The sequence below is a fragment of the Phodopus roborovskii genome, unplaced genomic scaffold (assembly GCF_943737965.1).
Source record: "Phodopus roborovskii unplaced genomic scaffold, PHOROB, whole genome shotgun sequence".
Taxonomy (NCBI): domain Eukaryota; kingdom Metazoa; phylum Chordata; class Mammalia; order Rodentia; family Cricetidae; genus Phodopus; species Phodopus roborovskii.
Genome location: NW_026126581.1, coordinates 23447 through 167625, shown reverse-complemented (window position 1 = coordinate 167625; position 144179 = coordinate 23447). Strand labels below are relative to the sequence as shown.

Genomic DNA, 144179 nt, shown 5'->3' with positions numbered 1-144179 from the left:
AGAATACAAAGAATTCAGTTATGACTCTCTCAGCATCCTGCTGACCTTGCTTTAGTCCAAGCTGCAGACCACAGATATCTGGTTGGCATTGGATGAGAGCAGCACGTGGTTCCATCCTGTACTTTTCTCATAACTTGACCTTGGCAATTAATGAGAGCAGCTCAAACAGGCAATAAGCATAGTGGGGGTCTTTCAAGGGAAGGCAGGATTTTCCATAAGAAGGTGAGGCTCTCCCTCGAGGAAAAGGCTTTCCCCCCACACCCTCTCCTCCCTGTGAGGTTCCACATTCTAGAAAATACAATTCTTTCCCACTTTTCCTGGAGGGACAGACCTCAGTCTTAGGAAGCATGGGTCCTAGAGTGACTAAGGTCACTGAGACGTCTTTGGACTGAGACTCACTTGTATCATTGCAGTCCTACATGTTAGTTTTCCTTGGCCCTGTGGAGTGGGGGGAGGGGGGCACCACAGATACCCACAGCCTCTGACCCTCTGGAGCTGGTATGTGATAAGCAAAACCTGCAAGGCCATACATGTATTGGAAGAACGACCAGGTTTTTCTGTGTAAACTGAAGTGAAAACATGCCAGAGCTGGCAGTTCCCAGAGAGAAGGTGAGCAGCCAGGAGCCAACATCCAGCGGGATACATTGAAGACAGTTTCCTTGAGTAAAGAGAGTTCAATGGCTTCCTAGCCCAGGTTCATAAACTGCTTGTCACTGCCTTATCTCCAGACCGGACTTTTGGACTTTTTTTTTTTTTTCATATAATGTTAGGTAGTAATCACTGCATCCCCTCCCAGAAGGCTCACTTCAGCCGAGGTGAGGAGACACTAGTTGGGGATAGGAAGCCTTAAATCTAAGGTCTCAGAGCCATGTGATTCCTGCTTTTATTACATTTACCTTGCTATTCTGGGCAGCAGTGGGATAGTGTGTCCAGGCATTTGGTGAGTAGCACCAGATACCAATTTCTGTGCTCTGCTGAGCATTGGCTCTTGCCTAGAATCGAGTCAGGTCCCTATGTGGTCTGGCAACAGATTTGAGAACTTGGTTCTCCATAGTCTGCAGAAACAAAATGATTTCACTGGAAAAACCCAAGAGGCAAACCCCACAACAAGAGGTGAGCCTAACTTCGGTGGGGGGGCAGAGGAGGGGGGAACGAGGAGGAGTGGGGCAGGGGGGATGGGAAAGCTGTCACCTCTTTCCAGAGGCAAGACCTCTGGGTGGCTCAAGTTTGAAGCTATAGCTGGCTCCCAGACTGGGGGCCCCAGCAGGATTCAGGTAGCACATTGGTGGTTTCCTGTTTGTGTCAGGGGTGGAGTGGGGGGAGTGGTGGGTAGAATTTCTGCCTGGATGCTGTGTATTCTCCTAGACCTGGCCTGGAGAGCAGCTGCACAGGGACTGAGAAGAGGGGCAAAAATGCAGAGGGTGTGAAATGGTGGAATCTGTGGACCCACCAGCCCTAAACTAGACTTTTCAGAGAGATTGCTTGCATTTGTAGAAAACTCAAAGTGCAGCCCATCCTTGGGACACTTAAGCTTAAGCCCCTGTGAGTCCTCTAAAACACAGGGGCCCCTGTTGGGTGAGGGTTTTTTTGTTGTTTGTTTGTTTGTTTGTTTGTTTTGTTTTTTTAAATGGGACAAGTTCAATTCAGCTGGATATTTCCATTATTAAACCAGATTTTTCCACTGGTTAAAAATAATCCTTTAGTAGCTAAAAAATGTTGACTTACTGAGCAGTAAGTGGCAATTCACACCATAAATAAACTAGTGTAAATCTCTTACCATTCTAATTGCTTCAAGTTTACCAAAGAGCTGCTTGTTCCCTTTAGTCTGAAGCATTTTCATTCAAATTGTTGAAACAATTACCAGGCATTTTAAATCCCACTGTAATTTGCTCTTCACTTTTAGGACTATCCTATTCAAAAAGACCCCCCCCCAAATATATGTATGCCTTGCTCTTTTAATTGACGTTAAAGCAATCAAGTTTTTCTCCCCACCCCCCCCACCCAGATCAGTCACCTTTTCTTCTCTCTTACTCCACTTCACACCTGTGCCCCCAAGGCCTTGAACCCTCTTTAGCTGGGTGTTCCCTGGGATTGAAGTCTAGAAGAGGAGGGAGCTGGCATGCCTGGGCAAGTGCCAGGTCCAAGGTCCTTGCCAAAGCCACATCATCCTGGAATCACAGGCAGGCAGCCCAGGCTCTGAGAGGCTGCATGCTGGCCCACCAGCTGAGCCTGGGCTCAGATGTCTAAAGCTGCACATGCGGCCCTTTTATGGGGGCCCTCAATAGTGTGTGTGTGTGGGGGGGGGCAGGCTGATACTTCCAGTCAAGCAGAACCTGGGCTCAAATCAGAGAAGTGAGGTTGGCCAGCAGCCCTGGTGGCTGGGAGGACATCCCAGGTGCTTGTGTGGAGTGGGGTAGGGGATTGCCGGCCTCCAGGTGTCATGCTGTTGTGCCTACCTGTTTTCCTCAACCTCCAAGGAAGTAACTGCAAAAGCAAAAGGATTTTAATGCTAAGAACCTAACCCAACCAGCTGGGACCTCACTCTGTTGGAAGAGTTAGGTGCCCCCTTATGATTGCAAGCATTTTAAAGGGAAAAAGGGAAAGAGAGGTTTGAGAACGCTCATCTCAGCTGATAAGGTTTACAAAGTTACAGAGATTTCAGAGAACAAACTTTTTACTAGGTGGGATTGTTTAGAGCACCTGCAAGGTTTGGGGGTTTTCTTTCTCTAGGAATGGTGGTGAGCTCCTCCTTTGTTCTTTTGTTTCCCAAAAACAGCTCATGAGCTCTGCACTCTCCAGACTGGGAGTTATCTATAACTTTTTGGCAGAAACTCTTGTTCTTTCTAATTTTTCCTTCTTACCATGAGTTTTGTATCTTTTAGTTATTCATTTTCCTTACATTGCATGTCTTGGAAACCCAAGTACAAGGCAGGGAAAACTGAGAAGGGAGGACAGACCCCCCACCTCCCTAGCTGCCACAGGTTGGAGTGGCATGGAAGGGAAGAGGAGTCTGCAACCAGGACTTGGTCTGCTATTCCAGCAGATGAATCCTGAGGGAGCCAGGGACAAGGTCTCCTGCTCCTCCTTGGCCTAGCTTTCCCCTTCATCCTAGCCACAGTCCATGGCCTCTGGCTCCTTCTGCAAGTGTGTTTGCATCTGCTGTGGCCAGCAGATCAAGGACAAATACCTCCTAAAGGTGGGATGGGGATGGCACTCAAGCCCCAGAGCTGAGGCTGAGGCTCCAGTGACAAGCTGAGCCTGAGGCCTGAGGCTCTGGGGACAAGTGCCCCACCCCAGGTCAACCAAGGCTCTGTAGACCCTCTCAGCAAAAGAGTCCACTCCAGAGCCCACATCGAGGAGGAGAAAGTGCAATAAGGAATCATTAGGATTTGGGCCTTGTGAAACTGTGTGCAGACAAGGGTTCCCCAGGTGTGTGCTGAGGACTTGGCAGGGAGCCACTTATCGATCCTGAAACAAGTTCCAGTTGCCATGGTTTTTGTTTACCAAGCCTAGACCTAATCTTTAAATTCCTGTACTCTACAAACTGGTCCCTCCTCTCCAATATGTGCATGTTGTTGTCTTCTTAGAGTAGTCCAGGTAGGTATATTAACTGATTCACCTTCTCCTCCTCTCCCTTTATGACTAAAAACACTGTAAACTGAATTTAACTACCTCATATTTGTGTTGTAATTATCGTCACAGTCTTGAATTTATTTACAGATATCTGCAACCTTCCCAAAGCAAAAGTTTATACAAGGTTTTAGAAGCCCTTTGGTATCTCGCAGACCTTGCTGAGCACAATGCTGTATGCCATTGCTGGGGTTTGCAAATCCAAATACAAGTAAAGTTAGACACACATATTAAGAGTCTCAGTCAAAGTGTTTCACATGGTGGATTCAGAGTTGACTGATTCACTGTCTTAATTCTGTGTAATCTTTTCTTTTAAAATATTGTGCACAAGGGGTAAGGAGGAATTTGGAGTTCAAATTATGTCGGGCTGCATTTACCTGTACCATTACAGGTAGGATCTTGGTCCCATGTGTCCTTATCTGAATACATCCAATCACTAAGACCAGGAGGGGGGAAATTTCCTTTGCCTCTAATATCTTGCTGAGAATGCCTACAGATGTTTCTGGAAGTTTTAGACACTATTCCACTCTCCCATATCTGGCAGTCTGACCATTCACCATGGCTGGAATGCTTCTGTATTTTTCCTTCTTGCCCCTCAGGGTAAAGAGTATAGACTCTGTAGATTCTCTGATAATTTCTATTTTGAATGTGTTAACATTCCTTATTCCCGTAGTCATCTCAACTTGTTTATTAGTTTGTTTCTGATACTGGAGACTGAACCCAGTGTGCTAACTACATACTCCACCCCAACCAGATCTGAGTCTGTTAGTGTTTTCATGTTGAGTTACTTTGGTTTTGCCCTTTGAGGTTTTCAATCTGGAGTGTGTATGTGTGACTGTTCATGTGTGTATATCTGGAATCTCTAGATAACCTATAAATATCTTAATATGTGACATAAGAAAAGAGCTATTGGAATTCTGATTTCATTTATTTTCAAAGAAAACTTATCTCCCTTACCACTACCAATTAAGACTGTTTTGTTTCTAAAACAGGTGTCAATTGTGACCCTATCTCCACTGCTTCCCATATTGAGGGGGAAAAATAATTCCTGTTTCACTTTCACACTACTTAAAAGCTTACATCATCCCAAAAGGAATGATGATGAGTCAATTTGAGGTCCCCTGCTAAGACTCCCTGTTTATCCCAGACACTATGGGACATGCTGCTCCCACTGTGGGAGGGGGGAGGCACACCTACTCTACTTATTGGGTCCACAGGGCCAAAGGCAATGTGTATCACTGAGCCTGCTTTGTCTTCTTTTCTTGCAAGAGGCAATGTCAACTGGAGAGGCATTTGCCCTGGTGGAAGAGAAAGTCCTGTGCAGAGTGCATTTCAACCACAAGCTAAATAGATTAAAAACAGAAGTGGAGAATGGTGAGTAGGCTCAAGACACCTTTATGTGTTTCAGAACAGTGAATGACGAGATAAAAATCAATTCCACCCCAAGCTCATTCTAATGTATTATTTTAAACAAGAAGGAAAGTCATCAGTGCTTCCTGTTAAGGGACTCCATCTGTTGCTGTGCCAGCAAGGAGTGGCCTCTGTGAGTTCCACTCTGCACTCTGTGGCAGCAGCCTAAAGTTTGGATTCAGCTTTATTTCTGCTTATTTGCCTTCCTAACACTGGCCTTACAGGTATACTTTTACCATATTTCAGGCAGAGTGCACCAGGCAATAAATATTATCCCTTATGGTCAATTTCCAACATATTTTTAAACTGTTCCATGAGGAGTTAGCTGTGACTTTGACAATTGTAGGCTTCAGAACTTGAATGTGAAAAGTCCCTAGTAATGTTGTAACTGGACATTTGAATTCATGGCAGGTAGCTATGAAATCTACGGTAAGAGGATAATTACAGGGGAAAAAAATTAGATGGAAAAACTTTTGGGAGGCTTGCCAGCCATGTCCTATGCTGGGAATCCTATTCATACCATCAACTCCTCAGCCACTCCCATAGCTCTCAATGTAGTCAGACTCAAGAGGCAAAGGAACTACCCAGAATGTACACCAGGCAGATAAATAAATTCCTAAAATTCCATTTCAGAGTTTCACCCTTCAGTCACCAACTCCAACGTGTACACTGTGTGGCAGGCAGAGAGTGTAGCACCCCCCACACACACCCCCCGGGGGTGGGGGGAGTAATGCAGAAGAAATCTGTCCTAGTACCCTGAGAGAGCCTAATGTTCCAGTGATGGGGTTTTCCAAAGGAATTAGTTGGAATAACTTCAGACTAAAGGGGAGGGGAACAAAAGGAGGAGAGAGGCAGAGGGAGAGAGAGAGACAGAGAGAGAGAGGGAGAGACAGAGAGAGAGAGAGAGAGAGAGAAGTGGTAGGAGCAAAGACTTCAGTTCACCAGTCCGTGGGGAGGGTAACAGTTTAGGCAGAGGGGTGCTTACTTTCCAGGCCTGCAGACAACTCAGGGATTTGAATGTGCTAGGCTGATGATGCTCTGTAACTCCACACTCCCACCCCCACCCCAAACACAGACATTCTCAACTATGTTAATTTGGCAACATGGAGGGGAGTTTGAACTTAACCTGAAGTCATCTGTGGCCTCACTGTAACCAGTGTGTCCTTCCTACTGCCCCAGCAGTGAGAATCCCAACCATTCCTTCTGGTCTAAGGAGCCAGGCTTTGCTGTTAGGGTCCTGAACAGGAGGCACATTTTGCCCTTCTGAAGGTCCATTCATTTTCTGTCCGGTGATACAGTGTTACTGGATCCTGGAGCAATTCATGCTCACTAAAGAAGGACACAAGTGGCCCAAAGTGCCCATTACTGCCCCTGGTGCTGCGGAGGGCCCACAAGCTGAAAAGAACACCCTGGACCTTCCCAAAAAACACTCTTCCAACCCTAATGTCCAGAGTCTTAACCCTTACAACCATTTTCCCAGGGGATATCTGCAAGGGCCTGTAGCCTACAGCCATATTCTGCACCCCACTCTGCCATCTGTCCCTAAACTTTCCATCCCCAAAGCCATGTTATATGATGTCTGAGCAAATGTCATTTCCTCCAGTGAAACCCCAGCCCCTGCAGTAACTCACTAGTCAAGGTAGAACTGCAGGAGTCACAACAGTGCCCAGCAGACCGCTCAATGATATCTAATTTTTTTTTTTTTTTTTTTTTTTTTTTTTTGCTAATTGCCCACCCCTCCACCCTCCTCCATGGAAATTAATATGCTGGCTCAGGAGGTAAGGAGAAATACAGGGAATGCCCTTCCACTGTTCTTCCTTTATGGAGCAGCCAGTATGGGGAACTGGCTTTCTGTGGGGCTGCTGTTATTTGGAGCAGTGTGTTTCCATGGAGAGCAGCAATGAATGGGCTTCCAGTGACTGAATCCTGGATTGAGACATATTGAGGCATTCAGCCTATGGAAAGCATGGAAAACTTCCAGTCATGTCCACTCTGTTCCTTAAACATGTGACCTGAGACAGCTACAAGTGAAGCTCAACACCAATTTGTCAATCATTAAAACACTGTGAGGTGAGGGGTTTCATTTGTTTGATTTTAGCTTTTAAACTCAGCTGTGAGATTCTCGGGGTGAACGTTCTGAATGACTATATCATGTCACAGAGTCAAAAGTTTGAAGACCCCTGCAAGGCCATGGTGATGATCTGAATTGTTAGCCATTTTCTCCCCCTTTCCTTATTTTGTTAAAAATGTAGATTTTAGGTCTCAGAAGGTGTTTGCTGCTGTCTGAAGACCTGAGTATGATACCTGGAATCTGCAAAGTAGAAGGCAAGATCTGACTTGTGTAGACTTTGCTAAGACCTCCACACATGTGCTACGATGCAGGGATGCCCGCATATACACACACAAAATCAATAAATGTAGGCATCTTGTCTGTTGACCTGAAAAGGAGGCCACACCCCTTTGAGTGTGATTTCAGGCAGAGGGAAACTGAAAGAGAGGAGCTTGAGGCATTGCTTTTCTTTGCATGCTCTGGTCAGCTGATTCAGTAGGAAGAGGGGGGAACTCCCTGGCAGTTCTTTGCATTTTTCTGTGTAATTGTCCCCAATAAACACCATGGGGTCTAGTCATATAATTACATCATCACCTTCATGTAAATACTCTATAAAAAGTCACTGCAGTATTCTAAATCATTCCCTTGAGCTAATCCTTTGTCATGCATATAGGGATATCTGGTATCAACATTTTAGCAAAGAGAGAAGCCAGGAGAAGGAAGGGACATCCTTGGCAATGCTTCACAGAGCTTTTCTGGCCATAAGCCATTACTAGGTTGCTATAACAAGATATGAGAAAGCCTTGATGCCACCGTCCATCCACACACCCACATACTCACACACACACTCACACACTTACATGTACATAGTCCCACTCACACATATACACATTTTCCCTCTTTCCAGCTCCTCAACTTACATTATTCTCCCTTGGTCCACTATGTCAGCCAACTAATGAAATGACCATGCATCTCCCCAAGTGTCCCCTGGTGAACCCTGCTACCTGAATTGAGAAGATGGGAAGGAACCGTCCAACACTTTCCCTGCAAATCTACAAATTTCACCCCAATCTCAAGTAACTCAGTCCCTATAATCCACCAGATGCAAGCAAATCTTGTAACAATTTCTCAACCACTATGGTCTATTCCACTATTCTTGGACTGTGGCCTTGTCTGGCAACAGACATGAATGAGAAGAGTTCTGTAACAGCCTTTGTTTTCCCAATAGAGGACTTCTACAACAACACACAACATCTTGTTGAGTAGGGAGCTCCTGCAAACTAATGTAGACAAGGTTGCCATTGTGTGTGTTGGGGAATATGGGTAGGTATAAAAAGAAGTCTCTGGTGGTGCTGAGGCCCTTCTTCTGCTTTGCACTAAATATGACAGCTTTGCTTCTTTCTGTTTTCTAGTGAGTTTTAAAAAGAACACACTTTATGTTATATGTAGCAATATGGTTTAACAGAAAAATAACACTGTAAGATGATGGGACTATATGATTTTGGGGTTTTTGGGTTTTTGTTTTGTTTTTGTTTTTTCAAGACAAGGTTTCTCTGTGTAGCTCTGGCAGTCCTGGTACATACTCTGTAGACAAGGCTAGCGTCAAACTCAGAGATCCACCTGTCTTCTGAGTACAATTAATAAATGGGACCTCTTCAAACTTAGAAGCTTTTGTAAGGCAAAGGACACAGTGAACAAGACCAAACGGCAGCCCACAGATTGGGAAAAGATTTTCACCAATCCTAAATCCGACAAAGGGATGATCTCCAAAATATACAAAGAACTCAAGAAACTAGTCAACAAAACACCAAATAACCCTATTAAAAAATGGGGTACAGAACTGAAGAAAGAATTCTCAATAGAGGAAATCAAAAATGCTGAAAGACACTTTAGAAAATGTGCCACATCCTTACATATCAGGTAATTGCAATTGAAAACAACTTTGAGATTCCATCTTACTCCTGCCAGAATGGCTAAAATTAGGAACATTAATGATGACTCATGTTGGAGAGGATGTGGAGAAAGTGGAACACTCCTCCACTGCTGGTGGGAGTGCAAACTCATACAGACATTTTGAAGATCAGTATGGCAGATCCTCAGGAAAATGGGAATTAGTTTACCACAGGACCCGGCAATCCCCCTCTTAGGCATATACCCAAATGATTCACCTCAATGCAACAAAGACATCTGTACAACTATGTTCATAGCAGCACTATTTGTAATAGCAGGAACCTGGAAGCAACCTAGATGCCCCTCAATTGAAGAATGGTTAATGAAGTTGTGGCACATCTACACAATGGAATACTACTCTGCAGAAAAAAATAATGGTAACCTGAAATGCGCAGGCAAGTTGATGGCACTTGAAGAAGGCATCCTGTATGAGGTAACACAGTCACAAAAAGAGGAACACAGTATGTACTCACTCATATATGGATTTTAGACCTAGATCAAAGGATCACCAGCCTATAATTCACACCACCAGAGGAACTAGGATACAGGGTATATTCTAAGAGATTCATATAAAGTCCCTCACAGAACTGGGAACGGAGAAGTCCCCCAGAGCTCAGGGCAAGTGGGGGGGCAGCGAATGGAGAGAGAATTAGGAGAAAATGAGGGGGATGAAAGGAAAACATGTGTGACCAGGAAGATTGAGCCTGGTTAGAAATAGAAGACAGGAAAGAGAGAGAGAGAGAGAGAGAGAGACAGAGAGAGAAAGAACATAAAAGAGGGAGCCAATTTTGGTTTGGAGATAAAATTAAACACAAAGAAAGGTCTAGAGAACTACAAGACTGCTCCCAGCTAACAATTTGAGATTCTGTAGAAAGGCTATCATAAATGCCCTTCCCGAGGGTGAAATCAACAATTAAATTCTCCATGGAGCCCTCAAATAATGCCCGTTGGAAACAGGATCAAACACCCATACATAAACACTGAGTCGAACAGGAACCCAGATGCAGATGGAGAGGACAAGACCACGCAGCAGAAGCACATAGAGACAGCTTACCTGAACAAGGAGGAGCTAATGGCCACTAGACTGATAGCTGGGAAGCCAGCATGGGACTGACTCAGCCAGCATGGGTCTCAGCCAGAAGGACTGAGCAGTCTAAGGGACCTCAGACAGTGGAGCCAGGATGTATCCCTGGTGCACAAAAGGACTTTGTGAACACATCCCCCATGGAGGAATAACTGCCTTAATCTAGAGAGAGGAGAGAAGCCCTAGTCTCTACTTCACATGACCTTTCAGATCTACATGACCCCAACTGGATGGCGAGAAGAACATACCTATTATATTCATAACCTCAACACCCTCCTCCAGCAGATCACTACCACCTCTGTTCCTTTTGCAAAGGTGAACGCTGGGCAGTGCAAGCTGCCAGAGGGAATCAGAGACAGAGGGGAATGGCCAGGGACCAACTGGGAGGTTGATTTTATGGAGATCAAACCCAGTATTTTTGGGAACAGGTATCTTCTAGTTTTCATAGACACTTTTCCAGGATGGACTGAGGCTTTTCCTACTAAGTGTGAGACTGCCCAAAGGGTGGTCAAGAAAATACTAGAGGAAATCTTCCCATGGTTTGGACTGCCTAAGGTAATAGGGTCCCACAATGGACCCGCCTTTGTCTCCCAGGTAAGTCAGTTGGTGGCCAAAATATTGAGGATTAATTGGAAGCTACATTGTGCATATAGACCCCAAAACTCAGGACAGGTAGAAAGAATGAATAGAACAATTAAAAAAGACCCTAACTAAATTGACCATAGGGACTGGCACTAGCGACTGGGTGCAGCTCCTGCCCATGGCACTGTTCTGGGTCCAGAACACACCCTCGATACATGGGCTTACACCCTTTGAGATCTTATTCGGAGGACCTCCACCCATAATGAACATGCTCCCCCCAGATCCTAATCACCTCACTGATTCCCAACCCCTCCAGGCCTGGCTGCATGCTCTTCAGATTATTCAGAACCAGATCTGGAAGCCACTGACTGCAGCATACCAGGCCAGAGGCCCTGTCGTCCCCACACCCATTCTAGATTAGGGACTCAGTATACATCAGGAGTCACCAGTCCAAGACTCTGGAGCCTCACTGGAAGGGACCTTACACCGTGCTCCCTACCACCCCCATGGCACTGAAGGTAGAGGGAATCGCAGCCAAGAAGGCCTGTGCCATTGGAGATCAGAAGAGGGACGAGACACAGGGATGACGACTGCAATGCACCCAAAACCCGCTCAAGCTAAGATTTTCCCGAAACACCTAATTGATTTGCTTTGCATACTATTCCCCCATTTCCTGGCCCCTATTAAGGGAAACCCACATGCCCCTCAGCAATTGATCTGGCAAGTGATTTCCCAGATGGGTGAGGTTGTCTGGTCCACCTCTGGCTATTATCCACCTGGCACCTGGTGTCCTAGCCTTACCCCTGATTTTTGTCAACTGGCCACTGGACTGGAAACTTGGGACATTCCTACTTTTGATGTGGAGTCCTTTAAGAAAACAATGCCTAGTACAGACCTAGGGGATAAACGGTCTCGGGTCTGTAGCAACCCCAGGGCCCAATGCTACTTGGTTCAATTAGACTTCTATGTCTGCCCTCAGCAGGATCAACCTAGGGGATTGGGATGCAGGGGATACCAAGAATATTTTTGTAAAAATGGGGATGTGAAACTACTGGGTGTGCCTATTGGAACCTAAGCTCATCTTGGGATCTAATAACTGTGCGCCGAAATTATACTTGCCCCTCTTTGGGCAGATCTGGCTGCACCTCTCCAGCCTACTGGGGGAGTTGGAACTGTGAGTTGGGCCCTTGTCTCCCCTTGAGAATTGACTTCACCATCCATGGTAGAAAAGACTATGTTGCCTGGCTAAAAGGCAAGATTTGGGGACTGAGATGGTACTTACAGGGGCCGAATATAGGGGATATCTTTAAGATTCGCCTAGAAGTTTGGGACCCTGCTCCACAAGCCATAGGGCCCAACCCAGTTCTTAGAAACCCAGGGACGCCCTAAACCCCCCATACCTAGAGTCCTGACTTCAGTCGCTACCCCAGTACCAATCACCATCAGTCCCCCTCAGGGAAAAAGATACCCCGTCAAGAGGCCAGCGGGCCTTTGAATTAATCCGAGGAGCCTTCTTTGCCCTCAATCAAACAAGGCTAGATATAACTAACCCTGGCTGGCTATGCCTTACCTCAGCGCCTCCTTATTACGAGGGCATAGCCACTAATGGGGCATTTACTAACACCACTGAACCATCCCAATGTGACTGGGGAGCACACCATAAGCTAACTCTCACCCAAGTCACAGGAAGAGGCACCTGTTTAGGATTTGTTCCTCAGTCTCACCAGGATCTCTGCAAAAACACTCTTCCACTGTCTCATGCCAGTATGAGCCCCACATACCTAATACCTGACCCTGGCCTATGGTGGGCCTGTGATACGGGACTCACCCCTTGCATACATACAGGGGCCCTTGACCTAACCAAAGTCTTTTGTGTGCTGGTTCAACTGTTGCCTCGTATAATTTACCACAGAATACCTGGAAGAAATATATAGTTCTCACCCAATCCAATACAGGAGAGAACCTATATCCCTGACTTTAGCCTTTCTACTAGCTGTAGGGATTATTGCAGGGGTTGGCACTGGGACTGTGGCCTCAGTTCAAGGGTCACAACAATATAGTGAACTCAGATATGCTATGACACAGGACGTAAAAGTAATAGAAAAGTCAGTGACCAGACTGGAAGAATCGTTAGCCACCCTAGCAGAGGTGGCCCTGCAAAACCGAAGAGGACTGGATTTATTGTTCCTACAAGAAGGAGGACTTTGTTCCACCCTCAGAGAGGAATGCTGTTTCTATGTTAATCACTCAGGAGTAATTAGAAATTCCATGGCTAACCTCAGGGAGAGACTACCCCAAAGACAAAGGGATGTCGAGGCATGATTTGAAGGATGGTTCAACAGTACCCCATGGCTGACCACCCTAGGTTCAACTCTGATAGGACCTCTGCTCATACTCCTTCTGCTCCTAACATTTGGCCCCTGTCTCCTCAACAGGCTTTTAAGGTTTATTTGAGAAAGATTATCCATTACTCAAGCCCTTGTCCTTACTCAACAGTATCAGGCTATACCAAACACTGAGGTCCCTTAAGACTTTAAGATTAAAATCTTGCAGAAAGAAAAAGAGGGGAATGAAGGGCAAAAGAGAAAAGTTAATGAAGGACTGACCTGGAAACCAATATCTGTTCCTTGGAATTTGCTAGCTTCCTCTCACCAGGCCCTGAGATGACAAGAATTCACACTGCCCCTCCTTTCTGCCCCCCCCTTTCCTGTGAATCAATAGGTGATGAATATGGTCCTTAGGAAACAAAGAGATAGCTGCAACACTGATTTGCCCAGACAAAATTAATTAGCACACCCCCGAGGCCCCAAGGGTCATGTACTCAATGGACAGAGGGTCCCACCCCCTCCCTAAGCTTGTGGATTTGCCTTTACAAACACCTGGGCCCAGGGGAGGGGGCATCTCTCCAGCCTGCGTGCTGGAGGAGCCCATTTGCGCAAATGTTTCCTGTTCATTAAAGCCTCTTGCATGTTGCAGCAACTGGACTGGACATTGAGTTCTTGGGGTACCGACCGAAACTGGAAGACTCCTCATTCTGAGAGTCTTGCAAGTTAAAATGGTCAAGGTAGAAGACTCAAGCTAACCATGAACTTTCATTAAATGTAAAGGTGTTGAAGGGAGTAATAGCCAGATTAAACAACCACACATGATTTCATTCTATGCTAAATATAAAATAAAAGTATGATGATGGGGGATATCCTTCTGTATATATGTTTCTCATATTGGTTGATGAATAAAACACTGTTTACCCAATAGGGGCAGAAAGATAGGTGGGACTAAAAGATGAGGACAATTCTGGGAAAGGTATGCAAGAGACACAATGTAGCTGTCAAAAGCCCTGGGAGGGACCTGGGGGATCTAAGGCTGAGGAGGTGGCTCAGATTGCTCTCTTGCTTGCAGCACAGGGACAGGCATACATCCAGAGGCATCTGTGGGTCCAGGAACCTGCTGGTGTTCATCTGTCTATGTTGTGAGTTATTTCTCCCTGAATAAACTTCTCTTCAGCCTATTTGTTTCTCCTGATCCTTATTAAACCTCAGCCCTGTCTCCATCTCCAATGGGCATGGTCTATGCCACAGGTGCTGCAAGGTGAATATCTCACTACAGAAATGGTTTAATAATTAAGACAGAGCTGCCAATAAGAAGCCCTAGTTATTGACCAACAGTTTTATAATTAGTATAGCATCCATGTGTTTATTTGTGGCAAGAAGCAGTGGAACCTAGTTGGAAAAAAAATCCAGAGTAACATATTAATGAGTCAGGAAAATAAGAGTTCTCTAAAATTCTTTAGTACCAATGTTACTGCCAAAGTAAACTGCAGAAAAATAAGCTATACTAGGGACAATAGCTATTATGAATAACAGTATGATTTACATGTAGGTGATGAATGGGAATCAAATTTCCAGGCAGACAGAACACTCTTCTTAAAAAGTACTTAACTATGAATCCTCAAAAGAGGATTTAAGGTGGATAGAACCTTAGAAATCTAAAATTAATAATGGAGCTTGGAATCTACAGAATAAAAGCAGAGAAAGTCTGAACAGCTTTACTTGCAAATGGTCATTGTCTAATGATATTTTGGTCAGATCAAGGCCTCTGGCTGTTGTACTCCCTCAATAGTGGACCTACATGGTACACAGCAGCTGTCAGTGACACTAGGAGGATTGAAGAGATGAGAAAAATGGGAGAAAAGTGTATTTCTTTCATTTTCTTTTTTTTATTACTATGTACTTTTATCTTACTTTTATTCTCTTTGTCAGAGGACACCACAAGAGTGAGAAGTGGATACATAGTGACTGGGAGATGAGGGGGATTAGAGTGCATGTTGTGAAGTTCCCAAAAAATCATTAAAAATAGAAAGTGTGTAGAGTAAACATCAAATTTCAGTTTCTTCCATTTGTTAATATGAACTAAATGACAAGAAGTTGTCAGATGAATGAGGTACTACTCTTTTAAAAATTATGAATATATTGAATAATTCAGTGTAATTTTGACATAGGAACAGACATTAGTGTGCAACAAGGCTTCAAAATGTATTTGGAACAGTAAATTCCATTTACCTTTTGATATATCCACCAGATAAGATTTGGTGATGAGAAACATTTAAAATTAAAACTGAATTAACTGAGTTCCTTTATTTAAAAAAAAGAGAGAGAGAAGAAAGAAAAGCAGAGAAAGTCATTACGTACAAGGAGAACATGAACACTGCTTTCAAGCAATTTGACCTAACATTTACAGAACACTTCATTAGATGACAGCTTATGACATCATGTCCAGTACACACAGGACACTCTACAATATGTTCCATGTTTCAGACTATGAAACAAGTTAAAAAAATATAAAGAACTGATATAAAGCAATATGTTCAATCTGACTACAGGGAAATTAAAATGTAAGTTAATAACAAAATAGTATCTCTATGACTCCCAGTACATGAAAATTAAACATTTTATTCCTAAAATAATCACTACATTAAAAATAAAAATATTTTGACTCAAATTGAAAATAAAACATTTAAATTTCTAGAATAAAGCAAACCAACGATTAGAAAACAATAAAACATTAAGTTATTTCATGTGAAACTGAATCCATTTTCATCTTCGTTCGTATATTCTACAGTAAGTTCTTACTCTGTAGCAGGGCCCAAGCTACCTAGAACTCTCTGTGTAGCCTGGTCTCTTCTCAAATTAAAGGAATCCTGTTTACCTGAGGCATGGATTATAGGCATGGTTTATTTAACACTTGAGTTAAGTAGACTTGTAATCTGTGACATAAATTTTTATATAAAAATAAAAACAAAAGTCAATAAGAAGGTCCTAATCAATTTTGAAACATTAAATACATTGAAAGTAAACATGATGAGATGTAAGAGAAAAAATATATTGATATCTTTATAACACTGATAAGTCTCTAGGCACACTAGCTCAAGAAAAAGAAAAGAATATTAAAGTTACTCCATAGGAAAAGAGAAAGAGGATGCTGCAGATCCCACAGGTACTAAGATGGACTAAAGAAGTATGGACCACATTAAGCTCATGAATAAGAAGTTTGGATTAAAGCTTATAATATTTCTTTCAGAACTGCATTCTGCCATCCTGAACTTCAGAGCAGGCATCTCAGCCTCATGAGAACTAGGGCTGTGAGGAGTCACCAGGCTCTGAGAAGATTGTCCCGGCCCTCACTGGAGCTTCTGGTCTAGGAGAATCCTGCTTTGCCTTCACCTCAGTCTGAAAAGAACCAGTGCTGTGAGGAAGCTTAGACTCTGAGGAGATGGTGGTCTCCCACATGTGGGGCCCCACCCCTTAGAGACTGAGTCTGGCAACCCTTTCAGGTGTTGCTCTCACCATGATGAACTCCAAAGACATATTCCTCAATGCCTGAGCAGCTCATCAGCAGTTCTTTAATTGCATTTAGACTGAGCATGCTCAAGTTCCAGACAGGAAACAAACACAAGGTGGAGAAGGGAGATAAACAGTCTCTGGATGTTCATTGGCCCATAGAATCTTAGGGCAGACTTAAACCCAAGATGCCATCTATAATTGGATGTGTGGATTGTGGCTCTATTTGGAGGCTGGCACTTTAGGTGGGATGAGGTGATTTTGATGGGAAAGGCTAGGAGTGTCTCAAAGTGTACAAATATTGTAGATCATCTGAAAAGTGTTGGTCTGCACAATGCACACTGCCAGCTCATCACAGGACAAATGTGTTCAGACCCTCCTGTTTAGTCATTAGTAACAGAAGAGGGAGAGGGCTTGGGTCCAGAGCTGCATGAAGGTTGGGTGTACATGAGTTCACCAGAAACAAGATAAATGATAAATATGTGTTCATAAGGGAAGCACTTACACAGATAAGAGTATATAACCACTATGATCTTCCTGCTACAGATGATGCAGTCTTTGTCCTTATGATGTACTCTGAAACCCCAGAGCTCATGATCCAGCCCCTCCTCTACCATATAATGGGTCACATCTGCACCTGAAACTATGCCCAAAGGGTGTGGCAGCCACTACAAATTCACTGGCAAGGAAAGATGCCACTACAGCTGTCTACCTACCATCCAACAGTTCTTGTTCTGTTTCAAACCTTGCCTCTTCTCACCTTATCTCACCTGGCCTAGCCTCTCCTTGCCAGGAGCAGAAAACCTGTTTGGCCCTGCCTGGTAGGTAACCAGATCATGCTGCTTTATTGCAAAGAGGAATAAATTATAATGATAAGCAGATAGTCACATTCTCAAAATCTTATAGCTGCAAGTATATCAAAGGAACCATTCACAAGTAAAATCCTCACATTTTTAGAGTAGAGTTTGCTTCTATTTTGCAGAAATAGAAAGGAAATACTTCTTTTAGTCCCAGTGGGATGCTGTACCTAATGATGAGTCAGAGCCTGCTCCAATGAGCTGAGTTACCTGAGAAGGGGCATAAGGACTGAGAAATGGCAGATAAAGAAAAAGACAGAAACACAGGATAGATTCAGGAAGACTGCCCGGTCCATGCTTTTCAGCACACCAGACATCTCCAAGTTTAGTTTATATACAGAATAGAATCAAAGTAGAATGAAGAGCAGCATCATCGGCTAACCAACTCCATGAACTGTCCTTGAATCTAGGAGCATCCAGGCTCAATATCATGTGGGTCCTACTAGCAGCAAGCAGCTCCATTATCTATCTGTGTACCTGCAACTGCCATCAGTAGCTTACTAGAGAGATAATATACTCTATCCCATGGGCTTAGTCAGAATTTTCTCATTGCTCTCAAGGAAACTGGAGCATGCAAACTTGACCTCTAATTCTGAATTGACTTGTGTGGAAATTGAGTCAAACATTGGCCACCACAAATCCCCCTATAACATTTAATTTTTTAAGACTGCATAGAGTCTCTCAGATGACTGTGCCTGTCTTGGTTGTCCTTTTCACACTGCAGTGTTACCCATTATGGGAGCATGAATTCCATCATTCATTTCTTGCCTAAGATTAAAAGAAGGCAAAGAGAACTTATTCATCTTTGGCTACCAGACTCTGGTGTCAGGTTATGGGAATGTGTAGAGTTTTACTCCATGAAGTTCCAAGCCCACTTTCTACAGTAGTTTAATAATCAGCTTGCAAACTACAGACAAACAAATGTATGCCCAATAAGACACATGTTCCAATAACTGCAATACTACTAAGAAGTGAAGTAAATGCTGACCATGATAGAATAGACTATTTAAACTGTTCCAAAAAAATCTTCAGCTGTTTTTGCTGAATGAAAATCTATTCTAGCCTTCTTTTTATATTCATAATTTCTTGATGTTATTTAGCCAAATGTAAGGATTCATAAGAATCATGTCAAATTCCTTTTAAGAGGTGCCTTAACTGTTCACCATTCAATAGCACTTTCATTATATACAGAAGATGTAACACAAATCCAATCATACATAGCATGACATTTTAAATGCACTCTGCTTTTCAGGTTCTGGGGCTTATCTCCTAAAAATTGTGCCACATCATTGCAAGGCATTCAATTTATACTTCATTTTTATTTTTATTTCTTCTTGTGTCTCTAATGTTATAGAAACTTCCTTGGATAATTTATTAACAAACTCTGATTACTAATGGATTGAGACAAAGTCACTGAAGCAACCATAGTAGTCATAAGCATAACAGCAAGCGTTGTAATTCCTGCTATAACTAATATGACAAAACATTTCTGTCTACTTAAAGCTTTCTTAAATTCTTAAAATGCTTGTAACCCTTTGTCATCAAAGCATGGATCATATGCATACATTGGCAACATTACAAAATGAGGTTACTTAAACATGGGTATAATCATCTACTCAAGAAATACAATTTGGCATCTTCAGACAGGCTAAAACCCTCCTTTCAGAAGGCAAGCATGGTTTGAAGAACTGGATTGTCCTGAAACTGTTCCAATAGAGATAGCAAATTTCCAAACACTAATTTATGAAAATCTCATGCTAGAATTCCAAATTCCAGCAGACAGTTCCTGGTCCCAAGATTCTGTTGCAGACACAGGATAAAAGTCACTATGACTTATTTTGGCATACAGACCAGTCAAGAATGTACTGTGATGTCCCTGTGGTGTTGTACTTTAAAGGGAATAATGCCAGTATACCACTTCCATAACAAAGTTTGGTTAGATTCTCAAAATTAGTTCATGCATGGAGTAAATCATCGAGGGGGGAAGTCTTATGGATGCTTCTTTCTACAAGATTGGTCCCTGAGCCTCATCAGTCCCAAATAATCACACAGATGCTTTTATTAATTATGAAACTGTTAGCCAGGGACTTGGGTGTCTTATTTGCTATCTTTGTTTTAACTACTAACCTATTTCTATTAATCTAACGATTTCCATGTGATCTTATCTTACTGGAGAAGGGTCTGGACCTCTAATACCTTTGATGGCTCACATGGCAACTGCTAAGCATCTCTGCAGATAAGAGAGTGATTTCATGTTTCTCTGTGCTTTTATTCTGATTCTGTCCAGCTACATCACTTCCTGTCTGTGTGTACAGACCTCCAGACCTCTATGGTTAGCTAGTGTCATGTTGCTGCCCAGCTACTTCACTTCCTGTATTACCAATCAGCCAATCAGTGTTTTATTCATTAATGAATAAGAAAAGAATATATACAATATGTACAAAAGAACATTCCCCATCAGTGAAATGTCATTTATACAATTAACTTGAGGAAGCAATAACTTGGTATAATTAGGGCATTGCTTATCATGTTCCATTATTAGTTTTGGAAACACTCCAAGACATCCCTCCAAAGTAATATTCTTTATAAAACATACAATAATTCCTTTATCAAACCCCCAAATAGGAAATTCCAAGAAAACTGAACTTCTTGAGTAGCAGATTAATCGAAAAGTTGTGTATTGCTGACTGCAACCACAATATCTATACCTTCCCAGATGGCAGGATATAAAATTGAAGGATGAGGAACATAGGCCCATAAATCTCACTCTAGTTTTTCTGGATTATCACCAACATCATCAGGATCAGCATATGTCTCCTCCAAAGAACATAACAGCTATTCTAGCAACCATGGAGCCTCATTTTATTCCACGAAAAACCAAATATGCCCTCACCCCCATGACCTGGGGCCTTTCCATAAACCAGTACATGAATCTTTCCATTTGACTTGGGCAAATTTTGTTCTTTTGACTCCATGCTAATGCTGGCTGCTACAGATTTTCCAGGAGCATTCACATCTAAATTTTTTAAACAATTTTTAAGCAAATAAGGCATATTATGGATATAACTCCCCCATTTATGTCTTAAGAATCCCATGTGCCATTTAAACAATTCCCTGCTCAAGATACTGCATCATCTCAAATCCTTGAGATGGGTTTCATCCAAAGGCTGATACTTGGCTTTTAGCAACTTAGCTCAATGGTACCTAGAGAGGAGTTATCATTTATTAAAGACATCGGTATTCTGTCTCATTTTATATGACAAGAACCTCTCTATTGATCTAAAATTCCCAGGGGTGGGGATGGGGGGAGTGGAAACAAGGGCAGTGAATTCCCTCCCTGCTGATCTTAGGATGTTGTTCTCGGGGCCCTAAAAAGCTAGAATGTTAGTTAAAGGCTATGAGGGAGCTTATAAGAATTCTGACTTATTGATCAGCCAAAGAAGCAGCATTTACAGCAAGTTCAGGGATTATTGACATTCAGAGCAGGTTGTTGTCACCAATTGATGCTTGCAAATATTGGTCATGAAAGCAGAAATCTGTTAAGACAGATACAAGCTAGGAACAGAAGTGAAAACTTATGAACTCATTTAGAATTTTAGACCCTTTTAATCCAAGCCCTTATGTCCTCAGGTTTCTAATACTTGTATTTTACAATATATTTAAAGTCATCTGTAATAATTTAAATTCCTAGACATTAGAATTTATGTTCACACATAATATATGTGTTTATTTATTATGTGAGCATTTTTCTGATTTATAGACATTATAGGAGCAGTTAGACTACAATTTTTATTTACACATAGATGTGATGTTGACAGTCTTTAAGAAACATTTTGAACTTCTCTATGAAAGTTGAAATAGGTAACTAAGAGTGTTAGCCTTGTCATTTCAAAAGAGACCAATCATATGGAATACTGCAACCTAGAGGATTGCAATAGGATGATTAATTATTGACTTGCAGTTTGAATCTCAGTCTTCTTTTTCCTTTAAAGAGCATAATTCCATTTTAACATAAACATTAGACAGTGAAGAATCATCATGGTTTTTTTTTTGAAGAAGAAGAAGAAGAAAACCAACAAGACTTAATCCAACATGATTAAATTCCCAACATATTTTATAGTTTCCATTTCAAATTCAGTATGATTCATATCCCCTCTAACCAATGTCAATATATCATTAGATCCATTTCTCCCTGTCTGTGTTTCTCCTGTTTAGTCAGGCTTAGACAAATTCCTTAGCATATCAATCAAGAGCCATAATGCATGCATGCATGCATACGTACATACACACATATATGTTCATATCATAATAATAGCTTAAATTTCCATCATAATATAAAAACGGGCACCAATGTGAAACATTTGAAACTAGCAGCAACTTTCTGCCTCGACCCATGAGACTTCAACCTAGAACCCAAAAACCCAAGAAGGGGATGGGAGCAAGAGATGCAGGGTAATTGACCACAAGACAGGATTCTGATCAAATGGCAAATTTTATTTTTCTATCCAGAGCTTATATAGTCAGCAGATCAAGGATGTAGGAAAGGGGCAGGGGAGGTAAGAAGAATATTTGAAGTCCATGTGTTCTTGCAAGCAAAATATCCAAAATCACAAAGAATAGACATTGACATGTGTGGAAAGATCAGGAATTATGAGAACAAAAAAGGTTACTATGGTGATGGGGCTAGTGGTTATATGCTAGGCTGATCTTGCTAAATAAGGCTAGTTACTGAATCATCAAACTTTTGCAGAATATGAACGCTCTAAATGTACAGCCAAGAGAAATCCAGAGTTCAGCCAAGGTTCACTCCCTAACTGATCATAGATCCAGCCTCAGTTTCCAAAATATTCCACCTTTCTTAATTAGTATGCACCCAAAATTTTACACCAGAGGGGGACAGTGGCCAACCCCTCTTATTGGCTTAGATAGCAATCTATTGCGTCTGCATCAAGGGTGGGACTGTCCGATGTTGTTTTTGCAGGAGACAACGGTATGGAACATCAACCTCGATGCACAAGGGCATATTCCTCAGAAGGTTGAGACCTTCCTGCAGTACCATCTAGGTCTGCACTTCTGAACCTGGCTGAAGCTAGTTCCATCTGGGACTATTGGTTATTGTGGGATTTGGGTCATTCTCCTCTGAGGCCAGTTGATGGGAGATGTCATTCTGTATATATGTTTCTCATACTAGTTAATGAATAAAGCACTGTTTGCCAATAGGAAAGAAAGATAGGAGGGACTAGGAGACAAGGAGGAAATAGGAAGTAGTAAGGAGGTGTCAGGATGGAGAGTCTGGAGAGAATAGAACAGCCATTCCTCAGCTCTCGGTAAGACCACGTGGAAATACATAGAAATGGGTTAATACTTAAGACAGAGCTAGCCAATAAGAAACAAGTACCTGGCAACAGAATTGTATCTAATACAGAGTCTCAGTGTGTTAATTGGGGCTGATGCGGCAGCAGGACAAGACCAGGTGGCTGGAGGAAAAACCGTACTCCTTACAGCCAGTTTATGGTAGTTAACCTGTATAAGTCATGTGGCAGACTCTACTTGCTGTTTGACAAAGGCTACTAATTTATGAAAGGCCCATGAGCCAAAAGAGACCAAAAGCAGGAGTCCTATAAGAGGCCCAAGCAGGGAAGGCAGTAAAGTACTCAACCAAGAAGATGTAGAGAACCAATTTTGATACCAGGATTCCTGCTATTCTCAAGCCTTTTGGAGTTTTTCTAATCCGTCTTTAACCCTTGCCATACTGTCTTTGATGACTCCTGAGCAGTTAACATAAAAGCAACATCTTTCCTTGAGTGCTACACAAAGGCCTCCCCTGCTGCAGAAAAAGTAAGTTGGGCTCTGGTCTATTCTGGAGGACTAACTCAGTCAGGTACTGAAGAGAGTCCTCTGGGTAGCTGACCTGATGCTGAAGTTCCTCAGCATCTCTGTCTATGGTAGCACTTTGCTCTGAATAGCTAGATTGACCTATAATAAGGGTGGATGCCCTGGTGCCTGCACCTACCACTCCAAGTCCTAAGAGGATAGCTATAGTAACTCTAGTAATGGGTTACCTGAGGGAGCATATAAGGGGGTGTTTCCTTGGGTCTGTTGGCAGAAGTGAAAGAGCTCATCATGGCAATAGAAAGTTAGGCAAGGGACAATCTGTACCATGGTGCAGAAGCCAACATCAGAGAAATAATGTGTAGACAGGCAATGGGTGAGTCCATCAAGACAAACCCACCAGGTATCATTGGGAGGAATGGCATAATGATCGTAGGTATTAAGAATTATCGTGGTATTGCATAGCTGGGTATATGAGGGTGGGGAAGAGGGGTGAGTCAGTGAGGTAAGGCAGAGTCCTGAGCCAAAAACTTGCTGTAGGGTGAGACTGGCTACTAAGGCAGGTTTCCAGCGACAATAATTAGAGTGATTGGTGGTGTGAAAGGGTGAAGAAATAACAATTCCTTCTTAGAAGGGTGGGGAGGAATGATAGCAAAGCCAACAATCTTCAACTAGTTTGGGGGTAATGGAATTTAGTGCAAGGAAGGTCTGGTTGATGAGGGTCACAACAATGTCCTGGGATTTGTACATGTGGGGACCTGTGTTGTTCTCCTGTGGGGGAGTAAGATTAGGTGGTCTGGTGCTATCTGGTTTTGGATTTGAGCCTGTTGAGAGATGAAGTATGGGTGATGGTGGTAGCTGCCCCCCTCCCAAAATAACATTGGAACAAATAGCAACAGTGGGGGTTGTAATTGGGGTTTCTTTAAGGAGCTTAATTAGAAGGTGATTCTCTCCTCATAGCCCTCTTTATAAAAGTGAAGGCCCCAGTTGTATCCTTGACACCAATTAGGCCCATGATAGCTCAGAGCGGTAAAGGTAATTTTAAGAGGATTTTGTGGGAGATGATGTATGGCATTCCTCAGGGGTCTGGATAGTGTAAATTGATTCATAATGTTTGCTAATGTAGGAATCGTAGATATGCGGGTATCCAGCAGTGACTGTGGTGTAATCCCAACTGAACACTCCCATAGGTGTCACCTGTGGTTTCACAGCCCCAGTTTTTGAAGAAATAATCACAGCAGTCTCCACATTTATGTAGGAGGCTGCGGTCCCTATGGGGGCCCTGGCATACACAAAAGGTGTATCTCCACATGACTGCCCGTTGGCTTGGATGGGAACATCCAGCATAGAGGGAAGCCCTCAAAGTTGATGTCGATGGATGTTATGGCTGACTGATCAAAAAGGCCCTCAATACCCTTTGGGCAGCAGCACCTAAAGCTAGTTTGCACAGATCAGGGTTAAGTTGTTTAGGCCACCAACCATATTGTGGACAGGAGAGGCAGACCAGATTATGTCTCCTCTTTCAGAGAGGACCACCCAAGAATAGTTGCAAGGGATGTGGAAGCTCAGTCTGTTTATGGAAGGCCTTAGAGGAAGGGTGCCAGCATGAGGCTGAAAGGGAGTCAAAAGAAGAAAGAAGATGGGCAAAAGGGAGTTAGACATCCATCCAGGTGAAGTTTGCCAAGCTGATGGAGTCTTCATCACCATCATCATTCTAAGGAGCATGATTATCCAGGTTAGCAGCATCTGTGTGAGAAGAGGAAGGGGTCTTAGGTGGAGGCAATTGCTCCTGTCTGGACATTAGGTCATTAGAGGGGATGGTGGTAACTTGTTTAACAAGCCTCTCTGGCAGCCATCTGGGGGCAATATGTTGTTGATCATAAATGCAGGCTGAACCTAGTTCACAAATTATGATGAGGTCTGGGCCAATACATTGCCAGTAAGAGGATTTCTCCACTTTACTAAACCTTGTGACTTAGTTTACGGGGTGACAGAGGATAAGAGTCACCATTTAACAAATTAGAGAGGGGCTTAAGAGCATCAGGGGGAGCATTAGGTATGGCCTCAAAAATTGAAGGTTCCCTACAAGCTGTTGGGGAACATGCAGCATGGGGAGGGAGGAGAGGTGAATCTCTAGCTTGGGAGTGAATATCTGTTGGCTTTTTAATTCATACCCCAGATACATGTAGGGATCATTTAGTTGGAACTTTTCAGGGGCAATAATGAGGCCAAAAGTTGTAAATGAGGCCTGTAAACCCTGGAAGCATTTAAAGATTTCTTTTTTGGTGGAGCAGGCCAACAAGACATCATCCATGTAATGGAGGATGTATGCTAATGGCCATTTGTTCTGGATGGGCTGAATTGCATGAGCCATACATTTTTGAGCCAGGGCAGGACTGTTAGTCATGCCCTGAGGTAGAACACAAAATTGGTATCTTAACTTGAGTCCTTGAAAATTGACTTGAGGCAGGCTGAAGACAAAGTAAAAACAATCCCCAGGATGAAGAGGGATAGTAAAGAAGCAATCTTGTAGACCAGTAATAATTTAATAATAACCCTGGGGAATGGTGCTGGGGGAAGATGTCCCAGGTTGAAGAGCGCCCATTGGTATCATGACCTTATTTATAGCTCTCAGATCCTGAAGGAGACTCCATTTTCCAGATTTGTTTTTTTTTATATATATATATATATATATATATATATATATATATATATATAACAAAAATAGGAGTATTCCATGGAGAATTGGAGGGGACAGTTGTACCTGTAGCCAATTGCTCCTGTAGTAGCAGAGTGGATGCAGTCAGTTTTTCTAAAGTTAGAAGCCACTGATCTACCCAGACTGGGCATTGGCTTTAATCGTGGACTGTATGGGTTCCTGTTGTCCCTGTGAGTGTTTACCCAGACCCTGTCCTGGAAGAAAGCCATGAACAAACATCTGCTTGGTGACCACCTCATTAGGGGAGCACATGATGACATTCATTTCTGAAAAAATATCTTACCCCCAAAGGTTAAGGGCAATCCAAGAATAAGGAAAGTTTGAATTTGTCCCTGATTTCCTTCCTCATCCTGCCAGGTGAGAACATTAGAGCTTTGTTTGGGATTAGAAGCCTGGCCAATTTCCTGTAAATGGTTGAGTGTATCTTTGAGAGGCCAGGCCAAGGCAAGTGTGATTGGGAAGCCTCAGCCCTAGAATCTAAAAGACCTGTGAAGGGTTTCCCATCCAGACTTAGCCTGTGGGCAGGGAAGCAGTAATTTCTTTGGCCCAAAAGCATCAATGGAGCCTATTTGATCTAAATCTCTATTGAGCTTTTTAAAATTGGAATTTAGGGGCAATATAATAAGCTGAGCAAGCTTTTGTCTTTAAAAGAGAATAGCATAATAAATTGCTTAAGTTTTACAGAGACATGAACATATAAAACAGAAAAACAACATAGTAACAGTCAAAATGCAAACCAAGAAAATGAGCTCTCATTCACCTGGGGAGACTGAGCATTACAACCTTTACCATCCCAGTTTTCAACCAAGCCAGAGCAATATGCCCATTCTGGCACAAGAGAAGAAAACCTGAAATATTCCCAACTGGAGTATCACAAGTCACACAAATAATGTCAGTTGTCTTTTTTAAAAGGAGGCATTGTTTTTTTCTCTTATGGATCCTGCCACCTTTGCCACTTTGTAAGGGCAAGTAGTTTTAGCCACTTTGCTGTGAGAAAGAACTGCCATGAGTCACGAAATTAGTTGATAAAGAGAAATTTATTCTACAAGGAGCTTAATCAAGGTAAAGAAACAGAGTGGGAAGCTTAATTAAAACAAGGAAATAGAGTAGGAAGCCCCTAAAAGAGGGGACTTCATCCTGAATTACCATGTATTCCAGCAGTGGAATACATGGAAATACATGTATAGTAGTCATCACAGGCAAGAGTTTCATACAGCACCGGATTAGTATATGGGGATATGCATCATCACTTGTATGTAAGAATGGAAAAATACAACCTAACTCCCCACTGACCACAGGAAGCTGGAAGTTTAAACCTTAAATTCCAGACCATGCTCTCAGCTATTAATAGGAGAAAGGTCACATTCCTTGCTGTTTATGGCAGGACCTGTAACCCAGGAGCCATATAAAGGCTATAGGAAACTGAATGTTCTATGGGAGGCTGGCTTGGATGGTTTAAACTGATTGTTCCACACTGTGTGGACTCTGGATCCTATGAGATGATTGGTTTAAAAATGTATGGGCTTTGTTGTAATCCTATAAATGCTATCTTACTTCTGCCCTCATGGTCCTCAGCCTCTACCCCTGTGGGGCACATGACTGAGGACCCCAATGCACTTGGAATATAAAAGACCTCATTTTTTACATCAAGACCACTTCTCATGAGTGATTTGGGGGTGGGTCGCCTTTCCTGAGTGGGTATGTGAAGGTCCGCATTCTGTGGGTCTTTCAGTAATCATCATGGACACACACTTTCCATTGGTCTGACTGCATGTTTCTCCTGGGTTGAAACAGCAGCAGTTAGAGGCATTCTGAGACAACTTTTTATGCCTCATGAACAAAGGTGGCTCAAACCCCGTCCTTGGCAATCATCCAAATACATGTTCCAGTATGTACATGCACTCCCAGACATTGGCCAGATGTCCAGTTTGTGAAGTGCATCAACATGTCTCTATCTCAATTATTCTCAATTTTCTCATTAATTATATAGAAATGAGGTTTTTGTGTATTGACTTGCATCTGAGTTTTAAATCAGCAGTGAACATTGGCTTTATCAAATGTTGTTTCTGCAACAACCAAAAGAACATTTGCTTTGTGATAGACTGCTGTATTTCCTCATTATCCCAAATTTGTGTTCTTGAGAATCTCCTTTGGCTGTATCACCTTTTAACAGACTGCTGGATTTGAACTTATAAAACGGGATATGGGATTGTCTGTATTCATGTCAGGATACTGGCCTTTGTGAGTTGAGTATCATACCCTGGTTTTACAATGCTGCAAGCACTTGCTCAGAACTTGGTGTTTTCTTTAAATATATGAAAGAACTAATCAGTTTTCACAGTTGGCAATTTTTTATCAGAAATATTTGTAGAATATATGATTTATTTTATTCCTGACATTGATCATTTATATCAGTGAAGATTGACTATATTTCAATACAAAAAAAGTATTTACTATACTCATCATTTAAATCCACAAGTGCTTCATCTATACCTATACAATTAATAAATTGCTCTATCACATCCCTTTTAATAATTATATATATATATATATATATAGAGAGAGAGAGAGACAGAGAGAGAGAGAGAGAAGGAAAATATTAATAGATTAAAGTCTGGCATAGAGACAAAGTACATCTGCATTGTAATCTTGTTTGAGTGACATATAAGGAAATTTGTTACAAATCATAATACTGCCATATCCACCAAGAAAAGACCACAGCATGACCTTGGAAAGTCATGTTCTTGTTTTGTATTTGGAAATAATCATTCATAAGTATATATTTATTAACTATATCCTTACACCTTCTATGTCTTTTAAAAGCCATAAAGTTAGCAAACTAAGCTGCAGTTTAGTAAACAGTTTGATCCCTCAAAACAAAACTGGGCAACAGACATATATATGAAGTACACAGTTGAAATCTTTGGGCAAGAGGCAACAAGAATGTAAATGGATGAGCAGCTCTCATAATCCAGTCCACCCAAACTGTAGATCACAGCATGCAGATGAGTATGACCACCTGCTCCAAAGTGTAATTTCTTTTCAGTCTGAACCTATATAAATAATGCTATGGTAAGGCATTAAAAAAATACTATTTGCAGCATACTATAACTAGAGAAACTTAATGGTCAAAAACACAGAAGAAATAATCTATGCTTCTCACTTGCAAGGAAAAATGACAACAATATTGTGATATTTAGTATCTTACAATAAATTTTCATTGATTGTAAGATGAGTCACGGTGATTAAAACCTTACTGTATGATTTTGCATACCATTGATTCATTATACAATCAGATGCAAAGCCTTTGAATTTTCCAAACCTTTACAAGTTTTTCATGTGTAAAGTTAGGTAATCAGAGTAGAAAGCCCTCTGAAACAGAGCACAGCAGCAGAAATGACAACTATACAACTACAGCTTCAAATGTATCACACATGCAAGCAATTTTTTATAAGTCATACCTGATGTCATCATGCTAACAAAATAATTACTAATCAGTAATGTGAAAAAGTCCAATTGCCCCTTTTTAAAAAAAATCCACTGTCAAGGTCATGAAAACAATACTGATTCTGTGTCTATCTTAATTGCAGGAAACGTCCCATATCATAAAATATTAAGGTATTCTGAGTCTCCAGAAGTGGTCCCATAGTCTGTTGTTTTCTTCTTGAAGCCTTTCAGTTTCAGCCACCAGCCTTTATTGACCAAGTACCTTTCCAGCTAAGAGTGTATTTCATTCTGGAGAAGAAGGGAAATGGCTTTTAAATTATTGGCTCTCCATAGTACTCAGCAGGCTCTGACTTGCACACACTCAGCTGTCATTTCTTTCATGCTCAAGTAACTATGTAAATGATAATTTTTTGGACTTAACCACAAAGATTACCAGAGAAATTAAATATATAGAAGATTTATAATCACTCATTTGGAATCTTTTTGTTTACTCATCAAAGAACAAATCTGTGAGAAACATCAACTATTAAAAGTTCAAAAGTAGTTGAGCAGCTAAGATCTGCTTCCCTTGTTAATATGCCTGCAACTCCACTTATCTTGGCAATTAGCTGTAACAACATGTAAAACTGTATTGGTTTTTCATGGAATTTTTTCTCAGATCCCCACACTCTACATTCTTTAGGACACTGTTTTCTATACATACCAGTTGTACATGAAACTGTTTGCAAATCCACAATGGCAGTATTCCTAGGACGAATATAAAGCCTGGTTAAAACTGTATAGTGTAACAACACTAAAACATTCACAAAGCATTTTCATTATTTATATAAGTAGGTATTAATCACAGGTATGCCACTGCACAGTGATGTTTACTCTGTGCCAGGCAGTACAGTAATTCTTTAACTTGAAAATTGAGGAACTCATTTATCTTCACAGTGATAATGAGCATTTTTCCAAAAAAAAAAAAAAAATGGAGACAGATCTGTCCTAATTAATCTAAAGTCCCACAAATGGCTTTACAGGTTGCTAGTCACTCTGTCCTCCTCTACCTCTCAGTCTTACACCCCTTCTTAAGGAACGGGTCACCGTGGAGAGAGACTAGTAAGTAAATCAGAAAGCTCACTGTCAATATCTTAGCTACTGAAAAGAGGATGCCAGTAGAAGACAGCCATTTGTTTGGCTCTAACTACTTCATGCCTATAAAGGAATCACAAAAAAATTAGTAACTATAATAAAATGACAACACATTACAGCACACATTATCAAATCTTGGAAACTCCATTGTGTTCCCATCTGATGTCATTTCTTTAGTCCTGCACACAATTATAAGTCTTCTGAATGTTACTGAATAAAGAAAGTCTTTTCTTTAAAAGTGCATCTGCATAACATATAATGTGACTTAATGTTTGCACTTTGCTCAATTTAAATGTCACAAAAATCAGTAACATGCCCCAGGAAACCTATAGTGGTTTGCTGCAGACCTTTCAGTGGGCGACCAACACTCAGATGAATAGGCCAGGAGTGGCTTCAGCTTGACAGACAGACAGACACAAACACACTTGGGGAGGTTTGCAACTGCTGCAATTTTTACTTCAGAGCATCAGGTTTTTATGCAGAAAGTTCAAGGAACAGATCTTTCGCCACAGTTTAAAATTTACAGACATACTATAGAAATGTCAGCAATTACTTTGGAGCATGAGATCATAAATACATCTAAGCAAGTGTGTAGCCGGGAACCTCTGTTTATTTTGGCCTGCTGTGGTCAGCATACCAGGGATTTGATTTACTGAGTTTAGAGAATGATCATTGTCTCTGGTCAGTAAACTTTTAACAGCATTGATAAGAACTCTTGTACTGTTTTGTTGATTTAGGGGGCCTAAAAACTCAGTAGTAAAATCCACAACAGCTTTGCTGTGGGCAGGCTAATTAGGCAGGGTCATCTTGTGTGCAAATTCCTATAGCTTTAGGTATGTTAATTTATTAGGCCCTGGGCTGACACCTGAAGTCTCAACTGGTGCCCTGGGATTTGTAGTCTGTATCTCTTTCACTCCCTGAAACTATATCTAAGTGTTTTCTGGGCTTCTCTGAATTAACTGTGAAGCTACAGGCCAAAGTACCCATGATCAAAAGCATTATAGCTATCATAGCACAACATACACCTAGCACCCGTTCCAGACTGTCAGTAGGGCAATCACCTGCAGGGTCCTGAACCACTTTTCCCCAGGAGGTGTAACCACATGTGGTGTGAACCTCTGGACAGGTAGCCATTGAGATTTCTCTCAGCCATTGCTACACTGTCTCCACTGGGGCTGGTGTGGCAATTCCCCCTTTTTTATTTTTTAAGCGGAACAGCTGGAAATCGGGCTGGAGTGAAGTGCTGTTCTGAAAAGAATAGGAAAGACCAAACACACTATAAATAAAATAGCAGCTCCAGTTTCTAGGAAAACAAAATACTGAGTCCAGCTTAATGGATTCAGGGATCTTAGATTTTCTAAAAATGTTGATGCTAGGTCTGAAATGTCCCAAGTATCTATCTTTCTCTGACTCATGACCCTAATTTCTTCCTGCAATGCCTTGATATCATAGGTTACATTGGTATCCTCCCATACTCCCAATAAATGTGCCTTAGTCTTGTTCCAATTAGAGGAAGAATTGTATGGAAGAGGTGTAACACAGATATACTTAAACTCTGCATGGCATTTAGTTGCTAACTGCATCTTAAGATTTTGTATGTCTTGACCCATTTCTATCATTGCCTCTTCTAAAGCATTTAATCTAGTTTCTAATTTCAAATCTATTAACCTCTGTTCTGACAAAACAAAAGCGACATTCCTATGCATGTCATTCACAAAGGAAGCTGTCTGCATTTCCTTTACTTATGCTGTTGTTGAAACTGCAAAAGATGTCAAAATGGCTATCAATGCTGTGATTGGCTATCAGTGCCTAAAATTAATGAGGCAACAAATCTGTTTGGCCTAATCAATTCATTAATTTTGCCTAACATGTACATAGCAAAATTATCATACCAAGTATCATTACCCAAATCTACTGGCAGCATCACATAAGCAGGCCTTTTAACAATCAATATAGTTGAAAAGGATTTTTATCATAACCTGATTGTACACAATTAGTTAATATGCAGGATCGACACTCAGTGAAAAATGAGTCCCCTTTTTTCTTGATAAGCACCAATTTGTTACAACCAAACATTAATGCATAGGGGTAAGAGAGACAAGCAGCCTTTTTTTTTTTTTTTAATACTATTAACATTGGCTGCTGCAACTAACCTGAACAGATCTGGCTGAGGAGTCCCATATGTCCCATCCAGTTTTTGCAAATACCATACAGGTGACACCCACCCTGCTGAATACCATCTCCTTATGGGCTGGTTTTTTGGAGGAGTGTATCCTCCAATTTGAGCGGAATGATCTTAAAGTAGCCAGAATAGTCATGATCCGGTGATGGTATAGAAAAATCCCAGATAATTTCTCCTGAAGCCAATGGAGAAAACCTTGTTCCAGTGTGAGGAAATCCACAATGAAGCCAGTTAGGCATCTGATCTTCATTTTCCTCCCATAAACTATCTTTTTTTTTGTATTTTACCGAGCAATGTGGCAATCTAGAAGGCTATTTTTTACTATAGTCTCATTAGAATTAGAGTGTCCCAAAGTAGCAATTTGTAGTTGCCACATAGGCTGCTGTTTTGGACTCTTATCTGAAACATGCTTATTTTCAGTAATGTCAGTGAGGAAAGTTCTATAGCTGACATGCAAACAATCAGCTAGATGGATACCACCAAGTGTCTTGCAGATTGGTAAGGAATCTGATCTACCCTTGTAATTTACATACCCAGATGAATTAATCCCTATATGAAAATCTGGAGTGCCCCCTAAGGCACATCAGTAACATTAGTCATGATTTTAATGAGCTCTGTATTTCCCCAAACCACCGGATGTAAGAGCAGAGACTTGGGAACGTGAGCCCAGTAACTTTCCCAGTTTACCCCAGAATTTATTGACAAGACAGGAAGAAAAGCTAAAACAAAACAAAACAAAACAAAAAAAAAATTGCTACAGGAGTCTTCGGAGCTTTCGTTTGAGCCAGGACAGCAAAAGTGTGTTGGCATATCTTGGTGACATTCAGCTTCGAAGGTGGGTTCATTTTCTTTATTTGCTATTGTCAGGCATGTCAGCTGCTTCCTCCTTGTCTGCAGCTCCGGGTTTCTCAGCCTCTTTGTTTTCTGTGAGAGCCTTTTACTGATAGGGTGGGATGAATCTATCTGGGACCCAGATTGGAGAGTCTTCATTCTGTGGAAACACAAGCATTGCCTCTTCAGAGGTGATTAGCATACTTGGCTCTTTTTTTTGACTGGTTAACAGATCTTCCAGTGAACCAGAGGCTGAGGTCCAGCAGCAGTCTGAGTGTTTCAGTGTCTCTCAGCTGCACTGAGACCCTTATCATTAACATTCATATGATTAAGCATAAACAGAGCATGTGTTAATACATGATGAGGCGTCAAATAAGACGCTGAAGCCTTTAATTTTATGATTTGAGCCTTCATAATGATGACTCCTTTCCACTATTGCCTGTCCTTGTGGATTATAAGGTATCCCTGTGGATCCCTCAATTTGCCATTTCTGCAGAAACTCTTTATACCCTCTAGAAATATAAGCAGGACCATTGCCTGTCTTGATTTTAAAAGGAACTCCCATGTAAGCAACACATTTTAAACTTACCACATGCTTAGTGGCTTCTCCAGTTTGTGTAGTGGCCATTAAAAAGCTTGAATATGTATCAACTGTCACATGTATATACTTTAATTTTGCAAATTTTGCAATATGAGTAACATCCATTTGCCATAAATGATTAGGAAGCAGGCCTGAGGATTTACTCCTATATTAGTTACTGGTAAATATTGTGGGCATACATCACATTGTTTGACAATTTGTTGAGCAGTCTCTGTAGTTAAAGCAAACTCTTTTTTTTTTTTTAATTACACTATTACTGTTTTGGTGATGAAAGCTGTGTGACTGTTGAGCTAATTTTACCTGAGATAAAGCAACCATTTTTATCAGTCTATCAGTTGACTCATTACTTTTAGCCCGTGGGTCAGGAAAGTTTGAATGAGCTCTTATATGATCCACAAAGCACAGTGACACTCTTTATAATGAATGACACTTTGAATTTGCTCAAACATTATTTTAACCTGGTTATTATTAGTTCCAGTGTATGGAACTATTTCTAAAACTTAAAGAGCTCTGAAAACATAATGACTTTTAGCATATAAATTAAATGAATCATGTATTGCAAGCTGAAAAACTATTGTAACAGATTGTAACTCAACTATTTGAGCTGAAGATTGATTTGTCTGTATTACATATCCTTTTCCCATCAGTAAATAACATAAGCTGCTTTTCCATTAGAAGAAACATCAGGAGAAACTAACAACATTTTTTGTAGGATTATCCCTTACAATTTTTGGGAATACAAAAGGATGTATTAGTACAAATTGTAATGTCTATAAACTGATTATCAATTTTTCCAAAAACTGAGCAAAAGCTGATGGACCAAAAATTTAATTAATAAAAGCTTGAAAAGTTAGGCCCTAAATCTATACAGAGAAAGGAAACTTCTAATGATAAAAAGAAAATTAACTCCTTAAATCAGGAATGCCATGGCTGGCACCTGAGCCCAATCTCAGAAAAGGGGAGGTAATCCCTCACCATCTAAGTAAACATTCCTTTGCCTGTTAATTGCTGGTTGTAAAGATTTTGAAATAACCATTAACCTCCATTATGTCAATTTCTTTTATAACAACCAAAATTCAGGAAGATTTCTGTATTCTCTCCTCTGTTAAACTCTTTTGAGCCATCCATATAGATTTCTCTGGCTCTCAGGTCATTTTGGCCTTGACCATTTCTTACTGTTTCACTCTGCAAGATAGTCATGGGAGATGGAGATCTCCAATCTTGATGTCTGTCTCTCTTAATCTCAAGCAATTCAAGTAGTACCTATTGTTGGGATTCACATATTCACAATCATACTTCAGACACTCAAACACTCACGTGTGTGCCCACACCACACATACAGAGCATACATACATTGTTTAGCTCTCTTTTTCTTTAGACCAAGATTAATTTGTTGAAATAAAACATCCTTAATTGAAATCTCTTGTAATGCAGCTGTTATAGATAACCTTTGAATTATGAGCATCCAAAATCTGAACAAATCCCAATAAATTTACCAGTTTCTGACAGGATGCATTAATTTTTCCATTACACAGCAGCTCCTAAAACTGCAGGCCTCTAGGTCTGGTCCTGCCTTTCCTCACTGGGCCTGGGTTTGCCCCCTGCAGTTTATCTGTGACTATAGCTGCTTGAAAAGTAAATAACCACCATTGGCACCCACAGTTCCTGCAGACCTGGTGCATATGCAGGGCCTAATCTTTGCTTCCCTAAACCCTGGAGCAGCATGGGGGGGGGGGGGGAGGACAGTAGGGCAGGGGATCTGTAAAGTGGGGGGAACTCTCCTTGAGGAGCAGCTAGGCAGAATGACCTGCTGCATTTGCCTAGCAGAGGGAGGAGCAATGTTAGGTGAGTCATGATAATAGTCCCACTCATATTTGGCCACCTCCTCTTCAGGGTCAGCCTCTTTCCCTGCAGAGAGGTTGCCTGGGTCTCTCTTTCTTTTCCTTTTCTTCTTTTGCATTGCCTTTTGTTTCTTTTCCTCCATTTATTACTCTTCCCTTTAATGATATTGCCTAACTTTAATGTGCTGAATCCCTTTCCTACTCTTGCCTTCCCTTGCCTTTTTATTCTCCTTTCCTTCTCTTACCTTCCTTTGACTTATATCGTCTTGCCTTCCAATCCCTTCCTTTGCCTTCATAACTCTTCTTTTCCCTTGCTTTTACTTGCCTTGCTTACCATTTTTTATTGTTTCATTTCCTTACATTTCCTTTAATTTCCTTACATTTCCTGCCATTTTCATCCTTTCACTTCCCTTTTTTTTTCTTTAGCTTCATTTGCCTATCCTTGACTTGCCTTGCCATGCCTTGTTTTCCATTTTTATTTCTTTTTCTTCTTTTTCTTTTTCTTTTCTTTCACCCTCTTTCCCATCCATTCTCTTCCTCTCTTTTTGCGGGGCTGAGAGGCTACCCCTTTACTAGGTTTTTGATTCCTCCTTAGGACTTCCTTCAATTTGAGTCCCATTCTTGGCAAACTTGGAATGGCACTCATTCCTCCAATGCCTTTTACGTCTTGGGCAAATGCCAGGAATCTTTTTTAGGACTTCCACCCTGTCCACCTTATTACAGTCTTTTTTCATATGACCTGGTTCTCTACAATTACAACAAGTGGGGGGCTGGATTCTTACCATAGCCTGTTTCACAAAAGCAGAGAATTTCTTCCCTTGCATAGCGGCTGCATAAGCCATCCCATGCACAACAGCAGGTGAGGCATCTGCACATACTTTTATGTAATCCTGTATTGACCCTGTTTTCCTTATGAGCCTGATTAAATCTTTACACAATGTATTAGCATTTTCCCATGCTAATTGTTTTAAGTAAAACTCTTTTGCGGTGGCATCAGACACTTTCAAAACTTTTTCTGCTAGCATATGTTTCAAGACTGATATGAACATTATCTGTTCCTTTGAGCCCAAGCTTCCCATCCTAACTTCCCAGATTACTCACCTTTAACCAGCCTATCTTCAATGGCAGGACTGCAGTTCCCTTGGAGAGTGCCTATCCACCCCTTTAAAAGAAAGAAAGAGTAAAGAGTTACCTGTCACACCTAGCACCTGTTCCAGACTCAGTTGGGCAATCACCTGCGGGGTCCTGAACACTTTTCCCCAGGAGGCGTATCCATGTGTGGTGCAAACCTCTGGACAGGTAGCCATTGAGATTTCTCTCAGTCATTGCTACACTGTCTCCACTGTGGCTGGTGTGGCAGTGGTTTATGGCATACTTTAGAAATTCCATGTTTGCAAGTACATACTCTTGTATTAGCAATCCATTTGTTGTACCTTGTGCCCATCCTCCTGGCAACTGACACCTGTTTTCAAATGTCATTATTCCCATTTACTACAGGCAATTGTGTTTATACCTTTGGCTTACACATTCCAGTTTTCATAGATACCACATGAGATATTGAATTTTCATCATTCCCACATTCTTGTAAGGGATTTTATGTACACACACACACCTACCTCAACTAATACACTCCAGTATCCATATATAACACACTGAGCATAGACTTGTTTACATTTATGCACTCACACAAATGACTTTACTGAATGATAGATGGATGGATTTGTTTACCACCAGCACATCATAGTTCTGCTCTTGCTTTGTGACCTCACCAAAGCCAGGTATTAGCACAGTATATTGCCATGAAAGCGTCATGGTGTCTCATTAAATCCTCCATTTTCCAATTAGCTAAGTGGTTGAGTACTTTTCTGAGTTAACATACTGTTTCTCATATGGAATATTTTGTTGATGAATTTCTACTACTCATTGTAAAGCTTTTGTGGCAATATTTCACTTTGTAGACCAGACTAGCTTGGAATTTCTGATCCCCTTTCTCCTGAATGCTGGGATCATAGGCATGCATTACCTCATCTGACTCACTGTGATGTATAAAATCTGGCCATTTGCTGGCCATGAGGTTAAGAAATTTATTCATGAGACAACATAAAGCAATTTTTATTTCATCATTTGAAAGTCTATTTAGCTCCATGCTCCACTTTTTAATTGAGTTGTTTCTTTTTTTTTTTTTTTTTTTTTAGTTCTGATGGGAGATGTAATTTTGTAAATATGTTTCTCTTATTGATTAATGAAAAAAAAACACTGTTGGCAAATAGGAGAGCAAGATAGGTGGGACTAGGAGACAAGGAGGATTCTGGGAGATGTAGTAGAGAGGAGTCAATATGTAGGCCATGGGAGAAGAGTCCAGACCCTTTCTCCAATAAGGTAAGACAACGTGGAAAAACATAGATTGATACAAACGGGCTAATATTTAATACAGAACTAGCTGATAAGAAATGCTAGTAACAGGCCAACAGCTTTATAACTAATAGAGACTGTGTGTGTTATTTTGGTGCTGATGCAGTGGTAGTCCCTGGCTGGCCAAAAAGTGTTCATAATGGAGTTCTTTGTATATTCTAAATACTAACCATCTGTCAAGTGTATCACCCATAGAGACTTTCTGATTCTTCACTCAAATGATGTCTTTTGCTATACAAAAGCTTTTTAGTTTTAAGTCATTCCATTTGCCAATTGCTGGTGTTAATGCCTGTGAAACCGGGGTCTGTTCAGAAAGTCCCTTCCTATAGCAACGAGTTCAAGCCTATTCCCTACCATGTCCTACTGTCTTTCAGAATAGCAAATCTAATATCAAGGTCCTGATCCACTTGGAGTAGAGCTCTGTGCAAGACAAGAGCATGATCTAGTTTGAGTCTTCTACACACAGCTACCCAAGTTGGCCAGCATGAAGATGCTGTCTTTTCTCCTATGTATTTTCAGCTACTCTGTCAAAACCTCACATGGTTTATAGGTGTATGAAAAGTCTGTGTCCTTAATTTTACACTACTGAACAATATGTCTGTTTCTATACCAGTACACTGTTACTTTTATTATTATAGTTCTGTAGTATCACACAGTCAGGATTGTAATATCTCTAGCAGTTCTTTTAATTGATAAGAATTGTTTTGGTTATCCTTGGTTTTTTGTGTTGTCCCCACAATTTAAAATTAATTTTAAATTTTGTAACAAATCATATTTTAGTAACTTTTGGTAGGACAGCCATATTTACAATATTAATCCTACTAATTCTTAAGCATGTGTCTTTCTTTTCCTCTGACACCTTCTTCAATTTCTTTCAATGTCTTATTTTTAATTACTTTTATTTATTTTATTATTACTTTAACTTTTTATTATACAAGTCTTCTGCTTCCTTAGTTAGATTTTTTCCCCACCACTCCCTTGTCCCACCAGTCCCTCCGACTATTACAACTAGGATTATTTCTCTGAGATAGACACAAAATTCTACCACTTGAGGAGCCACTAGCATTTAGTAGTTGCTGGGAAAGAGAGCCATCTTTCTTAAATGACAGGATCTTGGAACACTGATCACACTCCAGGGCAGGGCTCACTCCAAGAGTAGTTGAGGTGTGTGCAGTAAAGAATAAAACTCACTCTGTAGACCAGATTGGCCTCAAACTCACAGAGCTCTTCGTGCCTCTCCATCACAGATGCAGGGATTAAAAGTGTACCACCACCAAATTCTCAACAGAAGAATCCCAACTGGCCAAGAAACACTTAATTGATTCAGCATCTATAGCCTTCCTTCTGGAAATGGAAATCAAATTGACGCTTAGATTCCATCTTACACCTGTCAGATCAAAAACACATCATGCAGGAGAGGATGTGGAACAAGGGGGGAAATTCCTGCATTGCTGGTCAGAGTGCAAACTTGCACAGCCGCTTTGGAAGTAAGTGTGGCAGTTACTCAGTAAACTGGGAAGCAATCTTCCATAAGACCCAGCTATACCACTCCTAGGTATATACTCACATGTTGTTCAATTATACCACAAGGACACTTGCTAAACTATGTTCATAGGAGCATTATTCATAATAGCCAGAATCTGGAAATAAACAATTTAGATGTCCCTCAACTGAGGAATGGATACAGAAACTATCCTACATTTACACAATGGAGTATTACTTAGCTGTTGAAAACAAGGACACCAGGAAATTTGAAGGCAATAGGATGAAGTTAAAAAAAAAAAAAAGTATTTCATGTAAGGTTACCCAGACCAAGAAAGACAAATAAGACATATGATATGATATGTACTCACTTATGAGTGGATATTAGCTGCAAAATAGATATGCAGTAATCCACATCCACAGAGAGACTAGGTAACATGGTAACTAGGTAGCTAAGTTTATGGGGATTGCCCAGATATCTCTGGGAAAGGGAAACAAGAGATTTGAATAGACTGAGGGTGGGTGGGGATGGGGAACATGAGCATTCAGGTTGGGATGGGGGCAGAGGGGATAGTATTGAAAGAGACAACTAAAAGGGAGGGGCATTTCAGACTATGATAAAAATCTGGCACAAGGAAATCTCCCAGGAATCTATAAGGATGACCCAAGCTAATACTCCAAGCAAGAAGCCTGCATGATAGGCCCTTGGCATATATGCGACAGTTTGTAGGTCAGTCTCCTTGTAAGACTCCTAACAGTGTGAGCAGGATCTGTCTTTGTCTCTTTTACTGGCTGCTGCAATCCTATTTCTCATACTGGATTGTCTGGTCAAGCTTTAATATAAGGGAAGGTTCCTAGTCTTACTTCAACTTACTATGCCATGTTTTGTTGATATGAATGGGAGCCCTGCCCTTTTCTGAATAGAAATGAAAGAGGAGTCGATGGGGATGTGGTGGACAAGGGGAGGTAGCTGGGAGAGGAGGGAGGAGAAACTGGCCAGGATGTAAAATAAATAAGTAAATGATTAACTAAAATTATTTTTTAAAAAAGAAGACAACCCAAAGTTGTGTGGGTAAGTCTGGTGGTTATGGAAGTAAAATACAATGTATGAAATTCTTGAGAATTTATAAAAATATTATTTTAAATAGAAAATGTCTTCCTATAAAGACCATCATCTTTGGTCAAATGCATTCCTAAGCAAATTAATTTTCTGGTTGCATCTATAACATTTTTAATTTTCCTTCTCTTTAACATTCAACATGATAAATACAATTTTTAAAAACAGAAAGTGTTAGGGATGTAGTTCAGTGATAGAACATGTACCTAATATGCATAAGTTCTACGTTTGTGTCTGTTCTCAAGTACAATAACAGAAAAACAATCTTAAAAATAAATACAATTCAGAAGTATTTACTTAAAAAAGAAGGTATTGGAAAGGTTGGGGGCATAAGTAGTCAAGTGCTTGCCTACCATATATTAGGCCCTTGCTATGGTTCCCAGGTATATGACAACAAAAGACAACAAAAAATAAAAAGGTATCAGACAACCACTAACATAGCCAGGTTTCAAAACTTACTGTCTTGCACAAAAAGTCCAGATCAAGTCCATACTCACCTCTGCTCTTCCATCCTGCAGGTGTACTTATTTCAGTATGGCAAACCATGCTGAGGTACAACAGGGACCTGGTGCTTGAGATACTGTTCCCTGGCAGGGGGAGATAGCCTTCCTATCTATAAGAGTATGTGACTACCAAGAAAGCCAAGGTGAGAGGCTTGAGATCCCAAAGAGGACAGGCCTTTAGAAAGGCCTGATGTATATGATGTCCACAGGAGACACCTACAAGCTCCATCCTAGTACTTGTACTGCACTGGATGACAGGAAAGCAAAGAGAACATTTGGAACTTCTTGGGGTATTGGTAAAAGAAGACAGAGATTAAAAGATTGAGCGAATACTCCAAACTTCAGGTGTTGTTCCACAAGTGGAAACAATGAGCCTTGGGAAACTAAGGGAAACCACCTCTAATTAAAACAAAACTGAGCACCTATAGAGTCAAAGAACCTGTCTAACAAATGCAAATCTTAAAAGATCACTTATGAAGTCACCTCTCCATGCTAATACCAAGAACAAGCCTGGTCTCCTATGAAACTGTAACTGATAAATTATCCAGAGTTACACATACAAAGAAATTTAAATTAGAATCGTAGAAAAGAAAAGATCTTCCTGGTAAAAAAGAGGCCCAAGTCTCTAGACTGAGCCTGTGCACGAGAAGTTCTCTGTGAGAAGGTGACAAGAATTAGCTAAAATGTCTATTGATTTTAAAGGTCAACTGGAGACTAGCCACAGAGTTTAGAATCCCAAGAGCCTCTACTTTCAATTCTACACTGACCAACTTCCTCCCATGGACCTTCCCTAAATGCCTCTATCAAAAATAAGGGAGGAGCAGAGGCACAGGTTTAAAAGAGAGTCCCAAAGTCCCAGAGCATGTGCCATCTCACAGTGAGGAACTAAGCCTCTGAAGCTTCACAGAGAGGAGCTACCATGAGAGTTAAAGGAAAAGGCTGAGTCCTTTCCACTGCCCCTCTGTGCCTACAATGGTGGGGTAACTGTATATTACTCACATGAAGCAGAGACAGAGCAATTAACAGAGACGCTGAGCCACTTGGACCCCAATGCACAGAAAGCCAGGACAGACTCAGTAAAAGAGACAAACCCTGGCAAACCCGAGGAATGCACCAAGGTGGTTGCAGTAGTGAAGCAGAGAACAGTGTCCCTGGGACTTAGCTCCTTGTCCTGTTGAAGGGAAGGCCTGATCCTGTCTCTGTAGAAGCAGCAGACATCAGTGTGAACTGACCCTCATATGCAGCAGAACTACCACATCACTCCTGTACTGAAAACCTCTCTATTAACTCTGCGTTTTGTCCTTCATAAACACTACCTTCTACTCTCCTTTCTGGCCACAGGTCCTTATAACCTATGCAACTGTCTAATTATAATAATAACAAAAAAAAGAAGTCCTACAAAAAGTACGAGTACAATTAAAAACCATGGTAAAAGTCTGGTACATAAATACTGAATATGAGCTTACTGAGCAATACCTAATGATTGGGGAAAGGAGAACAGAGTAAAGATGTGAAGTTATGAGAGCAAATGAAAACATGCCCAGAGATAGGGAACAATCACAAAACAAAGGCTTTCAGAACAGACCACACAGCCACAACAAGCTGAGAAAGCAGAGGTGCAGGATTTCTGCATTTTATTTTTTTCATATCCCCTGAAAAGGCAAAGAAGAACCACAAAGTATAACAGTGCTCTCCTTCTTACTCAAATGTTGAATGACTTAAATGGCAATTACACTTTTAAGAGTATAACAAAGGGTGGAAAACAGCAACACAACTGGCCACACTATAGATTAGATAAACCAAGGGTGTTTTGTTTTGTTTTGAAGACTAGGAAGCATTGGAAGCTCAAAAATTCAGAATTCCCCCCACAAAAATGGCAGGGGGTCCTTGATCATTACCACTTTATTATCAATAGTGTCTTGGGCTGTAGGCGATCTTGACTGTGACCTGTAGCTACTATAATAAGGAGAAGGATATCTTCTTCTGTACTTGTAATCATAATCTTCATATCTATCATAGTCTTGCTCATACCCCTCTATCATTGTAAGAATCTCGTTATCACCAGGCAGTGTCACCACCATGGCCTTCATTCCCAGCACTTGGGAGCAGAGGCAGGCAGATCTCTGAGTTTGGGACCAGCCTGGTCTACAAAAGCTAGTTCCAGGACAGCCTCCAAAGCCACACAGAAACCCTGTCTTGAAAAAAAAATAATAATCTCATCATCTACCACCACTGCTTTCTCCTCCACCACCATCATATGTTGGTCTGCCCATGTAAATCCCTGGTGTAGGCATGTGTGCTCTCTTGGTGATATAACAATCCACATAAATTCTGCTACCTTCCAGCTCTGTCCAATTTGTCATTTCCATAGCCTCCTTAGAGTCCTCTATCCTCTGAAAAAACCCAAAAGCAAGTTCACATGTGTTGGGGACCATCACCATCTTCACAACCCCACGTCTCTGAGATAGAAAATTACTGCATCTTAAGAAATAAACAGAATGTTCAGCAGAACATTCCAAGGTACAAGCTTGAGGTTTCACAGCCAGCTAAAGAATAGCTCAGGGCTATCCCCCCTGCTGCAATTTACAGCCAATTATAGGTTAGCTAAACCCATTAGGGCATTCCTTCTACTGCCTACATGCCAGTGCCCATGCCATGGCTATGTGCAAACCCTGCTCACATCCTGCCCATGGTCCTATATAAGCCTCCCATGAGAAAATAAAATTTGTCAGCTTGATCAGAGGATATTGTCTTTCTGTCCATTCTTTGTATTCCCTTGCTCCCCCATTACCATCTAGGTATTCCCAGGTTCATCTTTGACTGCCCCATGGGCCAGGGCAGAATTGATGCCCAAAGTTGGCTAGCAGAGGACATACGGGGCGGGGGGGGGGGACACCACTCACAGAAAGAAGGATTTTTCCAGGGTGTCTACAATGGATGGTGTTATTTTCTTTCTGGTGACCCACTGACAAGAAAGAACTACCAGAGGTAGTAAGCATCGGTGCAGATCCTACAGTGAGGTAACTGATGGGACAAGCAATTTCTCAGAAACATCTGTTTCTTTTTGGGCTCAAGGAAGCTCTATGGATGTGAGGAATTCAGGCATGACTGGACGTAGAGACCTGTAGCCTTAGGAGCTGCAGCCATATAAAAAATTAATACATCCTGTCAGAAACTGTTTTAAGACCTTATTTTTAAAAAAAGGGGGGGTGACATAGATGAATTCATTGGGGTTTGTTCAGATTTTGGATGCTCATAATTCAAGGGTTATCTACAGGGGCTGCATTACAAGATATTTCAAATAAGGATGTTTTATTTCAACAAACTTATCTTGGCCTAGAAAAAGGAGGGCTAAAAGATGTATGTATCTATGTATGTATGTTCTGTATATATGGTGTGGCCACACATGTGTGTATTAAATGGGGTTATGAATGTGTCATTACTAAAGGTACTATTTGAATTGCTTGGGATATAATAAAAAGGGACATCATGTCAGTGTCTTGATTCAAAGGGTTGACGATCTGAGCTTCCAATGGCTGACCCCCAGAATGTGTTGGCAGGAAATAGCCAAAGTCAACATGGCCTAAGAGCCATACGGGCTACTATGGATTGTTCAATAGAGTTTAACAAAGGAGAAAATACAGAAATCCTCTTATTTATATGGTTAATAAAAAAAGAAATTGAGAGAGGAGAGCTTAATGTATGAGGCCTAGAAAGGTGACAGTGAAGATGCAAATGAGACCATGTCAGCTAACAAAAGCTTTGCAGGTCAGATGAGAAAAGAAATTTCAAAAGTATTTAGGACAGTATGTTACATCCTAAAGAAATTAGTCCTCAAAGATTAGAAATTTAAAAAGATAGCTTGTGATCATCAAATGATTTCCAAAGACTATTGTGAAATATTTAATGGTTACATCCTTAAAAAAAAATCTACTCATCTACTGGCAATTTAAAACCTTTAAGCAATATTCTAAAAGGACATAATGATCACAATTCACCTAGACAGCTAACTAAAGAGGGTAGACAAATTCATCTACAATTGGAGAATGCTATCCAGCATCAACAGATATGCTATATTGAGTATGCAAGACCATGGGAGGCTTAAGGGCTTTCCACACAACATAGTCTGACTTCTTTCTTGTGGAAAAGGGGACCATTGTTGTGGTTGCATTTACTTGTTTCCCCAGCTAAAGTTTTAAATCCTTACTTTAAAGCAGTAACTTCTATGGTACAAAAATACTATATGGAGTCTAAGAGATATTTTGGCAGGGAACCAAGAGTAGTGCATGTTCCCTATACTAAACAGCAAGCTGATTGGTTATTTCAAAACTTTTACAACAAGGAATTAGTGGGTAAAGGCATGTTTATTTAGGTTGGGGGGGGTTACCTCCCTTTATCTGAGAGAGGGCTCAGGTGCCAGCCATGGAATTCCTGGTTTAGGGAATTAATTTTCTTTTACAATTAGATGTTCTCTTTCTCTGTATAGATTTAGGGCCCAAGTTTTTAAGCTTGTATTAATTATAATTTTTAGTCCATCAGCTTTAACTCAGTTTTTGAGAAAAAATGATAATCAGTTTCCAGCTCATAGACTGTTCCAATTTGTGCTAATGCATCTAAAATTGTAAGGAGTAATGCTGTACAAAATGCTGTTAGTTTCTCCTGATGTTTCTTCTAATGGAAAAGCAACTTATGTTATTGATGGAAAAGAATATGTAGTACAGACTGATCCAGATTCAGCTCAGATATTTGAGTTATGAGCTGTTGCAATAGTTTTTCAGCTTCTAATAAATAATTCATCTAACTTATATATTGATAGTCATTATGTTTTCAGAGCTCTTCATGTTTTAGAGACAGTACATTGGAACTAGTAATAATCAGGTTAAAATACTGTTTGAGAAAATTCAGAGTGCCATTCATTATAAAGCGAGTCACTGTGCTTTATGGGTCATATAAGAGCTCATTCAAACCTTCACAGCCCACAGGCTGAAGATAATGAATCAGCTGATAGACTGACAAAAATGTTCGCTTTATCTCAGGTAAAATTAGCTTAGCAATCACACAGTAATAGTCTAAGAAAACAGTTTGGTCTAACTACAGAGACTGATAGACAAATTGTCAAACAATGTGATGTGTGTGATAATACTTACCTGTAATTTATATAGGAGTAAATCCTGGATAACTGCTTCCTTATCATTTATGACAAATGGATTTTACTCATATTGCAGAATTTGGCAGATTAAAATATGTGCACATGGCATTAGATATGTATTCAGGCTTCTTAATGGCTATTGCACAAACTGGAGAAGCCACTAAGCATGTGATAAGTCACTGTTTAAAATGTTTTGCTTACATGGGAGTTCCAAAAAATTATAAAGACAGACAATGGGTCAGCACATGCTAGTAAAACATTTCAGCAATTTTGTACCCAAAGAAAAATTAAACAAATAACAGGAATTCCTTATAACACTCAAAGGCAAGGAATTGAGGAGCATGCTCATAGCTCCTTGAAAATACAACTTAAGGAGAGAGCAGTCATTCTCCTAGTCTCCACTTGATGCATTAAATCATACACTCTTTGTTTTAAATTTTTTAAATGTGGATGCCCATAAGCAATCTGTGCCAGACAAATTTTGGCATGATGGTATATGAGCTACTTACTCAAGGCAAATGCAAAGATCCATTCACTAGACGATGAAAAGGGCTAATATGGGGTCCTAGTATGGAGTCAAGGGGGCCGAGGGGGTCGAGGGAAGTCTAGGGCATGTTTGTGTTTTCTTTCAGGAAGAAAATAAATCCCCTTGGCTGCCAGACCATTTGGTGAGGTGCATGGAACAGAGGAAAACCAGACCTGAGATCTCGGGAGCATAATTTCCTCCTCTCTTTCACCCTCTCTCCAGAACAGGCAAAGCTTAGACCTGTTGTTTTTATAACAAGGAGGAATTTGTGCAGCACTCAAGGAGGAATGTTGCTTCTATACACATCACAGGAGTGACAAAAGACAGTATGGTCTAGGTCAGAGAAGGGTTGGAAAAAAGAAGAAAATAGCAAGAACAGAAACTAGGCTGGTTCCAAAAGTAGCTCTCAGCCTTTTAGGACCCCTTGCTGGCTACCTAATTCCACTTCCTTTCACCCTTGGGCCATTAAGAGGTTAACTGCCTTTATGTGCCAACAGATTGACTCCCTAATACTCCCTAAGAGCAAAGCCTATCCAAGAACCCTATCACAGGCTTGACTTCAAGGAGTGTGGTGAGCATTTAGAAGGTGACAACCCAGAACCAAGGGGACCACTTCCCAGGGAAGCCTCCTTCTGCTATTGATAAACCTAAAACATCTCCCACGGAGGTGAACCTTGTGTGAGTGCAATGAAGAGGCTGCCAAAAGTGCCTATCCTGGGCTTCATGAGAGTATACCTGGTTGCATGAAGTTTGATGCCAGAAAAACCCTTCCCTCCACAAAAAGGCATAGAGGCTGGCCTCAGCAATCTTGCCTGTGAAGGCTGGGTTAGCTTGTTTCAGGATATATGTCACATATCCATCTAGGGAGACCAGGATTCCTGCTCCCACTCATGGTGAGATAGTGTCAATAACCCACCTTCTTACTTGGGGAAAAAAGAGAGGAATTGCATAAGCCTTAGAGATTGCTAGTTTTTTCTCAGCTACTGTCATTTCCTGATCTACGTTCTCCCCCTCCACAACTTCCTGAGAAGTAGAATTTGGGGCATATAGGAATATAGTTAGGTTACTTAGTAACCCCTCCTTATACAGGTAACTCTTGAGACCTCTTCCCCTGCTAACAATGTGCTTATTTCTACCTACATTTCCTCATGAGTGAGGGGAAAGGCAACATTCACCTAACACTCCCAGTTCTCAGTTAAACAGGCATATTTCCTTCCTGGGTGAAAACAGTCTTCAAACCAAAACCCTTGAGCAATCCCATCAGGAAACCTAGAAAGGCCCCCCTCCCATAAAAAATGAGGGCCTCTCTCCACTGGTGGCTTGTCAAAGATGGGCACTGTTCTGATGTTCCACCCCCCAAGACAGGAACTTTGATGGCTGGCAAAGATCCAAAGTCAGGGTACTGGTGAGAACCCCTCAGAGTGTTCCTAACACAGGCAGTCATGAGCCCTAAGGTCCTCAAAGATCTCACCTGCTCTTCTCTGTTATTATACCAGAGAGGAGAAGATATTGGGAACATCACCATCCCCACAACCCCAGTTCTCTGAGATAGAAAATTACTGCCTCTTAAGAAATAAACAGAATGTTCAGCAGAACATTCCAAGGTACAAGCTTGAGGTTTCACAGCCAGCTAAAGAATAGCTCAGGGCTATCTCCCCTGTTGCAATTTATAGCCAATTATAGATTAGCTAAACAACTTAGGGCATTCCTTCTACTGACCTTCTCACTCTGCATACGTGCCAGTGCCCATGCCATGGCTATGTGCAAACCCTGCTCACATCCTGCCCATGGTCCTACATTAGCCATCCCTGAGAAAATAAAATTTGTCAGCTTGATCTGAGAATATTGTCTTGCTGTCCATTCTTCATGTCCCTTGCCTCCTTTTTCTTCTAGATGTTCCCTGGTTCGTCATTGACTGCCCTTCCTGTCGGGGCACATGTGACCTCACAGTTCGCTGATCATAAACCATATTCACACCATCCAACACTCCATATAGAAAAAATACTTCACAAAACCTCTCTCTGTTGTGTACAAACTGAGGCCAAACACTTCCAGGCAAGTGTAGGAATCTGGATTTGCCCTGCTGCCTGTATGTCTTCTGTGATTACACATTGGAGAATGACTCTGACTTCTAGTATATAGGATCAACTTTGAGATCATATACTATGAGAGTGGAACCTGGACCAAGTGTGATGTCTATAATAATGCCTCCTTGACCTTGACCTGGATTTTGATCTTGATCAAGAATGGGATTCAGAATGTTTGGAAACCCTTGATGGATTATGAGATCCTGACCTGTTCTCTGATTTTACTTGAACAGCAGTTCCCATTGGAGATTTGACTGAGAGAGAGACTTGTTTACTTAACCAAGGACCCATTCGTTCTGTTATATATTTTTAATTCTACTTCACTCTTGATTTCTACTTCTCTTCATTCTTCAATGCATTTTTCCTGTTCCATACTTGGTGTATTCTTCTCCAATTCAAAAAATTCAAAATAGCCTTAAAATTTTCAAGTGCTTCTAGCTAACCAATATTCTGTTCAATTTTTTTTTCTCCCATCTAATACTAATTTTCTGATCTTTAATACTTTTCATTAGCCTTCCTTTATCTTGATTTATCTTCAACATTCTTGGAAAAACAACTCTTCAATTTCCTCATGAGCATTAACCCTGAAGATAAAGTGAGTGTATCAGATGAGATATCTTCTCAATAAGTTATATATTTAAACACCAACTTATTTTCAGAAAATGGAGTTGTAGAGCACTCACCTAGCATGCCTAAGCTCTGGCTTCCTCTTCCAGCAAATCTGCCCTGAAAGTTGTTCTCCTCTACCTCAAATTTATGGTGGCCGGGAGTTCCTGAGAATTACATAAGAGACAAGTCTTGGCTGGAGGGTCAAAGGCCTAGTCACCTAGCTATTTTAATGTGGGAGGAGGAAGGCAATGGCAACAGTGGCTGCTGTGTTCCACTCCCTCTAGCTTGTATGCTCAGTCAGGCAAAATGGCCTAATATATCATCATTATTTCTTCTTCTTCTTCTTCTTCTTCTTCTTCTTCTTCTTCTTCTTCTTCTTCTTCTTCTTCTTCTTCTTCCTCCTCCTCTTCCTCCTCTTCTTCCTCCTCCTCCTCCTTCTTTTTCTTTTGTTTTTTTCCAATACAGGGTTTCTCTGTATTGCTTTAGGAGAAGCTGTGTACACCAGGCTGGCCTCCAACTCACAGAGATCAGCCTGCTTCTGCCTCCAGAATGCTGGGATTAAAGGTGTGCAGCATCGACGTCTGGCTTTATTTCTTATTTGACACTATCTCCCACAAATTTTTTATCTAGTTCTAACCCCCCACCCTATCTCCAATAGGTATGAGCCAGTAAGACAGCAGAACCAGGAAAAAAGAATTCTAGCTTCCTTGTACTCTTGTAAACAGCAACAGCACAATTTAGATCTACCATGTGTATTTGGTCAGGCTTCTTGCAAGTCAGTCTTGTTCTCTTGCTAGGTGCCAGGGGAGCACTGCCACAGAACATCTCTCTCTGTCTCTAGTACTGAATGAAATAATGATATGCCCAGTAAGACAGCAGAACTAGAACCCAGGTAAAGATTTTTGCAGGCTTAAGTAGAAGGAACTGTAGCAAACTTCAATAAAACCTGATCCCTGGCCCTGGCACAGGGCCACTAATTGCTTGCCTCTTTTTCTAATTTGTGTGCACAACTTACTCTTTCCTGTTTGTATCTTTCTTTTTCTAACTGATGTAATTCCCTTTGTTCTGTAACATACTCCATGAATTTCTGCCCATTCAGCACAAATGCAATTGATTGCTCTTGTTCCCATTTTTCAATCCATGCTTTCAATTCCTCTTCCGTCTGAAACAGAAACAAATGACATGTTATTTATGTCAAACCTTTGGTGTTAATCTCAAATGAAAAAATTATCTAAAGATAGACTCTTTCCATTGTCATCACCCTTCTGATAGCTGAACCCACATGAATACAGGTTGAATGAATGGAAACCAACTGAGAGTTCATTTAGACACATACACACTAAAAAGGAAAATAAGCAAGGACCTGGTCTGAAATTGGAGGTTGTGATGCCTGAAGTTGGAAGAAGCACTGGGAATATCAACATTATCTAGACAGGGTGTATCATAAACAGTACTATGGAAACAACCACACACTACCCAGGTTTAAATATGGAGTCAACCTCTTAACTAGCAGTTAAGGTGGATAAGTTCTTTATATCTCAGTTCTCATCACTACACATGGAAATAATATTAACTTATAGGGCTATTGGACAATGACATGAATAAATGAAATACCATTGCATACTACCAGATAAAGGCCAATAAAAGCTATTTAGTACTATTACTACATAGAAAACAATAACGTACACAGGGCTTTTGTAAAAGTTTGCCTCATGGTATAGGTGTAAATGTCATCCTATAATTTACTGTGAAGTCTTAACCCTAGTACCCACACTTCATTGTTATTATCTGAAGACAGTCTTTAAGGTAAGTGGGTTCACCAAAACAAGAAATGCAAATATAGCGTGTATTCACTCATAGGTGGATACCAGACATAGAGCAAAAGATACCCAATCAATCCATAAGCCCAGAGAAGCTTGAACCCTCTTCCAGAAACAGTTGATAGGGGTAAACTAATAAAAGGTCTACACCCTCACTCATCCGCCTACTTTAGCAGCCATCACAGGCTACAGAAAAGATATGTAGGCCTCTGACTCAGCATATGACACAAAGAAAATTTAGATCCCCTGGCCTGGAGCCTAAGGCTAAAACTGAACACAAAGAAACTCCAGACCTGATCCACCACCACCACCACCACCACCACCAAACCTCCTAGATTCTTGGTTCCTGGATACTGTTTGGCCACAGAAGATACTCCAGGGGAGACCAAAACCTCCCTGTAGTCTCCAGAATACAATTCTGAAAATTATTGTTATCTATGAATAGGCCACCTGCAATAAAAAGACAAAACTATAGAAACCATAGAATGATACCTCTCAGCACTGACTAATGAGAATAATTGGTACACAGTTATTTCATGCCAAAATATGACTTTGAAAAATTCCCAATTGTTCCCCAAATATCTATCAATCAGAAACTAACCCATATCTACTGATGTAATGTTGTAAATTTTTGCCTTTAAAAACCTGACAGTAGACAAGGAACTTGCTTCCTCTGATGGCTGCTGCATCAGCTGGCTAGATGAATTCCCTGTCATGGTTGGAGGAACAATAAACCTTATGCATTTACATCATTGGGTCTGTTTTCCCTGGTGGTCTTTGGGGATCCTTATGACTGGGGCACAACACAGATGGAAGCAGATGCAGAATGTCACGTCTACCTCTGCCAGCAAGGAAACACGACCACTACTCTTCTTCAAGCAGTTTATTCAGGAACCTTGTACATCAGCTTCTGTCTCCCCCAGGCACAGCAAGCCCTTAAATGTGTGCTCACTGCCCAATCAGCTCATGCCACCTGGTGATCCCGGATAGGCCACAAAAGGAGGAAGTGCACCAGATCCATCAAGTACTTCCAAATAAGAATTATTTACAGCTAAGATCGGCATCCAACCAGGCGCCAACTTGGGGCTGTAGCTTCCCATATCAGAAATCTTCAACTAACCAATGGGTCAAATTCTTAGTAAGGGTGGAGTGATAATATGAACAAAGGAGTCAAGATCATGTTAGGGAAACCCACAAAATCAACAGACTTGAGTTAATGAGAGATCACTGACTCAGGTCTGACAAATGGGGAATGTGCATAAGACCAAACTAGATCCTTTAATATAGCTAATAATGGTGTGACTGGGACAATATATGAGGCCACTGAGAGTGGGTCCAAGTCTAACACTAGTGCACAAACTAACTTAGTGGAGCACATTCTATATGGAGAGATACCTTGCTCAGTCTAGACACATGGGTTAGAGGATGGGGTGTGGGGGGGGGGAGCCAGAAGAGAAGAGGGGGCGAGAACTGGGATTGGAATGTAACATAATAAATTAACAAAAATTTTTAAAAGGGTAAGTGGGTTCAACTATGGTCATTAGGGCAGGTCCAAAATCAACAGGACTGATAGTAATTAGGACAGAGACACAGAGGAAAGATGATGTGAAGACAGAGGAACAGTGGATGGCATAGAAGTCAGGAGAGACCCAACCCTATCCAAGACACCTTGAACTCATATTTCTAGCATCCAGAAGTATAAATAGATAAATTTCTCTTGTGTTAAGCAAAATAAACTCTGATAGTTGTGGCAGACATACACAACTCATAGACTCTGATAATCATTTGCTATACTGAAGGGTCAATACATACAGTCCTTCCTATGTTTAGAAAGGACCAAGAATAAGTTATCTTACAACCAAAATTACCTTAAGGAGTGTTTTCTGGAGGTTTGTTCATTTTTTTCTCTTCTACTTCTTCTTTTAGAAGATTCCCCCCTCAGTTTGTAAGCCAACTTTTAGCTGAAGCTTTTCTCTGTGAAAAACACATTTATTAGAGTAAAACCTAGAAGGCTGGGGATATGAATCAGTATAGTGCCCGCTGAATAAGCATGAGGACTGGAGTTCAGGTTCGCAACACCCTTGCCTGTAAATGCAGTACTCAGCAGGTTTTTCACTGAGTCTGACTTCTCTATTTGAAGCCTTCTTTCACTTTGAAGCCCAGGCTAGGGTAGAGCCCATGACAATCTTTAGCCTCCAAGTGTCAGGATTACAGGTATGGGTTACCTGGCATGCTGCCATGGTGGCTAATTTGACTATAGAGAAATACAGAGCAGGTTACCTCAAACTCCAGGAAGATTTTCCAGCTCTGTTCCCACTTCCAGACACATTCAAATATTTCCTTATGTACTTCATAATTGTTTCTTAACTGTATAATCTCTGCATCATGAAGATGAAGCAGGTTTTCTGTTTAGTACTCTGCAACATAAATGTTTATTAGTGGGGTTTTGGGTATTGTTTTCTTTTTTCATATGAATTCCTTTAGTACATGTGTGTCTAGACCTGTTGGATTCACACATCTGATATCTTGCATATCATATATTTATATAGGATACAAAATAGCCAAATTACAGTTATGAAATAGCAACAAAATAATTTTATGGTTGGGGGTCACCATAACAAGAGGAACTGTATTAAAGGGTCACAGCATTTGGAAGGTTGACAACCATTGTTCTTGTGTTTGGTATTCCAAGTAACTAACCGTACATCGTGAAAAGTTTTTTATCCTATAATTTAAAATGACATAGGAACAGGACAATCTCCTGCAGGGAAAACCTGTCTTTAAAAAAATGACATAGGAATAAAGCAAAAATAATGCTTAAACAAGAGAAATGGAGAGTGGAATAAAAGCAAGCCACATTAGTTGGAATGGAGTAAAATAGTAAAAATTGATAGACATTCTCCAAAATGTGTCTTCCTTTTTTCAAACCCTTCCTTTATGCTTTGAACTCACAGAGTTCTACCTGTCTCTGTCTCCTGAGTGCTGAGATTAAAGGTGTGGTGTGCACCACCACCACCCAGCTTAGTGCCCTTTTCTTATAACATGAAAAGTGAGTAAGGGAATATTTTTAAAGGTTGGCTCCATCTATTCAAAAGTAGAAATACAGAACTTCCTGGTGAGTGTCTGAGCTTGTAAAAACCCTGTGAGAACAGCTACATGAAGATCATCATGTCTGTAGTAACCAGAAATATAAGGGATAAAAGTATGTCTCTGTTCCTGGCTATAAAAACACTGGTCCCAGAACTGAGCCAGTTCTACTTGAACTATTTCAATCACTTGCTTTATGTTTTGCATTTCTCAATTCTTCTAAGGCAAAGGTTACAGCCATACTTTCATATTCACTTCTTTACCTTTCCATGTTTGAATAAAATTACAACATGGAGCTGTAGAAGTAAATCAACATATCTTATAACATTATAAAAGCCAGAAATCTAAGGTACCCACAAAATGTGCCAAAATAGAACTTGTCTTTGCTGGCCCAAGACAGTAGGTAGTAGGACCTTGGACTGGACCCAGAAATGCTCAGAGAGCACTATTTACCCAGTGAACATTGGTTTCCTTACCACATTTTGATACAGTCATAAATGAAGCCACAGGTTCTCTCTCTTCTTCAGGTATTTGTAACTTATACCAGAACTTTCATGTCTGAGGACAGAGCCCTTTGCACTCTGTTTCATGTTTTGATTTTTTTTAATTTCCAGCTGTAGCAAGGAAAGGCAGTGGTTAGACCAAAATCATGAAAGCTAGCCTTCTGTTCTCTTAAATGGGCCCATGGGAAGAGAAAGCACTTTCATAAGATCCATATAAATATTTGTATTTATATCTTCTCTGAGTGGCACAGGCTGACTATTACTTAGCTTCTGGAGTCCTGGGATTATAGTTTTGGGGTGTGTTATCACACTTCTTCATTGAGAGCTGAGAGACATGTGCTCATGCCATCTAAACATAACACTATAATGCTGTCATTGCCATAGGATATCAGACTTTAGAGAATACAAATTTTTACTTGTTTTGTTGTTTTGTTTTTAATAGTTATTTATTATATGTAGTGTATTGCCAGAATGTATGTTTGTACAAAAGAAGAAGGCACCAGATCTCATTATAGATGGTTGTGAGCTACCCTGTGGTTGGTGGAAATTTAACTCAGAACTTCTGGAAGTACAGTCATTGCTCTTAACCTTTCAGTCATCTCTCCAGTCCATTGTTGTGTTTTAAGACAAGCCTCATTATGTAACCTTGACTGGCCTGGAATTCATTGAGATTCATGCTTTTGCCTGCTGAGTGCTGGGTTTAAAGGCATGTGCCACCATGCCCAGCTCAGGATTAAAATTTTATTTTTTTATTATAATTAAACATTAGGATACCTAAAATGACTAATGCTATTTCATCTGAAATATCAATTACTGTTCTATGAATATTTATTACATTTCTTATTCACACAAATGGTTTAGATTTTTTTCCTAAATTAAAAAAGGGTCTGGGATATGATTAGGAATCATTGGCTATGGCCTATGATTCCTGATACTACAAGATTTGAGTTCATCCTCTATCACTAAAAAAGCAAAACAGAGGTTTAGTCAATAAAGTACTTGCCACTCAAGCAATAAGGACCTGAGGTCAAGCAGAATGCTGAGTCTGGAAGGGAATGCAGGAAATCTTAGTATTGTGGGATGTTTGATCACTATATGAAAATGTGCCTGCCTATGGTACCTCATTGGTTTAATAAAAAAACTGAATGGCCAATAGCTCAAAAGGAAAGGTTAAGCAGGACTGTGGGCAGAGAGAAGAACTCAGGAGGATGAATCTAGGCGGGGGAGGGGGGGGGTCAATGCAAGGAAGACATGGAGGGAGCTGGGCATACAGAATGGCAGATCATAGACTAATAGAAATAGGTTTAGTTATAGGAAGTATTTGGGAACAAGGTTAAGTTAAAGGTCAAGCTTTCATAATTAAGAAGTCTATGTGTCATTATTTGGGGACTGATGGTTCCAAAAAAGTCTGAAAAGAAAATCGAACTATATCTTAGCACTGGAAAAGTGAGACAGATCTGTAAGGCTCAGTGGCTGACAAGACTAGCTTAAGAAGTGAGCAATAGTCCCAGTGAGAACTTAATCAATAAGATGGATATAGTAAAGACACTTGGAATTGAATTGACCTTTGACACATTCTCTCTCTCTCTCTGTCTCTCTCTCTCTCTCTCTGTCTCTCTCTCTCTCTCTCTCTCTCTCTCACACACACACACACACACATACACACATACTAAACAAACAGATATACTACATATTGTTCTTTGGTTTTTTGTCTTCACCTAGTATCTCCCTCCATTTCCCCTTTTTTGTTTGTTTGTTCAAGACAGGGTTTCTCTCTGTGTATCCCTGGCTGTCCTCAAACTCACTCTGTGGACAAGGCTGTCCTCAAACTCAAGAGATGCCTGTCTCTGCCTCCATTAATTCACACTGGCACTTTATTTAGAACTAAGGCAAAAGCTGTCAGTTTTTCCAACTTGATAAATACTAGTGAGTTGTTACACCATAACTTGAGCACATATTACATGCTCTAGCAACTTCTGTTGTGCTTCAATATTCTCCAATGATAAAGGAAAGGCACTTTGAACTTCACACACTACATCTATTTCAAACCGTGTATCAGGAGTGTGTTATAATTCTTTCATATATAATATGATTGACAAACTGCTCATGCCTAGATTCTTAAAATAAGTGAAATTATTATAAGATACCTAGAAGCCCAGTGAAATTTTAGAGAAGAATGAATGCAGGCAGCATATCTTTGTTTTTCTCAAAGTTGCCACATGTTGTTGGAACAGGTTCAGCTCTTCTAACATTGGGGACAGAGGTACTATCCACATCATGCATGAGCATACAAAGAATTTTACAGAGTTAGTGATCTTGTTCTTACAGTAGCTTAAGTTTCTGATTTCTCTCCTTTTTCTGTTTTCTGAGAAATTCTACTTGAGTGTGCAAATCTTTTTCTAGTCAAAGAGTTGTCTCTTTTTCTTCCTGTATGAAATAAAATGTGACTATAGTAAGGTCCAAGGATGGGAAGGAATCTAGGAGAGAATACAAATGACAAATGTTTAAATTTACAAACAAGAGAGTTTAAGCCTGGGGTGGTGGCACACACTTTTAATTCTAGCACTTAGGAGGCAGAGGGGCAGGAGATATCTGTGAGTTCAAGGCCAACCTGGTCTACAAAGTGAGTTCCAAAATGGCCAGGGCCATTTTGTCAAAAGAAAAAAAAAATAGCTTATAACCACCTGAAAAATAATATAAAGAGGATCACACTGGATTTCTAGCAAAGAAGGGCAAATAGGACCTTATTTATTGCTTGACTTGTACGATATGGCTAAGAAAGACCTCAGAGTCCTGATCCTCCAACCTCTGTTTCAGGCAGTGAGGTTAAAGGTATTAGTCACCATGCCCAACTTCCTTTTCCAATTTTTACTGTAGTAAAATACTCCTATATTATTGCCCTACATTTAACATCTTTGCCATTTTTAAGAGTATAGTGTACTGGTATTAAATACAGATAGTTTCCAACTTAGCAATAAACTTCATGATTTTTCATCTTCATGGAACAAAAGCAATATGTACTCAGCAGACTCTATACTGCAAGTATAAACACAGCCAGTTTTTCACTTTCAATGCAGTACTAATACAAACTATGAAATACTTTTAAGATGGTCTTACTGGCCTTGAACTTCACATCTTCCTGGCTCATGTTTCCACATGCTGAGATTACAGGTCTTCACTATCACACCAAGCAACAATCAGGTATGTACAACCTTTTGACACTGTGAAAATACACTGACATACACAGTTCATACCTGAGAACAGGACTGTCACTTGGAGGGTAAAAACTTGTTGTCAAGCCTGACAATTTGAGTTTGATCCCCAGAACCCACACAGTAGAAGAGTAAATCCAACTACAGCAACTTGTCCCCTGACCTCTACACGCTGATGGCATGTGAACAACCACACACCCACAATAAATTCAAAGAAAAGAAAATCACCACTAACAATAAAGATCTCATGTTTTAAGATTTTATAATTTGTTAAAAAACTGAATAGTTTTATAAATGTAACATTATTTGTTAGGAACTAGCAGCCAGCTGACCCCCGCCCCCACATTGGGCAGGGCGCTCATGGCCTTGTCATCCCTACCTCAGCTTTACCTGGAGGCCAGAGGACTCAGTTATGCATGTGCAAGCCTCTTTTAAAGCAAGCACGCTAAGTGCTTCTCTCTCTCTGTCTGTCTCTGCCTCTCTGCTTCTTTGCTCTCTCTCTGTTCTCTCTCTCCTGCTTTCGGTTGGCCACCAGCTGTCCCTTCTTTCTCTCCCCTCTCTCAATAAACTCCATGTGGGCGCTGAGTCTCGTTTTTGTGTTTCTTAGGCTTTAGCTACAGCAAAAGAACAACATTGGTGCCATTACTCGGATCAGGCCCTCCTCGAGTACTCAGCAGCCGCCTATTGTTGGATGGCCAGCCTGAGGTATTTGGGGACACTGATGGTGGTTCGTACCACGTCCATTCACCTGTTTCGCTGGAAAATACCATCCCACACCAGCTACAATTCGGTAAGGTACACTTTTCCATTATTGCTTGTTTCCTTAGGGTCTGGTGCATTTCCCACTGGTGAGTTAAGATTCCGGCTTGAAGACTTCCTGCCTTCGGACTGCTGAGTCCTTATTGAGCACTTTGCCCTTGGCCACATTCTTGGGCTGATGAGTTCCAAAGATGATTGGCCTGTTTTTACTTCACCCATTTGAAATAAACCAGACTATATATCCCCTAGGAAATAATTCAAATTAGCCTCGTAATGGCTCTCTATATTCTGGTATTTTACTGAATCTTTCAAATTAGTGCCAGAGAACAGGTAGATGGGAGGAGTTTTTTCTACCTCTCTGCTAAACAATCTCTTTCCCTAAACTTGTTTCTGTTCTCTTCCCACCACGCCAAAATTCTCCTGCCCGCTGTAACTGCAGCCTGTCTCAGGGCAGTGGGCTGGGCCGAGGCAGCATTTGCTCAAGTTTTTCATTCTTTCCCACGAATGAGGTTTTCGGATATTGTGCCCTAGCACCATTCATGTTGACTGGTGCATTCGTTTCTCAGACCCACGAGGGGTCTCTCGGGTTTTATACCCTTAGACTGGTACATACATTGCTCAGGCCTACGGTGGTCTTTTTGGATGTAGTACCTCTTGGACTCCGGTGTCCTCTTAGTTTCACAAATCCTTCTGCCTCACTAGTGGAGAGAAAAAATCCAACAAAACTGTATCTCAAAACTTTATGATTTCTGCCAGCTGTTGGGGATATGTTCATGGCAGCCACCGTCTTGACTATGTGGCCTAGCCTCACCCCCCATGGTTCATCCCTCTGCTACACCAGCCACCTAGGCAGAGGTAGTCTACCCAGCTTCTGCCACCAGCAGAACCTGTAATTCATTTACCTTTTGCTTTTATTCTTTTATTTGCTTTATTCTTTGTCTCTAATTTCTTTTTCACTATGTCACACATAGCTTCACATTCTAGTCCCAACTTTTCAGAACCATTCTGGACGTTTCAGTGGTATGTAGCTTTTGATTATTACAAGAGCCACAAAGGTTGAAGTTTGTCTGCTACTTCCTCTTTGTATCATTAGGTATCCTTGCCTCTTATGTACCCACTGTATTCTGTGGGGCTGAATGGTAGCACAGACATATATGTGGAAAAAAAAAAAAAAGATGGACAGAGGACAGAGACCAACTTTTGGGTGATAATGTCTGCCTTGTTTTTTGTTCTAAAGACTAACTTACAAGAGTATGAGCTTCTCTCCTGAATGTATTTAAGTGTGCTGCATATGAATCTGGTGCCCAGTAAAGTCACAAAAGGGTGCTGGATTCCCAGAACAGTTGTGAACCACATATGCTGGTAACTGTTACCAGCTCCTATGCAAGCACAGCAAATGCGCTCAATTGCTCAACCTTTTCTCCCGCTACTTTCTTGTTTTTAGGTATTTTGAAAACAAGGTCTGTCATTGGTTTGATGCTTAAGCCTCCAATATTCACCTTTCTTTGCCCTACCAATGCTGAGGTTACAAGAATATGCCACCATTATGATTTTTTCCCTTGAGACAAGGTTTCCCTGGCTGTCTTGAAACTCACTCTGTAGACCAGGCTGACCTTCAGATCTGCCTGCTTCTGCCTCCCAAATGCTGGGGTTAAAGGCATAAAGCATGGCCCGGCAATCTGGCTTATTTTGCAAGCATTATGAGGACTGAATTCAGGTTCTAATGCACTTTAGGGGAGGACTTTACCAATTAACCCATTTCTGTAATGTCTTCCTCCCCCCCCCCCCCAATTTTTAAACAAAGATCCAGGGCACCCTTTTCCTTAAAGTTAAAACATTAATATGCTCTACAAAACTGAAATACAGCAAGAAGTGCTTGATAGTTATTTCATATCAATAGGGTAACTTAACTACCTTTTAAATTTCTCATATGCATCCTCCTCTTACAAGAACGCTTTCCATTTGAATTGCTAAGTTAAAAACATATTCCTCTATCTTAGACCCCAATCAGTCCCCCAAGCACTCTGTACTGCCACACTTGAAATGGCTTCACTTGAAACTCACTACACACAGTACTCAGTTCCTCCTGAGTGATATTGTTGTTCTTTTGTTGCAGCTACGGACAATGAAACATGAGAAAGAAGGCATTATGGACTCAATTTTTGCTCTATAACTTATATGGATGGGTTCTGGTGATTGAGCTCAGGTCTTCAGGCTTATATCATGAAGTTGCATATGCCTTTACCTACTAAGTTACCTATCCAAGCCACTAAATATCTCTCTCTCTCAAAGAAAGGTTAAACTTAAAAGATATCATTACAGGCTAGAGACATGGTTCAGCAATTAAGACCATTGGATAGGTTCAATTCCCAGAACCCACATAGCAAAACACAAGTGTCACCTGCTAGGTGCAAACCTTTACATGGCAATATAATGTCATGAATAAATTGGCTTTGTCTTGCTGTAAATTCTGGTACAGACTGCATCTCAATAATGGCTTTCTCCTCTAAGAGACCCATAGCTTTTTGTCATGGAGCACACTCCAAACAGTCAAGAATCAACACCTTCTGCCTTCCACCTCCCACTCGCAGGAGCATGCTGGAAACATGCAATTATGAGGTCAATGAGATCGAAGTCCCTCCAGGCACCAGGAGCTGGGCAGACACAGACCAACCAGCCTTTTAGATCATCAGCCTCAGTCTGATATCGTCCTCCTTCTCTAAGCCCAGAACTCTCTAAAAAAGAAGCATTTACTACACTTATGCAGAGACAGTATCTTAGATCAAGTAATCTTACATCAAGATTAGTGTGTTGAAAACGTGATTGAAAGCCACCAGACTAAGCCAGGGTGGGTGGAAAAGCATCGTACAAGCCGGCGCCCCTACCCACTTCCCCCAAACAGCTCTGCCATGCTGGGCTCTCCAGAAGACCCACTCAGGCATTCTCGCTAGCAGGCAAAGGTAAAGGCTAGATTCTAGTTTTAATTCCTCCCCAGGGTATTGGTCCTATATGCCACACGGCCTGTGTTCTGCACCATTATGTTTCCATCCAGGAGGATCATCTCAGGGCAGTATCTTGTTGGAAATACATTATTATGTGGATTCCCTCACCGAAACCTGATTTTTTTTCTCTGGCGGATAAAGAAAAACTAAACAAAACAAAGGTTAGATTTGTGGCAGTCAGTCCAAAACCTGAATCCACAGTATGCCACCAGAATATAGGTTACTCTAAATCTTGGGTCCCTCTAATTCTGCACTAAATGTAAAGTATATTTCCTGATGGGAACTGGATGGAGAACGCTAATATGAATATGTGTATAACCGGGGAATAGGAAAGCAGGGATGGTGTATGTTCAAAAGTTCTGTGTCTAAGGAGCAAAGGAGGCAATTAAAGAAAACACAAAGTTGCAGCCCTTACTCAGCCCCAGGCTCACTTCACCCTGAGAAAGCATGTCCACCCCTCCACTGCCCACCCCTCTGTCAGCGGCTGGGGACAGGTCTGGGCAAAGTATCTCTCTACATCTTCTGCACAAACAGGACAAGGGAATAAGAGTTAGTGTCCTTGTGTTTTACTGCACATATCCTGTCTAACTGAAGTAACAAAGCCTGGTTATAATCCTTGAAAAAAATAAAGACCAAGATGACTTTATATTACCTAAGTTCCTAATGTTCTGATTTTATCTAAAAGGAAAAACTAGGAAATAAAAGTATTTTAAAAGTAACTTCTTAAAAATTTATCTTCTATAAATTAAGTGACACTTTATAGGGAAATAACAGTAAAGCAAGCAAAGAGCTCCTGCACTTTTCAATTCAGATAGAAATTTCTCCTACCCCCTACTGAGAGGCCCAAGTGCATACTCTAGCACTGTGCCACCCCCATCTGTGGAGAAATAAATAAAAGCAATGTTACTTCATCCTTCTTGTATTACTCCTTGATTCCAAATCTAGTTGAAAATCAAACCTACTCGCTGAGATGCACCTTCATTGTTTTAAAGGATAGCTTTTCGAAAATGAAGATAGCACCACCAATGCACATTTAGAGAGGACTAAGGCTTGGGAGCCAGAAGACATCTGCTTCCCCTTCAGGATTCCTGGAAAAGACATGTAACCCAAGTCATTGTTTAGGAGTTGACTGGGGATTAAGAATTTAATACAAATCAGATGCAGAAGACAGATTGTAAACGAGAAGAAAAAAAGAAAAAGATATCAAGTTGATGGGTCATTCATATTTTTCCCTCCTTTAAAAATGAATTGAGTAAGTTGTCTGGAGCAGATAAAGATTTTAACATGTAGAGAAGGCAGGATTTTCCATAAGGAGGTGAGGCTCTCTCTCTCTAGGAAAAGGCTTTCCCCCCACACACCCTCCTCCCTGTGAGGTTCCACCTTCTGGAAAACACAACTTCTTTCCCACTTTTCCTGGAGGGACAGACCTCAGTCTTAGGAAGCAAGGGGTTCTGGAGTGACTAAGGTCACTGAGACCTCTTTGGACTGAGACTCACTTGTAGCTTTGTAGTCCTACTGAAAGACCTAAAAAGTAATGTTAATGATGGACTAACCTAGAAACCAATATCTGTTCCTTGGAATTTGCTAGCTTCCTCTCACAAGGCCCTGAGATAAGAAGAATTCACACTGCCCCTCCTTTCCTGTGAGTCAAAAGGTGATAAATAGTGTCAAGAGATAGCTGTAACTCTGGTTTGCCCAGACAATATTAATTAGCACACCTGAGGCCCTAAGGTCTGCTGACCCTAATAGGGAGACCATCCAGCCTCCAAGGGTCATGTACTCAATGGACAGAGGGTCCCACCCCCTCCCCAAGCTTGTGGTTTTGCCTTTAAAGACACCTGGGCCCAGGGGAGGGGGCTTCTCCCTAGCCTGCATGCTGGATTAGCCTGTCTGCACAAATGTTTCCTGTTCATTAAAGCCTCTTGCGTTTTGCAGCAACTGGACTGGACATTGAGTTCTTGGGGTATCGACCAAACCTGGAAGACTCCTCATTCTGAGGGTCTTACACTACATGTTAGCTTTCCATGTCCCTTTGGGGTGGGGGAGGGGCACCACAGATACCCACAGCCTCTGACCCTCTGGAGCTGCTATGTGATAAACAACATCTGCAGGGCCATACATGTATTGGAAGAACCAGATGTTTCTGTGTAAACTTAAATGAAAACATGCCAGAGCTGGCGGTTCCCAGATAGAAGGAGAGCAAGGCACCAACATCCAGCGGGGTCCTTTGAAGACAGTTTCCTTGAGAAAAAAAAAAAAGTTCGATGGGTTCCTAGCCGAGGTTCACAAATTGCTTGTCACTGCCTTATCTCCAGACCGGACATTTGAACTTTTTTTTTTTTTTCATAAAATGTTAGGTAGTAATCATTGCATCCCCTCCCAGAACGCTCACTTAAGCTGAGGTGAGGAGACATTGAAATCTAAGGTCTCAGAGCCATGTGATTCCTGCCTTTATTACATTTATTTTGCTGTTCTGGGGGGCGATGCGATAGTGCTTGCAGGCATTTGGGGAGTAGCACCAGATACCAATTTCTGTGCTCTACTGAGCATTGATTGGCTCTTGCCTATGTGGTCTGGCAACAGATTTGAAGACTTGGTTCTCCATAGTCTCCCCACTCTTAGGAAGAACTAGAAACAAAATGATTTCACTGGAAACACCCAAGAGGCAAACCCCACAGCAAGAGGCGAGCCTAAAGGGAGGTGAGACTGGGAACAAGGGGAGGGGGGGGGCGGGAAAGCTGTCACCTATCTTCAGAGGCAAGACTTGTGGATGGCTCAAGTTTGAAGCTGGTTCCCAGACTGGGGGCCCTAGCAGGATTCAGGTGGCACACTGGTGGTTTCCTGTTTGTGTCAGGGGAGAGTTGCATAGAATTTCTACCTGGAAGCTTTGTATTCTCCCAGACCTGGCCTGAGAGCAGCTGCACAGGACTGAGAAGAGGGGCAAAAATGCAGAGGGTGTGAGCTGGTGGAATCTGTGGACCCACCAGCCCTAAGCTAGACTTTTCAGAGAGATTGCTTGCATTTGTAAAAAATTGGAAGTGCAGCCCGTCCTTAGGACACTTAAGCTATGCCCCTGTGTGTCCTCTAAAACACACTGACCCCTGTTGGGTGAGGAGTTTTTTGTTTTGTTTTGTTTTTTAAATGGAACAAATTAAATTCAGCTGGATATTTCCATTATTAAACCTGATTTTTCCACTGGTTAAACATAATCCTTTAGTAGCTAAAAAATGTTGACTTACTGAGCACTAAGTGGCAATTCACACCATAAAGAAACTAGTGTAAATTGCTTACCATTCTAATTGCTTCAAGTTTACCAAAGAGCTGCTGGATCCCTTTAGTCTGAAGCATTTTCATTCAAATTGTTGAAACAATTACCAGGCTTTTTAAATCCCACTGTAATTTGCTCTTCACTTTTAGGTCTATCCTATTAAAAAAAGAAACCCCCACGATATATGTCTGTCTTCCTCTTTTAATTGGGGTAATGTAGCAATCAAGTTTTTCTCCCCATCCCCCACCCTGGTCAGTCATCTTTTCTTCACTCTCACTCCACTTCCCCCCCCTCCCCCAAGGCCTTGAGCCCTCTTTAGCTGGGTGTTCCCTGGTATTGAAGTCTAGAAGAGAGGGGGCTGGCTTGCCTGGGCAAGTGCCAAAGCCCCATAGTCTTGGAGTCACAAGCTGGCAGCAGATGCTCTGGGAGACTGCATGCTGGCCCACCAGCTGAGCCTGGGCTCAGATGCCTAAAGCTGCACATGTGGCCCTCTTGTGGGGGCCTTCAAGAGTGGGGGGGGGAGGCTGAGACTTCCAGGCAAGCAGGACCTGGGTTCAAATCAGAGAAGTGAGGGTGGCTGGCGGGTGGCTGGGAGGACCAGGACCCCAAGTCCTTGAACAGGGCTGGGTAGAGGATTGTAGGTCTCCAGGGGTCTTGCCTACCTATTTTCCTCAACCAACAAGGAAGTGACTGCCAACTGCAAAGGCAAAAGTTTTGTATTGCTAAGAACCGAACCGAACCAGCTGGGACCTCACTCTAATGGAAGAGTTAGGTGCCCGTGTATACTTACAATTGCAAATCATTTTAAAGGGAAAGGGTGATTTGAGAATGCCAGTCTCACCCGATAAGTTTTCCAAAGTTACAGAGATTTCATAGAGAACAAACTTTTTACAAGGCGGAATTGTTTAGAACACCTGCAAGTTTTGGGAGTTTTCTTTCTCTAGGAATGGCAGGCTTAGTGGCCTTTTCCTTAAGATAATGGGGGGCAGGGAGCAGTCTGCACAGTTGGTGGTGAGCTCCTCCTTTGTTCTTTTGTTTTCCAAGAACAGCTCATGAGCTCTGCACTCTCCAGACTGGGAGTAATCTATATCTTTTTGGCAGAAACTCTTGTTCTTTCTGATTTTTCCTTCTTACCATGAGTTTTGTATATTTTAGTTATTCATTTTCCCTTACATTGCATATCTGGGAAACCCAAGTACAGGGCAGGGAAAACTGAGAAGGAAGGACAGACCCCCCCACCTCCTAGCTGCCACAGGTTGGAGGGGCATGGAAGGGAAGAGGAGTCTGCAACCAGGACTTGGTCTGCTATTCCAGCAGGTGAATCCTGAGGGAGCCAGGGACAAGGTCTCCTGCTCCTCCTTGGCCTAGCTTTCCCCTTCATCCTAGCCACAGTCCATGGCCTCGGGCTCCATCTGCAAGTGTGTTTGCAGCTACTGTGGCCAGCAGATCAAGGACAAATACCTCCTAAAGGTGGGATGGGGATGGCACTAAAGCCCCAGAGCTGAGGCTGAGGCTCTGGTGACAAGCTGAGCCTGAGGCCTGAGGCCTGAGGCTCTGGGGACAAGTGCCCCACCCCAGGTCAACCAAGGCTCTGTAGACCCTCTCAGCAAAGGAGTCCACTCCAGAGCCCACATCAAGGAGGAGAAAGTGCAATAAGGAATCATTAGGATTTGGGCCTTGTGAAACTGTGTACAGACAAGGGTTCCCCAGGTGTGTGCTGAGGGCTTGGCAAGGAGCCACTTATCGATCCTGAAACAAGTGCCAGTTGCCACGGTTTTTGTTTACCAAGCCTAGACCTAATCTTTACATTCCTGTACTCTACAAACTGGTCTCTCCTCTCCAATATGTGCATGTTGTTGTCTTCTTAGAGTAGTCCAGGTAGGTATATTAACTGATTCACCTTCTCCTCCTCTCCCTTTATGACTAAAAAACACTGTAAACTGAATTTAACTACCTCTTATTTGTGTTGTAATTATCGTCATAGTCTTGAATTTATTTACAGATATCTGCAACCTTCCCAAAGCAAAAGTTTATACAAGGTTTTAGAAGCCCTTTGGTACCTCGCAGACCTTGCTGAGCACAATGCTGTATGCCATTGCTGGGGTTTGCAAATCCAAATACAAGTAAAGTTAGACACACATATTAAGAGTCTCAGTCAAAGTGTTTCACATGGTGGATTCAGAGTTGACTGATTCACTGTCTTAATTCTGTGTAACCTTTTCTTTTAAAATATTGTGCACAAGGGGTAAGGAGGGATTTGGAGTTCAAATTATGTCGGGCTGCATTTACCCGTACCATTGCAGGTAGGATCTTGGTACCATGTGTCCTTATCTGAATACACCCAATCACTAAGACCAGGAGGGGGGAAATTTCCTTTGCCTCTAATATCTTGCTGAGAATGCCTACAGATGTTTCTGGAAGTTTTAGACACTATTCCACTCTCCCGTACATGGCAATCTGACCATTCACCATGGCTGGAATGCTTCTGTATTTTTCCTTCTTGACCCTCAGGTTGAAGAGTATAGACTCTGTAGATTCTCTGATAATTTCTATTTTGAATGTGTTAACATTCCTTATTCCCGTAGTCATCTCAACTTGTTTATTAGTTTGTTTCTGATACTGGAGACTGTACCCAGTGTGCTAAGTACATACTCCACCCCAACCACATCTGAGTCAGTGTTTTCATGTTGAGTTACTTTGGTTTTGCCCTTTGAGGTTTTCAACCTGGAGTGTGTATGTGTGACTGTTCATGTGTATATCTGGAATCTCTAGATAACCTATAAATATCTTAATATGTGACATAAGAAAAGAGCTATTGAAATTCCGATTTCATTTATTTTCAAAGAAAACTTATCTCCCTTACTACTACCAATTAAGACAGTTTTGTTTCTAAAACAGGTGTCAATTGTGTCCCTATCTCAACTGCTTACCATATTGAGGGGGAAAAATAATTCCTGTTTCACTTTCACACTACTTAAAAGCTTACATCATCCCAAAGAGAATGATGATAAGTCAATTTGAGGTCCCCTGCTAAGACTCCCTGTTTGTCCCAGACACTATGGGACATGCTGCTCCCACTGTGGGAGGGGGGAGGCACACCCACTCTACTGATTGGGTCTACAGGGCCAAAGGCAATGTGTATCTGAGCCTGCTTTGTCATCTTTTCTTGCAAGAGGCAATGTCAACTGGAGAGGCATTTGCCCTGGTGGAAGAGAAAGTCCTGTGCAGAGTGCATTTCAACCACAAGCTAAATAGATTAAAAACAGAAGTGGAGAATGGTGAGTAGGCTCAAGACACCTTTATGTGTTTCAGAACAGTGAATGACGAGATAAAAATCAATTCCACCCCAAGCTCATTCTAATGTATTATTTTAAACAAGAGGGAAAGTCATCAGTGCTTCCTGTTAAAGGACTCCATCTGTTGCTGTGCCAGCAAGGAGTGGCCTCTGTGAGTTCCACTCTGCACTCTGTGGCAGCAGCCTAAAGTTTGGATTCAGCTTTATTTCTGCTTATTTGCCTTCCTAACACTGGCCTTACAGGTACATTTTTACCATATTTCAGGCAGAGTGCACCAGGCAATAAATATTATCCCTTATGGTCAATTTCCAGCATATTTTTAAACTGTTCCATGAGGAGTTAGCTGTGACTTTGACAATTGTAGGCTTCAGAACTTGAATGTGAAAAGTCCCTAGTAATGTTGTAACTGGACATTTGAATTCATGGCAGGTAGCTATGAAATCTACGGTAAGAGGATAATTACAGGGGAAAAAAAAATAGATGGAAAAACTTTTGGGAGGCTTGCCAGCCAAGTCCTATGCTGGGAATCCTATTCATACCATCAACTCCTCAGCCACTCCCATAGCTCTCAATGTAGTCAGACTCAAGAGGCAAAGGAACTACCCTGAATTTACACCAGGCAGATAAATAAATTCTGATACAGTGTTACTGGATCCTGGAGCAACCCATGCTCACTAAAGAAGGACTTAGGTGGCCCAAATTGCCCATTACTGCCCCTGGTGCTGCGGAGGCCCACAAGCTGAAAAGAACACCCTGGACCTTCCGAAAAAAACACTCTTCCAACCCTAAAGTCCAGAGTCTTAACAGTTACAACCATTTTCCCAGGGGATATCTACAAGGGCCTGTAGTCTACAGCCATATTCTGCACCTCACTCTGCCATCTGTCCCTAAACTTTCCATCCCCAAAGCCATGCTATATGATGTCAGAGCAAATGTCATTTCCTCCAGTGAAACCCCAGCCCCTGCAGTAACTCACTACTCAAGGTAGAACTGCAGGAGACACATCAGTGCCCAGCAGACCGCTTAATGCTATCTAATTTTTTTTTTTTTTTTTTTTTTTTTTTTTAGTTGCCCACCCTTCCACCCTCCTCCATGGAAATTAATATGCTGGTTCAGGAGGTAAGGAGAAATACAGGGAATGTCCTTCCACTGTTCTTCCTTTAGGGAGCAGCCAGTCTGGGGAACTGGCTTTCTGTGGTGCTGCTGTTATTTGGAGCAGTGTGTTTCCATAAAGAGCAGCAATGAATTGGCTTCCAGTGACTGAATCCAGGATTGAGACATATTGAGGCATTCAGCCTATGGAAAGCATGGAAAACTTCCAGTCATGTCCACTCTGTTCCTTAAACATGTGACCTGAGACAGCTACAAGTGAAGCTCAACACCAATTTGTCAATCATTAAAACACTGTGAGGTGAGGGGTTTCATTTGTTTGCTTTTAGCTTTTAAACTCAGCTTTGAGATTCTCGGGGTGAACTTCTAAATGACTATATCATGTCACAGAGTCAAAAGTTTGAAGACCCCTGCAAGGCCATGGTGATGATCTGAATTGTTAGCCATTTTCTCCCCCTTTCCTTATTTTGTTAAAAATGTAGATTTTAGGTCTCAGAAGGTGTTTGCTGCTGTCTGAAGACCTGAGCTTGATACCTGGAATCTGCAAAGTAGAAGGCAAGAACTGACTTGTGCAGACTTTGCTAAGACCTCTACACATGTGCTATGATGCAGGGATGCCCGCATATACACACACAAAATCAATAAATGTAGGCATCTTGTCTGTTGACCTGAAAAGGAGGCCACACCCCTTTGAGTGTGATTTCAAGCAGAGGGAAACTGAAAGAGAGGAGCTTGAGGCATTGCTTTTCTTTGCATGCTCTGGTCAGCTGATTCAGTAGGAAGAGGGGGAAACTCCCTGGCAGTTCTTTGCATTTTTCTGTGTAATTGTCCCCAACAAACATCATTGGGTCTAGTCATGTAATTACATCATCACCTTCATGTAAATACTCTATAAAACGTCACTGAGGTCTTGGTAAATCTTCCCCTTGAGCTAAACCTTGGTCATGCATATAGGGACATCTGGTATCAATAGTTTAGCAAAGAGAGAAGCCAGGAGAAGGAAGGGACATCCTTGGCAATGCTTCACAGGGATTTTCTGGCCATGAGCCATTACTAGGTTGCTATAACAAGATATGAGAAAGCCTTGATGCCACCTTCCTTCCACACACCCACATACTCACACACACACTCACACACTTACATGCATATAGTCCCTCTCACACATTTTCCCTCTTTCCAGAAACCCAGCCCTTCTCCACACCAAAACAGCTCCTCAACTTACATTATTCTCCCTTGGTCCACTATGTCTGCCAACTAAAAGTAATGACCATCCATCTCCCCAGGTGGCCCCTTTCGAACTCTGCTACCTGAATTGAGAAGATGGGAAGGGACCATCCAACACTTTCCCTGCAAATATGCAAATTTCACCCCAATTTCCAGTAACTCAGTCCCTATAATCCACCAGATGCAAGCAAATCTTGTAACAATTTCTCAACCACTGTGGTCTATTCCACTATTCTTGGACTGTGGCCTTGTCTGGCAACAGACATGAATGTGAAGAGTTCTGTAACAGCCTTTGTTTTCCCAGTAGAGGACTTCTACAACAACACACAACATCTTGTTGAGTAGGGAGCTCCTGCAAACTACTGTAGACAAGGTTGCCATTGTGTGTGTTGGGGAATATGGGTAGGCATAAAAAGAAGTCTCTGGTGGTGCTGAGGCCCTTCTTCCACCTTTGCACTAACTGTGACAGCTTTGCTTCTTTCTGTTTTCTAGTGAGCTTTAAAAAGAACACACTTTATGTTATATGTAGCAATATGGTTTAACAGATAAATAACACTGTAAGATGATGGGACTATATGATTTTGGGGCTCTTGGGTTTTTGTTTTTTCAAGACAAGGTTTCTCTATATAGCTCTGGCAGTCCTGGTACATACTCTGTAGACAAGGCTAGCGTCAAACTCAGAGATCCACCTGTCTTCTGAGTACTGGGATCAACGGGGTGTGAGCCAACATGCCAGGTCTGATTAGTGTCTTGAACAGAAAGGAATGGGAACACTTTAAATTAGGAAGCCTCTCTGTCCAAAACAATTTTTTAAAAATAGATCACTTTTTCTTAGTGAGTCAGTGTGACAAATATATTTGATTACTTATCACATCTAATTTCCAGTGTATTAATGGTCAATGGGACTTCTATAAGCCAAAAAACAAAAGAAAAAAAAACACTACAAGCAAACAAAACCCCCAAACTTTCACATTTATGCCTCAAAGGAAGAACAAATGTTGAATTCTTTTGGAGGTAAAAGTGGTTCTTTCTACTTAAACACTCAGAAAATTTAATCTGCCACAAGGCAAAACAAAACAACTATGATATAGTAGAACCTAGGAAAAATAGTTTTATATCCCTTTCTATGACTGCTGACTTTTGCCACTAATCTAATTATTGAGGAATGAGCCTGTGAGAATTAATTCTATGTATTAATTGTTGTGGGGTATTGACTAGAGAAGAATGCTCAGACATGTGTTTAAGCCAATACAAAGTCTTTATCACCTAGTTGGCAAGTACACTGGGTGTTCAGGATCCTGGCGTAGCACTGAGCCTTTTAGGGATGAGTTTTAAGTACAAAAATCATGTCCTGGGTTGACATACTTCAGTTAACAAGAACAGTTAGCCAGTAGTATTACTTCAAAAGCCAAAAGTAAGGTTTTTATATATAGAGACTTTCCCAGTACTATGAACTTTGATGGGTCAGATCTTTGTTTTCATTTGGGTTGGTGGTGCTGTCTACATACTGAATTTTATAGTCTGAATGACACTTCCATCATAGAATCAGTTGGGTTAAGGACTGGGAGGATGTTACATCAACTTGTTAATGCTGTCCTCCTTTGAAACAGTGGCTAAACTTCTTTGATGCTTCCCTTTTAGGGCAAAAGGATTCCTTATGCAGTTATTAGCATCAAAGGCCTATTACTAACACTACCCCCAATCTTTTACTTAACCCTCTAACCATAACCCTATCCCTCAAACTGTAACCCCAACACCTAAACCTGAGCATAGCCATTAACCCTAAGCCTGAGCTATAATCCTAATCCTTCAATGATAAAGGGGCCCCTAACGGAAATACTAGGCCCTAACTCTAATGCTAGCCACAAACCCTAACCCCAACCCTTTAATGCTAACCCTGAGTCCTTATCCTAACCATAACCCTCTAACACTAACCCCTAACACTTGCCTAACCCTAACCATAACCCTCTAACTCTGTAAACTAACCCTAACCCCTAACCATCACCTAACCCTATCTATTAAGGCCTATGTAACTTAACAACCACTGATAGCTGGATACTGCTCTTTACTTTGAAGGGCCTGGGAGGCTTTTGTTTGTTTTTCTTAAAACTGCTATTTCTTTTCACAGAGAGTGGCTGTGCTCTCTAATTTCTTGCCATGCCTACTTACACTTACCACAGATACTTGTGTGGACACACACACACACACACACACACACACACACACACACACACACACATTCTTTTTCACAAGCCAATCTAAAACCACTACTTTTTCTACTCCCAGAACAGACTAGTCAGTATTACTAATAATTCCATGAGTAACAAGTATGACAATCAAAACTACCTGCTGTCTTAGTTGACAAGCACCTGTCCCACCATTTCAAAAGAAAGCTCCTACAGGGCAGGTCCCAGTATGAGTCAGAAAGGATACTCTGCAAGTGGTTGAACTACCTGCAGGCTGTGCTGTGTGTTCCAGGTCCCTAGCTTCAGTGAAGTGTCATCTATGGCATGATGGGCTTTGGTGATTCATCTGTCTTTGAATCATATCTACTCCTATAAGTTTCTCCTGGACCACATTCCTAAAAGTAACTCCAATAAAACTCATCGGTTCACCAAATTGGTCTTTGGCATTAACCATTATTCTTTGGTCTGTTGTGGATTCCCTGTGTAGAGTGAGGTGACTTGTGTGTTGCATTTCAGAAACAGTCTTGTCACAAAATACAAGTTAACAACTGAGGCTAACAAAGGCAGAAGCCTTCTCCAAAAATATCAAAATGCTGGTCATGTATACTTGATTGTCTAGGCTAAGCATCTCCCAGCATCTTGGCTATGATCTGGTATGGCAGTTCTATGCTCTTGAAGCATTCTTTACCCTCTTTCCAGAGTGTCATTGCGGAACTTTGCATGTGGATACTGATTATTGATTCTCTGGGTTTCAGAAGTTTGAGTGTCAAGTTGCACATGAATATTTCTAAGAAAATGTTCTTTCTTGAAGGAAGTCCTGCAGTTCTGTGATAGGGCTTGTAACATGATATTATATTTTCAGCTATGCTGGGCACATTGTAGAGAAAATATAAAGCCATGGTGTTGAGCAATATGCCAACAGAACAGAGGTAAGGACTTGGTGTTCTTATGACTGGAATTGTTCACTCAGACCAGGGCAATAAGAATAGGTGAGTAATGCTTCCCTTGTGCATAGTGAAAGCATTTGAAGTTGGCTGGTTTCTCTTCTTCCCTCTTCAGGAGTAATATTTGTATAGCCTTGAAATATGTTCAAGGCATTGAGCATGTATTTGGTGGGTGCATGCCTACACTGTTGCAATCCAAGCAAACCTGTCCCTGCCTCTGACCCATCTGAACATGGCAGGTGTATGTACCCTGGCCCTTTAAAAGAAAGATTCCACCCACTCCCTTTCTCTCTTTCCCACTGTTCCTCTGAAGGGGCAGATAGGCCTTTTCCTATCTTTTTCTCTTCTATCCTCTCTCTGTCTCTGTGTCTCTTTACATCACTTCTCTTTCCTCCCCCTCAATAAAACTTACAATATGAGTCACATCTACAGGTCTCTGTTTCCCATCACTTTCCTGTGGAACCTGCATGTCCAGTTTATACAGCATACAGTCAAACAGCCCAGGCAAGAGCAGGTTCTTGCCCAAATGGCTAGTCTTGCCCCATTAACAGCAAATCCCATATTGAGTTACTTCAATTCCCATCTTTCTGTCTGAAGTAATTAGTCTTGCCAGGAGCAGTTGTGTCGTATTGTCATGAAAAACACTAAAAAAAAAAAAAAATTAAATGACACATTTGCAGGTTTTTGAAAGATTTGAAGCATATCTCTGTATTTCTAGAATACTTGACTATTATAGATTACCTTCTATAATCTGTATTTAACTGTACGTTACACTTTTAAATGAGCTGTATAAATACAATTCCTAAATAAGAATAGAAATGTACATATAAAAATGACCTTAAATTTGTAGCAATAAACCAAAATCTATATAAATACCAAACATTAATATCTATAAGTTCTTCACTCTTAGCTCTATTATCAAATCATTTCTTTTTTTATTTTATTTTATATAACAAAGTTATATTAAATGGTAACAAACATTTATACACAATATGTGGGAATTTGGGAATCGTTCTTTCCAAACTACTTCCTATTGGTATCGGGCGCTGTCATGGGGAATTCACGTGGTCTGGCGTGATCAAACCACATTAGTTTGGAAGGAATCCACATCTTTTCATTTTCTGTGGAAACAAAAATAGAAATTCTTTTCCCCAGTAATTTGTCCTTCAACTTAAATTTTGGAGTCAAAGCATTTTTTTTAATTTAATTTATTATTTTATATGTCCATCCCAGTTCTGTCTCCCTCCATGCCTCCCTTCCTCCTTTAATGCCTCCCTCCCTCCTTCCCTCTCTTTTACCCTCTCTGCCCTCTCACATGCACTTTAACCACCCTCCCCTCCCATCCCCCCACCACAATTCCATATGTAGGTGAATGCCATCCAGTTGGGGTCATGTAGATCTGATAGGTCATGTGAAGTAGGGACTAGGGCTTCTCTCCTGTGTCTAGATAAGACAGTTATCCCTCCATGGAGCATATGTCTGCAAAGTCCTTTTGTGCACCAGGGATACATGCTGGCTCCACTGTCTGAGGTCTCATAGACTGCTCAGTCCTTCTGTCTGAGACCCATATTCAGGGGGCCCTGAGTCAATCCCATGCTGGCTTTCCAGCTATCAGTCTAGTGGCCATTAGCTCATCCTGGTTCATGTAAGCTGTCTGTATGTGTTTCAGCCGCATGGTCTTGACCTCTCCATCTGCATCTGGGTTCTAGTTCGACTCAGTGTTTATGTATGGGTGTTTGATACTGTTTTCAACAAGCATTAGTTGAGGGCTCAATGGAGAAATTAGTCGTTGATCTCACTCTCCTGGAAGGGCATTTATGATAGCCTTTCCAAGGAAGCTCAGATTGTTAGCTGGGAGCAGTCTTGTAGTTCTCTAGACCATTCTTTCTGTTTAATTTTATCTTCAAACCAAAATTGACTCCCTCTTTTATGTTCTCTCTATGTCTCTGTCTCTCTCTCTCTCTTTCCTGTCTTCTATTCCCAACCAGGCTCAATCTTCCTGGTCGCACATGTTTTCCTTTCCTCCCCCTCATTTTCTCCTAATTCTCTCTACATTCGCTGCCCCCCCACTTCACCTGATCTCTGGGGGACTTGTCCCTTCATAGTTCTGTGTGGTACTTTATATGAATCTCTTAGAATATACCTTGTATCCTAGTTCCTCTGGTGATGTGAATTATAGGATGGTGATCCTTTGATCTAAGTCTAAAATCCATATATGAGTGAGTACATACTGTGTTCCTCTTTTTGTGACTGGGTTACCTCATTCAGGATGGTTTGTTCAAGTGCCATCCACTTGCCTGCAAATTTCAAGATACCATTATTTTTTTCTGCAGAGTAGTATTCCATTGTGTAGATTTGTAGATAATGAAGATGCCACATCTTCATTAACCATTCTTCAATTGAGGGGCATCTAGTTTGCTTCCAGGTTCTTGCTATTACAAATAGTGCTGCTATGAACATAGTTGAACAGGTGTCTTTGTTGCATGGATGTGAATCCTGCCTGTTTATACCTAAGAGGGGGGATTGCTGGGTCCTGTGGTAAACTAATTCCCATTTTCCTGAGAAACCGCCATACTGATCTCCAAAATGACTGTATGAGTTTGCACTCCCATCAGCAGTGGAGGAGTGTTCCACTTTCTCCACATCTTCTCCAACATAAGTCATCACTGGTGTTTATAATTTTAGCCATTCTGGAAGGGGTAAGATGGTATCTCAAAGTTGTTTTGATTTGCAATGCCCTGATATGTAAGGATGTGGAGCATTTTCTTAAGTGTCTTTCAGCCTTTTTGATTTCCTCCATTGAGAATTCTTTCTTCAGTTCTGTACCCCATTTTTTAATTGGGTTATTTGGTGTTTTGATGACTAGTTTCCCGATTTCTTTGTATATTTTGGAGATCAACCTTTTGTCAGATATAGGATTGGTGAAAATCTTTTCCCACTCTGTGGGCTGCCGTTTGGTCTTGTCCACTGTGTCCTTTGCCTTACAGAAGCTTCTAAGTTTGAAGAGGTCCTATTTATTAATTCTTTCTCTCAGTGTCTGTACCCCTGGAGTTATATTCAAGAAGCGGTGTCCTATACAAATTTATTCAAGGGTACCTCCTACTTTCTCTTCTAAGAGGTGCAATGTGGCTGGATTGATGTTGAGGTCTTTGATCCATTTGGACTTGAGTTTTGTGCATAGCGACAGACATGGGTCTGTCTATATGCAGTCTTCTACACACCATCATCCAATTGTGCCAGCACCATTTTTTGAAGATGCTATCCTCGCTGCATTGTATAATTTTAGCTATTTTGTCAAAAATCAGGTGTTCATAGGTGTGTGGATTAATATCAGGATTTTCAATTTGATTCCATTGGTCTACCTGTCTATTTTTATGCCAATACCAGGCTGTTTTCAGAACTATAGCTCTGTAGTAGAGCTTAAAGTCAGGAATGGTGATGCCTCCTGAAGTCCTTTTATTGTATAGGGTTGTTTTGGATATTCTGGATCTTTTGTTGTTCCATATAAAGTTGATTATTATCCTTTCAAGATCGATGAAGAAGTGTGGTGGGATTTTAATGGGGATTGCATTGAATCTGTAGATTGCTTTTGGTAAGATTGCCATTTTTACTATGTTTATCCTACCTAACCAAGAGCATGGGAGATCTGTCCATTTTCTGGTATCTTCTTTAATTTCTTTCTTTAGAGTCACAAAGTTCTTATTATATAGGTCTTTTACTTATTTGGTAAGCGTTACACCAAGATAGGTTATGTTGCTTGTGGCTATTGTAAATGGTGATGTTTCTATGATTTCTTTCTCTGTCTCTTTGTCGTCTGAAAAAAGGAGGGCTACTGATTTTTTTGAGTTTATCTTGTGTTCTGCTAGTTTGCTGAAGGTGTTTATAAGCTTTAGGAGTTCCCTGGTAGAGTTTATTGTGTTGCCTTTACTTTCTCTATTTCAGTTTTCAAGTCTTGAACTCTTTCCTTCACCTCATTAATTGTTTTTTCTTGGATTTCTGTACATTCCTTAAGGAATTTTTTCATTTCTTCTACTTTTTGTTTGTTTTTACCTCCATTTCTTTAAGGGATTTTCTCACATCTTCTTTGAGGGTCTCTATCATTTTTATGATGGTAATTTTTAAGTCGTACCCTTCTGCTTCCTCTGCTTTGTTGTTGTGTTCCATTCTAGTTGGTGTAGATTCCCTAAATTTTGGTGGTGTCATGTTTGTCATTCTGTTGTTAGGTGTTCTCTTGTATTGCCTTCTTCCCATAGCTTCTTCCAGTAGGTGTTGGTGGTGTCTCCCCCCCTCTCTCTATGGTACTTCCCCGATGGGCTTATGTGGGTCTGAGATTCAATATCTGTAGCTCTGTGTGTTCCAAGCTCTCTATGAGGTATCTCTGCACACATGGATCCAGGGATGGGGTCAAGGATGAGGATCCTGAAGAAGATGCCAGCAGGTACTCACAGTGGTCCTCTGGCCAATAGCTCTGGCCAATAGCTCTGGCCAGTAGCTCTGGGCAATAGCTGGTGGAAGAGGACAAGGACTGAGCTGGAAGTTGAGAAGGTTTTGCAGGATAGTTGGATCTCACTGGAAACTGGTGCTCTCCAGTTGAGACCTCATTCTTTGGCAGAGGCTAGGATTTGGGGGTCAAGTATCTTGCTCACAGGAACTCAGAGAGGACCCGCAGAGATAGGCGGATCTCTGGGAGGGACCCAGGACTCTAGCAGAGGACTGGAGGCCGGGTCAGAGACCCAGCCGTTGGAAATTAGGGGTGGTCCAATGTGGATAGTCAGGTCTTCTTTGTTCAGAGTTGCTCAGAGAAGTCTCCGAAGTAGGGTGGACGGTTGGCTCCACCCTCTGTCCCAGTGCTCAACCAGAGTGACAGGACCATGGGTGGGGTAGGTCACAGGGTAGGGGGTGGTAGGCTGGTGGTGGGGATGGGGGGGTGTATCAGAGCTCCAAGGGTGCTCTCAATGGGGACCAGAGACAGGAGCAGCAGGATCAGGAGTCAACCTGGGGAGTTCGAGCGGTGTAGGGGGTCAAATCATTTCTTTAAAGATATAATATGGATAACCATTCTAATACCAAATATGGCAAAGATTGTATTCATCCCATGTATGTCATATAATTTTTTTAAAATTCCATTCATAGTAGAAGCAAAAACATTTTTAAATTCCTGGATGACAATATTATCCACCATTGTTGTTGCAGTAGTTAACAAGTTATTTTAAAAATTGTTTTAATTAATTTATTTACTAGCTTAAAATGCAACATTATCCAGTAATTTATCTAAAGTTAAATCCTCAGAAAATCATCTCTGCCTCTTATCTTCTTAACTTTAAGTTGCAATGACAATATTTGGCCAGCAGTTTGGCATGGAGGTGTACTGCCAAACCGAGTTCAAGGGCTTCCTTGCCTGTTTCAACTTCTGTACAAACATACCAGCTGAGTCACACAGATGGGGAACTGACCTTGGATATACACAGTGACCTCCACTGAGTGAGCTAATGATAAATGTACAAATAGCGAATTCATTTTTTCATGTTCATTTTTCAGTTATGGAAGCTAGTACTAAAACATGAAAACAAGTATTTTTACACAAATGATGCATGATATATTTTTTTCAACCAAAGAACTACATACTCTCAAATTGTTTTACTATAGCCATAGAGTAAATATATAAATATACAGGATAGTTGAAGACTTCAAACACATCTCCTTTGGCCAAGTTATGAAAGGCTTTCCTTGTTCTACTAACACATTGGTGAGGAGAAGATATCAGTAATGACATCTCACTCAGGACAGCTTCACCTATTGGAAGTCATCAGTAAGAGTCATGACAACACAAATATAGCACTGGGATGAACTCTGAACTATTGGAACAAACAGAGACCAGTGAAATGTCCTTTTCTTCTACTGCCAAAAAGTCATGCACAACAGTATCTTCCAGTATAGACACTATTATTGTATTCCCACATATTAGTTCAATAGGCTGCTGTTGAGTGACTATCATTGCTGTACACCCATCTTTCTTCTTTCCAACATATTTAATAACATTATTTATATGCTGTTCTTTGCACCAATAAATTATTCAATATGATGGAAATGAAGTACAAATTTCATGCCCTTTTAACTGCTGAGCTATTTCTCTGGCCCCAAAATCTTTAGTCAGTCTATTCACAAATAAAACTAAGGGAGCATGTGAAAATAAAGAATTGAATATATTGAAAGGTATTTTACTACTTACCGTCATTGTGAAGCCTTTTAAATTAAGTGCAATACAGTGACATACAAAGCAGCAGCATGGATGGGATGGCATGCAGCACAATTCTCAAACTGTCTTGAAAGCCAAACCCCAAGAATATGTGATATATTTGAAGCAAGTCTCGCAATGCTCCAGTTAAAAACAAAACATAAAAGTTCCATTAAACAATATTCACAAAAAGATGACAAAAGAGAAAACTATCTGAAAATGGGCTGATGAAATGGAATCCATGTGAAATAAAAGAACCCCCCCCCAAGGACTAGCAAACACAAAAATAAACATTTTTATAACTCAAAAAACTACTCTTAAAATAGTTACATGTGAACTATTTTTAAGCTAATTGCAGAGACATTTCAACATGCAATGACTTACAAAATGTTACCATTTAGAAGTTTCTTCCCATACTCTTCTCTCATATACTTTTGCTCTTAAACAAATAATATTGATAAATACAGTAAACATTGATAGTTGACTGACGAATTTTCTTTGAGTTGTTGTCCACACACAATTTCCCTCAGAAGATTCTGAATCTAAAATACTTTTGTTTTAGGTGTCACAGACAAGTTCAGAAACAAGATTCCAGTACCTTGTCCCCCATATTAAGAACCCAGAATCTCTCAAACCCCAGAGGCAGCCCCTGCTTCAGAACACATCCTCAATTGGCATAGACCTTTAATCCCAATACTAGGTAGGCCAAGGCAGGTAGAACTTTGTGAGTTCAAGAGCAGTCTGGTCTACAGAGTGAGTTCCAGGACAGCCAGTGCTTTCTCAAAGAGGAAAGCATTCTCGAAAACAAAACAATCCAATACCAAAACCAAAACACATCCTCTGCAAACAATGAATTTATGCCAAAATTAGGTGATCCCATGGTATATGAACTGGAATCAGAACTCAGGCCAGAGAATTTGCTCCTCTTCACAAGCATCCAATATGTGTGAACCAGTTAATATCCCCTTTGGAAGGTAAGAATGGAAGCAATACAGAGCACATTCTATTGGAAACAATATTAAAGAGCTAACAGAAGGACTCTAAATCTTGACCAAAATCTCAAGAAACTGTACAAGTAAGAAAAGGGACTTCTTTTAGTAGGATATCAGTTCTCATGAATCCCTCAATGGGTGCTTTCACACTTATGGCCAAGCAGAAAGTCACATTAGAGTTACTACTAGTAACCACAGGACAGTCTATATAGGCTGTGTTGCCTCAATGTCCCCCTGGACTCCTCAGTGTTACCCCTCCACTTCTACCAAGTGCCCCCATACACCACCCACACTGGTGCTTCAGTGAACCCCAGGCTGCCTTGGTCTTCCTTCAGGTACCTCAGTGTCCCACAGACTACCTCAGAGTACCACAGGCAGCCTCAGTGTCCCACTCCAGGCTGTCTCTATGCCCACACCATCCTCCTCACCCCACATGCCCTCCACACACACACACACACACACACACACATGCCACAGTAGATTTCCCCAGTGATCTCCATCTCTGTGTCCCCCCAGACTGCCTTAAGGTCACCCAGGCTGCCTCATCCCACAACCCCCTGGCAGGCCCAGTATCCCCACCTAATATTGCCTCAGACTCATGCTGGTTCCATGGAAGATTCCCAGTCTGCCTTACTGTCTCCCCAAATACCTGGTTTTCCCTGGATGCCTCAGTCTCCTGCCATGCTGTTTCAGTATCTCCCTGGTTATTTGACATCCTATCCCTAACCCCACCCTTGGCTGCCTTGGAGATTGGCCCTAAAGTCTTAGTGTCCCACCTATCTCCATAGCCCCTGCTCAACACCCCCCCAACCCGGTGTCTTAGTGTTCCACAACACAGGATTGTCATAATTTCACCAAGGCTGCTTCAATGTCCCCAACCAGTCTGCCTCTGTGTCACCATGGCAGCCTCTGTGGACTCCCAGCATTATTCCTCAGACACTCAGTACCCCACTGGCTACTTTAGTGTTCCCCAATCTGCATCAGTGTGACCCATCCGACTTCTTTCATGTCTCAACTATTTGGCTTCCTAGTGTTCTCCAGGCTGTGTCACCACCACCAGCACCACCACGTGTCCCCACAGCCTCAGTGTCTGCCTGCAGTCTCATTGCTCCCCAGACACCCTCAAGGCCCCCAGCTCCCTGGGAAATACTCAGCATACCTTAGAGTCCCAACCCTCTGAGATGTCTTGGTTACTGTGATGATGACTCCTTGTTCTACCATCTGCTACAGTCACCACACCCAAGCTACCCGAAAGTTCCCACCCTGCTTCATTTTCCCACCACAAGCCTGGGTGTGTCACTAACGTCATTGTCCCGTACTCCACGCAACTCTTCCACGATATTCAACTGGATTATTCAGTGTCCCCCACATGCTGCTTTGCTGTACACCAGTTGCCTCAATACATAACCCATGACTGCCTCAATATGCCACTGACTACCTAGGTATCCCACTGGCTGCCTGTGTGTCTTCACCAGGTCTGTTGAGGGTGTCCCTCCATAATTCCTCAGTGTCTCCTCATGATAATTTGGTGTCCCATGGAGGGCTCAGGGTGCCAAGGTCTGCCAGATGTCCCCCCTTGTCTGCCTCAGTGTCCCCTCCCCCAAGCTTCCACAGTTTCCCCCAGGCTGCCTCTGTGTCCCCTAGTACAGACTTGTCTCCCTGGCTATGTCAGTTGAACCAAGGATACCATTGTGTCTCCTATGAATGCCTCAGAGTATCCTCAGGTGCCGAAATGTTCACACGTCCTACGCTCACCCACACCCCATTTGCCTTGTGGTCCCAAGTGCCTGTCTGAGCTTCTACCCAGCTGTGTCAGGGTCCCCCATACTGCTTTGCTGTATTCCCTTCTGCCTCTGTGTCCCCTAGGCTGCCTCATTTTCTCCCTGCAACTGGTTGTTTGGGGTCACCCAGGCAGCGAAGTGCCCCCCCACTGTCTCAGTATCCCATTGGCTGACATGGTGTCTCCACCAACTGCCTGAGTATCACCCAGGGGGTCCTGGTGTCCCTCTATGCTTCTGAATCACAGTCTGGCCACAATTACTTCAGTGTACCCATCTGCCTCTGTGTGCCCCTTCCACTGCCATCGTGTACCTCTGGCTGCCACAGAGCACCCAGCTGCTTCAGTGCCCTGAGTTGGTTGAAGAAAGATGTCACTCCAAAATGAAGTCTTTAGGCCTGGGTGGCAGCAGGAAAGTTCAGCTTCTGAAGGGCTACACCTGGAGAAGCAATACAAAGGCATATTTACTGAATGTTACTGTTGGGGCAACGGGTTTCCTCAACCTCCAAGGAAGTGACTCCCAACTGCAAAAGCAAAGAGTTTTTATTGCTAAGAACCAAACCATCTGGGACCTCACTCTATCAGAAGAGTAAGGTGCCCGCTTACACTTGTGAAGCATTTTTTAAAGGGAAAGGGTGGCTTGAGATTGCTAGTCTCAGCCCATAAGGTTTCCAAGGTTACAGAGATTTCATAAAGTTCAAACTTTTTACAAGGTGGGATTGTTTAGTGCACCTGCAAGGTTAGGGGGGTTTATTTCTCTAGGACCTGAGAGCTCAGTGGCCAGTTCCTTAAAATACTGGGGGGCAGGGAGCATGTCTGCACAGTTGGTGGTGAGCTCCTCCTTTGTTCTTTTGTTTCCTGAGAACAGCACAAGAGCTCTGCACTCTCTAGTCATTGGCAGGAACTCTTGTTTTTTCTAGTTTTCCCTTCTTGCCATGAGTTCCATACCTTTTAGTTATTAATTTCCCCTCACAGTTACACAGTTGTTTTTTTGGGTGAAAAAGTTCTTCATGAAAAAGCCCCTAATCTAATCTGCCCGATTTTATAAAGCATCATGGCCCTGTGACTTTAGTCCTTAGTATACCATTGGCAGTACCCAGTAATCCAACAGCTTCAGGTGTGCAAGAACCATCTATGACCAAAGGCAGTGCAAAGGCTGTAAAGATGCTCCAGAAAAACAACTCTATAAATTACAGAAAACAACCACTGATTCTCAACAATCACTGATTTCCATTAACATCTGTTAACAAAACAACTGTTCTGTTCTAAAGTTTTTCCTTGATACAGTGACTCTTTTAGACTCCTACAATGCTCCCTGACCCAGGGCTTCCTCAATGTCATTCAGGCTGCCTCAGTTTGCTATCCTTAGTGCCTCAGTGCCTCCAATCCCCACTGTTGCTGCAGCAACTACCATCTGCATAAGTTTCCCTGGGCTGCATGGGTGTCCCCTCCCCCTATTGTAGAACTGTTCCCCCACATGTCCCCTCCCCACCTCACCTGAGTGCCTTGCAGCTTTGGTGTGTCTCCCTCGGTGTCCCCCAGACTGAATTTGTGCCCCCTCAGCTGCCTTTGGATCTCCAAACCCCCGACTCCCTTGCATCTCTCCCAGCTGCCTCAGTTTCTCCACAGCTGATTCAGTGCCCATCAGCTACCCTGGTGATCCCCTGGCTGCCTCAGTGTCGCCCAGGATGTCATGGTATTTCATAGTGTCTCCCCCAAATGCCTTGGTGTCTTCTCTAATTGCCACATTTGCCCTCAAGCTGCCTCAATGTGTCCCAATCCTGCACACACCTCACATAATGGACCCCAGGCTACCTTGGCATTCCTCTCAAGTCCCTCAGAGTTCCTGAGGCCACTTCAGTGTGACAGGGAATGTTCTCTCTGCCAGCTACCTCAGTATGTCTCAGACTGCCTGGGTGTTCTCCTGGCTGCCTCGGTGTCCAGGTGTCCCCCATACGATGCTTTGGCTTTGGCTGCATCAATGTCCCACCTTCTACCTTCTCATTGTCTCCAGACTGCCCCACTGTAACTCAATGGTGCATGCAAGAGAAGAGCTGACCAACACTGATGTGAACTGAGGGACCACGAACTGCTTAGTGTCCCACCACTAGCTGCCTGGGTATATCCCTCCTGCCTCAGTGTCCCCCTTGTCCCCTGCAGCCACAAAATATACCCCTTTCTTATTAGGTGTCCCACTACCGGCCTTATGCCACTCACTGATTCGTCATTCCTCCTGGCTAATTAATCCCTCCCCTCTTTATGTTCCAAAAGATTTAATGTCTCCCCGGAGTTCTCTAGCGTCCTGCATAGATCCCCAAGTTACCTTGAACAAGCCTGAAGTTGCCTGCTGGAACATCTTGCCCCGCCCCCCCCCCCAGTTGTTATTGGTTCTCTTCCTGTTTTGCTAACACACATCTGCTGGGGAGGAGCTAAGCCCGGAACCTCTTGACACTGTTGTTTTCCACTGTGCTATGAGTCCATATATATGCCTGATCTTTCCCGCCAATGAAGGGCACTCAGCATCAGAATTCCTCTTTTTTTCACTCTCTAAGCCTTCACCTGATTAGTGGAACAGATTGTAGTGGGGGCTCTACAGAGTTCCTCAGTATTCCACATGCTACTTTTAATATCACACCTAGCTACATCAAAGTCACACACTTTTGTCAGTGCCACCCTTTCACCTCAAGGCCTCCAGGATGTCTCAGTGTCACCAAGGCTGCCTTGTTGCCCTCTCCCCTTCCCCCCCCTCCGCCTCATGCTCACCAGCTGCATCAGTGGTCCCTGTGTCTATAGTTCATCCCACAGAACAAACCATGGCAACATGGAACACACTTTTCTGACTCTTCAGGCACAATGGATGAGATTCTGCCCATGTTTATGTTAATAGAGAGACAAAGTAAAATAACTTTATGAAGTCACGTGAATGAAGGGAAACAGATCTACAGTAGACCCAAGGAATACTTTCCTGAGGAACAGATGGCTATATTTAGAAATCTATGAGCAACAGGTTTCAGGCAGAAGGTGAAGAACAGTCTACCCAATCTACAGCATTTGCTGAGACTCCATTGTAGTCTGCTTTCATCCAAGATGGAACAAGAGATATCACCTTACATTTTTATCTGACACCACTAATGCCAAAACAGATGAGAATCTTTTGTTCACAATATATAAGATAAGGGATTGTCAGCAATAATGGTCATGATCACAAACCTTGCAAAGGGAAGGGACTGAAGTGGAACCAGGGAGATTGTCTGGGCAACCTACTGAGACCCTCTCAAAAACTAAAAACTACAGGTGTTACTCAGTGGTAGAGTATTTATTTAGCATGGATAAGGCTGATGGTTTAATCCCTAGAACTTAAAGAAATAACATATTTTTAGGATATAAACAAAACTAGCCTCTGCAAAAATTTCCATTTAGAACAAAGTAATGGTGGTTAGGAGATCTCATAGGAAAATAAAAAGGGATGACTGGAAAACTTACAGCTAGACAGGAGGAATCACTTCTAATATCCCATATCACATAGAACAATAAGATTACAAGAGCTGACTGAAGACTTTAAAATAGCACGGTACATTGATGATGCTACGACAACAGGAAAATAGTAAATATATGAGGTGAGAGACATGACAACCATTCACTTTTGATCATCCATGTTGATCATATTCATGGAGATGTCATTGGAACATAAGATACAACCAGACATCATTGAAATACACAAATGTATAAACAGAATTTAAAACTATACTTTATGACAATATAATTAATAAAGATTAATGTGCTGAGCAGATAAAGATTCATATACTAAAAACTACTGATATTACTGAGAAATCAGGATAAATCATTTGTATGTACATATATGTTTTTTTTCTAAGATCAAAAGGTCAATTATTTAAAGGTTAGTCCTCAACATTCTAATTTTCTGAAGGCTGTAAGACATTTCTTGTTTAAAATTATTCATTTAATGCATGTGTTTACAAATGTATAGGTGCATGTATGTCATGGAGCACGTTTTGTGAGACTTGGTTATCTTCTTCCACCCTGGAGTTTTAGGAATCAAACTTAGGACTTAAAGCTGGGTGGTAAGTGCCTTTGCTTGCTGCCTTAGTTTCTTTTCTGTTGCTGTGGGAAGACATTGGCAACAATGTAACTTATAAACTATTTAATTCTGGGCATCATGGTTGTGAGAATGGCAGTAGATAGGCACGTGGGGGATCAGTACCTGAAAGCTTGTATCTCCTTTGTTCACAGCAGAAGGCAGAGAGAAGAAACTGAGAATGACATGGACATTTGAAACCTCAAAGCCTACTCCCAAGGACACTTCTCCCCCAAGGTCATGTGGGGACTACCAGAGCAAAGTTAGCATTTTAACAGCCATCTTTCCTACTACTCTTTTAGATACTAACATAATGGTAACTTTCCATTCCCCTATGACAGTTATCCTGTTAAGCATATGAAGCAGCCTGACCCTGAAAGAGACCTGCTACAGACTTATTGTATAGCAACTTATCTTATCACAGAACACTTGCATCCTGCTTAGAAGGACATTATGTCTCCCCCATATCCTCCCTTTGGCCCATTGCCTCATTTCTCCACTACTTAAACCCTGTGGTTATATTCAATAAATGAGACTTGATCAGAATACCATCTTGTCTCCATCTCTTGGGTCTCTTGTTCCCTCATATTCACTCCCCCCTCAGGGTTCCTGGTGGGGCCAGGGCAAGGTCACACTTTCCCAAACACTTGCACAATGAGGGACCAAGCATTGAAATATATGAGCCAATGTGTCCATTTCTCAAATACCCAAACTTGCAGAGCAAAAGACTCCAGATTCTTTATTTGAAAATAAGTTTATAAAATTCCTGTTGAAGCCTGGGAATATAGGCTTGTGGGAGAGCACTTACATAACAATCACAAACCCCTGGTTTAAACCCCAGCAGTGCAAAAACAACAAGACAGAGAAATACAGATTAGCCAAAACCTCTACCCCACTGCTTTAGGTGCTGAGTATTAAATGTCTCTGGTTTGTCACTCATCTAAGAACATACTTGGTCACAACCTCTACATATTTACACTCTGACTCACCTACAGTATCAGAAATCAGATGTATTATAGGCACAGCTTGACAAGAATTAAACAGTCAATGGGAAGAAACATGTCTGCAATATGCCCTGAAATTTGACATGGCAAGACAGTTTTAGTCTCCACTTTTGTGTCCCTTCTCCCACCCAGACCTGCAAAGGCACACTCTTCACCAAAGCACATGACCTGTGTTGTTGGCTAAATACACAGCAACTTTTCTGCCACTTCCTCAACCCCATTGTGAAGAAATTCATTTTCCTCTTTAAAAAAAAATTCCTTGCCTCTCCTAAGAGGGTTTTTCTCAATTTTGCCTTTGCCAAGCCTGTTGCAATCTGCATCATCATTTTCTTGGTTTGGGTTACCAGGAGTACTGTGAGTAGATTAAAAAAAAAAAAAAAAAAAAAAAAAAAAAAGGTCACATACACAAGGAAGGATACAGGACTGTATACAGAGCAATGCTTCATTAAATCTAAAAAACTACTTGCAGACATGAGTACTGTAATAGAACTCACTGCAACAGCGGACTTCACAGACTCCTCACTGCTCCCTGCTGCTTGTCCCACTCCCCTCTTTGGAAACACCCCTCATTGCTCTCAGACTTTGGGGTCCTTGGGATGCTGATTGGGCAGGATGCTAGCTCAACAGAAAGGTGGGGCATCTTAAGGGCATTCCCCATATGAAGTCCCAGTAAGGCCACCCTGCACTTGGTTTGAAAGACCCCAGCAGACCCCAAGAGTTTGGAGCCTGTCAGCAGGGAAGGCCCTTGCCCCCAAGAGACAAGACCGGACCACTGGATTCAAGTAAAAGAGGTTATTTAATGTTTACACACAAGTACCTATGGACGCTTCAGCCTTTCGGGAGATTGAGAGAGCGTGCCTGGGTAAAGCATATGCAGTTTATATAAGGTTGGTGTGACAAGAAGCAGGCTTACAGAAGCAGAAGCATGGTTACAGGGATTTCATTGTTTCATCTAAATGTAGCAGTTGTAGTTAACCAAGGACAGTTATTTATTCAGGTTGGGCACAAAGAATACAAAGAATTCAGTTATGACTCTCTCAGCATCCCGGATACCGTCCTGCTGACCTTGCTTTAGTCCAAGCTGCAGACTTGGTTGGCATCGGATGAGAGCAGCACCTGGTTCCCTCCTGTTCTTTTCTCATAACTTGACCTTGGCAATTAATGAGAGCAGCTCAAACAGACAATAAGCATAGTGGGGGTTTTTCAGGTTCATTCCCTTCTGGAAGATCCATAAATCTACTAGGTGAGGGGTGATATGGTACCGTCTTCCCAGCTTGCTACTCAAACATATAGCTTGCTTAGAGAGGAGCATGGAGCCATGCCCACTCACAAATCCCTTTGCTGAGAGGTATGTGCTTGCCTGCCTGATACCTGCAGAGAAAATCCTCACCAGTTTTTGTTCTAAGTGGCACTCCCTTCCTCTTGGAAGGCACCGTCCTGAGAATCTTGCCTTTGACTGAGAAAGGACAGGCCATTTGAAAGTCCAGGTCTGGAGGCCAGACTTGCCTATCTGTAGGAAGCTGCAGTCCCCACTGTGGATGGGTACAGTGGCACAGTGCCACACATTCAAGTTCCAGTCAGAAACCTGGGTAGACTCCCACTTTGTATGAGTGGAAACAAACTCCTGTGCCCTGGAAGGGCAAATAGTGCTCTTCAGACCCAATATTTTCTTTTGCTTTGTTTTGCAGACAGGGTTTCTGTGAAGGTCAGGGTCTCCTGGAACTGGCCTGTAGAGCAGTGTGGCCTGTAACTCCTAGAGATCCACCTGCCTCCACCTCCCAGGTGCTAGGTTTAAAGTTGTGAACCAGCAACTGCCCTGCTTCTTCATATCTCAGGTATACTGTGTGGTGTGTGTGTGTGTGTGTGTGTGTGTGTGTGTGTGTGTGTACAGGGTAGGATCACATGGGGGTGAATGACAACTTGGGTGAGATGTTTCTTTCCTTTCACGAAGGGGAACTGAGAATTGCACTCAGTCCTTCAATGTTGACAGTGATCCCTGGACCTGGTGGGATTTTGTGGGTATTGGGGTTTAGTCATGGAGATGGAGCACGGATCCTCACATATGTTAGGAAATCACCCAAATACTGGGCTATATCCTCAGCATATGTTTATTTAGTGCAAAGGAACTTGGGCCCTCCCAATGCCAAGTGAGTACCCAACCATTGAATGGCCACAGACTCCCACTCTGGTTTGTAACCTCTGACATCTTTGCATGCTGCCTGGTTTTGTTAACAAAGACACATCCTCTAGGTGACAGTATCTTCATGGAGTCCCCCACTGTCAGACATAATTCAAGATACTCTGAATGTTGATGTCCCCACTATTTGAAGTAGGGAGGAACTTGGATCCCTGTTTTAGATTCAACCTGTTTTCTAGCCAGCTTAGTAGCACACACCTGTCATCCAGGCACATGGGTAGGGAGAGCATCTCCTGAAGTGTCTGAGGCCAGCCTTGGCCACACAGTCAGGTGCTACCTCCATGTCCAGCAGCAGCCACAAGCCAAGCATGGAGACAACCCCAGTCAGTGCTGGGGGGAAAGCCAAATGGAAGTTGTTATTAGCCACATGGGTGCCATAATTTTTTCTGCCTGCTGCCTGTCTTGTCCAGCCACCAGTCCAGCCCCAATTAATGCACAAAAACTCTGTATTTGATATAAGGCTGTTGGTCAGTTACTTGGTTCTTATCGGCTAGCTCTGTCTAAAGTATTGACCCATTTCTGCTAATCTATGTATTTCCACGTGGTCTACTCTTACCCTTGGAGAGCCGGCTTGTGCCCAGCTCTCTCCAGACTCTCCATCTTGACTCCTCCTTCTACTTCCTCTTTCCTCCTTGCCTCCTAGTCCCGCCTGTCTTGCTTTCCTATTGCCAACAGTGTTTTATTCATTAAACAAGTATGAGAAACATATATACAGAATGACATCTCCCATCACCCATGTGAGCCAGGATGCTCCGATATGGCAACTATGGCTGAAGAGACAGGGCAAGGAAGGCAGAAGCAGGTGCTTGTTTTTAATGAAGAGCAGCACCAGAGGTTCTCAGAGGTAATGCAGCCTAAGAGCTGAAGGACCGAACATCAGTCCAGTCTATCTCAGCCTGGAGCAACCATTCAAGGAGGAAAGAGCCCTGAGTCCTGGGCCCAGAGATACTGAGGACCCCAAACCCTGGGCTGCTGGTGGCTGTTGGGTTCAGGAGCAGCACCATGGTGGGGTCGTGCAGCAGAACATCACAAGTGCAGACAAAGACCAAAGGAGAACAGGAACTGAGTGCAGAGATCTTGTGTGCTTCTGTGAATCAGAGATGAGATGTGGGATGCAGGTGAACGAGAGCAGCAGGCAGTGTCTGCAGAGCTGAGTCAGGGCAAGGGGAGAGATCACAGAGCCAGGAATCATCCAAGAGTTAATTATATTGGATCACAATGTGAGTAACCCCAGAACATGTACATTCGTACATGCATGCATACATACATTCATGCATATATACATAAATACATACATACACACTTACATACATGCATGCATACATACATACACACACATACATTCGTACATGCATGCATACATACATTCATGCATATATATATAAATACATACATACATACTTACATACATGCATGCATACATACATACATACTCACATACATACATACACACATACACACATACATGCATGCATACATACACATACATTCATACATGCATGCATACATACATTCATGCATACATGCATACATACACACATAAACACATACATGCATGCATACATTTGATCAGATCACTGTCTTGCCTCCACTCTCACATCTCTTGTCTCCTCATTCTCCCTCCCTCCCTCAGGGTCAACTGTCAACTGACCCTGCTGGCCAGTAGGAGGGCTTCAGTGAAGAAAGCCACCCCAGGGAAGAGCCAGCCAAATCAAAAGAAGATAAAGAGAAAGAGGAAGCTGCAGATGGGAGCCTGCAGTCTCCAGACCTTGGTAAGTGAGCCATGCAAATGAGATAAGAAAGAAGCAACATGAGTTGGCACTCAGGATAGAGAGGTTAGGCTTCAAATGTAAGATATCCTCAAATGTTTTTATTTTTGTGAAAGAGGTTTGTCCATGGTTTCCCACTGAGGCAACAATAGACGAGAAATGATGGAAAAGACTAGGAGACACGTTAATGATTATTATAGGACTTCTGGATCTGAAAAAAAAATCCCCATAACAGCATTTTCATATTAGAACTTAATTGAAGAAATAATTTCTCACAAACAAACTGACCCTCTTGTTGCCAATATTATAGAAGAAGGAGAAAAATGTCTTAAACCGTGTGGCTTTGACCTTGGAAAAATTTTGAACCTCAGAAAAAAGACTCAGAGGAACATGCCAATGAGGAAAAGCACCTCATGTCATTTGAGAGTGATACTGAAGATATTAAAAAGACTAACCCACAGACCCAAGACAAAAGTGTAAAAAAGACACACTCTAAAAAGTATTTGGGAGCTAATCCCAAGACTAGAGATTTAGGAGCTAATATATATATATATATATATATATATATATATATGTATGTATGTATGTATGATATATATATATATATATATATATATATATATATATATATATGTATCCATCACTAAAAATGTCACTAAGGACAGACCATCCACAGATGATGACCTTAGTGATGAGGATTGGGAGGACTTGGAGGACAAAGCAGCAGTATATCATGTGTCAGACTGGCCTTCATTAAAACAATGGCCTCTGCCCTATACACTTCCTTCCACGGTTCCTCCTCTAGCTTGCCCAGTCTTAAACCCCCAGAAAGAATTACAGGATAAAATTCAATACCTTAAGGAACAAATTTGCTTAGAAAAAGAACACCAAGAATTAATTGCCCAATTAGAAAGTTTAAAGACAGACAAATCCTCTGAGACTTCTCAAAGGAACACCACCAAGGCACCCCTTAAAGGGGCTGCCCCCAGGATTTCTCTTACCTATCAGGAACACACAGAGTCAGACAATGTAACTACCTTTCCTGTCTCTGAAACAACAGATGCACAAGGCGGTGCATGGTGACATCATACAGGTTTCCACTTTATAGGGGTTTCCACTTTAATGTCATCAAATAGGTTAAAAGTACAGTTTTTCAATAAGGGGCCACAGAGCTCCTTATACTGCTGCCAGCATAGAATCTGTGGCTAATATACTTGGCTTACTCTTTCAGACTGGTACACCTTAACCAGAGCAACTCTGGCAGCAGGAGATAACCTCTTATGGAAATCAGAATTTTCAGAGGCTTGTAAAGAAACTACAAAATGAAATGCTCAAGGCAGCAATGGCTAGAATGCTGATATGCTGATGGCAGAGGGAAATTTTGAGGTAGAAGATGTTTCAAATGCAATATGATCCTGGGCTGTATGCCCAAATTCAAATAGCTGCCACCAGAGCATGGAAGAATCTACCCACTAAAGGAGATATGAGCTCTTCCTTACCAATACTAAGTAAGGGCCCGATGAGCCCTCTTCCGACTTTGTTCACCATTGACTAACAGCAGGAACTGAATTCATTGAACAATTAGTGTTTGAGAATGCAAATGCTGCCTGTCAGGGTGCAACTAGGCCATATCAGAAACAAAACAAAACACATCTTTCTGGCTACATTTGCTTCTGTGCTGAGATAGGAGCAGCCTACCAACAGTGGCTCTCCATGGCAGCCTCTATGCAAGAAACCACTGTTAAACAATTCCTATGGAATCAGGGGAGAAATAAGTGTTTCATTTGTAGAGAGACAGCCTGCCACTCCAGTTTGTAACCTCTGACATCTTTGCATGCTGCCTGGTTTTGTTAACACAGGTATGGCCTCAGGGTGAGAGTGTACTCATGGAGTCCCTCACTGTTCGACATAGTACAAGATGACTGGACATTCAGAATGTTGGTGTCCCCACTGTTGGAAGTAGTGAGGACCTCAAATCCCTATCTTTGATTGAACTTATTTTCTAACCTGCTTGGTAGTACACACCTGTCATCCAGGTATTGGAGGAGGGGGAATCTCTGAAAGAGTATGAGGCCAGCTGGGTAACACAGTCAGGGGTTACCTTCATGTCCAGCTGCAGCCATAAGCCAAGTAAGCAGACATCCCCAGTTAGTGCTGGGAGGAAGGCAGATGGCACATCCATGTGAGCCCAGGCTGCTCCAATATGGTAGCTATGGCTGGAGAGGCAGGGCAAGGAAGGCAGAAGCTAAGGGTTTTCAATGACAGGCAGGGCCAGGAATGCTCAGAGGTACTGAGACACAAGTGCTAAAGGACCCAGCAGTAGGCCAGCCAGTCTCAGCCTGGACTAACCATTCAAGAAGGAAGGAGCCCTGAATCCTGGGACCAAAGCTGCTGAGGGCCTTATGTCCTGGGCTGCTGGGTTCAGGAGCAGGGCCATGGTGGAGTCCTGCTGTGCTCAGAGGGTGCAGCAGAGCATCAGAAGGGCAGATAAGGATCAAAGAATAACAGGAAATGAATACAGAGATCTTTTATGTTTCTATGAATGAGAGCTGGGAAGTAGGGTGCAGGTGAAGGGGAGCAGCAAGGCAGTGTCTGCAGAACTGTGTCATGACAAGGGGAGAGATCAAAGAGCTCAAGAACCACCCAGAGGTTAAGCATATTGGGACCAGAGACTCTGACAGGGAATGGGGTCCTGATCTTCCCAGGATAGTCTCCATTAGAGGCTGAAGGGCTCGGCCTAGGAGGTGAGGGGAAGTAAGGGTGAGGGAGGGACTGGAGAGCAGTGGGAAAAGAATGTGACCATGAATGAAGCAAGGACATCGGGAAGCCATTGGTGTGGCTGTGCCACAGTTGGATCTTGCTGACCTATTCTATTCCATGTCAGAGGGTAATGGGAATGAATGTATATTCTCTGCTGCATTGAAGAACAATAAATGAGAAGAAACAAAATCTCAGCAGTCAGTCGGTGAAGCAATACTACAGGTATGGTGGCTGGTTTTGAGTCAACTTCACACAAGCTAGAATCATCACAGCAGAAGGAAGCCGGTATGCAGCACACCTCTATGTCATCTGTCTCAGATTCTGCTTCCAGGTTCCTACACTGTTTGAGTTCGATGATGAGCAATGATATAGACATGTAAGCCAAATAAACCCATTTCTCCTCAGATTGCTTATTGCTAATGGTATTTTATCACAATAGTAACCCTAAGACAAGGGGTGAAGCAAAAAACAGAGATCATCTCGTGCAAGAGCACCCCCTCTTCTCTCTTTCCCCTCTTCTGCCCTTTCTCTCCCCCTTCCATTCTCTTCATGAGTGCTGAGTCTCATGTTTGCGTTTAATAGGTGCTAATTGTAACAAAAGAACAACAGAGGAGCCAAGACAGGGAAAGAAAAAAAAAGGGGAGAAAGGAAAGAAAATAGAAACTGTTGGATAAAGGGAAACTGGGGAAGCAAGAGAGAGCTAAATCTGAGGGTAGAGAACAAACTGCCAGTTCTGGTACCTAAAACAGTCATGTGCACAGAGGAAAGATGATTTTCTTATGGATGTGGCTCTAAACCTTCTCTGCCCCCTGTAGCAGGCAGGATCTGGGGTCTCCTTACCTCTTTAGCCCATACACAGAGCACACAGCTATGATCACCACCAGCATGATGAGCAGCAGGGACAGTGTGGCTTCATAGTCATTGAAGATGTCAAACGAGTAGTTCCCAGCCTCCGTGGTGAACACCAGGCCGATGGCACAGTTGATGAGGCACACAAGACCTGGAACACAAGACCACTGCTCATCTCTCTAAGAGTTGTGAGGAAACTACAATTTAAGTAGGTGCTATCACATGCCATGCTCTGGTCACGTAATATACCAGATTAAGCCTCCAAAGTAGTAGTCAGGCATCCCTTTTATACTGGGGTGCCAGGGCTTAGTGTTGTCAGAAAACTCCTTGTAGCACAACATGGCAGCCTCTATATTTGACTCTTTCCAGGTTTCCTTCTGACTTCTTAAGGCTTACCGTGGTGCCTCTGAATTCATAGTTGCCCTTCCCACTGCCATACAGTACAATGTCAACCACTGGGATGCTCCCTCAGGAGAGGATTAATTGCTAGATTGGCTGCTACATGCTTTTGTACTGTGGACCACAGGGATCCAATTGCAGGGAAAAAAAAAACATTCCATGTGCTATTAGGATTTGAGGAACAGTGAAGAGGACACTTCCCACATGATAACTAGGACATGTGATTATGCACACATGCATGTCTGTGCATGTGAGTTTCAGAGAGATTGAGTGAGAGAGAGAGAGAGAGATAGAGAAAGAGAGAGACAGAGAGAGAGTGCACCCTCAGGGTTCTTCCCATACCTTGGCTGTGAACATGTATACCAGGCCATTGATGGCTCTGTGGAATGTGAGACCCTGAATCCGGTAGATGATGAGCACAAAGTAGGGCATTGATGCAGTGAAATAGACCACCTGTGGGAACCCAGGAGTGGAGTCAGCCTCAGCTTGGAAGAAATAGTTTTGCCAACATTGTGCAAAAATCCACTTAAAAGTATCAGTTTATCTTCATTGAAATGGAGATGTTTGCACACAATGTTTAATTTAAAGTATATGAAATTGACTCAATAATATAAGTTCTGTGGGATCCTAAAAATTGAGCGTAAAAGAAAACCCCATTCACGGGAAGATGTTTATGGAGCCTAATGCTGCCCCAATCAGAGAAGAGCACAGATGACTTGGAGACAGAGTCCAGGGAACCTGTTCACATCAACTCAGAAGATGGCACAATCTTTGGGTCAAATGTCTTAGGAGTTTGCCCACAGCTGGTAACATCTGGAAAATGCACTAAAATTCTTTTACAGGGTCTGAAGGTTTTCAGGATAAAACTGTGGTCATGTTTAATAAACTCTAATATAAAAGTAAATAAGGCCAGGAGGCTATGAAGAGGGGTTCTCATATATGACTGCTTGATTGCCACTGCCACCAAACATACAGAAACAAAAAGACCTCAGGAATTTGTCAAAGTACGTCTGCCTAGAACTATGTTCAGTCTGGGACTGAGGCGTTGCTTGTTGTCAGTCCCTGTGCTCAAAGACACCTACAAACATCTTGCATAGTCCTCACTATGTTTGCCTTTAAAAGTTCCCCCTTGGCCTCTGCTAATATATCCTGTCTACTATGGCGTCCATTTCTCTGTAGCTGTCTGTAAATATTGTAGTTTATTATGGCACCATTTACTCTTCTTTCTGTACTGTAGTAAACCTTTTTAAACAAATGCAATTATGGGGAAGAAAGGGTTTATTTGGTGGGATGGCCCCTTTAAATCAACTCATAAGGCAATCATCAGCTGATTGACATAACACTATATAAATTAGAGATTTGAGACCACCACATTTATAAAGTAATGATAAAATAATCAAGTGAATAATCTTGATTCAAGATGAACATAATAATAATCAAGGCAATCCTCTACAGACTTGCCCATAGGCCAATCTGCTCTTGGCCACGTCTTAACTATGACTCCCTTCTTAGGTGAGGTGAGTCTGGACTATGTCAAGCTGACAGTTAAAGCTAACTATGGCAGGCACTTTACTCTCCATGGCTGTCTGTGAATATTTGCAGAGCTCACTATGACACCCCTCTGTCCACGTTCAAATCCACCCAGGCTCAATGGTATCATGCCTACCTTGCCAGTTGACTCAGCACCCCACAGTATACACAGATAGACAATTAGCCAGGCCAGGGTGAGGCACAGTGATGGCTCCCACTGCACTCCTCCATCCCCCTGGATGGATGGTGAGATGTTGAGTGTTTTCCTGACCAGAAGTACTGTGTCGACAAAGCCTTTTCACACTCCTCATCTAGCCTGTGCAGTTACCATTCAGTGGGCAGACAGATCACAACAGGGGATCCTTTGGAATGAAGTGAGAATCAACAGAGAATCAAGGGGAAGGCCAAGGGCTTGGTGGGATGATGGGATATAGACTTGCCAGAGAGGTCTTGGAAGAGAAGGAAGCTGGTCACCCAAGGGCAAATGGCTGCAGCCTTGAGCCTGACCAAGGACTTGGGTCTTCAGGAGATATAGACGGCATGGAGGATAACTGGATTGGTTTTAATGTTAAGGATTCCCCAAAGATCCACACCTAGAGGCTGTGTTTCCATGGGTGGAAAGATGCTATGGATTTTTAGGAGGTAGGGCCAATTCAGAAGTCATTGGGGTGAGCTTTCCAAGGAGCTAAGGGGAATCCTGTCATTTGCTTCCTATTCTGGTGTCATTGTGGATGTGTCCTCTTATATGTATTTAGGATATGACGTTCTGCCAAACTTCATCTGTACTAGAGGCAGAGTTGTGAATTAACAATTCTTTCCTCTTTGTAAGTTAGTGCCTAGGATGTTTTGATCCAGTAGAGCTGAATAATAAGAGTTGCTTCTTATTGCAATCCTGAATGTGGTCTTTGAGGATGACTGCATTCTTTTGTAGGTCTAGAAGACTCTGTTACTAGTGTCTAGATAATGACCAGACCAACTACAACAAGAGAACACTGACCTAGCATCACTACAGCAACCAAACCAGGAGCTTAAACTCCAAGCCCTTGCACCACTGCTGGAATGGTCAGAACTTGTTAATGATGGAGCTGGAGAAACAGCTCAGCAGTTAAGAACATTGGATGTCTTCTAGATGACCTAGGTTCAATTCCTAGCACCCACATAATACCAATAGGCATTTGTAACTCCAGTTCCAGGAGATCTGAAGCCCATTTCTTGACCTCCACAGGCACTGTACTAATGCATACACAGATAAACATTCAGAAAACACACCCATAGACAAAAGAAAATTGTTGTTGGTTTTTTGAGACAGTGTTTCTCTGTGTAGCTTTGGGACCTCTCCTGGAACTACCTCTGTAGACCAGGGTGGCCTGGAACTCACAGAAATCTGAATGCCTCTGCCTCTCGAGTGCTGGGAATAAGACATGTACCACCAACATTCAGCCAGACACCCCCAAAAAATAATTAACAGCAACAAAAAAAAAAAAAAAAAAAAAAAAAAAAAGTGTTGCCAATGACTCATGAATTTTCCTTCCTCCCTTCAAATTAGAACAAATTAGAGAAAGCAACAGTTAAAAGGTTAGCTCACTTCCCACTTCCCCAAGCCACCTCATCATTAGGACGCCCTTAATAGTATAGACAGATGTTTCATGCCATGGGTGTGGAAACAAGAAACAGGTGAAGTCCAGTGTCTTGAACCCTGTGCCAGAGACGCTGGCACTAGTGACTTCCTTTGAGCAGTAAGTAGCAGCACCTCAGCTTGGCAGTTAAGACTCCTTGAACCCTGTAGGGTGGAGACAGTGAAACCCTCTTCTGTTTTCAGTTGTTGCAACTGGGTTCTTTGACACTTAAAAACAAATTAAATTATGTCTGTCAATGATCGTAACCCAAGGCCAACTGCTCAGAAAGACACTAAAGGGGACTGAGGGGAAGACATATAAACCTGATCAGAGCTGTGGGTGGTGTAGGAGTAAGTCTGCTCTAAGACAAGCACCTTGTTGCCCAGGTCTGGGTCCTATGAGGTCAGATTTATAGAACAAAACAATGTTCCACTAATAGAAACAGTCTGGACGACCTCTTGGCTTTATGGCCACATTCCACGGGACACAGCTCAGTGGCCCAGTGGCATCATCCAGTGGGCCAAGGCTACTCTACATAACACCAGGAGCCAGATCTGCACTCTAGGGAAATTATTCCATGAGACCCTGGCTCCAAGCAAGCCTCGCTAATGGATGTGAGAGCCATTTTGCAGGTTCCCAGAGCAACTGCCTTCATCTCCTTTGTTTTAGAGCAGTTTCTCTCCCCTGAGTGTGGAACAAGGAGGAGAAGTTCACTCTGTGGCCACTCTCCCATTAGACACTTAAGATGATAGAAAAGAATTTAGCCATTTTTAAGGAGGATTGCTGTTGCACTGCCAGCCCCCATTCTCATTGCATATATTTCTGACATCCAATGTGGATGGAACAATTGCTCTTACCCACAGAAAAACTTCCCAGCAAGTTCAAACATTTGGAGGCAGGGCATGAGATCCCCTCCACCTCTCCGTGAAATTCCCCTATATTTGCGACCCCCTACTACTCCCACCCCTACCCCAACAAGCTTAAACAACCTATCCCAGAACTTTTGACCTTCAAACAGTAAAGAAAGCAGGCACAATACAGCAGAAGGCACTCTGGCTACTTAAGCTTCAGATTATAGGTTTCCCCACCCCCACCCCCCACCCCTGTCTACTTCCCCCCATGCCTAGTTCCACTCTATCGCTGTTGGATATTTGTGTTGTTCCAGTTTGCGGCTACTATGAACAGAACTAGTGTGCACATTCTAGCTGTTCCTCTCTCTCTCTCTCTCTCTCTCTCTCTCTGTCTCTCTTTCTGTCTCTCTCTCTGTGTGTGTGTGTGTATGTGTGTGTATGTGTGTATGTGTTCGTGTGTTTGTGTGGTGTGTGTGTGTTTTAAACAAGCATTTATTGGGGCAGGTGCCACAGCATGAGTGGAAATCAGAGACCATTTGTGGGACCCAGGCAAGTGACCTTACCATTTCACTGGCCCTGCAGTTCCATTTTTAAATTTTTGTGTAGACTTATGACTGTGCACTGATGGTTCCATTTGCCTGTTGATTTCCCTGACAACTGACAAGTCTGCAACCTTTCCACTTGCTCACTGGGCCATCATAAGAGCCCAGGGTTTCTGAAATGTCAGCCTGAGCCCTTGATAGGTTTTTACTGGGCTGTCTTTTTCTGCTGGTTTACATTTGTTTCCCTTCTTTGGCTACAGGCCCTATGTCTGCTTTTATATACCAACAGTTTCATTTCTTACTGTGTTGCCTTTCTGGCTCATTTTAAGTGTCTTCTATTGGAGAGAATTCTTAACTTCAAGAAAGTTCAATTTGTGCTGGAGATGTATGTAGCTCAGTGTTTAGAGTGCTTGCCTAACATGCATGAGACCCTGGGCTCTATTCCTAGCTCTCCATAAACTGGGTATGTATGGTGGTGTATACCTATAATCCCAGTACTTGGGAGGTAGAGGCAGGAAGATCAGAGGTTCAAGGTCATCCTCAGCTACACAGCTACATAGCAAAAACAAGGAAGCAGAAGGATTAGAGTTTAGTTTCCAGTATCCTCATGGTGAGCTCACTACCACCTGTAACTCCAGGTGTAGTAGGGGATAGTAGGGGATCTGATGGCTTGGTTTTTTTTGAGGGCACCTATAGTTGCTTCTATATATACACAGACATATACACACAAAATAAAAATAAATATTAAAAACAAACAAATCTAACAATCTTTTTAAAAAAGTTGTCTTCATGACCTTTTTTTTCCTCATGTGTTACTTTATACTATCTTGTCCTACCAGGAGAGTAGTAGATGCCTTTAATTCTAGCACTTGAGAGACAGGAGAATCTGTGAGTTCGAGACAAGCCTGGTTTAACATAGTGATTACAGAGAGATCCTGTCTCAAAAAACAAAAACATAAAAGCAAACAAAAACAAAACAAAAAAAACCCAAACAACAACAAAAAGCCCAACTTCTTCCTTATCAAGTCCAAGGTCATGAAGCTATTCCTGAGGAGTCAATCCCTTAGCAAAGGTAATCTCAGCAGCAAATGAGTTACTGCCTAGAAACTGCCCTTCACTGAACCTGGATCTCATGGATTCTGCTAGGCTGGCTGGTTAATGCACTGCAGGGATCCTCCTGTGTCCATATTTTCCCTCTCCTCAGTATTTGGAGAAATAGTCATGTGCCACTGTCCCTGACCTTTTACCCAATGAGCCATCTCCAGCCCCAGCGGTCCTGGTAGGGGGTCTACCTAACAGCATGATGGTGAATAGTTTGGATAAAACAGCTGTTGCTGCCTCCAGCTATGTACTTATGTTTTGGGTATCACAAATTTGTTCTCCTATAGGGTTCTTAGCCACATAGTGACATTTAGGAACTGGACACCTCAGAAAAATACCCAGGACAGTTACCATGGGATTTGTTGATACAATGGTGGCAGTGCCCTTCTTTTAGTCCTTACCCCAGGGACCAGGTCTTAGCTGCCTTGGGAAGCCATCCCAATATGTGAGGCTCAGTAAGTGAAAATCTCTGCCTTTGTGTCTCTGTGGTGTGTGTGTGTGTAGTATAAAGAATCACCCAGTCCAAGTAAATGCAAATAAAGTAATCAGATCACCACACCACCCTAAATAGGCACTTGGTAACTTTTATCTGAGATGATTCATTGAGTGATGGACTACTACAATTACAAAGAGAGTGGTCGTGGGGGACCTCTACACGGAGAGTGATGCAGCCTGTGAATATTAATGGTAGACTGACAGATGTATATTACCTTTATGCAGAAAAATCTCTCATCTGCTTGTTAATTTCTGTGCAAATACCTCAACTTTAGGCTATATTAAGCTTCCAACATATCACCGTGTGGGGTTGGGGAGAAGTCATTTAGTGGCAAACCATCATGTTGAATTCTCGCCATGCATATACATGGGTAGCCACAAGACCTTAGCTGATAGTAAAGAGTAGCAAATAACTGGAAATGATTTTTAACTTTTACTTCTGCTTTAGATAATTTATACAATAACTTAGTCCTCAGGAAGAACTGTATTTAATAAAACAAATTCTCAAAATCCCTCCATATGCCCTAACTGGTTACTCAGAGCTCTGTAGAGGATTGAGCGGTAGAGCAAACTCAGATCTTTGAGGTGTTTGTTTCTATTTTGGGTGCCTGGTGTACCAGAAGCAGAGTTTTCAGACAAGCTTTAGTGCTCAGAGGAGGCTACTCTGGCTTGTGGGAGAACTCTTTCTTCAGATTACTTTCATAGCATCTATGACGATTGCAACACTGAAGTTCATGTTATGTACTTTCCTAAAGAAGAGAAGAGGGGGCCATGACTGCACGGGTGTGAGCCACTAAATGAATCCCGGGATTCTATATTCTTACCTTATTAATATGAAGGCCATGCAGCTTTCAATCATTTGCTCATCTTGGTGATTTCCATTGTTACCTAACTACCCTCTAGAGCTTCTAGTTCCCCCCAAGATTAAGTCCAAACTCCTTAGTTTGTTTGGAAAGCTTTGAGGATATTTTTTTTTTTTTAAAAATTGAGCCCTGAGGAATTTGACCCTTGCATACCTGGCTTCTAGAAACAGAGTTTTAACTCTTAAGTCTAAAAATACACAGCATTTTGCTGCAGGTGAGAAACCTACCTCTAAGGATGAATAGCACGTATCAGCCACAGTCCCAAAGGAACACATACAATTCACTTTTCAGAACAAATGCAGCTCTGCAGGGCTCAGTGGTTAAGTGCACATAGAGGACCCCAGGTTCAATTCCTAGCACCCACATGGTGGTTCACAACTATCTGTAATTCTTTTAACAGGGGATCTGATACCCTCTTCTGGGTTCTGAAGGCTCCTGTCACTCAGGAACAAATGCATGCACATTTAATAAATAAAAAATTTTGAAAGTAAAACTGAAACTTTGATACTACTATGTATATGAAGCTATTGTTTTTCTTATGTATTTTTAGATAGATATTAAGAATTTTAAAATGGCTCTTCTCCTGTATTTCCTGAGTCATATATCTCACACTAGGTACTCTGACCTTTTCAGAAGCTGCCTACATCCTTACAGTCTCCAGGATTTTGATATTACGTCCAGGGTAGCCTCACTACAGTAACTAGTGTAGGTCGCATCTTCATGTGGAATTTCATTTGCCAAGTACTCCTCAATACCACAAACTTGCAGCTAAGCCTATTTTTTGTCAAGAAAGAGCCTGGAATTTACTGTTAATTATGACAATCATTTAGCCACTTGTAGCTGGTGGCTTCTGTGTGTGGACTGGAAAGACACAGAACATCATTGTACAATTTCCACTAGGCAGTCCTGGCCTGGAAGTTCAGTGATACTGCCTGGCATGCAGCATTCCTCTCTATGCTTAGACTGCAGGCAGCTGTGTGGGATGGAGCCCTAAGTTGCATGCTGCACTACTTCCTCTGAAAAGGATGTGACTTTCTCCTCACCTCTGCTCCCTCTTTGGGTGCTGACCAAGGGCATGTCAGGGTTCTCCAGAACTACAGCTCCTCAACCTCTGCCAGGAAGATCACACGTATCAAAGGTGACTCCATCCCTTGAGGCAACAATCACTACAGGATGTAAAATTCATGTGCCTTCATCAGACCTGGGCTCCTGTTTCACTTTTCTGTCTCATGGGCTCCAGGTTCTGCTGTCTCACCAAACCCTGATTCTGGCCCTCCCTGTTTTTCCAAAGTTTCCCTCTCTGTGTAGACCTCAGAGGTAGTCCATCAGTTTACACATCTTGCTCCTACCCACATTTCCCCCATTCCTTTTGCAGTACAAACCCCAAGAGCTCTGGATCCTTGGGAAAACCCAGGTGCAAGATATCAGCAGGGCCCTGTTCCTTTATTAATCAGCTCTGGTAGAGATGTTGACCTGTGGCTCTGGGTCACATTATCTCTGTGTGCCTCAAATGATTCTTCCCACATCTCGTATCCCACTGATTGCTTAGCAAAGGTCTCAAATAATTACATAGATGGCTAAGGGGAAACTCTCTCCTATCTGAAGTTTACTTTCCTTTCCTGTTATCTTCGGCATGGGCTCTCACTCCTTCCTTGGGCTTCAGGAACCCAACCCGAATGCTAACACCAACCATAACACTCACCCTAACCCTAACCCTAACCATACCCTAAACTGAACTCTCATTGTCAGAAATACATGACCCCACCTGGATGGCATAGCCCTACATGTGGAGTGGGGGTGAATGGGAGGGGAAGGTGGTCAGGGTGCATGGGAAGGGGGACATAATGTAAGAGGGAGGGAGGGATAGGAATTGACATGTAAAATAAAAAATAATAAATTAATTAAAACAATTCGGTATGCAGGGACTCAGAATGTTCGCAAGAGGATTGGTGGATCTAACAGAGATCTGGCGGTCTTTAGCTGAGGCCTCTCGAGCAGAGGCCCAGTGATGGGTTTCAAGTATCCAGTAGGATGTTTTATTTCATTTTTAAAAGTTATTTATCATATGTAGTATGCTACTTGAATGTCTGGTGGTAGAAAGGAGAGGGCACCAAATCTCATTGTAGATGGTTGTGAGCTACCATGTGGTTGTTGGGAATAAACTCATATCCTCTGTAAGTACAGTCAGTGTGCTTGAACTTTTAGTCATCTATCTATTCCATTGTTGTGTAATTTTGTGTTGTGTTGTGTAATTTTGACTGGCCTGGAATTCATTGAGATTCATGCTTTTGGCTCCTGAGTACTGATGGAGAGGATTTGTAGAAAGGGGAACACTCCTCCACTGCTTTTGGGAGTGCAAACTTGTACAGCCATTTTCGAGATAGCTATGGCAGTTCCTCAGCAAGATGGGAATTGGTTTACCACAGGACCTGGCAATCCCCCTCATAGGCATATACCCAAATTATCCACATTCATGCAACAAAGACAAGTGCTTAATTATACCCATAACAGCATTATTTGTAATAGCAAGAAACTAGAAGCCACCCAGATGCCTCTCAACTGAAGAATGGATAAAGAAGTTGTGGCCCATCTACACAATGGACTACTAATCTACAAAAAAAAAAAAAAAAAGAATCTTGAAATGCACAGGCAAGTGGATGGTACATGGAGAAACAATCCTGAATGAGGTAAGCCAGGCACAAAAAGTAGAACATGGTAGAGAGGGAGAGAACATAAAAGAGCAAGCCATTATTGGTTTGAAGAGAAAATTGAACCTAAAGATATATCTAGAGACCTACAAGACTGACTCCAACTAACAATCTGAGCAACAGTGGAAAGGCTTCCATAAATGACCTTCCTTGAAAATGAGATCAACAGCTAACTTACGCACTACATGGAGCCCTCATCTAGTATCTGTAGAAAACAGAAGCAAACACCCATAACTAAACACTGAGTCTAACTAGAATCCAGATGCAGAGAGAGAGGACAAGATCAAGTTGCAGGAACACATTGAGACAGCTGACCTGGTGAAGGAGGAGCTAATAGGACCCCAGACTGATAGCTGTGAATCCAGCATGGGACTGACTCAGACCCCTGAGATGAGTATCAGCTAGGTCTGAGCTTTCTAATGGAGTTCAGAAAGTGGAACCAGGATGTATTCCTGGTGCACAAAAGGACCTTGCAGACACATCCCCCATCCAGGGATACTCCCTAAACGTAGAAATAGAAGAGACGCTCTAGTCAACACTTCAAATGAGTTGTCAGAAATACATGATCCCATCTGGATGGCATAGCCCTACGTGTTGAGTGGGGGTGAATGGGAGGGGAGGGTGGTCAGGGTGAATGTGAGGGGCAACAGAGGATAAGAGGAAGGGAGGGAATGGAGGGAGATATAGGGAACAGGGATCTACATGTAAAAAATAATGAATTAAATTTAAAAAATATCCGGTATGCATGGACTCAGGATGTTCCCGAGAGGATATCTGGCAATCTTTAGCTGAGGGAACTCTAGCAGAGGCCCAGTGATGCATTTCAAGTATCCAGTAGGACGTTTTATTTCATTTTTAAAAGTTATATATCATATGTAGTATCCTACTTGAATGTCTGCTGGTAGAAAAGAAGAGGGCACCAAATCTCATTGTAGATGGTTGTGAGCTACCATGTGGTTGTTGGGAATTAACTCATATCCTTTGTAAGTACAGTCAGTATGCTTGAACTTTTAGTCATCTATCTCTTCCATTGTTGTGTTTTTAAGAAAGGGCCTCATTATGTATCTGTGACTGGCCTGGAATTCATTGAGAGTCATGCTTTTGGCTCCTGAATACTGGGTTCAAAGGCATGTAACACCATGATCATCTCAGGATTAAAATTTTATATTGTTAACATAAATAAGCATTAGTTTACTTAAAATGGCTAGTGCTATGCATTTTGAGACATTAATTAATCTTTATTACATTTCTTATTCACACAAAAGGTGAGTTAGATTTTGTTTCTGAATTAAAAAGTAGTAAGTTATGGGCTATAATTAGGGGTCATTGGCTGGGGTCTAGAATTCCTGATACTACAAGATTTAAGTTCAGCCTCTATCACCAAAAAAAGCAAAATAGGGGCTGAGTAGGTATCTCAGTCAATAAAGTACTAACACTAAGGACCTGAGATCAAGAAAAATGCTGAATCTAGAAGGGGATGATTAAAAACTAAACTTGTGGGACATTTAATCACTATGTGAAAATATGGTGCTTTTTACCTGGCCTGCCTAAGGCACTTACTTGGTTTAATAAAAAGCTAAATGGCCAATAGCTCAAAAGGAATGTTTAGGCAGGACTGCTAGGCTGAGAGAAAAACTCAGGGGAATGAATCTAGGCCTGGACCCATGCCAGGAAGACAGGGAGGGAGCTGCAAATACAGAATAATAGACAATAGACTAATAGACATATGTTAAGTTATAGGAAATCGTTGGGAACAAGGTTAAGTTAAAGTCCAATCTTTCATAATTTAGAAATGTCTGTGTCATTATTCGGGGATGGATTGTTCCAAGAAAATCTGACAAGAAAGTCCAACTACATATTAGCACTGGAAAGGTGAGAGAGATCTGTAAGTCTCAGTGGCAGAAAAGTCTACCTTCATAAATGAGAACGTGATAAATAAGATGAACACTTGGAATTGAATTGACTTTGACAAGTGATCTCTCTCTTGTTCTGTCTCTGTCTCTCTCTGCTTCTCTCTCTCTCTCCTTGTAACACATACACACACACACACTAAACAAAGAGATATATTCCATATTGTATTATGGTTGGTTGTCTTCAACTATTCTGTCCCTTTCTGTTTGTTTACTCGAGAAAGGGTTTCCCTGTGTAGCCCTGCCTGTCCCCAAACTCACTCTGTGTACAAGGCTGGCCTAAAACTGAAGTGATGCCTACCTCTGACTCCCTTAATACACACTGGCTCCTTATTTACAATTAAGGCAAAAGCTGTCAGGTTTTTCAAATTGATAAATACAAGTGAGTTGATACTGCATAATCTGAGCACAAATTACCTGCAAAAGCCACGTATGTAGTGCCACAATACTCTGCAATGACAAAGAATATACACTTTGAAATTCACACACTACATCTTTTTCAAACCTTGAATCAGAAGTTAGTTCCAACTTTTTCATATACAATATGATTTGTTTATTAATATTGACAAACTGTTAATTCCTAAATTCTTAAAATAAACAAAATTATTATGAGATACATAAAAGTCCAGTGAAATTTTTGGGGGGAATGAATGCAGCAGCAGCATACCTTTGTATGGCTCAAAGTTGCCACAGGTTGTTGGAACAGGTTCAGCTTCTCTATGGTGGGGTCAGAGGTGATATCCACATCATACATAGGCATACATAGGCATAAGAGTAGTTTATGTTTCTGATTTCTCTCTTTTTTACATTTTTTGAGAAATTCTACTTGAGTGTCCAATTCTTTTCTAGTTAATGGAGACTTGTCTCTTTCTTTTTTTTTTTTTTTAATGAAACTAGATATGACTATAGTAAGGTGCAAGGATGGTAATGAAACTACAAAATAATAGGAATGCCAAATGGTTAAATTTACATACAAGGCAGTTTAAGCCTGGGGTGGTGTCATACCTTTTTAATTCTAGCACTTCGGAGGCAGAAGGGCAGTGGTTATCTGTGAGTTGGAGGCCACCCTTGATTACTAAATAAGTTCTAAGATGGACAGGGCTATTACACAGAGGTAAACTGGCAAAAATGTAGGTTATGTTGAAAAGAAAATAATGAAAAAAGGATCACCTAATACTTCTAGCAAGAAAGAACAATTATGACTTTGTTTCTTGCTTGACTTGTGTTATGTGGCAAAGAAATACCTCAGGGTCCTGATACTCCAACCTCATTTTCAGGTGCTAAGATTACAGGTATCAGTCACCATGCTCAACTTCCTTTTACACTTCATACTGTAGTAAAACACCCCTGAATTATAGCTGTGCATGTAATATCTTGGTAGTCAATACAGATTGCTCCAATTTATACTATAGTAAAATACCCCTGCTCCAAGGTAAAAACAATCTTAATGAAATTCCATCCTCACAAATGGGACAAAAGCAATATGTACTCAGCAGAATCTATATTGAAAGTATAAACACGGCCAGTTTTTCACTTTCAATACAGTACTCAAATTACACAATACTTACAGTAATATTCCCATGATCACCTCTTTGCCAATTACTATGAATACAGTAGATCCTGCTCGATTCCTAGTGGATAAAGAAGGCAGTAGAGTGAGTATTATTCATATATTGTAAAAATATAGTTTCACTTATCATTGTTTAAAAATTGCCTTATATTCAGGGAAAACAGATCTAATAGTATATTCCAAAGGTTCTCATGTGCCTAAATTCACATGAATGAAATTGAGTGTTTAAGAAAAAAAAAAAAGTAGTTTTTTTTTAATGTAGCAAAGCTACATCATTTATATTAAAGTAAGGAAAATGCTCTAATGTCATGGTCTTCCTGAATGTTCTTCACATCCAGGGATCAATTATCCTTACCTTTGAAAGGCAGTCTGACTGCTAGTCTTACTCCATCTACAGACATGGGTGATATGCTTTTACTTTAATAGTCATTGGAACAGGAGATACCTCTTTATTATCTTTCAACTCTCCCTGGGTGTCCCATATTTTCAGAACCATTCTGGATGGCTGAGTGGTGTACAGCTTTGATCATTAAAAGAGCCACAAAGTTTAAAGTTTGTCTGGTAATAACTATTTGTATCACTATATATAATTGGCGCTTACATATCCACTTTATTCTGTGGTGGTGGATGGTAGCACAGACATATATGTGAAGAATGAATGGAGGACAGAAATCAAGTTTGGGGTGATAGTGTCTACCTTGTGTTTTGACATAAAGCCTAATTTACAAGACTATGAGATTCTTTCTTATATGTATTTAAGTGTGTTGACCACTGAAGTCACAAGTCGGTGCTGGATTCCCTGGAATAGCAGTTCAGGACAGTTGTAGGCCACCACATGGGCTGGGAACTGAAACCTGCTCCTATGCATGAGCAGAAAATGCTCGCAACTGCTCAACCTATCTTCAGCTGCTGTATTACTTTTAGGTATTTTGGAAATGAAGCTTCTCATTCCACCTAGCAACCATTATGTTTTTTTTACTCGAGACAAGGTTCCTATGTGATTCCCTGGCTGTCTTGAAGTTTACTCTGTAGAACAGGCTGACCTTTGGAGACTTTCTGCCTCTGCATCCAAAGTACTGGTGTGAAAGGCATAAAACACAACCCTGTAATCTGGCTTAATTTGCAAGAATTGTGAGGATTGAATTGAGGCTTTCATGGTTTTGAGGGAAGTACTTTACAAATTAATCCATTTATTCAATGTTTCCATACCCCCTCTTTCAAATAATCATTAATGCCTCCCATTTCTCTAAAGTTAAAATATTATTATGCTCTGTAAAACAGAAATATTGTAAGCAGGGTGAATAGGTTAACTGCCTTCCACATTTGTCATATATATCCCTCCTCCAACTAGAATGCTTTCCATTTGCATTGCTAAACTGACAACATATTCCTCTGTCTTGGATACCCACCAGCTCCCAAGCACTCTAAACTGACACACCTGAAATCTGGCTTCACCTGTAAGTCACTACAAAGGGTACTCAATTCTTCCTGAAAGATGGATATTGTTGTCCATTTGCTACAGCAGTTAGCAATGAAACACAAACAAGAAACTCAATGAGGCCACCTGGAGTTCATTGTTGGAGGGAAAAGAAGGTTGGTGAAAAAAGTTAGCCAACACAGAGCACAGAAGAGGGAGAGAAGAGGTATCCATGATGTGGCCATGTTGGGCATGCTTGTCCTGCCCATAGTTTGGGGGCAAGGTCAGCACAATGCCAAGATTGCAACATATATGCTTTTGATAAGCTGTCTCAAGAGGCTTCCCTCCTCTTCAGTAATAATCCTATCCAGAATTTCCTGTGATAGAGAAAATGGTTGGTAAAGGTCTGGAGCCAATGGGAATAAAACAAAACACAACACAACAAAACTAACTAGGATGTCAAAACTCACATAAACTCCAATTTTGCAGAAAGATCTCTAAATAATCAAAATCAGGAAGAGCCTGCACTATCCCAGTAAGAATGACTAAATATTATTCTTACTATGTATCAGTATGTTTGCTCATGAGATGCATTTGAGGAATGCAGATGCCATAAGACATATCTTCCATTGATGTGTTCTGGTGATTGAGTTCATGTCTTCAGGCATATATCATGGAGGTGCAGATGCCTATACCTACTAAGTTTCCTATCCAAGCCCCTAAATGCCTGTATGCCTGCTGTCTCAAATAAGGCAGCAGCATCCGTACCACTTGTTTTCACTGCAGAAAGATCAGTGCCACTCAATTTACCCTGATATGATTATTCAGAGCCTTACTGATTTGTAATACCTATTCCTCATGTATCCCAAATGGTTTTATGTTTCCCAAAGGTGAAACTTTGATCCCAGCCCTCAGGAGGCGGAGGCATGTAAATGTTTGAGATCAAGACCAGCCTGGTCTACAGAATAAATTCCAGGGACAGGCACTGCTATACAGAGAAACTACGTCTTGCAAAAACAAGCATATCTTTCATGGGGCTATAATTCAAACAGTGGTATGTGTTTAGTCATTGTATCCTTGTCTTTTTTGCACAGGAATTCCTTGAAAACACAGAATAGCTATGTGACATTGAGGTACTTGTTTTTGAGAAATTAAGAGAAATCAATAAAGTTTAAGCTGTGCTTATTTACCCTGTTGTTTTTATGTAAAAGTTGCATGAAAAATTAAAATGGTTTCAGGTTATTTTGTATAAATTTATGTATTTCCATTCATTTCTTCCTAGAACATTGACAATGTTCTTCAATAGTAAATTCTTCCCAAATGTAGCCTGAAATATAAGACCAGATTATATATGACATATTAACCGAAATAGTACAAAATGTAAGTTAATATATTAAAAAATTCTACGAACTAATTTTGTCTTTACTCAATTGAAATTAGACAATAGTATCAATAAGCAAGGAAACCTATCCCCTTATTTTCAAACAAGAAGGAAAATGCAATCTTATCTTTAGCAGTGAGATTTCTGTAAGTGTGCAGCATCACATACTTGTAGACTGTTTTGTGGGGAGTATTCAGCAAAGCCCACTCTTCCTGAGTTAAATTGATGTGTACATCATCATAGGTCACTGTATCCTAAAATAACCCGTACATGTGTGGAAGAGTAAGTGTGTTACTCACATTAGAAATGTCTTCTTCTTTTCCAATATAGTTATAAAATCCTGGTGCTTCTCACACTTACATCATGACACGGTCTTCATGCTGTATTCACCTAGTCATTTTAGAGAGAAAAGAATGGGAGTGAAACATGCACCATTTCTTGGCTCTTCAAATTGCGTATAGCCCTGAGAAAAAAAATCACTACGAAGAGGCATAAAGGGAGAGGAAAGCTTGCAGAACAACACTCCTGAGAACACATCTGAGGAACTGTATCATAGGCCCAGCCTATCACAGCAATACCCCAGGCCCTGGTAGTAACTTCTGTCTTTGTGAGGTTTGTATTGTCGTGAAGAGACAACACCAGCCTTGACTACGTTTAAAAACAAAACAAGAATAAACAATAAAATCATTTAATTGAGGAGTCTCAGTTAAAACTTCAGAGGTTCAATTAATCATCATTATGGCAGCATGCAGCACCTATGGTTCTGGAAGTTATAGTCCTAAAAGCTTAAGACAGCGGCAACAGGAAGTTGACTAATAACACTGTGCAACACCCTGAAGGTAAGAAAGCTCAATTGTGTGACCCATAGAGTCATACTTCATCTAACAGTGAAAAGCCAACTCTAAAAAAAAAAAGGTATACTTCCTCCTACTGTCACTCTTATGATCACAGACTATGGACTCAGAGCTATGGAAAATTCATGGCACCAAACTAGACCCACTGAATGTGGATGATATGTTGAGGGGCCCCTGTCAGTGAAATCAGGACCCATGGCAGGTACATGAACTGGCTTTTTTGAGGCCACTCCCTGTGGTGGGATAATTTGATCACTCTTGATACATGATGGAGTGCCTTACTGCTTTCTCAGCTTGGTTTATCACAGGTAGTAGACTATTGAAAATAGGCCCTTTCTCTTTGAGGAGTAGATGGGGGACAGAAAAAGAAAAGATACTTGTTGTTCTTTTGCTGCAGCTAATGCCTAAGAAACACAAACACGAGACTCAGTGCCCACTTGGAGTTTATTGAGAGAGTGGAGAGAAAGAAGGGGTAGCTGGTGACCAACCGAAAGCAGGAGAGAGAGAAAGCAAAGAAGCAGAGAGAGGCAGAGAGAGAGAAACACTTGGCGAGCTTGCTTTAACAGAGTCCTCTGGCAGGCAGGTAAGCGCCAGGTAAAGCTGATGTAGGGATGACATGGCCAATAGCGTCCCGCCCATCGTTGGGGCAGGGGTCAGCTGGCTGCTAGTTCCTAACAATACTTTTGTAGATTAGGCCTTGCCTAGTATCTAACATTCAACCCTCCTTCATCAAACCCAGTTTTGAGATCACAGAGTCTAATGGCATGCATGGGCTTCTCAAAATGTTAGGAAGTTTCGAATGAAAAGCCTAAGTATACAGAAAAATTTTAAAAATTAACTCTTTAAAGAAACAACAAAATTGTTTTGAACATCACAAAATTTAAGCCTAAACATATATCATTGTTTACTTTTACAAAAAAAGCCCCATACATTCAGGTAGTGCAAGTTCATAATTGTAGCACTTGGAAGTATGGACAGATGACTGCTATTACCTCCAAGATAGCCTTGGCTACAAAGCAAGACCCTGCCTCAAAACAAATAAATATAGATGAAGAAACTTAAATGTAACCATCTCATATTTAATTAGTGAAAATTACAAACCAGTGGGATGGTACATGCCTTGCTCAGCATTCAGAAGCTTGAGACAGGAGTCACAAGTTCAAGGCCAGAAAGGACTGTATTGCTAAGAACCTATCTTGGAAAAAGAACAAATGAGATGAAAATAAACAATAAAACATACATTTACTTCACCACAGTTGAAAAGAAGAAAATCATATCTTACCATTCTGGTGTGCTGCTGTTGCTGTGCTAAAACACTGACCAAACACAATGCAGGCCAGAAAGGGGCTTACTTAGCTTACACTCCAGGTCACTGTCCCTAATGAGAAGCAGGGCAGTGGGAAGAAACTGTGGAGGAATGCAGTTGTCAGCTCATCTCTGGCTCTCTCACTTGCTCACAGTACCTTCTTTATGCAGCAGAGTTTAACCTGGTTCACCCTATGTTGATCAACATAATCTCACACAGATGTAACCAAAGCATAATGGATTTAAACTCAGCCATCAAGTTGACAGCTAATGTGAATTACAGCATATTGTGAATTTTGAGATGTCTGTTGGGAGCCAGCCTTGAGTCACATCCTCTTGCAGAATGACTTACACCTTAAAACTCTAATTGAGCCTTATCTTGGTAAAACAGGAAAGTGCTAAACAAGCAATCTGTTCCACTCAACCCAGGAACTGAGATGAACCAGACACCAGGAACTGAATTAAGCAGACATTTATGGTCTGATGTTTATGGCCTGGGACATTACCAGAGCCCCAGAGTCAGCACAGCTACCCCCTCCCCATTTCCTCCATGCTTTCCTTTAAAAACGCCTCTTTGTGCCTAATAAAGTGAGACCTTGACAGAGATTGTTTGGTATCTCTCCTTCTTTCTCTCCCATTATTTTCAAGTTCAAGCCCACCTGGACCCACGAATAACTAGGCACCTCTGGTCAGGGCAAGTGGTCTCCAAGGTGTTGCTCGAGGGAGGGTTTTTACCGAACAGAGCCCCTACCCCTGAAGAAAGTCAGTAGCAAGCACAGAGAAGCTGGCCAGACCTGCAAGACCTGAGAGCTGCAGCCAGGTGAGAAATTGGAATCTGTCCTCACTGCTCATGAGCACACCCAACCCTGGTGAGTTCTCCGCCCACCCCCTCCCCCCCCACATTCTGTTCCATAATAATGGGTTAATCCTTGTCCAAGGAAGTTAAGTTCATTAGGAACTTCAAGTCTTCCTTTCCAGAAAGAGGAATTAGAGCTTCATATAAAGAGTGAGTAAGTTTCTTTTTTTCTTTTTTCTTTTTTTTTTTCTTTCTAAAAGTTGTCCTTAGGTTATTCACCCCCTGACATGGGAAAAGGTGGCTGAGGATCTTAATTGACTACTTAAAGAACAAGGCCTACAGGCCGAAAGCCTTAGAACTCCTGTGGTGGCTAACTCCCAGCCAAGTGTATGGAAAAATTAATGCAGCCTGTCAGAAACAGGTGAATTTATTGAAAATTGTTAAGATTTTGCATGCTCATAATTTAAGGGTTGTGTATAACAGTCGCATTACAAGAGATATCAATAAGGATGTTTTATTTCAACAAACTAATCTTGGTCTAAAGAAAAAGAGAGCTAAAATATATATGAATGCTCTGTATGTATGGTGTGGCCACACATGTGAGTGTCTGAGTGTCCAAAGTGTAATTGTGAATGTGTAAATGTGTGAATCCCAACAATAGGTACTACTTAAATTGCTTGGGATATAAAAAAAATCAAAACAAAACATAATACAGAGAGAGAGAGACACATCAGGCCTGAAAGCCAGAGAAATCTGTATGGATGTCTCAAAAGAGATTAGCAGAGGAGAGAATACAAAAATCTTCCTAAATTTTGATGGTTAAAAAAGAAATTGAAAGAATGGAAGTTAATGTAAGATTTGAGAAAAGCTATTGAAAGGAGGCCCCCCGGAGAGGTGTCAGTGAAAATGCAAATGACACCTTGTCAACCATTGAGAAAAAGCCTCAGGGAACTGCAGGCCCTGTTCGATGCCCCACCCCCACCTAGAAAGGTATCAGTGAAAATGCTAATGAAAGCTTTACAGGTCAAAGTAGAAAGTTTTCAAAAGTATTTGGGACTTTTGTTACATCCTAAAGAAATTAGGCCTCAAAGATTAAAAACTAGAAAAGATAGCTGTGATCATTGAATGATTTTCAAAAGTTATTAGGAAATATTCCAATGGCTACATCCTTTTTTAAAAGGCACCTACTGGTGATTTGAAACCTTTAAGTATTCTGAAAGGAGATAGTGATCCCAATTAACCTAGACAGCTACACGAAGAGAGTAGACAAGTTCTCTTACAATCTGAGAATACAATACAGCATCAGCAGATATGCTATATCGAGTATGCAAAACCATGCAAGGCTTATGTACTTCCCACACAGCATAGTCAAAATTCTTTCTGTCTTATGGCAAAGGGGAACTGTTAGCTGTTTCCCCAGCCAAAGGGTTAAATCCTTATTTTAAAGCAGTAGCTTGTGTGGTACAAAATGCTGCCTAAGAGTTATTTTGCCAGAGAACCAAGCATAATACATGTTCCATATACCAAATAGTAAGTTATTGCTTATTTCTAAATCTTTACAACCAGCAATTACAGGCAAAGGAATGTTTACTTAGATGGTAAGAGGTTACCTCTCCTTTTCTGAGAGTGGGCTCAGGTACCAGCCCTGGCACTCCTGACTTAAGGAGTTAATTTTCTTTTATCATTACAAGTTTCCTTCCTCTGTATAGATTTAAGGCCTAAGTTTTCAAGCTTTAAATAATTAGAATTTCTGGTCCATTAGCTTTTGCTCAGCTTTTGGAAAAAATTGATAATCAGTTTATAGACATTACAATTTGTACTAATACATCCTTTTGTATTCCCTAAAATTGTAAGGAGTAACCCTGTTAAAAAAAATTCTATGTTGGTTTTTACTGATGGTTCTTCTGATAGAAAAGCAGCATATGTTATTTATTGTAGTAGTGCAGACAGATCCAGCATCAGCTCAGATAGTTGAGCTGTAAGCTGCTGCAATAATTTTTCAGCATCTAATGAAAGATTCATTTAACTCATATACTGATGGTCAGTATATGTTTTCAGAGCTCTTCAAGTTTTAGAGGTAGTTCCATACCTTGGAACTAGTAATAATCAGGTTAAATTACTGTTTGAGAAAATTCAGACTGCCATTTATCAAAGGAAGGCACTTTGCCTTGTGGGTCATGTAAGAGCTCATTCAAACTTCCCGATCCACTGGCTAAAAGTAATGGGTCAGCTGATAGGCTGACAAATATAGTCACTTTATCTCAGGTAGAATTAGCTCAGCAGTCACCCAGCTTTCATCATCAAAATAGTAATAGTTTAAGAAAACAGTTTGGTTTAACCAGAGAGATGCAAAAGGACATTCAGATTATTCAAACCTTATATCCTGGCTGGCCTCTCCACTAATTTGTGGGGAAGAGATCTCTTAGAAGATATGGGAGTTGTCCTTACCTACCCAAACCATCGCCCAAGGCACTCTGCCAAGAGCCAAAGCTCTCCAGATGATGTTTAAAATGGGCTGTGACAAAAGACAAGGGCTAGGTAAGCTGGAGCAAAGAGAAGTTCACTCTTTGGCCACTCTCCCATTAGACACTTAAAGTGATAGAAAAGAATTTAGCCATTTTTAAAGAGTATTGCTGTTGCACTGCCAGCCCCCATTCCCATTACACAGATTTCTGACATCCACAGTGGATGGAACAATGACTGTTAATGAGAGAAAAACTTCTGGTGACTTCCTAACTAGTTCAAGAACAATTGGAGGCAAGACATGTGATCCCCTCCAACTCTCCCTGATATTTACCTATATTTGCTATTTAAAAGACTTCAGGAAAAGGAAGATTGCTCCAGGATTTGAGAGCCATTAATTCAACAATGCAGCCTATGGGAACTCTTCAACCTGGCTTGCTCTCACCTATAGTTAGTAAAGATTGGCATCTACTTGTTACTGAGTTAAAAGATTGCTTCTTTTCCATTCTGCTGCACTCCCAAATTAGCCCCAGGTTTGCATTTAGCCTTCCGTTGATTAAATTCCTAATCGGTAACACGTCCTTCGCTTTCAATGGGTGGTGCCCATTGAATGGTGCCCCAAAGAATGGCTAGAGTCCTACAATATCCCAGGCTTATGTGGCTGCTTGCCTGGATCCTATCAGGCACAAGTTTTCTAATCTTTACATTATCCATTATATGGATGATATTCTGCTGGCAGTTCTTGCTGAGGAGTGATGTCTTGTGTGTTAGAGCGCAACTCCAAACAGCTGTGGGAAACTTGGCTATGGCTCCTGCTCCCAGGTGTCTCTAAGAATAAACCACACAGGCCTCAGCCTCCTTCAACATCAAGCTGAAAGTAAAACCCCAGTGTTTATAGAGCAGTATTCCCCTCTGCAAAACAGGCTCTGAGATGACTGTTTCCTGGTCCTGGAAGGTGTTGTGAGGAAAAATCTTAGGGAGGTGGTTGTGGTGCGGTGCACGGGAAGGGGACATCTAAACAGTACCAATGAGGGAAAAGGGAAGATTCCAGGTACCCTATCAAATACTCACGGGAGTGAAGGCTGACAGCCTTAGGTCCACCCCCATTCCAAAGGGATAAAGCTATTGCTTTCCTTTCCCCTGTACCTGTTACATTTCTTGGTGTCTCCCATATGTAATTCGAGAAAACCTCTACATAGGGTCATATACCAGACTCAAAATTGTGGAGGGGGACTTGGAAGTGTCCAGACTGTCGCAGCACTCTCTCCTCAAGTGAAGGAACCCCCTCCAACCTGGATAAGCATGGTGAGAAGCCCAGACAGCTTCCACCTCCACCAGGAATAAGGAAAGTAGGGCTTCTGTCTGTCTGTGCAAAGTGATTGATATCATTTGGCTATCCATGTGATAATTAGGGTAGAGGGGTAAGTCACAACTCCAAAACCAAGACACTTTGGACTCCAAGGAACCAAGAATCTTCCAGAGAAGGAAGAGTGGGAGGGGTGGATCTCCCCCCGCCACCTATAGATTGTTTCATTACCCCGTGCTGGGCTCTTGGGCTAGGATTGCTAAATGTAAGCACCTGGAGGTAGGTTGTCTTGGGTAGGGATGATTTGTTCAGCTTTTTTCTTTCCTGAGCTGCTCTAGCACACAGGCAAAACGTGAGCTAGCCCTGAAGTTTTCCAGCATGGAAGGAAGAGATACCAAGCCTGCTTTTGAAATTGAAGTGGGGATTGCCTGAAATTCCAATGGAGCTGGTGAGTAAGCTAGCAGGGCAAGTCTCTATGTAGGAAATCTTTGTTGGGTGTTGGCACCTGTTTGCCCAGAATTCACAAAGTTACTGCTGGGGTGCTGGAACAAATGACCCCTGCATACACACACACACACACACACACACACACACACACACACACACACACACACACACACACACACATCCTTCCTTAGGCTCTCCATGTCTCGGGTGTACTGGGCGATTGGGTGGGTGAGTGCGAAAGAAAGTGCCAAGAGTACTTAGCTGAGGGTTGTGGGTCAGGCTCTTGCTGCTGGAAACCTTTTTTTTTTTTTTTTGGCTTTTCAAGATAGGGTTTCTCTGTATAGCTTTGGAGCCTGTCCTGGCGCTTGCTATGTAGACCAGGCTGGCCTTGAACTCGCAGAGATTTGCCTGCCACTGCCTCCCTAGTGCTGGGATTAAAGGCATGTGCCACCAACATCCAGCAGGACTGCTGAAATCTTTTTTTTATATATATATAGTTTTTTATTTAATTTTATATAACAAAGTCCAATTAAATGAAAACAAACATTTATACACAATATTTGGGAATTTGGGCGTCGTTCTTTCCAAACTACTTCCTGCTGGTAAGGGGCGCTGTCTTGGGGGATTCGAAGAAGATTCAGATAACCTAGCTGTAGTCTGTAGGGCTGTTTTGTTCAGCTGTTTGGAATATAGGATCAGCTTGTACTCTGTTTCAGGCGGTCTGGCGTGATCAAACCACATTAGTCTGGAAGGAATCCACATCTTTTCATTTTCTGTGAAAACAAAAATAGAAATCCTTTTCCACAGTAACTTGTTCTTCAACTTAGATTTTGGAGTCAAAGCATTTTTTTTTTAATTTACTATTTTACATATCGATGCCAGTTCCATCTCCCTCCCTCCCCTCCAGCTCTCCCTCCCTCCTTCCCTCCCTTTTACCCTCTCTGCCCTCTCACATGCACTCTAAACACCCTCCCCTCCCAACCCCCCACCACAATACCATATGTAGGGGAATGCCATCCAGTTGGGGTCATGTAGATCTCACAGGTCCTGTGAAGTAGGGACTAGGGCTTCTCTCCTATCTCTAGAATAAGGCAGTTATCCCTCCATGGGGGATATGTTTGCAAAGTCCTTTTTTGCACCAGGGATACATCCTGGATCCATAGTCTGAGGTCTCTTAGACTGCTCAGAACTTCTGGCTGAGACCCATATTCAGGGGGGGGGGGTCCGAGTCAGTCCCCTGCTGGCTTCCCAGCTATCAGTCTAGTGGCCCTTAGCTCCTACTTGTTCAGGTAAGCTGTCTCTATGTACTTCTACCGCATGGTCTTGTCCTCTCCATCTGCTTCTGGGTTCTAGTTCGACTCAGTGTTTATTATGTTTGGGTGTTTGCTCCTATTTTCAACAGGCATTAGTTGAGGGCTCCATGGAGAAGTTAGTTGTTGATCTCACTCTCCGGGAAGGGCATTTATGATAGCCTTCCCACGGAAGCTGAAATTGTTAGTTGGGAGCAGTCTTGTAGTTCCCTCGACCTTTCTCTGTGTTCAACTTTATCTTCAAACCAATATTGGCTCCCTCTTTTATGTTCTCTCTGTTTCTCTCTCTCTCTCTCTCTCTCTCTCTCTCTCTCTCTCTCTCTCTCTCTCTCTCTCTCTCTGTCTGTCTGTCTCTCTCTTTCCTATTTTCCATTCCTAACCAGGCTCAATCTTCCTGGTCGCACATGCCTTCCTCTCCTCCCCCTCATTTTCTCCTACTTCTCTCTCCATTCGCTGTCCTCCCCCACTTTACCTGAGCTCTGGGGGACTTGTCCCTTCCCAGTTCTGTGAGGGACTTTATATGAATCTTTTAGAATACAACTTGTATCCTAGTTCCTCTGGTGATGTGAATTATAGGCTGGTGATCATTTGATCTAGTTCTAAAATCCATATATGAGTGAGTACATACTGTGTCTCTCTTTTTGTGACTGGGTTACCTCATTCAGGATGGTTTCTTCAAGTGCCATCCACTTGCCTGCGAATTTCAAGATACCATTATTTTTTTCTGCAGAGTAGTATTCCATTGTGTAGATGTGCCACATCTTCATTAACCATTCTTCAATTGAGGGGCATTTAGGTTGCTTCCAGGTTCTTGCTATTACAAATAGTGCTGCTATGAACATAGTTGAACAGATGTCTTTGTTGTATGGATGTGAATCCTTTGGGTATATGCCTAAGAGGGGGAATTGCCAGGGCCTGTGGTAAACTAATTCCCATTTTCCTGAGAAACCGCCATACTGATCTCCAAAATGGCTGTATGAGTTTGCACTCCCACCAGCAGTGGAGGAGTGTTCCAGTTTCTCCACATCCTCTCCAACATAAGTCATCACTGGTGTTTCTAATTTTAGCCATTCTGGCAGGGGTAATATGGTATCTCAAAGTTGTTTTGATTTACATTTCCCTGATAGCTAAGGATGTGGAGCATTTTCTTAAGTGTCTTTCAGCCTTTTTGATTTCCTCCATTGAGAATTCTTTCTTCAGTTCTACACACCCCCATCCAATTGTGCCAGCACCATTTGTTGAAGATGTTGTCTTTGCCCCATTGTATAATTTTAGCTGTTTTGTCGAAAATCAGGTGTTCATAGGTGCGTGGATTAATATCAGGATTTTCAATTCGATTCCATTGGTCTACCTGTCTATTTTTATGCCAAAACCAGTTTTCAGAACTATAGCTCTGTAGTAGAGCTTAAAGTCAGGAATGGTGATGCCTCCTGAAGTTCTTTTATTGTATAGGGTTGTTTTGGCTATCCTAGGTCTTTAGTTTTTCCATATAAAGTTGATTATTATCCTTTCAAGGTCGGTGAAGAATTGTGGTGGGATTTTAATGGGGATTGCATTGAATCTGTAGATTGCTTTTGGTAAGATTGCCATTTTTACTATGTTTATCCTACCTAACCAAGAGCATGGGAGATCTTTCCATTTTCTGGTATCTTATTATATAGGTCTTTTACTTGTTTGGTAAGCGTTACACCAAGATACTTTATGTTGCTTGTGGCTATTGTAAAAGGTGATGTTTCTCTGATTTCTTTCTCTGCCTCTTTGTCGTCTGAAAAAAGGAGGGCTACTGATTTTTTTGAGTTTATCTTGTATCCTTCTAGGTGTTTATCAGCTGTAGGAGTTCCCTTGTAGAGTTTATTGGGTCGCTTATGTAAACTATCATATCATCTGCAAATAGAGACAGTTTGACTTTTTTCCAATTTGATTCCCTTGATCTCTTTTTGTTGTCTTATAGCATTAGCTAGAACTTCTAGTACAATATTGAAGAGATATGGAGAGAGAGGACAGCCTTGTCTTGTTCCTGATTTTAGAGGAATTGGCTTAAGTTTCTCTCCATTCAGTTTGATGTTGGCAGTTGGTTTGCTGTATATTGCTCTTATTATGTTTAGGTATGTTCCTGTTATCCCTGACCTCTCCAATACCTTTATCATGAAAGGGTGTTGAATTTTGTCGAAGGCTTTTTCTGCATCTAGGGAGATAATCATATGATTTTTCTGTTTCAGTTTGTTTATATGGTGGATCAAGTTGATAGATTTTCGTATCTTAAACCATCCCTACATTCCAGGTATGAAGCCTACTTGGTCATGTTCGATGATTCCTGTGATGTATTCTTGAATTCGGTTTGCCAGTATGTTATTGAGTATTTTTGCATCGATATTTATTAGGGATATTGGTCTGTAGTTTTCTTTCTTAGTTGTGTCTTTGTGAGGTTTGGGTACCAAAGTTATTGTGGCCTCATAAAAAGAGTTTGGCAATAAACCTTCTGTTTCTATCTTTTGGAACAGTTTGAGGAGTAGTAGACATTCCTTGAATGTCTAGTAGAATTCTGCACTGAATCCATCTGACCCTGGACTTTTTTTGGTTGGAAGGCTTTCGATGACTGCTTCTATTTCATTGCAGGTTATAGGTCTATTTAAGTTGTTTGTCTGTTCTTGATTTAATTTTGGTAAGTGATAGTTATCCAGAAACTTGTCCATTTCCTTTGAATTTTCAATTTTTGTGGAATACAGATTTTCAAAGTATGACCTGAAAATTGTATGGATTTCCTCGGTGTCTGTTGTTATGTTTCCCATTTCATTTCTGATTTTGTTAATTTGCATGTTCTGTTTCTGCTTTTTCATTAATTTAGATAAAGGTTTGTCTATCTTGTTGATTTTCTCAAAAAAACAACTCTTTGTTACATGGATTTTTTTGTATTGTTTTCCTGTTTCTATTTTGTTGATTTCAGCCCTCAAGTTGATTATTTCCTGGCATCTACTCCTGCGGGGTTAATTTGCTTCTGTCTGTTCTAAGGTTTTCAGTTGGGCTGTTAATTCTTTTATGTGACAATCCTCTGTTTTCTTCATATGGGCACTTAGTGCAAAGAACTTCCCTCGCAGCACTGCTTTCAAGGTGTCCCATAAATTCGTGTATGTTGGAACCTCATTCTCGTTGAATATTAGAAAGTCCTTAATTTCTTTCTTTATTTATTCTTTGACTCAGGAGTGGTACAATTGCACATTGTTCAGTTTCCATGAGTTTGCAGGTTTTCTGCTATTTGTGTTGTTGATGAATTCCAACTTTAAAGCATGGTGGTCCCATAAGATACAGGGGACTATTCCTATTCTCTTGTATCTGTTGAGGTTTGTTATGTCTCCTAGTATGTGGTCGCTTTTAGAGAAGGTTCCATGTGGAGCAGAGAAGAAGGTATATTCTTTTGTCTTTGGATGGAATGTTCTATAGATGTCTGTTAACCCCAGTTGAGACATAACTTCTGTTAATTCTTTTGTTTCTTTGTTGAGTTTCTGATTTGTGGTCCTGTCTAGTGTTGACAGTGGTGTATTGAATTCTCCCACTATAAGTGTGTGAGGTTTTATGTGAGCTTTAAGTTTTAGTAGTGTTTCTTTTACGAATGTGGGTGACTTTGTATTAGGGGCATAGATGTTCAGAATTGAGACTTAGTGTTTTTGGATTTCTCCTGCGATGAATAGGAAATGACCGTCTTCATCTCTTTTGACTAATTTTGGTTTGAAGTCTAACTTGTTAGATATTAGGATAGCTATGCCTGCTTGCTTCTTATTTCCATTTGATTGGAAAAATCTTTTTCCAACCCTATACCCTGAGGTATATCTGTAGTCGGCTCTGTCGTGGACACATTATGGTTAGTGAGGCTGGATGTTGGCCTGGGAGGCAGCATAAGCTACAGGGTTGTTGTTGACCCAAGCCATCAGGTAGATGTAGAAAGCGCTGGGATTTATGATGCCATATGCATCCACCAGATGCTGTTTAGTCAGCTGACTAATGTCGATGGGCTTGTCTCTGCTGCCAGTCTGCACCAGGAGTTTGTCTGATCCATTTTTGTAATTGTTTGGCATGATCCTCCCAGTTTCCCAGTCACTATCAAATGTATCCTGAAGTCCTTGGAGCCAGTCTCTGAAGTAGTGCAGCCACATCTGGAGTAGTTGCTTGTTCTCCTCCAGCATGACATACTTCACGTTGCTGAAACTCTTATGAAGGTCATAAAGGAGGTGTTGAATATTTGGGTAGTCTGCTTTCTGGGTGACTATATACATGTTGTAGAAAGAAAAGTATTTGAACTGTGCAGCAATGAAGTCATATTCTCTGGTTTCCCAAGGGACGATGTCCGTGAGGTCCAGTATGTCTCTCACTCGTGTGGTTCCATAGAGGCTGACCCCCAGCAAGCCCAGGAAAAGGAGGATTACGACAACCTTGGCTTTGGGTTTCAAGAGGAAAGGAGCATAGTGCTTCTCTGCAAATGAAGACAGTGTCTTCAATCACTTCATAGACATACAGAACATGGCATTTAAATGTTTTAATATTAGTATTCCACTGACATGAGACACTGTTGCTCCTGACAGCACCGTGCACTTTCCCGAAAATATGTTGGACACTGTTCTTGCTCCTGCTGGAGTTCAATCTCGCCTCAGCTAATGGCCTGTTGGGCAAAGAATTGCCCCCACCTTGACCACTGATTTGGACATGCAAATATAGAAGACTGCTTGACCTTGACAAGTCAGGGTAAGACAGCCATTCTACCTCCCTGCTGTTGTTGTGGTCTGTCAAGTTCTCTTGGCCTTATCCAAATCTGGGTGTACCAATGTGGCTGTGAGACCTAGGGTGACTGTTCAGGTGGCTTGCTTTTTCTGTCCTTGCTACACCTTTTGGAAGTTGTCCATCCGCATTTCCTGTCTACTCTAGTATTGTTAATTTCCTTCTCAGGTCTTGATGAGGTTGAAGATTAAACTATCACAACTATTATTCTCTCTTCCTAGTTAGATATAATAGGTACTAGACTTATGTTTTCCAGCTTAGGACAACTCTATTGTAAACTCCATTATGCCCTCACCCTAGGACTAGATATGTAGGTCATTTTGTTCTCGATTTTCCTTTTCTTAGAGCACACTTGTTATTCACTGTTTTGTATATAGTTTTGTATTAAGCCTAAATCTTTTCTTTAGACTAAAAGGGGAATTGTAGTGAGATAGTTCTGTGGCACTGACCACGCCCATTGAGGGGTGGAGCTATGGGTGGAGTGACCTGTGGAAGGAGGTCGGAGGAAAGGCGCTCTCTTTCTGGCGTGACTTGGACAGGAGAGGATCGGGTTGAATTTCCTGGTGTTCATCTGTCTAGGTTGTAAGTTATTTCTCCCTGAATAAACATCTATTCAGCCTATTTGTTTATCCAGATCCTTATTTAAACGCGATAAATATCTATCTTTGAAGCTTAGATGTGTTTCTTGTATGCAGCAGAAGGATGGATTTTGTCTTCGTATCCATTCTGTTAACCTGTGTCTTTTTATAGGTGAGTTAAGACCATTAATGTTGAGGGTGAGTAAGGACCATTGATTATTGATGCTTGTTTGATTTATGTTTGTTGTTTGCAGTGGTATTGTGAATATATTAGTTCTGCTTCACCCTTGGTTTCTGGTGTTGTCGTATTATCTGTTGCCTACATTTTTGTGGGCGCAGTTACCTTCCTTGGGTTGGAGTTTTCCTTCCAATACTTTCTGTAGGGCTGGATTTGTAGATACGTATTGGGAAAAATCTGGCTTTGTCATTAAATATCTTGTTCTCTCCATCTATATTGATTGAGAGTTTTGCTGGATATAGTAGCCTAAGCTGGCATGCGTGTTCTCGTAATACTTTTAGAACATCTATCCAGGACCTTCTGGCCTTGAGGGTTTTCATGGAGAAGTAAGGTGTAATTTTGATAAGTCTGCCTTTATATGTTACTTGTCCTTTTTCCTTTGCTGCTCTTAGTATTCTTTCTTTATTCTGTATGCTAGGTGTTTTGATTATTATATGTCGAGGGGTCTTTTTTCTTTGGTCCAGCCTATTTGGGGTTCGGTATGCTTCTTGTACTTTCATGGGCTTGTTCTTCAGATTTGGAAAGTTTTCTTCGATGATTTTGTTGAATATGTTTTTGGCACCTTTGAGCTGGCCTTCCTCACCTTCCTGTATGCCTATTATTCTTAGGTTTGGCCTGTTCATGGTGTCCCATATTTCCTGGATGTTTTGTGTTAAGGATTTGTTGGATTTATGATTTTCTTTGGTCGATGAATCTATTTCTTCTAGTTTATCATCTGCGCCTGAGATTCTCTCTTCCATCTCTTGAATTCTATTGGTTATGCTTGTGTCCGTGGTTTCTGATTTTTTGCCCAATTTTTCAATTTCCAGCCTTCTTTCCGTTTGTGTTGCCTTTATTTTCTCAATTTCAGTTTTCAAGTCTTGAACCGTTTCCTTCACCTGGTTAATTGTTTTTTCTTGGCTTTCTGTAATTTCCTTAAGGAATTTGTTCATTTCTTCCACTTTTTTGTTTGTTTTTTCCTCCATTTCTTTAAGGGATTTTCTCACATCTTCTTTGAGGGCCTCTATCATTTTTATGATGGTGATTTTTAAGTCGCACCCTTCTGCTTCCTCTGCTTTGTTGTTGTGTTCCATTCTAGTTGGTGTAGATTCCCTAGATTCTGGTGGTGTCATGTTTGTCTTTCTGTTGTTAGGTGTTCTCTTGTATTGCCTTCTTCCCATAGTTTCTTCCAGTAGGTGTTGGTGGTGTCTCTTCCCTCTCTCTATGGTCCTTCCCCGATGGGCTTATGTGGATCTGAGATTCAATATCTGTAGCTCTGTGTGATCCAAGTTCTCTAGGAGGTTTCTCTACTGACTCTGCTGAGTCAGGAAAGCTCTCTTAAAGGAGCCGCGCAATCTGCTTGTCTCTTGCAAGTCAGAGTCCAACAGAGAAAAATGCTGTTACCAAGAATCCTTGCTTGTCTCTGTTCTTTTGTTTCTAAAACCCTTTTTTAAGCTTTTGTTAAATTTTAAGTGTAAGTTCTTATTAGCCACGTGGGGGCCATTTGTAAGGAGTAAGGTTTTTTCTGCCCTCTGCCGAGTCTTGTCCCTCTGCCGCGCCAGCCCCAAATAACACACAGAGACTCTGTATATGATATAATTCTGTTGGCCAGTTACTAGTTTCTTATCGGCTAGCTCTGTGTTAATTATTAACCCATTTCTATGTATTTCCACGTGGTCTTACCAGCGAGAGGCGGCTGGTGGTTCTAGTCTCTCCAGACCCCTCCTTCCTCCTTCCTATTTCCTCCTTGTCTCCTAGTCCCTCCTATCTTCCTTTCCTATTGGTCAACAGTGCTTTATTCATTATTAACCAGTATGAGAAACATACAGAATGACATCTCCCATCAGGAGACTTCAAGTTTTTCCAGTAGTGAGCCTTCAGCACTATGATTACCAACCCGGGAAGCTCATGTGAATTTTCAGCAGTGTAGGGTCAGGTGCTAAACAAGCTGTTACCATTGGCAGATGTAGGCAAAGAAGCATCAGCCTGCCTGAGTTGGGAAGCTGGAGACAGGGGCTTTGCTGTGATACTGCTGCTCTTTGTAGCTGGCATCTCCAATATTGGTTTGCCACAGTTGGGTGTAGAATATCTCTTCCCTTCTTCCTGCCTGCTTTTGTTGCTGGTCCATTGTGATATGGGCACACCTACTCTCCACCCCCCCCCCCACTCTCCAATTGTGTGACAAAGGGGAAAGTAGTTCATATTCTCTTATTATGGGTACATGTGGTAAATTATTTGCTTTGAGTGCTTAGGGTGTTTGCTTTTGGATTATTAATTTGAAGGGGGAAAGAGGTCAAAGGGAATATATACTTCAGGTTATTTTGAATGGTGGGTCTTATAAGACTAGGAATTCATTAAAGTCACAAGTTACTAAAGATCCAGTTGTAAGAGCAAATAATATGCCAGGCATGGTAGCGTACACCTGTAAGGAGTAAGGTTTTGTCCCACCGCCGCACCAGCCCCAAATAACACACTGAGACTCTGTATTTGATATAATGCTGTTCGCCAGGTACTAGTTTCTTATCATCTAGCTCTGTGTTAAGTATTAACCCATTTCTATTAATCTCCACGTGGTCTTATCTTACCGGAGAGAGAGCCCACTGGCGTCCAGCTCTCTCAGTCTTTCATCTTGACTTCTCCTTACTTCCTCCTTCCTCCTTGACTCCTAGTCCCTCCTATCTTCCTTTCCTATTGGCCTACAGTGTTTTCCTCATTAACCAGTATGAGAAACATATATACAGAATGACATCTCCTGTCATACACCTTTAGTCCCAGCACTCAGGGTGATCCCACTATTTGGGAAGCAGAGATAGGCAGATCTCTGAGTTTGAGGTCAGCCTGGTCTACAGAGTTCCAGAGCAGCCAGAACTATACAAAGAAAACTCTCTCAACCAAAAAACGAGGAAACAGACACACAGAGAGAGAGACAGAGAGAGGGAGAGAGAGAGAGGGAGGGAGGAGGAGGGCAGGGGAGAGGGAAAGAGAGACAGAGACAGAGAGAGGGGGAGGGGGCAATTACTGTGGCTGGGGAGACAGATCCCGTGTCTCTTTTGTCATGCATGGAGGTCAGAAGAGACCCTCTAGGCAGTGTCCTTGCCCATTTGGATCTCTTTTATCCACTGTTTAAAAACCCTGAAATGGGGAATATCAGATAATAAAAACAAAAGCATAGCAAGTCTCCACAGCTATGAGCTGGTCCTACTGTGAGTTTTAGAGCTGCGTGGACTGGTTTCTTGCTGCTCCAAGTTCAAGAGGCTGTTTCAGGCTCCTGCATTTCTTATTTCGCATGTCACAATTTCTTCTAAGTGTTGTCCATACAGGAAGCACCTTCAGGGATGCTCCCAGAAGCAACAGAGGGGTGCATTAGATGCATCAGAAGCCATTCACTGTTGTGGGGTCAGGAGAACAAAAAGGGGTTAGGATCTGGGGCTCTGAAGACAGACTGCAGTGTTCTGAGCACCTGGAGATTCCCCCTCCAGCCTCTTGGTTCCTGTGGTTAACAGGGGGTGTAATGTATAGTTCTATTTTTCCACCTGGGATAATACCTCCTCAGTCTGACCTGGTTGCCACGATCAGGGGATCATCAGAGTTTGGAAGATATTGTTAACTAGTTTCCAAGAGTGCCCTTGCAGATGTCCACTTGTGCTGTGAACCCTTTTTTATCTTTTGTTTTATTTTGAGACAGGAGGGTCTTTGTGTACCCTTGGCTGTCCTAGAACTAGCTCTGTAGACCTGGCGGGCTTACAATTCATAGAGACCCACCCCTTTTATCTTGATGTTTTCTTGATGTTTTGTGTGTCTATGATGACTTTTCCTTCCAATTAGATAACCCCATACCCCACCTGGAATGCTTTATGCCTCTCCCTATTAAGGATCCACCTTCGCTGCAATTGTTTTCTGTGTAACAGGTGTTAACTTCTTGCAGCCTCAAATGCTTAGCCTCATCATTGGGTACAAATAGCCAGATCCTATTGAAAACCGGGCAAACATCAGTGACCAGAACACACCTAATACATGCCTGAAACCTTGCTGGCCAATCTGAAAACAAAGTCACAGTCACAGAGTTTACATAACTTGGAGCTCTCTCCCCTAAAGCCTGCACATCTGGGGACCAAATAGGAATGTGAGTAACCCTGCTTGTCAGCCAAGGCTGATAATGGGCTGGTAATTCTAGTTGTTTTTCTGAGATTTATTCAATTGACTTTTAGAGTTTCTCAGTTGGTGGGTTTATGTATCCCAAAAGGAGATAGAGCCTTAAACATTGGACTTCTTAGAAGGTATCCATGATGAATATTGTCCCATAGGCTCGTCCTAGTAGAGTCTTGGCTATTTATAACTGCATGACATGTGTGACAGTTGACACACAGGATGGAACCTATCTATCTAGCTCCTTTTTTTTTTTTTTTTTTTTTTTTTTTTTTTTGCATCAGTCTGTCTGGCTCTGTGAACTTGTGTGAATTACTGATCATGGGAAATAATTGTGGATTTTGTGAGCATGAAAGGATGGAACAGGGATGCCCCTGGTACACACATAGCATGTGTTCAATGAACTCAGTAAATGTGGCTCCATCACCTCTTCCAGAGCTTATGTGGTTTACATGGAAAGTGACTCATGGAACATCAGTAGTTTTGTTTGGTTTGTTTTGGGTTTGGTTTTTTTGTTTGGTTTGGTTTTGTTTATTTTGAGACCAAGTTTCTCTGGCTGTCCTGAAACTCGCTGTGTAGACCAGGCTAGACTTGAACTCACAGAAGGTGGCTGTGTTTCTGCTACCTTCCAGCCAAATCAAGTGTTTTGAGGAATGGTGGCATTAAATGTCTTGCGTACAAATAGAGCTTTAGGGGACTTGAACCTGACTCCCTGTGGCCAGGCACAAGGTAGCAATATTGCAGTAAGAGAAAGTAAAAAGGAAAACTTGGAGATGGCAGGGACCTGAGTCATGTTTAGGTGGGTCAGCCACTTCCAGGGACTACCCTGGCTGCTGGGGGTGGAAGGGCTGCTGGAAGAGGCTGCTGGAAAGGCAGGTGACTGAAGCACAGTTGCAGAGACATAAATCTCATCTCTCCTCACTGATGCTCATCTCTGGCCTCCCACAGGGAGTTTCCTGGTCCCCTACATTGTCATGCTCATTGTAGAGGGGATGTCGCTCTTGTACCTGGAGCTGGCTGTGGGGCAGCACATGCTACAGGGCAGCATCAGTGCCTGGAGGACCATCAGCCCCTACCTCAGTGGTGTCGGTGTGTGGGGCCCTTCTCAGTCCCTCTGACAGAGACTTGTGGGTTTCTGGGCATCACCGGTGTGCATGGGCTGGACCTGTGACTGTGTGAAATGACCCCCCAAGAGGGCTACCATGGAGTTCGGGCAGAGAGGGCCCTGGATTCTGACCCTCACATGGAACCCCATCCCATCCCCAGGGAAACTCCCACCTTGGGGCATCTCCACTCTGGACCTCAACTTGAGATTCTCTGACTGGCTGGACATAGCATTCATTTGGACCCAGCTACCTACCCTCTGGGGATGTACACAAACACCACCCCCTGCTTAATGTGTGCCTGGTGCTGAACATGGCATGCACATGTGTGAAGTCATTTCATCTTCACCGCACCACTTAGGGGCATTGGCGCATCACAAATGTTCCCAGAGTTTGAATGCCGAGGCGCCTATGCATACTAGGTGGCTTTGCTTCCCACCATAGCTTTTCAAAGGGACCTTCAGTTGCTATCCTCTGGTATCTCCAAGACATGGTTTACCTCCTCTGTAAAAGCCCAGGATCCAGGCCCATCAATGGTGGGTGCCTCCCCAACCCAGAAAGGAAGCGAGGAAGGGTCAGCTCTGTATAATGGGAAAGAAAGACTGGAATCCCTAAGGGCCAGATCTCCCTGTGGTGGTGGCGATACCACTATACTCCCAAGCATGACTAAGGTCAGCAGCTTAACAACAGACCTGAGAGCTGACATGGGGACTAGCCTTCAGAAGAGGAGCTATGGAATGGGCAGACCAACCACTCAATTTGACTTTCCTATCTGAGGTTAGTTCTTAGTTCTCTAGGGCTGGCAAGGGGGGAAAAGTTTAACACTCTGGGGCCAAGGGAAAAGGGAAACACACACATACAACTTTAGGGTGTCTCTATAATCTCTCTCTCCCTTATTTCTTTTCTTACCTCTATTCAAATGTATCCCTTCTATGGCTTTATTTTTTCCCCCTTACAGTTAGTATACCCCAGCAGAATCTCTCAAGCAATATAAAATCAGTATGGTTACATTCTATTTTTTTAAGAGAATGATTACAGTGAATACAAGTAAAACCTAACACGTTTTCCATATCCCTTACATGATTAAACATTTTACATACATACATTCATGTCCAAGCAGCTTTAGATTAACAGTGTGTGTAAGCAAGCAAGATATTTTTCTCAGACAGTTCTTTTACTGGCAGGCTGCATGATGCAGTCCTCAGGGTGCATACCCATTCACCAACAGTGAGGCTGAGGGTAGAAATGGGTACAAGGAATTAATCATCACCTTTGATAACCAATCCATCCCAGCAAGAAAGGTATGTGAATCAGTAATTAGGCTGCCATCGATTTTGTTCCTGGCCTCAGTGAGTCCCTCATTCAACTATCAAAAGTGTGCCTTTCTAAACTTTGTAAATTATTCTCCAGGTCATTAACAAAGACACTTTATCCTAACCTTAAGTCATGACTTAAAGCTGTGTTTTAGCCATGATGCACACTCAAATCCATGAACATATCTCCCAACATTAAGATTAAAAGAAGTTGAGCTATGTTGAGAGATGTATGTCAAAAGGAGATGTGTAGCCATTTGAAAAGGCAGGTAACTAAATATAAAACTATGTAACAGCAGGAGAGAGATACATGTATGTAAATAGAGATTGTCAAGAAAAGGAGATTGAGTAAGGAGAAGGTTACCAGCTTTTTTCTTAGGTTACCAGCAGGAAGCATGTCTTTCTCCTAAGACAGAAAAGTCTAGCAACCCTCAGATAAGAATCCCAAGCCCCCTGCCAATCTGAGGCATTCTCTTGGCTACCCTGGAGCAGATCTGGGATCACCCAGCTTTCTTCCGTGATGCACCATGACCTAGAATTAGCCAAATAAACCCTTTCCTCCCCTTAATTGCATTTGTTTAAAAAGGTTTACTACAGTACAGAAAGAAGAGTAAATGGTGCCATAATAAACTACAATATTTACAGACAGCTACAGAGAAATGGACGCCATAGTAGACAGGATATATTAGCAGAGGCCAAGGGGGAACTTTTAAAGGCAAACATAGTGAGGACTATGCAAGATGTTTTGAGGTGTCTTTGAGCACAGGGACTGACAACAAGCAACGCCTCAGTCCCAGACTGAACATAGTTCTAGGCAGACCTTCTTGACAAGATCCAGTGGTCTTTTTTTTCTGTATGTTTGGTGGCAGTGGCAACCAAGCAGTCATATATGAGAACCCCTCTTCATAGCCTCCTGGCCTTATTTACTTTTATATTAGAGTTTATTAAACATGACCACAGTTTTATCCTGAAAACCTTCAGACCCTGTAAAAGAATTTTAGTGCATTTTCCAGATGTTACCAGCTGTGGGCAAACTCCTAAGACATTTGACCCAAAGATTGTGCCATCTTCTGAGTTGATGTGAACAGGTTCCCTGGACTCTGTCTCCAAGTCATCTGTGCTCTTCTCTGATTGGGGCAGCATTAGGCTCCATAAAGATCTTCCCTTGAATGGGGTTTTCTTTTACACTCAATTTTTAAGATCCCACAGCACTTACATTATTGAGTCAATTTCACATACTTTAAATTAAACATTGTGTACAAACATCTCCATTTCAATGAAGATAAACTGATACTTTTAAGTGGACTTTTTGCACGCTGTTGGCAAAGTTATTTCTTACAAGCTGAGGCTGACTCCACTCCTGGGTTCCCACAGGTGGTGTATTTCACTGCATCAATGCCCTACTTTGTGCTCATCATCTACTGGATTCGGGGTCTCACACTCCACGGTGCTATCAATGGCCTGGTATACATGTTCACAGCCAAGGTACGGGAAGAAGTTCTGAGAGTGCTACTACCCGCTTTGTTCCCTTTTGGTATGGCTGGGGTGGGGTGGTGGTGGGGTATCATAGTACAAGGAAGAAAATGCTACAAGTAACCAAAGAGGATGGTGTGAGCTCAAGGCTGGGCCAAGGGCTGCCTTATGGACATGGACCCGTCCTCAGATAGGTGATTCTCTATGCACTGTTCATTCCCTCCTATACTCTCACTACCCCTAATGACTGATACCAGTTCCTCCCTTCTGCCCTTCCTGCTTCAGCTCTCTTCCACTCTGAGCTGATGACCACAGATGCCACTCCCGTCATTTCCCTCATCTGTACCCATTTTCCTTACCATCCAGGTTGCAATCATCCCTTCCTTAACCTTCTCACTCCAGGCCTGCCACGACCAGTGGGGCCTAGTTATTCGTGGGTCGTGGGCTAGACCCTGAAAATAATGGGAGAGAAAGAAGGAACCAGACCAAGCAATCTTTGTCAAGGTCTCACTTTATTAGGCACAAAGAGGGGTTTTTAAAGCAAAGCAGGGAGGAAATGGGAAGGGGTTGCTCTGCCAACTCTGGGGATCTGGTATTGTCCCAGGCCATAAACATCTGCTTATCTCAGTTCCTGGTGTCTTGTTCATCTCAGCTCCTGGGTTGAGTGGAACATACTGCTTGTTCAGCACTTTTCTGTTTTACCAAGATAAAGCTCAATTAGACTTTTAAGGTGTAAGTCCTTCTGCAAGAGGATTTGACTCAACGCCGGCTGGCTCCCAACATAGCCACCTATTTTATTATTTTTTATGGAGGGTCTGTCTTAAGCTACGTGGTGGGCTCCCACAATCGGGATCCTGGGCACAGGCTTGCCACTATGTGATGAATGGGTAGGACCTCTGTCTTAGGCTACATAGGGTGCATCTTCCCCTAGCACTCAAGGACATAGTAAAAAATTGGAAGAGAAACTCGGGCAAGATGAGTGGGCTCCTGAGAGAAGGCCCTATGCTACTCCCGTCATTGAGGGACTTACAGCCGAAGAGGAGGGTCTGCATCTGCTTTGTGTCACCGCGATACTCCTGTCATTGACATCGCCATATTTGAGAGAACCAGGTCCACTGTTGTTGAGTCCGGAAAAATCAAGTCCTTGTTTAGGGGGATCAGAATTGGCATTGTCACCATCCTCAACAGGTTCCTCATAGGAGCCCTGTTCCTTTTCCCAAAGCTGATGGTAGTGTACAGAAATAGGTTTTTTGAGCATGAAATCAATGTGAGTTTTGATCAATTGCATTAGTCCAAGGCCCAAAAGTCAACAGCAGCAGCAATAATCCCACAAATGGTCCCAGGAAAGAAGGAAGCAAGGGAGAAAGCCAAGTGGAGATGTAAAGCCAATTTTTATACTAGGACATAGCCTGTCCCCCTTGTCATTTAAGTTCCTCAAGACTTTTCTGTACTCTATCTAAGCTGTCTTCAACTAAGCCAGTCTTATGAGCATAAAAGCAACATTCCTCTTTGAGTGCGGTACAAATTTCTCCTTGTTGTAAAAACAAGAGGTTTAAGCCTTGCCTGTTCTGGACAATGACCCGAGAGAGAGAGAGAGAGAGAGAGAGAGAGAGAGAGAGAGAGAGAGAGAGAGAGAGAGAGAGAGAGAGGAGAGGAGGTAATTAGGCTTCTGAGGTCTCATGTCTGGTTTTCCTGTGTTCCATGCATCTCACCAAATATTCTGGCAGTCACTGGGCCTCATTTTCTTCCTGCAAGAAAACACAAACATGCCCTTGACCCCCCTCAACCCCATATTTAGGAGAGGGTTAGGCCCTTTCCATAGTCTCATGCATGGATCTTTCCATTTGACTTGAGTAAAAGTCGCTTGAGTCCCATCATATCAGAGTCTTTCTGCCACAGATTGCTCATAGGCATCCACATTCAAAAACTTTAAAATGAAGAGTACATGATTTAGTGTATCATGGGGAGACTGGGGACATGTCTCCCTTCTCCTTATAAGTTGAATTTTTAAAGAGCTATGAGCATGCTCCACAATTCTTTGTTGTTGAGGAACACGAATGCCTGTTATATGTTTACTTTTTTATTGGGCATAAAATGTTGAAATAGTTTACTAGTATATCCAGATCTGTTGTCTGTCTTTATAATTTTTTGGAACTCCCATGTAAGCAAAGCATTCTAAACAGTGACTTATCACATGTTAGTGGATTCTCCATTTTGTGTAGTGGCCATTAAGAAGCCTGAATGCATATCGACTGTCACATGTACATACTTTAATCTGCCAAATTTTGCCACGTGAGTAACATCCATTTGAGATGAAAGATTAGGAAGCAGGAATGAGGATTTACTCCTATATTAGTTACTGGTAAATATTGTGAGCACACATCACAATGTTTGACAATTTGTCGAGCAGTCTCTGTAGTTAAACCAAACTCTTTTCTTAGACTATTCCTGTTTTGATGATGATGCCATCTTCTTAGGGGAGGCTGGCAAATGAATCCAATATATAAGGCATTTTTCCAAAAACCAGCGTTGGGTGAAAAACTGGAGAAAAGTACAACTACAACAAGAGGCTGTTGATAATCTAGGCGGGAAAGATGGGCTTTTTCAATGCTTTCTAATAGAATTGGATGGCCTCTTTGGCCTTAGTGTAATTTGTCAGGGAGAGGTCTGAGCTGGATCCCCTGGAAGAATATCATATATTAGTCTAAGCTGCCCTGTTTTAATGGAGAGAGAGGCGGATCCATTGAACATCTCCCAAAAACTTTTGCCAATCGTGAAGAGTTTTTAAATTTGAACAATCAATTTGGAGTCTTTGAAGCTGGAGGACAGCCTGTTGGATCTGATGGCCTAGATAGGTGTAAGGAGGTTTCTTTTGAATATATTCTGGAGCCAAAATAAATCCACAAGCCTCCAGGAGCTCCTGCAATTTCAGAAACACTTCAAGACATCTCTCCTTAGCAGGTGCTGCCAGCAGAATATCATCCATATAATGGAAACTGTAAAAATAAGAAAACTTGTGCCTGATAAGCATCCAGGCAGGCAGCCACATAAGCCTGGCATATTGTAGGGCTATTAGCCATTCTTTGGGAGAGCACCACCCATTGAAAGTGAAGGGAGTGCAGCAGAATGGAAAAGAAGCAATCCTTTAAATCAGTAACAAGTAGATGCCAAACTTTAGGAATAACCATAGGTGAGGGCAAGCCAGGCTGAAGAGTTCCCATAGGCTGCATTGTTGAATTAATGGCCCTCAAATACTGGAGCAACCTTCCTTTTCCTGAAGCCTTTAAAATCTCAAATATAGGGAAATTTCAGGGAGAGGTGGAGGGGATCACATGCCCTACCTCCAATTGTTTGAACTTGCTGGGAAATTTTTCTGTGGGTAAGAGCCATTGTTCCATCCACATTGGATGTCAAAAATTTATGCAATGGGAATGGGGGCTGGCAGTGCAACAGCAATCCTCCTTAAAAATTGCTAAATTCTTTTCTATCACTTTAAGTGTCTAATGAGAGAGTGGCCAAAGAGTGAACTTCTCCTTGCTCCAGCTTACCTAGCCCTTGTCTTTTGTCCCAGCCCATTTTATACATCATCTGGAGAACTTTGGCTCTTGGCAGAGTGCCTTGGGCGATGGTTTGGGTAGGTAAGGACAACTCCCATATCTTCTAAGAGACCTCTTCCCCACAAATTAGTGGAGAGGCCAGCCAGGATATAAGGCTGGAGGTAACTTGAATGTCCTTCTGCGTCTCTCTAGTTAAACCAAACTGTTTTCTTAAACTATTACTATTTTGATGATGAAAGCTGGGTGACTGCTGAGCTAATTCTACCTGAGATAAAGTGACTACATTTGTCAGCCTATCAGCTGAACAATTACATTTAGCCAGTGGATCGGGAAGTTTGAATGAGCTCTTATATGACCCACAAGGAAAAGTGCCTTCCTTTGATAAATGGCAGTCTGAATTTGCTCAAACAGTAATTTAACCTGATTATTACTAGTTCCAAGGTATAGAACTACCTCTAAAACTTGAAGAGCTCTGAAAACATATACTGACCATCAGTATATGAGTTAAATGAATCAAAGGACAGGCTGTCCATTGAGAAACACTCCCCACTGACTGTTGAAGAACAGCCAGGGTCCCATGACATAGTGGCCCATCTCCAGTAAGTTAGGGAATCAGATTGGGCCCCCCCCCATAAAGATTCGGCCTTTAAAATGCTAGGAAACAAAGAGAAGGATTATAATTATTGGCATTTCCAAACTGACTTTTCTGATGCTCTACTCTTATGCACTCCCTCAGCTTATGATATTTTCAATCCTTTAAAGATCAGGTGACCAGGTTCTGGATCACAAAAGGATAAGAGGTTTAAATGGTCCCCTTAAAAAAAAATGCGAGGTTTCCAGGTGAAAAGGATTGGCCAGGAAGTGGTTGCTTCAGAGTAGAAGTAAGTTAATAAGAGTCCAGGACCTCGATCCCTGGGGTGAGTGAAGAAAGGACACAGTTACATCCTGGAGGTGATGGAAAGCTATGGAAAGAGAAAGGAACAGAGGGCAGGGTGCAGTTCTGTTGGTGAACAAGACAACAAGCAGGAGCAAGCTTTAGCTCATTAAGGAGGCAGTGCCATCTAGTAGCCAACAGTAACAGAAGCCTCCCTGTTCTTCCTCAGCCAGCTAACTCCATAGGGGGGTTGGGACAGGGGGGGGGGCTCAGATGGACAAGTAAGACAGAATCACTGTCATAGATCTTAATTCGCTTAATTTTGTAGTTAGAAAACATACTGGGCAAAATGAAATTCAGCATGTTCTACCCTCACATGGACAAGATATCCAAAGGAAAGAAAATTAGATGTAGAAAGTGGAAATGAGGGGCCTGGAGAGATGGATCAGTGGTTCAGAAAAATAGCTGCTTTTCCAGAGGACCTGGTTTCAATTCACAGCACAACATGGCAGCTCACAGCTGACTGTGACTCAATCTCCGCAGGATCTCTCTCTCTCTCTCTGTCTCTCTCTCTTTCTCTTCCTTTCTCTCTCTGTCACACTCTATCTCTCTGACACACACACGCACAGATATACATGCAAGTATGATCACATATCCTAGATATCATGTGAGACCTGTCCTCTTTCCTGTTCCTCAAATCCTGATAGCACATAGAATGTTTTTATTTTATTTTTTTTCTTTCTGCTCTTGGGTCCCTGTGGTCCACAGTACAAATGCATGTAGCATCCAATCAAGCACATAATGCTCTCCTGAGGGAGCCTAACAGTGGCTGACATTGTATTGTATGGCAGTGGGAAGGGCTACTATGAAATCAGAGGCACCACAGAAAGCATTAAAAAGTCAGAAGAAAACCTGTTAGGAGTCGAATATATTCTCTGCCATATTATGCTACAAGGAGTTTTCTGACAACACTAAGACCTGGCAACCCTTTATAAAAGGGATGACTGACTCCTACTTTGGAGGATTAATCTGGTATAGTACGTGACCTGAGCATGGCATGTGATAGCACCTGTGTAAATTGCAGTTTCCACCCAAACCAATCCTTTTTAGGACACCACAACACATTTAAGTCCACTTCTCACAGTCTCAGGGGCTTCGTTTTTGGGATCCTCGGTATTCCTAGATTTTCAGTCATTAAGACATCCACCCAAAAGCAACACCATGAATGTTGTTGTTGTTTTCCTGCTCTGAAATCCCCTGCAAAGCAGCTCCTAAAACTGATGTGGGAACTCACCCTCCACAGTATACCTTGGGATCGATGGCTCTTGTTGACATTGACATACAAAGTGGGATGACTAAGGGAGTCTTAAAGAGATGAACAGTGGTCTTTTGTTCCAGGTGTGGTGTTCCTCATCAAGTGTGCCTTCGGCATGGTGGACGCTGGGAACTACTGGTTTGACATCTTCAATGACAATACAACCCCGGAGTCCCTTCTGCTCATAATGCTGGTGGTGATCATAGCTTTGTGATCTGTGTATGAGCTAAAGAGGTAAGGAGACACCAGATCGACCTGCTATAGGGGCTGAGAAGCTGCAGGGCCACATCAATAAGAAAATCATCTTTCCTCTAAGCACATGGCTTTTTTAGGTACCAGAAATGGCAGTTTGTTCTCTGCCCTCAGATCTTAGCTCTCTCTTGCTTCCCCAGTTTCCCTTTATCCAACAGTTTCTATTTTCTTTCATTTTCCTTTTCTTTTTTTCTTTCCTGATTTTCTATCCTGATGTGTTTCCCTGTTGGCACTGCTATATTTGTGGCTTTCTAGGTGGGGACTTAGGTTCCAGGACTAGATTCTGTGATCTTCCAACATCAGAGATTTTCAGAATCCTGACCCGAGTCGAGTATGAAATGTTAGCTCACGGACATGTCAGATTTTACATTGGTGCCCTGGCCAGCTCTGGGATATTTTTTACCTCCCCATTGAGGGGATATATTTCTGGGGCTGATATTACTTATTAGGGCAGCCTCCAAACCTGGGCATTATTGTATCAAAGACAGGCTGTCCATTGAGAAACACTCCCCACTGACTGTTGAAGAACAGCCAGCGTCCCATGACATAGTGGCCCATCTCCAGTAAGTTAGGGAATCAGATTGGTGCCCCCCCCATAAAGATTCAGCCTTTAAAATGCTAGGAAACAAAGAGAAGGATTATAATTTGTGGCATTTCCAAACTAACTTTTCTGATGCTCTACTCTTATGCACTCCCTCAGCTTATGATATTTTCAATCCTTTAAAGATCAGGTGACCAGGTTCTGGATCACACAAGGATAAGAGGTTTAAATGGTCCCCTAAAAAAAAATGCGAGGTTTCCGGGTGAAAAGGATTGGCCAGGAAGTGGTTGCTTCAGAGTAGAAGTAAGTTAATGAGAGGCCAGGACCTCGATCCCTGGGGTGAGTGAAGAAAGGACACAGTTACATCCTGGAGGTGATGGAAAGCTATGGAAAGAGAAAGGAACAGAGGGCAGGGTACAGTTCTGTTGGTGAACAAGACAACAAGCAGGAGCAAGCTTTAGCTCATTAAGGAGGCAGTGCCATCTAGTGGCGATCAGTAACAGAAGCCTCCACGTTCTGCCTCAGCCAGCTAACTCCATAGGGTGGTTGGGACAGGGGGAGGGCTCGGATGGCCAAGTAAGACAGAATCACTGTCATAGATCTTAATTCGCTTCATTTTGTAGTTAGAAAACATACTGGGCTAAATGAAATCCAGCATGTTCTACCCTCACATGGACAGGATATGAAAAGGAAAGAAAATTATATATAGAAAGTGGAAATGAGGGGCCTGGAGAGATGGATCAGTGGTTCAGAAAAATAGCTGCTTTTCCAGAGGACCTGGGTTCAATTCGCAGCAAGCACATGGCAGCTCACAGCTGACTGTGACTCAATCTCCGCAGGATCTCTCTCTCTCTCTCTGTCTCTCTCTTTTCTCTACCTTTCTCTCTCTGTCACACTCTATCTCTCTGACACACACACGCACCGATATGCATGCGAGCATGATCACATATACTAGATATCATGTGAGACGTGTCCTCATTCCAGTTCCTCAAATCCTGATAGCACATAGAATGTTTTTATTTTGTTTTATTTTTCTTTCTGCTCTTGGGTCCCTGTGGTCCACAGTACAAATGCATGTAGCATCCAATCAAGCACATAATGCTCTCCTGAGGGAGCCTAACAGTGGCTGACATTGTATTGTATGGCAGTGGGAAGGGCTACTATGAATTCAGAGGCACCACAGAAAGCCTTAAGAAGTCAGAAGAAAACCTGTAAGGAGTCAAATATATTCTCTGCCATGTTATGCTACAAGGAGTTTTCTGACAACACTAAGACCTGGCAACCCTTTATAAAAGGGATGACTGACTCCTACTTTGGAGGATTAATCTGGTATAGTACGAGACCTGAGCATGGCATGTGATAGCACCTGTGTAAATTGCAGTTTCCTCCCAAAGCAATCCTTTCTAGGACCCCACAACACATTTAAGTCCACTTCTCACAGTCTCAGGGGTTTCGTTTTTGGGATCCTCGGTATTCCTAGATTTTCAGTCATTAAGACATCCACCCAAAAGCAACACCATGAATGTTGTTGTTGTTTTCCTGCTCTGAAATCCCCTACAAAGCAGCTCCTAAAACTGGTGTGGGAACTCACTCTCCACAGTATACCTTGGGATCAATGGCTCTTGTTGACATACAATGTGGGATGACTCAGGGAGTCTTATAGAGATGAGCAGTGGTCTTTTGTTCCAGGTGTGGTGTTCCTCATCAAGTGTGCCTTCGGCATGGTGGACGCTGGGAACTACTGGTTTGACATCTTCAATGACAATACAACCCCGGATTCCCTTCTGCTCATAATGCTGGTGGTGATCATAGCTTTGTGATCTGTGTATGAGCTAAAGAGGTAAGGAGACACCAGATCGACCTGCTATAGGGGGCTGAGAAGCTGCAGGGCCACATCAATAAGAAAATCATCTTTCCTCTAAGCACATGGATTTTTTAGGTACCAGAAATGGCAGTTTGTTCTCTGCCCTCAGATCTTAGCTCTCTCTTGCTTCCCCAGTTTCCCTTTATCCCACAGTTTCTATTTTTTTTCCTTTTCCTTTTCTTTTTTTCTTTCCTGATTTTCTATCCTGATGTGTTTCCCTGTTGGCACTGCTATATTTGTGGCTTTCTAGGTGGGGACTTAGGTTCCAGGACTAGATTCTGTGATCTTCCAACATCAGAGATTTTCAGAATCCTGACCTGAGTCCAGTATGAAATGTTAGCTCATGGACATGTCAGATTTTTACCTTGGTGCCCTGGCCAGCTCTGGGATATTTTTTACCTCCCCATTGAGGTGATATATTTCTGGGGCTGATATTACTTATTAGGGCAGCCTCCAAACCTGGGCATTATTGTATCAAAGACAGGCTGTCCATTGAGAAACACTCCCCACTGACTGTTGAAGAACAGCCAGGGTCCCATGACATAGTGGCCCATCTCCAGTAAGTTAGGGAATCAGATTGGTGCCCCCCCATAAAGATTCAGCCTTTAAAATGCTAGGAAACAAAGAGAAGGATTATAATTTGTGGCATTTCCAAACTGACTTTTCTGATGCTCTACTCTTATGCACTCCCTCAGCTTATGATATTTTCAATCCTTTAAAGATCAGGTGACCAGGTTCTGAATCAAACAAGGATTAGAGGTTTAAATGATCCCCTAAAAAAAATGCCAGGTTTCTGGGTGAAAAGGATTGGCCAGGAAGTGGTTGCTTCAGAGTAGAAGTAAGTTAATGAGAGGCCAGGACCTCGATCCCTGGGGTGAGTAAAGAAAGGACACAGTTACTTCCTGGAGGTGATGGAAAGCTATGGAAAAAGAAAGGAACAGAGGGCAGGGTGCAGTTCTATTGGTGAACAAGACAACAAGCAGGACCAAGCTTTAGCTCATTATGGAGGCAGTGCCATCTAGTGGCCGTCAGTAACAGAAGCCTACTTGTTCTGCCTCAGCCAGCTAACTCCATAGGGGGGTTGGGACAGAGGGAGGGCTCAGATGGACATGTAAGACAGAATCACTGTCATAGAACTTAATTCGATAAATTTTGTAGTAAGAAAACATACTGGGCTAAATGAAATCCAGCATGTTCTACCCTCACATGGACAGGATATGAAAAGGAACGAAAATTATATATAGAAAGTGGAAATGAGGGGCCCGGAGAGATGGCTCAGTGGTTCAGAAAAATAGCTGCTTTTCCAGAGTACCTGGGTTCAATTCGCAGCAAGCACATGGCAGCTCACAGCTG

The 144179-nt window shown here is 41.9% G+C and overlaps 2 pseudogenes; both read right to left on the bottom strand.

Annotated features, from left to right (window-relative positions):
- Positions 1-43409: 43409 nt before the first annotated feature.
- LOC127236269 (transformer-2 protein homolog alpha-like) lies at positions 43410-50622 on the bottom strand (annotated as a pseudogene).
- A 223-nt stretch (positions 50623-50845) lies between these two features.
- On the bottom strand, positions 50846-96793 carry LOC127236268 (protein regulator of cytokinesis 1-like; annotated as a pseudogene).
- Between the last annotated feature and the right edge of the window lie 47386 nt (positions 96794-144179).